General features: G+C 42.1%; 1 protein-coding gene and 1 long non-coding RNA gene across 4 annotated transcripts in view; both read right to left on the bottom strand.

The window, feature by feature from the left end:
• The window catches only part of NEK7 (NIMA related kinase 7), a 106,954-nt gene extending 85,058 nt beyond the window's left edge, over nt 1–21,896 (bottom strand). Inside the window, exon 1 of one of the 3 annotated variants that reach the window (XM_019638126.1) lies at nt 21,875–21,896. The gene's annotated coding sequence lies outside the window, so the exon portion shown is untranslated. Of the gene's footprint in view, nt 1–16,952; nt 17,266–17,730; nt 17,767–21,874 lie in introns of those variants that run through there. The other 2 variants (XM_019638125.1, XM_019638124.1) reach the window with 2 other exon arrangements.
• Nucleotides 21,897–63,448: 41,552 nt separating this feature from the next.
• LOC109380455 (uncharacterized) lies at nt 63,449–113,489 on the bottom strand. The gene is made up of 3 exons (XR_002123478.1): nt 113,213–113,489; nt 112,724–112,856; nt 63,449–63,535 (listed from the first exon to the last, which is right to left on the bottom strand). It is a non-coding gene; the product is annotated as an uncharacterized LOC109380455 (long non-coding RNA).
• Between the last annotated feature and the right edge of the window lie 18,503 nt (nt 113,490–131,992).

The following is a 131,992-nucleotide window of genomic DNA, read 5'->3' as shown; positions in this document are numbered from 1 at the left end:
CCCCCCCTCCCTCCCTCCCTCATTTCCACATTCCTCCCCCTCCAGTGCAAGCCAAACCCTGTGTAACTTCAGCCTCTTCCTGGAAATTGAAGGAGTGCAGAAATCTGCACATGAACCAAATTTTCTCAAGCTCTGTAAAGCCGCAGTTCAAGGCCATGGTTTCATAGGCTGTAAGGCAATCCTCAGGACCGCAGAAAACTTGTGTTTAGCTCAAAACCCAACTGCATCCTAGCATTCAGAGCCACCCCCGGGTCCCCAACCCCTGGTTTTCCTACATGAACACTTCCGCCATTATAGGAGCCCTTCTTATGCATTTTGCTTTACCAAGGATAATACTTCTGGCCAGGATCATCCTTTTTTCAGTTTTATTGAGAAATAAGTGACATACATCACTGCACAAGGTTAAGGCATACAGCATGATGGTTTGATTTATATCTATTGTGACGACTGTAATAGTTCAGCTAACATCCATCAGCTCATACAGATACAATAAAAAGAAAGAGAAGAGAAAAAAATTCTCCTCGTGACGAGAATTCTTCAGGTTGACTGCCTTAACAACTTCCCTGTTTGTCACACAGCAGTGATGACCACAGTCATTGGTAGTCCAGTCCATTCCTAGTGGTTCTCTAGTAACTAGAAGTTTGTACCTTCTGACCACCCTCCTCCAATCCCCCTTCCCCCACCTTCCCTTTCTGGTAACCACAAGCCTGATCTGCTTTTTAATCAGTCTGGGTTTTTGGGGTTTTTTAGATTCCACATATGAGTGAGATCATACAGTATTTGTCTTTCTCTGACTTATTTCACCTAACAGAAACAACCTCAAGATTCTTCCATGTTGTCACACATAGAAATTAAAACCACAATGAGATATCATCTCATACCTGTTAGAATGACTATCATCAAAAAGACAAGATAACAAGTGATGGGGAGGGTGTGAAGACATGAGAGCCCTCGTGCACTGTTTGTGGGGATGCAAAGTGGTGCAGTCACTGTGGAAAACTGCATGGAGGTTCCTCAAAAGATTAAAAATAGATCTACCATATGATCTAGCAATCCCACCGCAGGAAATGAAAACACCAACTCAAAAAGATATCTACACTCAGTGTTCACAGCAGCATTATTCACAGTAGCCAACATGTGGAAACAACCGAAGTGTCTACCGATGGATGAATGGATAAAGAAGTTACCATACATACATACATGGAATATTACCCAGCCATAGAAAAATCAGGACAATCTTGTTTAAAACAGTATTTACTGTTCAAGATCTTTATAAATTCCATGTCAGTGAACTGTTAGACCAAATTTAAACTCATCTTAAGAATTCAAAGCTTACTAGATAAATAAATAAAGCAAACATAAAGGCCCATCCTGAAAAGTATCTATTTCAGTTTTGAAAAATCATATATGTTTTAAACTTAAACATATATATGTTTTTACACAAAGAAAAAAATCATCTTTTTTCTAAAATCCTTTTAATCTAAAAACTACATAAGGATAGGCTGCCAACTAATGTTTTCATTTAACAAACAGCTATAGAATGCCTAGACTGTAAAGCCTTAGATCAGAATGGATGACCAAAAAATATAAAAATCAACTCATTAAAATATAGCAGGCAAGAAAAAATAAAGACAAACTTCTATGGAATTCCAATAAATTATGATATTGACTATATTCCATATCAAATGATATTCCCAATTTTCTAAGAGACTTTTTTATTTAAAAAAGAGGAGTAGGTATTAAATGATATCAGGTGTTTTTCTGCTCTACTAAGCTTACCATCCGAGTTTTCTTACTGAACCAAATGAGGTCAAGAATCGTGTAACTACATCTTTTCTATTAAACTATCTTTACATGCCCAGATAAACCTTCCTTGGTCGTGATTAACAACTATTTTTTCCATTAGTCTCAACTTTATGACAGATTTGTGCATCAATAGTCATAAGTGTTTTTCCAAACTCTGCTCTTTAAAACACCAGAATCCCATAAGTTGTTAATTGATATTCCATGAATCAGACAGATAGACACACAGGGTGGGGGGTGGGTCCATGGTCATATGAACCCACAAAATACTGGGCGAGACTCCCCAGGAATCCTCGTACGCTCAAGGGCCCTGGGTCTTGGAGACTCTGGTAATCTACTGAACACAGCTTGGCCAATATTTGATCCAAATGTTCTCCTTTGGTTCCGTTTCGGTATTAAGAATATACTAACTCAAGACCAGGAACTAGAAGATTCCATTCATTTAATTTTATAAAGTAAAAATGTAAAAACCGGACTAGAAGTCTGTCATGGTGGCAACTCCTGTAACCTCAATTCTTCCACAGTTATTAGTCTATTAGTTTGAGTCAGTTTAAAAACCGTTCTTTACCTTATTTTAGTGTTTTTCTTCTTTAAATTCTACTTTGGAGTTTATATTGTCACTCTTCTATCTTTTCTCTTGTGTTTTCCTTATAAATCTTGGCCCACCTTTTTATTTTTAACCTTTCTAGGTTTATTTGTTCTAAGTATACCTTTGGAAAGTGGCACATAGTTGAGGATTATTTTTTAGACCGAGTCAGTCTTACGAAAGAGAAATTGTACACACTGTGTGAATTGTTATATTGCTACTTGTCTTTTATAGTCGTGTTTTGCGTTTCCCTGCTGTTTATTTTTTTCATCTCTTGCCATATGGATCACGATTACTTACTTTAATATTGCCCAGCTATTTAGAAAACAAACATATAACCTCCCTATTTTACATTCTACTAAAGGTTGACTTCCAAGTTGTTTAAGTCCTCCAGTTTCTGGCTGGTCATCAAAGGGAAAAGGAAACCCACCTCAGGATACATAATCCGGTTCAAGGTTAGCCAAAACTTTATCACACCATGACTCTTTTCCAAACACCCCACCCAGAATTCTTAGATTGTGGGTTTTATAACAGGAGCCTACCTTTCTAAGTTATTTCTGGCAGTCCGCACTGTTTCCAATCTGGTATAACTGTTGAGTCTTGCATCTACATTCAGTTTGCTTCAATGCTTATTCCCAGTGCTTTTGTACAAAAATATTCCTTTTCCAAAGTCTTCATTTTGACTTTTCTCCTATAGTGCACCTTCAAGTAATTTTTTCAAGGGCATGCATGCGATGAATTTTCTCTAACCCTTGAAAATCTAAAAGTATCATTCCATTTTCATCACACGTGAACAATAATTTGCCTGTATATACAATTTTTTAGCCACGACTCTCTGTTTTGTTCTCTGCAGACCTCTGAAGTAACTGTTCCTTCACTTCCGGTATTTTGTGATACAAAAGAGAACAGCTTGATCCCTTCCAATTTCTTGGATGAAGATACTAGTTCCAGTGACTGAGTTTTATCACTTAGTAGTTAGAACTGTGTATGTCCACTGCTTAATCTAGTGCCTGCTTGAAGTAAGTCAAGCTAGCAATGTGAATCACCACTAGGAGGGGCACGATAAGGAAATAGTTTATCTGATTTTTTTCATTTCCATACAAAATATATCTTTTGCTGTATGATCTATCAGCAATTCTGTTGATTTTCGTGCTCAGCTTTCGCTGAATGGCTACTCCCTTGATTATGTAAACCGATGACCACACATTTTCACCAGGCATGTGTCTGCCCCCACACACTGGGGATTTCAGGACCAGTAGGTCCAGAATTTCATCCCGACCATTGCTGGACCTCTCGGCCTGAGAGCCAAACCACAAATGTCTAACATCTTCCACACCTCAAATTCATTCTACTCTACATCCCTTTCTTAGTGAATGGCATGGCCGCCCAGTCATCCCATAGAGTTCGTGGGCCACACCAGTCCGTTTTACTCCCTTCACCGCCACAGAAGTCCCCAACTCCTATTAATTCGACCTCCCAATCATCTCCTTCCTTATCCCAGACCCTCACGAATCTTGCTACTATTACAAGCTAGTAGCTGTTATTCCTCACTTTGACAATTTAATTCCTACTTTATACACCATAATGGTCTGTCTAAAATGCAAATCTAATTGTGACTTACTCCTGCTTAAAACTCTCTAAGGAGTGAAACAGTTTTCTGAGCCTCACTCCTGGCACACCAGCACTCCCCCTTATGAATCCTATACTCTGACCTTAATGAACCATTTGTACTCCCTCCAAATGCCAGGCTATTTCACGCCCATGCTCCGACACAGGCTGTGCCATCTTACTGAAATGCCCTTCCCAGCGAGTCTGCTGGACAACCTTGCTTCGTACCCAGGTACCCTCTGTAAAACACCGCTCTAAGTATTGGTCTCGGTGTATTGTAATGAATCGGGTCCCTGTCCATCGGGGGTCCTAACCATTAACTATAATAGCAGCCACTACTGTGGGCAGAATCTGTTTCATCCTCATATTTTTTTCCTCCAGTGCATGTTAAGGTCCAATAAATACTTGTTAAATAACCAAATTTAGAGAACACAGGTTCACCCATCAGGTCCTAGTTCAAATTCACACGCACATCTGCTTCTGAATGAGTAAAGACAAGCGACGCCCCTGCATCTCAGCTCTCTCCCCTCTAAGGGGAAGCCCACCATGAGCACATAATCTGGGATGGCAGAGCAAGGTTCAAATCCTCATCTCAGAGTAACAAATACAGGGAGCTTTCTACTGAAACAAACGGCTGGAAGAATAAAGTACTAATACTCCTCAAGGTATTATTACTCCTTCTGCTTACTTTTACAGAACAATTTACCCATGAAGGTGTAAAAGATGAGTGATCCCTATTCAGCCCTTCAAAGAAGTCTGTCCAGTAAGCCTTTGACAGACTTTCTATTTTTTTAGGTTAACTTTGGGCCAAGGATGCTGTGACAAACAATAAATGTCCCTTATATGTCTGCCATGTCATTCAGTTACTCACATAGCAACAATTAAGCCTGGAAAAAACATGATTACTAAGCTGTAACACTAGACAAATCATGGCAAGCAAACAAAAACCATCCAGAGCAAGACGGACATACATAAGGAGCTAAGACACACAGCGTGGACCCATCTTCCAAACACGGTTATAAAACATTCCACTAAACTCACTGTGCTGAGTAGTTCATAGGAGTTCATATAATTTCCTCATAACAGAGCTGATAAGACCCTGTGGGATACAGGCAAGTACATGGAAAAGTTTCATTAGGATGAATTATTTATTGTGAGGTCATGTGTTTAACAGCCTCTGGTCTGTTACAAGTGCTTGCTAACAAAAAAATCACAGAAAAAAATCTCTCATTTAAATAAAATAAAGGAAAAAATTAAAATTTTTTTCTGAATTAACACGATTTTACGTTATCCTTATTAGAAAAGCTTATTAATGCTGTTTATTCATTTTGCATACCTACTCTATTACAGACACTGACTGATGCACTAATTATTCCTCCCCAAATCCTCTTTTCTTTACATAAGAGTTTACAGTACACCATTAGGCGGTTTTAAAAGGTTTCCTATCAATACTTCTCTTGATGCTCCTGAGCAGCAGGCAAGGGAGCTGAGGCCCAGCCCAAAGTGGTGAAGCAAGGCCTCCACCCCAGAGCTCTTCTCTAAGCCTCCCGGCATTCCGAAGACCTTGCTGGTCAGGACAGCAGTCCACGGAACGGACCATGAGGTTAGCAGGACATAAACCATGCTTAACAAAGCTAATCTAGTGCATTACCTTTCTGCTGCTACAACGTCTGCCTTCTCCCTCCTCCTACCCACCCTCTCCCCTCAAAAAAAGAAAGAGGAATAATAACCGATTTCTGGTTTGGCTTGATTTCCTTTCCACTGTGCAGAAACTTGCAGTGCAAATTAAAATTAAGAGAAACTTGAGAAAGGAGGAAAAAAAGCAAGTACGTAAAAGCCACCGACTCATAGTTACCCAAAAACTGGCCTAGCTTTTAAGAAAAAGATTTTTCAATGTACTTACTTATAAGGTAAATCATGGTCACATTGCATTTTTTAAAATTTACCTCTGAGAAACTAAATTAAATTGCTGTTATATTCTTCTTGACATCACAGTACTGAGCTAGTCCTTGGATCTTTGCATGGATTATGCAAAGTTCACCAAAACAGCTGCTAAGCAAACTTTCTCACCAAACCCCGCCAAATTATTTCAACCAGACTCACCATCTTGCTACCCCTCTCTGTTCCTTTGTACACAGACCACAAAACCACGTCAAACTGTGTGCATGTATCTTTTAACATACAGACACACACAGTATACTGGAAACAAATGTACTTTCTCTGGCACACTGACCATGTGAACCTACGAGTTTATGGAGACACTATCCAAAGAATAAGAATTATTATTTTAAATTAATAGCAGGAATGACAAAAAATGTCATGGTGATGATGCTACTTAGAATTTTATGTGACAGATTTGAAAGGACTCACAAAAAAGTTGAGAATCTAGTTAATAGTAACTATAGTCTTACAGTCACCGAAGCAGAATTATATAATGAATGAGTCCAGGTCATTTTAAACTATACTATAGTATCACTGTAGTCTGGATTTTCAAGTCTAAACTTAATTTCTTCATACATCTCATAATCCAAATTTATTGTATTCCATTTTTTAGCAAATCTACCAGAGGTCCCCTTTATAATAATCTTGATTCTATTTTGATGGTAGTTCCTGATCTGCCATGAACTAGGAACCAAATGAAGAGCTTTCAAAGTAATACAGCTTTTATTGTTATTAAATTCAAATTTTAAAAACGTAAAAGTCCAAGGAACTCTTCCAAGTCATCTCATAGGAGAGACCATAAAAAGCTTGATCTTCTTAGCACGGCATTCAAGGCCTTCAAAATGCACTCTCTGGCACCTATCCAGGGTAACTTCCCATCTGCTTCTTCATTAATTCATGAATACACATTGTATCTTTGGTCTATTTGGCATAGTCCCTTTATAAGTACTTTACTTGTTTTTACAGAAAATTACTGACATTGGGATTGTTCTTTTAAACTTCCTAAATTGAATACTATGAAAAGCTACAAAATAAAATGTATCTATTTTGAAGTAGAACAACCTTTCTCTATGTCAGCGTACAAATGATAAATCTTCCATCAATTCGCAATTAGTAATTATTCCTAAGAAGGGAACAATTTCAAGTATTAAGCTAGTCATTTCCTTATGTAACTCAGTTTGATGTTTTCGCCATGAGGGGATTATTAGCACATCAAAATGGAATTAATATGGCAAATGTATATAAGTATCTGCTTCAGGCAGACAGAAAGCCAGACCCTTTAACTTGACCTAGGAATGGGCCGGCCTCTCAGGAAGGAAACATAAGGGATACTTACTGAACAGTTTAATAAATCAGCTTCAAACCAATTTACTCTGACTGCTCATCCTGTTTTAACCTCCTGTCCTAATTCCAAGAACTCGGCTCTCGGCTCCTTATTGCCCAAGCCTCTCTAATTTACGCCTAATCGCCAAACTTGTCGACTCCACACCCCTCCCCATTCCCAAGTTCACGTCTGGTGTACCCCTGGTATGCCCCATCTCACCCACTCTAAGATCTTTCAGAGCTTAAGATTCAGACACCAGCTACCAAGCCGAGGCTCTCAGACTGGCCTCTGACTATCAGACCTTCACCTGTGTCACATGCAAGCCCTCCCTCACAGCATGTCCTTCCCACGGGCCTCACAGGCACCTGTGCCTGGCAGTCAGCCTAGACTTGCCCTAAACCAGTTGCTCAACTGTCCTGGACATTCTCTCACACTGCTAAGATCTGCCCAGACCTTCTGCCCCATCTCGTCACTGGGATGGAGTCATGTGCCACCCCTGGCATGGCCAGTTCAGACAAGAATGGCCTTATAGGAAACACGAAGATGTACAGAGTATGATTCACAGCTTCCAGAAGCTTATATTCCAGGAAGGAAGCTGAGACAAATACAGCTACAGGGAGGGTCAGCAAGTACTGAAGGCCTGAAGAAGCCAAGGAAACATCACTGTACGTCTTCTGTATAACATCTGGGCAGAGCCTTGAAGAATGCAGGTCATTTCCATACACAGGTTGAAGAGTTGAAGTGCAGAAAATAGACATTAAAAACAGTGAGAAAAAGCATAAAGACAAAACAGGGAAGCCAGAAAGGGTACAACATTTACCAAAAAATGGTAAGTGGTCAGAGGTGACTAAAATGTAGGAGAATACAAAGAAATGACTCTAGAAAGGCAGGTCAGGGTCAGGCTGAATGCAAGAGGCCAGTGCAGAGCCTTACGAACCGGTGAGCCAGGCAATACGGCGCGTCTGGTCATTCTCACGCGCCCACATTCTGCAATTCATAAAAACTGAAATAGTTTTAAAAGCATAAGGCTAGGTCTTATTTAGAATACTTGTCTACTCACTTTCTGCTACCTACCACAAACCCCAAATTTCTTTTTCTTCAACCTGTGAATTGGTGGGATCCAGGAGGAAAGGGAAGAGAATAAAGGATCGAATGGGAAAAGGAGGAATGTAAAGTGACGAGGATCGCAGACCCATTCATCTCACAGCTGCTGGAGATCTCCACGGATCAAATGGTCTGTCCTGTGCTTTCAGGTAAGCATGCCTTCCAAGTGCAGAGAAAGCTGGCCTTGACCTGAAACTAACTTGAACGTCGGTGCTGTGCAATCAGCTGGAGCATCCTTTGAAGGGTGTATGCAAACACCTGACAGTCCACAAGGAAGAAAATGGGTGTTCGTGTCCTACTAGGGAAGTACTGATATTCAGGGGACGGCGACCCAACACACGAACAGAGAGGCCCAGCAGTGGCCATGCTGCCTCGTCAGGGACCACACACTGACAAGGGTCCCAACGTTTCCCACCTCAACATCCTCAGTCCATCGTGACAGCACAGGCTCCTGGTCATTCCCGGAACCATTCATCACGACAGCAATGCTCTCTCCTGGGCCAGACACACACTCTCACACTGAGTTCCGTGGGCGTTAATGTAGCTCACACTGAGACTCAGGCCCTGGGGCTGGCATTTGAAAAAATATAAAAATGAACCTGGACTTCACCCAGCGCTTCAAAGCCTTCTTTGTCAAGTGCCTCTTCTTATTATGTTAAAAAAAGGGGGGCGGGGGCAGGTAGAAATGTTCATAAACAAGGAGAGCCTGGAGTGATGCATAAACTCCAAATTAAAGAAAAAGGCTAGAAAGAATCACTGGTAGGAAGCAGTTCTGAAATGAGCAGGTAGGCTTCCCGGAACAGAGCGCAGAGCTTACAAGCAAAGGCCTGTGTGTGCTGACAAGGAGGGCAGCCCCGGCCGGAGTACCAGGCGCTTGTTACCAGTGGAAAGAAGGCGGTCATGGAAAAAGGAACCGGTTACTCACCAGGATGTTCCTGAACATGGTTCACACGGCCAGATACACAGGGCGGAAGGAAAAGCTTGGGTGCAGCCAGGCCCGGGAGCCAAGACGGCTCCCGGGAGAGCTCGGGCGACGGGGACTGCAAGCCATCGAGGGAAGGGAAGTGGTGAGCTTCCACACCCGCCAAGAGAAACGCTGCAGAAACACCAACGCTGCAGAAACACCAACACTGGCGACAGCAGCACCCAGAGTATGTGGGACGCTAACCAGGGCTGCTGGGTTGGGAGGAGCACGTAGAGGTGCGATTTTCTTTCACTTGTTCAAGTAGAGTGTTCTCTTCGGTTATTACTCAGTTGTTACTTATAAAATACTTATACTTCTTTATCTAATTTACTTTCATGGATTTGTAACCGATTTCAAGAACACCTACCCAGCATCTGAGCTGACACACTGATGCTGGGTGGTAAATGCTGGGAGAGGCTGATCTCTGGCCTACACTGCTCCTGAGCACAAAGGACAGCAGCTGGAGGAATGGGCTCTCTTTATAAACAAATCAATAATTTTTCCAATTAAAAAATGTACTTTTAAAGGACCTGGTGGCGTTTCTTGGTGTGGCCTGAGGGACGCCTGTATTAGAATCGCCCGTGCTGCTCTTTCAAAGGCAGGCTCCCATCACAGACCACTCACTTCCCAAATCTGAGTCTAAACATCATCGGGGGTGCTGGCTTTGAAAAGCCAGTGCTCGTACCTGTCAAGTCAGAGTGTGACATAGGCATTCTGAGGACCAGAGTTTGAGAAACCTCATAGTGGGACAAATGCTTCAAAAACACAATCTCTCTTGGTGAAGGCAAAGAGGTCACCAGATGGTCTTGAATAGCCATACAAATTCTGTAAAAATTATTTTCAATGTACAAGCAGACCTAACCATTTCAAGGCATCATAAAACAGGTCCTTTAGGGTTAGTGTGACTCGTCTCTAATCGTTCCTCTTTGTAAGGTATGCTTCTCACTCAGAGGGGCATGGCTACAGAGGCAGAGGAGACAGCCAACTGTGATATTGGAATCAGAGAGAGAAGAGAAGGAATCAGAGAGAGAAGCTGCTCAGAGGGTTGCCGAGCATTTCAGGAACAACACAAGAGGCAACGGGGCACATAAGTTATTTTCAACATACCAACGTGACAAACAGCAATGAAAGCTGGCTCTTACGGATCGAGGCGTCTCGTGTCATGAAGGACGTCCTTCGTCTAAGAAACGCTGCCCAGGCAGCCCTGTGCGCACCCATCGCTTTCCGCCTCGGCTCGCCTCTCTACTGCCGCTGAGGAAGGCCTCCTTCCTCCACGGCGGGAATTGCAGCTCTTCGATCGTGTGTCGCGGTGAGGACACAAAGCACACCCGAACCACCCTCCCTTTAGAGGCAGCAGGAGGGCTTCCCCACTGCAGTCGGGCGCTCAGGCACTTGCCGACTTGCAGCCGGCCCTGGCATGGCGGCAGGAGGCACAGTGCCATCCATCACGCTACCGGCAGGTCTGAGCTGAGCACGTACCATGAACAGACAAGGTTTGCTGCTTCCGGGGCAGCGGGACAACACGGGGCCTGCTCGCAAGGGCATTACCGGTGGCACGCGAGGCAATGCTGACTGGGATGGATCCAGGGGAACGCGGGCCGGCAAGTTTACTTCCTTGGGTTACGGCTGATTCTCACAGTCAGTGAAAAGGCCAGTTCAGAGTTTCTTCCCAGCTCTGAAAGGATTTGATTTAGTGAATCGTGCACTTACGGCCTCCCAAGGAAACCGCCAGGTAACGGTGAAGGGAAGTGTCAACTTTGGACCAGCTGGTCTGCGGTAGCAATAGAAGACCCACTGCGATTACAGGGGTACAGGGTCACTCAGGTGCCTTTATCTCTCAGGTACAATCTCGGCACAACCTTAAAACGTTCTGTTCAGAACAAAATGATCAGAAATCTAAAAATCTGTGGTATGGTCAAGATCTGAAAAGAAAAGATTTTGCTTGTTAAGCTTTAGGTGGAACATGATCAGAGATGAAGATGAGGTCATTAGATGGTTCTAATCCCGAATGACCGGTGTGCTTATAAGAGGAGAGACACACAGGAAGAACTGTGTGTGGCAGAGGCAGAGATGAGAGTGATAAGGAACTTCAGGGGCCGTCGCCAAGCCCAGAAGCTAAGGGAAAGAAAGGCACAGGAGGCAGTCTCCCCAGAACCTTCACAGGGAGCAGGGCCCATGGCCACCTTGATTTCTAATTTCTGGCCTTCGAGAATTGTGACAGAATATATTGCTGTTGTGGTAAGCCCACCCACTTCGCGGTCACGTGTTGGGGCAGCCGTAGGAGGCTAACACAGGCGTTAAGAGCCAGGGCCCAGGGCAGTCAGGGCATGGCTGCGGGGTCCCCCACAGCAGCATCTTCCTGGCTGTGCCCTGACCAGGGCAGTGGCTATGCAGTCGGGTCGGTCGACGCAGTGCCCCTTCCGTGGCCTGGTAATGGGAAACTGCAGGAAGCTCACACTCCCTGCCAACCACACGACTTTATTTTTAGATGGTAAAAATGTTTTTAAGATGTCAGTTTTCACCAAATTCCTCGCCTTTCACCATACTATTTTAAATGCATTCTAATACCAAAGACTGTGAAGAAAATAAAAGAGGTGAATTGGTGGGTTGAAAAATTGAGAATACAATATGAATTTGTTTCCGTAAAATCATTTTATCAGTATGCATTCTTCTTGTACATCTTTCAATTTACCTGTATTTGTTGAATAACAAGCTATGCCTAGAAATAGACTGTTTGGAATAAAGACATACTATTTGCCTAACGTACATTATCTATTGCACAGCTCTGGGTGTCTTTATGGCAGTATGCAAACATATCACATTATTTTACTAGAGGTTCCAGCAGTTAGATATAAAAGGCAATGGAAGACTTGCAATTCCTTACATTTTACAAGTATAATAATTTTTCATAAACATATCTATTAAATTTTCCCAAATATAACAAAGGATATGTGGCTTTGTTATGGTTACAACTGTAACAAAAATTAGAGCAATTTGCCAGATAAATATGAGCATATAAGAAAAAGATTTTAATAATAAAATGCCAGAATACTAGAAAGAATATTTTTAATTTTGCCATTTTAGAATCAATATTTAAGGATCTTTTTGCAACTCCCATTTTTTCCTGTCCAAAATATCGCCCCCTAAGCCTCTGTGGGTTTTCCCTACCTGAGGAACTAAGGATCACTGCCTCTCCCTGCCCCACCCCCAAAAAGGAAAACCACTAACTCAAGCTGTGGAAACCAGTCCATTTGCATATGGAAATCTCAAGCAAAGGGAAGGCAGAGAACTCAGGTGGCAGTAGACCTAGGCAGGAGCCTGTTCAGACCAAGCCTGGCCAGTCATGGAGAAACGGGAATGTGTTCCCACAGCTAAAGGTCCTGAGGACAGAAATAGGTGAACTGAAATTCACACTTGCCGAGCCGAGCCTACTGCCACACATTTACAAAGACACTTTCATGCACTCCTCGAAGCAATCTTACCTGAGCTGAGACAGCTACGGTGTGAACAAATGAACTCAAGGGCCATCACAAAATAGGAAGCAAACCTGGGGCTCAGCCTTCCCACATCATGGAAAACACAGAAAATGATAATATTGGGGCTGCAGTGGCAGCTGAAGAGGATGCTGTGTGCCCTGTGTGTGCACAGCCCCATAAACACGGCCCTTTGTAGTACTGTTTTTTAACTGGAAAAAGGTCTTTTATAAAAGACTAAGTCCATTTTTCTTAACCCTCCGTCAGGCACAACTGAGCTCACAGATTCATTGCACACAAATTTTCAACTATCTAACAGTTAAGTATCGTGACTCATCGCTTCCGTATCTTCCCCCTCTACCATAACCTATCGCCAGTCGTGTTTGTGACTTAGTACAGTAAAGACGTATTTCATAGCGGCAGCTCTGTGTGCAGCGAATCTGTGAGATGAGTTGTGCCCGACGGATGGTTAAAAAGAAAAAAATCTGCCCACCCTCTTGCTCATTCCAGAAATTCCTTCTAAACCTAACAAATGCAATCACTGCAGGAGGCTTAAAATGAAAACTACTAAAGAAACACACCAAAACGCATTCCTATTAAAGTGTTATCATCAGTCAATCAAGCAAAGATAAATGTCTGACATCAGACTCCATGTTGGTTTAGTGAGAAGGAAGCTGGAGAGAGGACTGGGTGTGGGATCCCCCCAGAGGCAAAAAATGGGTGGGAAACCCTCAAAATCTAAGAGGTTCATATATTTATGAAGTCTGAGACAAAACACAAAATTTGGGAATGAATAACCAGGAATTAGTCTGAGGGGATCAGGGAAGATCAAGAGATTGTCACAGGGTCTAAGGACCAAAACAGGCTACAAAACACTGCTGTGGAAAATCCTCATTACCCCAAATTGCATTGGCCTAGGATCATATTTAGATCTTTGGTATTATCTTCTAGAGCGCGGGTGGGCCTCCAGCCGGTCTGTATAAATAAAGTTTTAGTGGAACACAGCCACACCCACCTGTTTGGAGAGTGTGAATGGCTACAGTGGCAGCAGCTGTGACAGAGACCACGTGGCTCACAAGGCCAGAAGTATTTAGGGTACTATGTGGCCCTTTACAGAGAAGTGTGCAAACCCCTTTTCTATACAAAACAACCCAGAATGAAAAAGTTGCCCTTACCTACCAACTTGTCCTGATTATCAACTGAAGACCAACAGCAAGATCTATTTCCATTAAGTAACAGAAAACATATTTCTAAATTTTTATAGACCAATTAAATAAGTTTCATTCATTTATACACTGTTCTGATTAACTCTTTATATAGTTATTACTAAATAGCTCATTGTATATGCTCATTACAAAAAAATATGTATAGTGTGAAAGAGCTGTTTTTTTTGACAAAGGTTAAAAAAAGAAGTTATCTTGCTAAAAAAAAAAAAATCAAGGAATGCTTTATCACCATCTGTCCTTGTTCCCACTGCTCACTAAAAACCATGAAATACATTTTCTAAGTGTTTCCACTAGAACGACTAAATATTTGATCAAGATACATAACACATAGGGATAATCAAACTATTAATCACCAAAAAAGGAATCAGCAGATCAGAAGTTTTATAACCCTGAGTGAATGGTTCTACTTTAGTTTTATGTATAAGTTTAAAGAGTCTCAACTGCCATTATATCCTGCAAATAAATATATTTGATTACAATTATATAATGTTATTCATCCATATGCCCTATAAAAATGAGGGAGAAGGAATTAAATTGAAACATTCAAAAGCATAAGGAAATGTTTCTTAAAACATCTTCCTATATATTTATAGAAATGCCGATAAAGTAATTGCTGAGAAAGTAATTCAGAGCAAACTTATCATGTATGTCATTTCCGAAACACCCTAAAGTATTTAAGTTTGCCTCCATGTTTTGTATATAATGTACTAAAATACCTACCCACGTTAACTCTTGAGCAAACACTTGAAAGGACAAATATTTTCATTTTAATGAAACCAGGAATGTGGACAGAGCACTGCTTTGTGCCGCTGCAGCTACACTGTACATTTTTAAAATACCAAAACCTATTTTTAAAAAAATCAAAGTAAACAAAACCTGAAAGGAATTTTGAACTTATTATCTAATTAAGCAGCTTCTGTTCCAAAACTGCATTAGATAATCACTATTCTCTCCACCCAGAGGCATTGAATGGTGGCTACATTAGTAATACTATAGAGATACATTTTAAAACATGAGATCTGGTTCCTAGGAAAACAGTGTTTGGTTCTAGATACACTGTAGAAGTCTGTAATGCTACATGCTTTTATTGAAAAATGAAATCTACATTTCTGTAAATGCACAGGAGCTGAAAAGAATACTGAAATGTTTGCAGTAAATCAGATGCCCAGGCTGTCAACTGCAACCACCAGAAGATGAAGGGAGAGGAGTAGGTTCAATACGCATGTGCAAACTATAACTGCATTTCTGGTCATCTGAAACATTTACTCATTTTCACTATTCGGGTATGCTCATCAGACTGGCCTCCTCTCCCCTCCTCCACTGGTATGTAGCGGTCATACCAGACGTGCTCCCCTCATTCTTGGAGTAAGTACTGTTTTATTGGGCCTGGGAAAAGCTCTTGGGATTGTCCCACCAGCAAAATGTGTAAGCGGGAAAGGGCATGGAGGGTGCCACAGGTATGACCAAAATAAATACACCTGAATTCTGATTATAAAATGAACCTGTCTGCACTCAAGTTACCGTCTTTATTTTATAAGCTGATAAAGATTTTTAACGGCAGAAAGATTCCCAAGTCACTGTGAACACGCTTAACAATTTAGGTTCTGACATTTCTTGGTTTTCGTTTTCAGATGATTTCAGAGTAAAATCCTGATCAGTTACAGGGCCGATATTTAGTTTGCTGACCAGCTTCGTTTCTCGTCGACTATAAAGTTTCAGTTGCAGTGGTAAGTTGAAGGTGCAGCTTAACTAGGAAACGAGACGTGCGCGAGGGGTGAGAGGAAACTGGAGCCTCCTCGCCCTTACTTTCCCGCATTTATTTCATGAGGCCTTCCCTCGGCCCCGCGTGCCTCGGCCCCGCATCCCACAGCCCGCAGACATCCCTCCAGCAGGAACTCTCTCTCCCTCCCGGCTGGGCTCGGAAGTACCGCCCCCCGAGCGGGAACCGCGCTGTCCTCGCCGCTCATTGGCTGTGGAGCCTGTCAGTGATGCGAGAGGCGGGGCCCCCCACGTTGGAGCGGAATGTCAGGCCAGCACCTCACGGGGTCCCCCCACTTCCCCAGCCGGCGAGAAAACAGCCTGCCTCCACAGGGGCGTCATTCGCCCTATTTCACCAGCCCTTCTCCCACATACAGTTTCTGTCCCTTTGACTCCTCCCAGAAGCAAACCTTTTAGGCTCCATCTCTTCTCCCCCACCCTGCAAGCTCCCGTTCCAAACAGAGGATGCTGCGGTCTTAGGAGTGAAGCCAGCTGTGGACTGGATCTCCCCGAGGGCTGCAGAAGACTCCTTTCTCGGAAAACGAAAACGCTGTTTAACTTTTACGTTAACCGTCTTACGTGCACTGGCCTTCACCAAGTGTCACGGCCCAAAATACTGAGCGTCCATTCAGCTACAGGGTTAATGGCATCAATGATTCACCGTTTTCAGTGTTTGTCCGGTGGCCCCAAAAGTACCATAAAACTTTCGGAGTGGAAGTATGTGCTTGGCCACTCTTCAAGCTCCTGTTCTGAACGGATTTACCGCACGCGCACGCGCGCGCGCGCACACACACACACACACACACACACACACACACACACACAGTCGGTGCTTTATTCTGTAAGGCAACCTGACAAGACACACTGCTGTCGCCTGCGGGGCGCGTGCGCACACTTCTGGAAACTCAAAATTCCCTGCAGGAGGGACTTAGAAACCCTGGTTCTCATCATGACAGGCACGCAACGTTTTACAAACCAGGGGCGCCTGACTGTTTTCAGCCGCATCCTTAAGATCACCAGTCTCAGGGGAGGACTAAAGTCATGTCGTTTCTGTTACTACATCTCTGACTTTCAGTTCCGTCCCCGGGACGGGGAGCACATCTTACTGTAACAATAAGTGCATGTTTAGGGTTGACCCCTCCCGCTCTGCGAGAACACGGCTCACCTGCTGGACCCAGCACGTCCCCGGGCCCACGGTGCGCAGGAAGGCGGCAGCCGGAGTCCTTCAGTCCTCGCTCCCTGACACTGTCCTGGGGCACCGTGGTCCCCAAAGTTCTCCCGTCCCCTCTGGGCTACCCTTCGTCTCTCTGGCTTCGGCCTCGATGTTCAGCGTCTTCCTTTCCCACTGCCACCCTCCATCAGCACCGATGCTCGCTGCTGCCTTGCAATCCGTCTCTCGGACGCTTCCCGATCCTGTCCGGGCCCCACTAACGCTCCCTCTCCAGCAGGCCGGTCATCCTCCCGGTCCTTCTCCAGCCCCTGGAGCCTTTCCCACCGCCCACCCACTCGCTCTCCCGCTGAACTTTTTCCTCTTCCAAGTCTGGCTGCGGCCGAATTCTGACAGCTGGGCCTAACCAATCGGCGAGCAATAAATAACCCGCGCCGCCAATGAGCGCCCGCCGGGCGGCGGGAGGCGGGACCTCACCCAAGTTCCTCGGGTCCTGAAACCAAAGACCTGTTGCCGCCACCACCGTGTCCGCGGATCTTCTTAGTAACCGCGGCCACCGCCGCCAGAGCCTGTGCCCGGCGTGAAGTGCCTGCCGCTGCCCACGACCGGGACCGGAGCGTCGGGTTCCAGCGCGGCGCGCCCCGCCCCACCGCCCAGGCCGCGGGACCCGGAGGCCGCCCGCGCGGCCCCGACTCACCCTCCCGCCTCACCCTCCCACCCGGGTCCCCGCCGGAGCCCCGCCCGGCCCGGCGCCCGCGACCCCGCAGCGACTCACCAGGAAGTTGGGAGTTGTCAGTTCTGCCCGCGGGGCGGCCGGTGCAGGCGGCGCCGCGGAGAGGCCCGCTGGGCCGGGGGCTGTGGCTGCGAGGCCCGGAGCCGATCGCCACCTCGCGCCGCGCCGCCCCCGCGGACGGTGCAGGCGCGGCCTCCCACCCTGCGCACGGCGAGGCGCGTCCCGAGTGTGAGGCTAGCGGCGGCCCATCCTCCCCAGGCTCCCGCTCCTCCTCTCGCGGACGGCGCTGTCAGGAGTGTAAACATCCCGGCATCCCCGAGGAGAGGGCGGGGCGGCCGCCGGCCACGCCCACGCGCCGCCGGCCACGCCCACCTCCTCGCGCCGCTGGTCCAGCCGCTTCGGCGCGCAGACTCCGCGGGGGTCCCCGCTGGCCCCAGCGCGGTGCCCTGCGGAGCGGAGGGAGTCCCGCTGCTTCCCCGCTGGAGCCGAGACTCCCGGCACTTAGCTTCCTGCTGTCGGGCCTAGCGGTGCGGGGCGCTGCGTCCTGCCCCCCCCCAGCCCTATTCCCCTCCTTCGGGCCCACTACGGGGGTCGACCGCCTTTGGAGAACTTGCATTTTGTTCAGTCATATTTAAATACCCCACCTTGCTAGCAGTACGCCGACTTGGTGACGTCTCCTTTCTTCTTTAGGTCACATCTTCTCCTACTAGGTGCTTTAAACCACCTCAGCGCTGAGCGAACCTTGCATTTAAAGTAAGAGTCCCAGCCTAGCCGACAGTAGCCCTTAGGACATTTCCGAAAGGTGAACAACCTCTGTTTCGGTACCTGGAATCTTAGAGGGGGGAGGTTATATATATTATAATATATACACACATACATACGTACCCCGGAACCCTAGCACAAGAGCTGCAAAGGGCATTGCTTTAATTCTAGCTGCTTCCCTACCTCAACTGGACACGCATTACTGCAGGAGACAGCTAGGAGGCAGTGTGGAGTCAACCGCACCTTGATTCTAACCTCGGCTCCGTGGTTAGTAACTCTGCGACCTGGCGGCACGCTATTTCACCTCTACCAAGTATCAGTCCCTTTGCCTATAAAAGGAGAACACAGCGCTAATAAATACCTATCTTTAGGCCTGCGGTTAGAATTGGAGGAGATAAAGCAAAGTGCTTCGGCACAAGAGCCTGGCATGTAAGAAGTACTCATTAAATAGTTATTACTCCTACGTCTTTTACTAGTTTGACTTCCCCACCAAAGGGATTCCGGCCAAGAATGAGCAGATTATAGATCAAGTACTTAAAATGTTACAACTACTACGGAAGTAAGATTCGGAAAGTTTATTTTTAGAAAGAAAATAATTCAAGATCTCAGGAATGTTGATCCCAGTGGCGCAAGAAGTTTTCATCAATGTACCAGCAAGGCATGTTAGCAAGACACAAAATCGCTGCTCTCCTCCGCTTACACTGCAGTAGAAAAAGCAATAATAATAATAAGCCTAGAAATGCACACTATGTCAGATGGTCCATTCATACAAAAATGAAGCAGGGAAATTCAAAGACACCTCCCCCCACCCCAAAAGTGAGCTTGGCTTCTTTGAGGAATGGCCAAGAGGTCAGAGGTCAGTGTAGCTAAAATCCAGAGAACAATAGGTAAGCACTAGAAGATCACATGGGCAGAGGGGATGGGGAGCCGGGCAAATATAGACCCTTGAAACTTAGCATTTATTCTGAATGAAATGGAAAGCCATTGGAGTCGTGACCAAATCGGACTTAGGCTGGGAGGCACAGCTGCACTGTGGAGACCCTACCACAGTCAGGGGTTGTATTCAAATGGTCAGGTAAAGATACTGATGACAGTGGAGGTGATAAGCAAGGTCAGGTTCCAGATACATTTCTAAGATGATACAGCCAACAAGATTTGCCAGTGGACTGAATGTGGGATAAGAAAGGCGAGGGTGAAGCCAGTGACGTTGGCATTTAAGCCAGATCATTCTGTCAGGTCACAGCAAATCAAAAGCAGTCAGTCAAATAAGAACAGTGTCATTGAGTCAGACACAGGCACACCTTGCAGGAAAAATAACCAGGTAGTCCCAGGGTGACGCCATTTCAGCCTAATACACAAGGCATGGTGTCCTATTGCACTACCTTTTAGAAAATGTAGGTAGATAGATGATCAATAAAACAGCCCAGTTGGAATAAACTTCAGATTCATCTGAGGATCAGATATTTCACTGGTATAAGGAAAACTTATATCCCTATAACACTGACTGATAGGCAAATGGATCAAAACAAACTCATGAAGCCCTAGTGGCCGCAGACTGTCTAGGACGTATCCTATCAGTGGCTACCTGGTGCCCAACCTGTTGAAATCACTTGTATGTGTCCTATTTCTTCCCCTAGAAAAACTACAAAGTTACAACTAAAGAGTACTATCATGTTTGAGAGGTTGTGAAGACTGTCAGAACGGAATCCACTGTACTTTCTCTCTGTGACTTTTTGTTACCTGTATGGTAAATTGGGAGTCCTGTGCCAGCCACTGGCCTCTGGCCTGGAGCAAATGCTAATGGGAAAACAGGCTCCTCTGGTCCCAGGGAGCATCAGCACAGAGTCCAGCTTGAACTCTTTTCTGTTCATCTCCCGACCAAGCTTGCTCCAAAATGCTTGCTTGGCTCCGTGACACACGGTAATTACAGTCCTTTATATGAGCTGCTTACTGTTCATACCTAATTATCATGTGATGCATACCGTTCACTATCAGATTAGCTTTGCTGTAAATGGTAGTCAGTTGTTAAGCTGAAAACCTATCCGTGTACACCAAGTCATCCTGCTTTGTTATTCATATCACTTTGCCGGCCCCACCCAATTAAAAATAAAAATTAGAGGTAGCACTGATTATCAAAACTATTTTTTTGTCCGCAGGCTAACCCAGACCAGATGTTACATACCAGGTTCAGTGTGAATGCAATTTCTCTGGAAGGAGGGAAGCTTGCCAGAAAACATTTTTCCTGATGCAGGATGATGAAGTAGTATTAAAAATAATTCTCCTTTGAAAAAGATCCTAGCCACTGAGGGTAAGACCAGAAAGGTCTCGCCTTCCTGACTCAAGCATAGTGCTGGCAACACGTGTACTTCAAAAGCTACCAGTGATATTGGCAGCCACGGACTTTGGCAGCTAAAGGATGATGAGGGTTAGTCAAGCTGTTGAAATGTCTGGACTGAACTGGGCCAAATGGAGGAAGTGAAAGTGCAGACTGCACATGACTCAAGGGAGATCCCTTTCGTCTGGCCGTGGCTGTGGTCACTGCGCCATGTCAGGAAAGAAATCTTCATCTTGCTTTGAAAACACTCGTGCAAAATATTCGAGAGCTACTTTTTCACTTAAGCGTTAAGACATCATGCAGATCAGCCTCTTACTAAAACAGTCAAATCAGCCTGAATTGTATCCTCACATCAAAATGCCTAGAATCCAAAATCACAGAAAGACAACTCTGCTATGTCTCAATTATCTCGTTATGGTATTTTGAGGATACAGTCAGTTCACAGATAAAAATAGTGGCAACCTGATGGTAGCTGGTCCCCCGGCTATTTCTGTAGCAGTTATAAAACTGAGGAAACATTTCAATTCACTATATATGCTGTTGTTGTTTTTCTTTTAATCTAGGGAAATGCGATACTTTATATCGGTTGCACAACAGGAAAGAAAGAGTACAGCTAGCAGTTTAGGTTTATATTATGATTTCCTTTGGTGAACGGAATCCAACTGAATTTATGCTTTTTGTTTCTTAGTATAAATGCCAGAGGGCCAGTACGTGATGGGCAGTAAGTCAAAGCAATGAAGGAAATATACTCAGAAATGATTTCCCTTTTCACACTTGGACACTCCATCCTTGATGTGGAGCCAAACAGGGAGGCCATTTCACAGGACACAGTGTCCTCCACAATGGTGGCATTTTCACTGCGGGTTCCTGATCACCTCTCCATTACTTGACGCTAAAAGAGTGTGATGATGACACAATAATCAAATCCCAAAGATAATTTTTAAAAATGCAGGTTTCTCTGGAATGTTCTGTGTGCATGCATCTACCCTGAAAAGAGGATGTTGTTACCAATATCCTGTGGTTTCACAAAACCCAATGGGACCACCCCCTAGAGACCCTCCCACTCTGTCTCCCTCCACCTCTCCTTACTCGTCAAGTCCTTTTCTGAGCGCCTCACTTCAGTCTTGGGGTGCACAAGCTCCACTCAGGTGTGAGCAACCAAAGCAATTATCTGCTTCCTAAATAGGAAAGAAAATGGAAAATCATAAGTATTTTGCTTACTTTTAGTATTTCCACGTAGTTAAGAGAGAGAGTTCTACTCTTGGGCTGCAGATCGCAAAGGACATCTCTAACAATCCACACAAGAGGTGAAAAGTTGCATTCAGTTTTGTTCTCAGCTTTCCCTCCACTCTTGGCTCATACTTAAGCTTCACTGCTATATGTATGCTTAAAACATACAAGACTTCAAAATGTTTTTGGTTTTTTTTCTCCCAACTGTTCTACTTACTGGCAGAAGTGCACATTAAGACGCCTCCGTAATTATTTCCTCAGCAGTTCAATTGCACTGTTAATGTTCAACCTATTTGGAAATACAGGATGTGATGAGTAAAACCAGATTTGGAGTCACGCCACATCAAACCCGAAGATATACTGCAGGCAGGCTCTTCCATCTTCATGACAAGAATCCTAGTTAGTCACAAAGGGCCTGGGTGTCCTCCTGAATTCACTGTTGGGTACAATTCAAATTATGGAGACGCTGTATTTCTTGACTCATGCTGTCATGTCAGCTTTTCCATGCAAAAGGTAGCATTATGTAGCAGAAGGGGCATCTTAAAACAACACTTTCCAGACTAAAACAGTGTCATTTCTAAAGCTTGAGCATTGGAGGGTAAAAATCAGAGGTGTGCCAGAAACTTGATAAAGTGACCATCCTTAAAAGTGAGGCAGGGACCTTTAAATTCATAAGCCATTCAAGCCTTGGAGAAGGGAAGTCAATATTTGTTTGTAGGTTTATGGGATAAGCCGTTCTTTGAAAGAATGGGAGAAGACAAACAGTAAAATGTCAGCCATGGAAACTGGAACTGTCCCAATTGGACAAAAGTGTCACATCATTGTGACTTAATGCTATGTAACTAGTAGGTTTATTTAATTTGCAGAACTTTTACATTATTCATATAAGTGTGTCATTACTTGATATAATATTCATTATTATTAAATATTTGTTATTTTTAAAATATAAATTATTTTTAGAGTTGTTTAAGTGTAAACACCTTTTCAACATTATTTTAAAGTATATAAATATACACACACATGTCTAGTTTGGGCAACCAAAGTATACAACTATTTAAAATTCTGTCTTGTTTTTTATTTGTTGTTTCTTGGCTCAAATTGAAAGATAAAAATAATCACTTTTTTCCAAAGACAAGTCAATAATATAAACATTACTTCTTTCTTTTCTAAATTAAGTGAAATTAATGCTTCATCAGTCCTACATCCTGTAACCCCTCTCTAAGTAGTTTGGTGTATTTTAGAATTTTATGATAGGAAGTTTGGAGAAAGGTCACAGTGTAAATTAGAGATGATTAGAAAAAATTAATAGACATGAAAAGTAATCATATTGATGATTACTTTTAATATCCTGTATAACATTTTTAACATATCTTTCTGTAGTTATTAGATAACCAAATCTTTATTGCTAATACCTAGATAGTGATATTACAGGAGATTATTATGCCTTGAAACCTAAATATACAGAAAGATTATATTCAGTCAGGAACCACATTGTCTGAATCTTTCCTGTGGATGGTTTAGACCCAGAAGGCTGGAATTTACTTTTATCACTTTTAGAATTTAATATTTTCCTTTCATGAATATGCTATGTATTTTCCTGTTTCATGATTATTTAAAATCATATGTACATAAACTATACAAAAATCCAAACAGTCCCCTGATCTGTTTCTTAGCGTATATTGAGATAACCAGCTGCTATATGAAGAGATTTGCACACCTGTGATGTGTTGCAGCTCATAGACCAGTAAAGACACTCATAAAATGTCCTCAAGTGAAACCTGAAACATTACAAAACATGTGGCCTACAACTGACTCTAAGAAAGCATTCCTAGCCTGGCAGAAGAGGCTGTCAAATATCTTTCTCCAATAAAATGGAATTTAGCTCATCTCTCAGGCCTGATTTCAACGCAACCTGCCCCAAAGCAGGAAGATGAGCTAAAATCATGTCAGCTTATCTATCAGTTCACATGAATGACAGTCACCTTGCCACTATCTAGTTGGCAGTCCAGCTCCAGGAAAACGTGCAAGTCAAATCTGTCCTTGCTTCAATCTCATTTCCCTCAGCACAGAGCTTTGTTCTCACAGTTACCATCGTGGATTAACTATGAATTTTTAGTTTTGTAGTTGCAAGGTTAATAAGCGTGAGTGCCTGTCACTGTGTTTATTTTTCAATCTGAATTGTGTAATGAATATATAGGCTTTCATTCCTTTGGTTCCTCCACGTTTTTTGATCTTTGATACATACCTCCGTCAAAGTGTATACACTTTTGTAAATGGGTTACACATCAAGGCTGCTCTGTGGGGATGAGCAAACAGTCTGAAGGGAATTAGGGATAAGATGCTCTTAGAGGGAATACCAAGAGGGTAGTCCAGGAAAGCTTCTCTGAGGAGGTGACATTGAAAGTAAGATCTGAAGTGCAGCTCCCTCTGTTTTCCCCCATTCCACATGGAAGAATGCAGGAGCCCATAAGCCTGAGGTTACAAAGATGTCAATTTGGTGGTTTCAGGCAGTGACATGATATCCAGATAGTGAAAGAAATTTTGCCTGTAATCAAAAACTGCCTTAAGTCATAATTGGCAACTGTACTAACAATACATCAGTAGCAGTCCTTGTCAGGTGCAGGCGGTGTAGATTAAATCGCATGTTGGCTATGGACAGTTCTTATCTGTTAAATACACTCTTATTTTTAAGAAAACGACTGGTATCCTCAGTATTCTAACTATTGCTGCTCAGACTGCGTGGAAGTCCCCCGCCCCCAATGGACTCACGGAAATATCGGGGAATATTTTAAGTATTTGAAGGAATCATAGTGATACTGAACGTTTGTCAGAACTACCTACTAGAGCGAGGTAGTTCTCTGTTTGGGCATCACGTCGGCTGGGAGCCCTCTGATGATGTCATATCTTTGGGAAGCTGAGTTTGGGGAGGTTACTGACATTAAAAAGCATTATCATGAGAAAAATCAACGTAGAACCAAAACCGATATGAGCGTGACCACCCTGACTCTGAGGTTTGAGAAGCTGTACCATGCCCAACAGACAGACAGAGCCTATTAGCATGTAAGGGTGATTATTTAAGAACGAAATAAAATTATCATTTCTTCTTTCAAATGATGCATTTTTTTTTCCCCAAATGGCTACCAAGTTGTTAGGACATAAATACTAAGTGGTTTAGATTTAACTACTTAGTGAACTGAACCGCTAGGTGGTTTTTGTTTTTTATTTTTTTGACAAGAGGCTCTGTAAAAAAAAAAAAATCAATAAATAAAAATGACTTCCACTAAGGGCACCATGGACTAAGAACACCTAGAAGCCTCTCTCACGATGTATCTGATTGCAGCACCAGAACTGAGAATTAGAGCTCTCGACAATCTGGATTTTACTAACTATATCTGAATTGGCTTTCTTCCCATCTAAGTCTCTCTATGTATTTAACCAACTGTGGAAACTTGCTGTCAAGTACTGAGGAGCACCCACTGATGAATGATATGAGGCCTGCCCTGCATATCTTCCTACACAAATATGCCTCCTACAAAAGGAACTATTTTGTTAGAAGGGCCTCCTTCTGTGCAACACATGTGAAATGCTGTATCACCCAAGAAAGAATTAGAACAAGCATTAATTCTACCATTTTCTACTTCCCCAAATTATGCAGATTTATCAATAATTCAAGGAAACTTCCTGGGCGATGTACTAGACAGTCTGAAGCTGTCAGAGCAATAGCTTTAGACAAAGGAGCAAGATGACATTTGTGGCTAAGGAACTGGAAGACGCTCAGCATCAGTAACACGTCCTGACCCTTCAGCGGTGGAAACCTAGTCACTCCACGCTTAAGATGGCTCCTGCTGGGTGTGCTGGGGAACACAGGAGGAGGATTCTAACTTCAGAAAGGATCTTATCTCACAGGATAAACACTCTTGAGAAAGTTCTACTCGTTATTTTTTCTTCCTCTTTAAAACTGAATAATACTGCTGGTATTTTAAAGAGGGAGGCTCCAAAATGCAAAGTAAAGTGATGAAAATTTAATAAAACCAGAAAATGTTTAGGTGATTAAAGGATTATTTTACATTTTATGTCATAGCCGGTGGGTACCTAGTGGGTACTGAAACAATTCAGGCCCTCAAATACTTCAGAGTTCCTCACTGAGCGTTCTCTCTGATTCCCACATTTATTGTGACGTCTTTCAATGACTTACGGACTTAGAGAAAAACATTGGAAAAAAATACTTAAGTTTTAAAATATTCTCTCCTGTTTTCTTCCACTATTCCTGAACTAGATTTCAAATTATTGAATTATCAAGAAAATGTCAAAAGGAGGAAAGGGGAGAGGGAGAGGGAGAGGGAGACGGGAGGGAGGAGAAATACATAAGTATAACTATAAGAGAAATGGAATAAGCAAAATGCATGATCATTAATCTAGCTGCTAATTGGACCTGACATTGGAAAATTTGCCCTTATGCCAAAGAGTTCCCATCAGGGGCCATTACCATCCTTCTCTATCTAACTTTGAAGAAAGAGAACACCTCATTCTACCTAAGTCCTCTCTGATAAAGAGACTTGCAGATAAGACTGGCCCACATTGGGCCAGCCGAGTGGCGCGTTGGTTAAGAACTGGCTTGGGATGCCAGAGGGCCCCGGTTCAGATCCCACATATGAGGGCCAGTGACACTGCCCTCCACAGCTAAGATGCTGAACAACATGGAGCTGGGCTGCCATGAGTCACCAGCGACAACTAGGCTGCAGCCCCTGCTGATGTGGGTTGCCGTGGGCTACCGTGTGCAGCCAGCAGCCACCGTGAGCGGCCGTCCAGAAGCCGGCGACTGATCTGCCTCGCCCGGGAAGAGCGCAATGATGGTGCCAACTTGGGCCAGTGAAGCAACGTCCTCCACAACTAGATTGAAGAACGAAAGGACAGCAACTTGTCTGTTCCCCTTCCCCCAATTCCCCAGCACTGTTCCCATCCCCCAATTCCCCAATAAAAATCTTTAAAAAGAAAAAAAAAAGACTGGCCACATAGAATGGAGGACTTCCCCACCAACAGCCTAAGTGAGGAAAGTGATGTGACACACTGTCTTCATCACTGGCCTTTGCTCCTCTGGGTGTGCCCCACAACTCCAGTATTTATGTCAGCATTCCTGAAATTCTTCATCCGTCAGGTAGAAAAGGGGTTCTTTCCCCACTAACTATATGCTGGTGGGTTACCTATTTTGTAAACCTGAGTATCAGTTAAAGGTGTGGATTCACATGGGAAATTTTAGCTGCTAACCATTGAAAATGTGTATAGACATTTATCTATACAACTTCCTAAGGTCCATTGGCCCTCTTTTCTATTTAAGTGGCATGCATAGGGAGTAGGTAGGTGTTTTGTGGGGGTGGGCATAGCGAAGGCTATGTGCAAAGCTATTACTTACATTCTGAAATACGCAGCCGGCTTGGCATCTGCTGTGGGATGAATTGTGACCCTTCCCCTGCCCCGCCCCCATTCCAGCACCTCAGAATGGGGCTGTGTTTGGAGATAAGGCCTTTAAAGAGGTGATAAGGTTAAAATGAGGCTGTGAGGGTGGGGCCTAATCCAACATGACTGGTGTCCTGTAAGAGGAAATTTGCACCCACAGAGAAAGACACCAGGGATGCACCCACACAGAGAAAGGGCCATGTGAGGACAGGGTGAGCGGGAGGCCATCTGCACGCCAAGGAGACAGGCCTCGGATGACATCAACCCTGCAGGCGTCTCGATCTTGGACTTCCAGCCTCCAGAACTATGAGAAAATCAATTTCTGTTGCTTCCTCCATCCAGTCCGTGGTATTCTGTTATGGCAGCCTAGCACACTCATACGGCATCTTATAACTGGAGTGTATCTGAAATCTTACAAGAATATTGTTGAACCATTTTTTGGTCTGTTATAGAAGCCTTTAAAAAAAATAATAAAGCAGGCTCAGCTCTCTTTTTATAGAAACTAAAATGGGCCATGGTGTTTGAAGAATGACTATAAAAATGTTCCGTCTTCATTGATAAGAGTGCTGGATAAAATTTTGGAAGAGGAATAAAATTGAATCTAAGGTTGCTTTTGTTTTAAAACTATGAAACAGCACTCTGGAAATCCAGTGGTGTGTTACTTTCTCTGCTCATTTAACAAGTGGAGTGTTTTTTGAGATATGCCCCATTTAGGGTGAAGGTTAGTTATTAAATCTGAGCTTAGCTGGCCTTTTACCTACATCTAGTTACATTTTATAGGAAACTCTGATAGCTCTTTTCAATTTCGTAGCTTTGAATGTATATCTGCACATGTGCTAGTTCATATAAATCTGGGTTTGGGTGGTGTGCTCCCATAAAAATGAGACACTTAGAAAGAAAAGCATTTTTAGAGCTCTGTGGAGTCCTTATATCTCTCTCAATAAAAATAAATAAAATTGTGAAGTGTGCATTTTGTAACTGACAAAAATGTAAATGAAGTGAAGCAAGCTCTTAAAAAGGCGAAGGTCGCATTAAGATGATGATTAAGCATTAAAAGTCCACGAAAAGGAAATAAATGCTTCCTCGTATCACTCACCAAATTTTTGGTTCTTCATGTTTAGTAAAATCTTGAGTCAGATATTACAATTCCCAGGGATATTGTGTTAATATTTTGCTGCTGAAAACTCACCAGAGAGCCTGCAGGATGACTGCACATAGTAACTACTACCTCTGCTCATGGAAATTTAGAGCTGACAGGCGCCTTATAGCGTAGGAGTCTCTGAACCATTCATTAGGAAGGAGAGGAAACCAAGTTGCAAGGGTCAACTTGTTACGCTTTTCCTTTACCTGTTTTTGAGAATTGCAGTTGGTCAAAATGGTAAAGGGTGCTAATACTAATTTTGCTCCTACTAAAAATAGGCTATCCCCTTTTTCTTTTTTAACTACACTGGGCTTCTTTCTCCAAAACCTATCTCTCCGCCATTCATCATCATGATAGCATTTTCAGAACTAGGAGAACTGATCACACACCCTCCCCTGAGGCAGGAGGTAAAACAGTGCATTAATTAGGCAAGTCGGACAGGCTGAGGGGTGATGTGGCTTCTTGGTTCTGCCACTTAGCCAGCTGATGCACGAAGCGGTAGGTTATAACCAGCTAAGAGAAAGGTTTTAAAACATCATTCGAGAGCAATTGGAAGCACTGTGAGGACACGGGGATGGCATTATTACACATTTCTTATCAAAATGATATCCTACATACCAGATTGGCAAGAGGCTTGCAAATTTCAGTGGCAGCAACTGAGATTAACTGCTATTATTATTGAAAGGATGGATTCACACCCAACAATCAGGTTTCTGGAGTCATACGTTGCGTTTCAGTGACGGACCGTAGTATGTAACCTCTTCAGAGCATAACTGTTACATCCTGCTGTCCCACAAACACGCATGTCTTATACACCCTACGCATATTTCTGAGTTGCCAGGAAAACAAAATTGTTTTTAGGATTTGACTGGTTATATCTTACAATGTAAAAATATTTAGAAATGCAATTTGAATGGTTATTTGGCCTATGCAAACTCACCAACATTACTCTATTTGTAATTCATAAAATTCCCTTCAGGGTACTATGTGCTATTACCTTTATTATTAAGGATTTCCAGAATCATCTGTCAATGTTTCAAAGACAAACTCATCAGCTCATGAGTCATCTATACCCATATTTGGGACATACATCAGTCAAACCAAAGAACAGGAACCAAAAAACAATTGTAATGTTAAGATTAACCCAAGCTAAGAGGTAAGCACATGTACATTCATTCTTTACTTGAACGTTGTCATAATAAAAATAAGTAAATTTAGCAAGGTATTTTGCTCAAAGGAATAGTCAAGTTAATTTTATATTATTTTTCTATCCTAGGGAGCTTTTTTAGGTGCCTGGATAGATCAGCTAATAAAGGAGACAAAAAGCCTGCCTTTCTTGAGACAGAATATAACCATCATCACATAACAGTGTGTTAGAGGTTACAGAGCCCTAGCCAACATGAGACGTGAGAAAGCAGAAAGGGTGAGAGGCTTGGCGTTCTGAGGGCTGGGTGGTCCGTAAGATATGAGTTGGCCACACAGATGCCTGGGAAAGAGGACTCAGGCCCAGTGCAGGTGCTAAGGAGCTTGTCTCCAAGCTTCACGAAGGGCGAGCGACCACCGTGGTGAGAACAGAGAGGGCAGGAGTAGCGACAGATGAGGTCGCAGTGGGGTGGGGGCGAGCAGCAGATCCGAATGGGCTGCCAGGCTCTTGGAAGCCTTCAGCATCGACTCTGAGCCATCTGCAAAGTCTTATATCTTGAAAGGAATTCTCTGGCTGCTGAGTTCAAATATTCTGTAAAGGGACAAAGAACGAAGTGGGGGGACCAGCTGGGAAGCTATTTTAGTGATTTAGGGCAGAGACTGCTATGGATGGGAGGAAGGTATGAGCGGTAAAGGCATTAAGGAGTCCTTATCTGTATGTATTCTGAAAGGAGCGCCAACAGAATGTTCTAGTGAATTGGATTTGGATTGTAAGAAAAAGATGAGTAAACGATACTGCAACAAATTTAGGCTCTCTAAATTATTCTCATAACTTTAAAATAATATACTTTTATGAATTGTTCCATCAATGTATTAGACATCTGTTATAACCTCTACAACATTTTGAATATCATATTTGGGGGGGGGGTAAAAAAAAAACAATGTTGGGACTTCTTCCTCTCCAATATAAGAGTCAAACTCAAAGTCCCATTGCCCTTCCACCCATGACCGAATCAGGTGACCTAGTTTCTGCCAGTCAGACGCACCTATTCGAAGTTTAATGTATATGTGAACAATGAGAGCAAATGTTGAGTTGCATGCTCTTGGGGAGCTTCCTAAGTATAATCTGAAACCGGCCCCCACAGGTGGAGGGCAGGGAGAGACCATAGCAAAAGGCAGGCCACTCCTAATTCGTAGGTGGCAGTTCTAATAAGCGTGAGCACTTACCTACGAGGCTTGTCTTGTGCATCCACAAGGTGAGTAGATTTCTGTACTCCAAATCTTCAAAGTTTATATAGAGACCTTAGCAGGGGTCAGTCACGTACTCAGGGAGCCTGACCTGGGGTCAGTCACATAGCCAGTCCAGACGGCCTCACACACATTGCTGTCCCAGGGCTGTACCCTCGGGCCAGCTTCTGGAAGCAGGGAGGGTGAGCAGAGCACACGTTCCAAGCAGAGGGGAGGGGTCAAACCTGTGGTCACAGCCTGCTGCTGACCTTCCCCAGCAGGGAAAAGAAACAGGCGTCTCTGGAGCGCCCACTGGTGTGAGTGTGTTGATGGCCGTGGCAATGACAGTGGCAGTGGATTCCCAGCATTGCAGGGCCGAGTTCCTGGCACAGAACCTTGACCGGCTGGGCGGCAGAGGCAGTTCAGTGGACAGCACTGGGGACATTTATCATCAGGCTATTCTGCAATATGCTTTTGAATATTACTCTCAGAAACAGCCTGGAGCCTGTGGTTTTTTTTTTTTTTTTTAGCTCTCCCAAAGCTAAACTCTTATTATTAGCTTTCCAATCAATGTTAATGATGCCCTTTCTGCAAAGTCATCTTCCTTCCCTTGCTTGCCGCTAACGGTTTGATGGATGCCAGCAACCAGAGACATTCTCTTTCCATTCCCCATGTTGTCCGATGAGGATTCTGGTGGCTTTGTCTCTCCCATCTTCTACCTTCCAATGTCAGTCATCTAAACTTGAACTTTTAGAGAATCAGGGTTAATGCTGACATTGGGTTCTATAACCATAAAGAAATCTCCTATGCTTTGTCTACAACTTAATTCCAGAGGTTAAAAAAAAAAAATCAATGAAGCTTCAACTTTATGGTTTAATCATAAGTCTTGTTGATTTCAAACCCAATCACTGTATTCAACGGCTTTTTTTATTTATCCTGGAGAGTCTCACTGCCTGTGCTTCCTTCTTGTATTATCAGCATTTCTTTCTTTCTTAAGATCATCCAACACCTTAAATCTAGAAATATGATAAAATCTCTGGCTCCTGCATTTTTTTCCTTAGGAGCTTCTCAAAATTCTCCATCTGCTTGCTCCAATCAGGGTTATTTGCTATCTAAGCCTCTTCTACAGCTGTTTTCAGATTTTCTTTCATCACTTTCCTTCATTACAGTCACTAATTCTTATAGCCTCTGTCTCTTCAACCCCCCCCTTTTTTTGTTTAATTCCCTGATTTTTAGTAGTACATACTCAAATGATTTCCTAAGAAACGTAATATAGGAGGTGATTTTCCAAATCCTTGCATCCCTGAAAAGATGTTTTTAATTTGCCTTTATAGTTGGTTGATTTTTATTTCTGGGTTTAGGACTATGGATTATAAACAATTTTCCTTTGAGATACTGAAGTCATTATTTGACGACATTTTTAGCATCTCTAGCCTGATGCCTTGTAATTCTCATTCTTTTGAATGTGACCTCCCCCCGCCCCGCCCCCCAACAATAACTACATGAAGTAGATATTCTTATTGTCCCCATTTCACAGAAAGGACGATAAGAATGTTCTAAGATCATGCAGACAAAAAACCAGAGCCAGACTTCAAATCCCAGCATCCCGCCTCTCAAGCCTGCTTTCTCAACCTCCATGTCAGGCCACTTCTTATACATCATACAGTCTAGAAATTCATATTGGTTCAAACCTGGGTGAGGACCTTGAGGGGAGAGAGCACATAGCATGTTTCCAGAACCACGACTGAGAAATCCAATAGGGCTGCAGAGACAGCTGTTAGAAGACAAGGCTCTGGGCGGGAGGTGGAGTGACTTAGCAGACGCGGTACGTATTTTGAACTCCATCACAAGGCCAAGAGAAGCCACTGAAAGGTTGTAAGCAGGAGACTCACGAGTTATGATTGGCAAATAATGGTAATAATACCTTCTATCCAAACTATCTCTGACCTCTGTGCTGCCAAGTCCATTGGGTACCTTTCTGTCCTCAGCTTACTCCACCTTTTATCAGCACTTCCTCTTTTCTTAAAACACGCTCATTTCTCGGCTTCGATAATACCTTTCTCTCCTGCCTTTTCTCCTCTCTCTCTCACAGCCTTCTGAGTCTCCTGTGCTGGCTCCACCTCCGTTATTCCATCTCTGGAGGTAGCAGTCCCTTACTCTCATTCCTGCACCCATTTCTCTAACTATATTGTCCTTCCATTTTCATGTCTATATAGACCATCTTATACTGATGAGTCCCAAGTGTATTTGATTAGCCCAAGCTCCTCCACGGAGCTCCAAATTTATAGTCACAAGTGCCGACTTGGCTCTCTACTGGATACATTGGAGGCATCTCAAAATTAATATACACTAAACGAAATCTCTGAGGGCTTCCTTAAACTGATTCCTCTCCCTAGCTTCCATAGTTCTCAGTTACTCTCTTTCTCTTCTTCTCACATCTGCTCCATTGGTAAATCTTGTCAGTTGAACCTACAAGGTATTTTAAGAATCCGTCCACCTCTCATTGTGGCTCTTCCCTGAGCCCCAGCCTCTGCCACCTCCCATCTGTACCACTGCTCAAACCCTCTCGTTCATCTCTGACTCCACGTGTGTTCCCTACAATCCATTCTCCACGTGGCCATCAGATCTTCTAGCAGAACAGGTGAGTCATTGCATGAACCTTTCCCATCCCCAACACTCTTTAATGATTTTCCTTTTCATTTAGAATAAAATTCAAACTTCTTTTCATGGACCCTTCAGGTCATACAGCTAATACTTGGAAGATGACTTTGGCTAATTTGGGGAAAATAGGTTGAAAGTGGCCAAGAGTGGATACAAGGAGACCAGCGAGGAAGGGTTTGCAAAACCCCAGCCTCCCTGTGATGATGGCCTGAGCAGGCACTCAGAGTACATCAGAATGGAGATAGAAAATGGACATATTGAGAGATATATTTTTTTAATGCTCTATAGGTACCACCACGAAAAAAAAACACCCACAAGAAAAGGTATATAAAAGAAAACTGTAGAAGAATATATATGGTCTGACCCCACCGTGGTATGAAGATCCAGGTAACTGTGAGTTATCCAAGTGGTATCAAGTAGCCAGTAGATTATACAGGTCTGATCATGTAGGTGGTAGTTATTTTTGAAACATAGGTGTAAAGATGGTAAATGCAGCAGGAGCATGGATGTCGTTGCTAAGGCAGAAACAGAAGCAGGATCTGCACACTGTCAGTAAAGTATGCCAATTTTTAGAGCAAACTTTGCTTTTCTGATTCACTTTAATATTTTCCACCTACGTGGGGTACCCTAATTGTTTTCATCTTTGTTGGCTGGGAAGAAAAAAACAAATAAAACCATCATCTTATTGTCTTAATTCATAGTTCTTGGATTACTTATAAACTTATACATATTCTTTTCCACTTTTATCAATAACTGATACATATTTTCACCTTAGAATCACCTGCTTCTGTCTTGGTTTTTAAATTGTTATATAAGGTTTTTATGAGCTAAGAGGGAAATATATATGGGTGTGAGTACACCCAGGAGAGAAAAATTCAATCTTAGATAAATGAATATATTTGACTTAGATTTACCAATCCATAAAGGTAACAAATTCCACTGACAAGATAAATGTGAAATGGTGTGATGCATGCAAAGTATAAAATTAAACATTTGTAAAGGACACTACAACTATGAATATTTCTGAAACTTCCTGACCGGCTCTCTTAATTGAGAAACACAGCTGTGCACTTTTGAAAGGAGGGAATTTGACTAAATCAGCAATCTGTGTCCTTGAAACTCCAAAATTCTGTGATCTGTTCCCAACGTAATGTGATCACATCAGCACACAGAATCACCCACTTTATAATTAAAAAAAGGACCTTGGAGACCCTGCATTCACTCATTATATTTCAAATATATGCCTTGTCCTGCATTTTATTCTTTGTAGGTTAGGAACTGTATATGATATTAAATATGTGACATTGCCTAACACATGATAGTCCCCTTATACAATATTAAACTCTCCCCCAACATATTCTATTCTGTAAATGAAGAAGAAAATCTGAGAACTAGAAAGGATGACAAAGTCATTCACATCATTGAACAGCCTGTAAATATGACCACGCGTTCAATCTGAAACTACAGAAGCCATTTTCGGCAACACATTTCCCAAAAAAATGACATTCTAAGAGTAGCCCCACAACCAAGTGAAATAGCACAATAGTACATTTATTCTTTTCTTTGTTTGCCCTTTGTGGTATGGTCGCTTTCCCCACCATTCAACCAGACAACCTTTGCCTCAAGGTAGATTCGAAGTAAAAACAAAGAAACAAGCAAAAGCTCAAAATTCAGCTTTTCAAATGCAAAACTAGATCTTTGAAGGCCTGTGAGAAGCAATAGATAGAAAAACCAGGTTTTCCAACTCAAAACAAGGCAGTGAGGCCACAGAGTGAGGGGAGAGACAAGGGGTGGTTTATTGACCCACAAAAAGGGTGGGGATCCTCAGAGTTGGGGCCAGAGTCTGGAGATAAAGGAGAAAGAAAGGAACCGGTTGGAGGTGAGCGCCCCTGGGGATCAGGGACTCTAAACTGCCTTCTTTCCAGAGGTTGAAAATGCTGAAACTGGGTATCAGAGGCCACTGGATAGATTTTGGGTCCTCAGGGGGTTTATTCCTACTTCCTGCCTGGAGCTCTGGAAAGAGAGGACCTCAAAGGCCATGCTAACATGGGACAAACCCAGCAAAGTGTCAACAGTGGTGTGGCAAGGTCTGGGGAGAGAGACGTTGAGATCCCACACAGAAGACAAACACCTCACACACAAGCCGCTCTCCCTGAGCTCCAACCCTTGGAAAGTGGGAGGTGCTGAGGAGAGAAGAAGCCAGAATATGGATAAGGAGGTAAAGTTGCCAGGAAAAATATAGGATGCTCAGTTAAATTTACCTTTCAGAAAAACAGCACCCAATATTTTAGTGTAAGTATGTCTTATGCTATGCTTCTACTAAAAAAATTGTTCTGTATTTACCTGAAATTCAAATCTAACTGGGCATCTATGTTTTATTTACTAGATCTGGCAACTCCAGTGTAAAACTATTTGTCAGACTAACATATTGTTGTCGCTCTTTTAAAGTTATGGGAGACCTAAATATTGGTGGCTGGCAACATTATTGTGTCTGTCAGGGCTTGGTCATGGATTGTGTTTTGATTTTCTGCTTACCAGTAAATGTATTATTTATCTTCACTGTGTTTTCAAATATGTAAATCTTTGTCATTATATTTTTCTGCCCCTAATGAGATTAAGCGTCTATGTTTTGTAAAATGAGAAGTGATATTGAGATGTAAGCTTTTATTCACCATTACAAAAAAAACAGAGAGCTACCTAACTTCACTGGTTGACCTTTCTAAATTATAAAAACATAAAATCATCTTAACAATATTTTATGAGATTTGGATTCCTAACCCAGTTAGTGACTAATTACCAGAAAAGGCCTGACCTAAGGGTGACTTATTATTGAAAGTGGCTTAAAATTCAGAACGAAAATATTACATAATCAATGTTTTATGTGTTGAAATGCGAGAAGTTGAATGGTCATTTGCCAACAGACTCAGTCCTGCTTGTAGTTCTCGTTATTTTTTTTAAAAAGTAGTTTAAAGAGTACTAGAGCAACCAATTGGAAAGCGAGTTTTAATCCTCAGCATTCCACCAGATTTATAATCTACAATAAACCTCAGGGCTACCGTCTTTCACTAGCTCTGCAAATTAGCCTGTCTACCCCGAGGTTGGAATCCACGCCAAGAAGTGAGTGTGAAAAGAAGGCAAAATGGACTCTGTTTAATCTGTAATTTCTGCCACGCAGACCACACCACTGCTCTGCGTACAGGACAAGAGCGATTTTAGTGCTGACGGATTCAATGCCTTCCACTCGGAGGAATGTGACAGTGACAAGTGATCTCTGATGGGGACTGTGATTTCTTTGGTGGAGTGCCAGCAGCTAAAGTCCCTGGTATTTAAAGCTTATCCCGATTGAGCCTTCTGTATTTTGAACTCTTGGTGAAGATTCATGAAAAATTTTCACTCAGAGCAGCTTGGATAGCTGGCATAATTTACTACTTGGCGAATTCAGTTTATTCTTAACAGGTTATCTACTTGATGGAAACATTTAACTATCTACGTTTTCATTCCACCCCACCACCCATTGTAGGACACAATGGATTTTAAGACAGCTTTGGGGAACAAAACAAAAAGGCAATGTTGATTGTATGTAGATTATAATGTATAAAATATATAATTAATAACCAACAGTAAGTGTAGATATGAATTGCAATTTTTTCTAATTTATACATTTAAATGTCTATAAAATATTAAACTGTGTAATATTCTGATTTAAACTGAAATTTATTCTTTCATCTAAGTACCATTTATTGTGTTCCTACTTTTGCCACGTGCTATGGAACTTCCATTCTTATGAGTAAAAAAGATATGTCTTAGAATTCAAGATATACAGTACTAAGTGAATTGTTTAGAACTCATAGCCTTAATTAGGCCTTAGTGGAAAGGAAGATACTTGGGAAAATATTAAAAGAATCTTGACCCCCATTTATAAATAGACAAACTCTTGACATCCACATATGAAGCGTCTGTCGTTGGCATTGCATGTGAATATTACATATACTTTTAGTTGGCTGATAAGTGTGGCTGCCCATCAGCCACCATTTTCATCATTTTAGATAAGTTGTAATGTGGAGGATTTTTGTTTGTTTGCCATTCAAAATAATTGACTCTTGTCTTTAAAAAAAAAAAAACTAGACTGAGCCGTGTGAATATAGTTTTGGTGACAACACTCCATTAGAAACAGCAGAGAGAATTAAAAATGACACATTAGTTCCTAGTTTAAAATTACAAACTACCTTCATGGTTTTTCCTAGAATTATCTCAAGTAGCTTCATAGAGAAAGGGAAGCCTACAAGAAGGGTTTGCGTGTTTTGATCCAGTCCCTTAAATATTATTATCACCCCTTCTATAAACTTCTATTTGCTTACCAGTTTCCTCATCTCAAAAGACTTTCAAGTTGCCGAGTTTGTAAGAAATGAAGACTAGTCGTCGCCAATATGATCCTTTTTTCCTCCCTTTAGTATTCGTAATCACATTAGATATGTTTTCAGTATCTAGAGAGAATGCCTGCTCCTACAGCTATCATGAACCATTAATTTAATTAACATTTACAAGTCTAATGTTGTTATATCTGCTAAATGCATTAACTTCCATGTTAATTACCAAAATGTTAATGTTGCATTAAAATAACGTTCCCTTTTGACAGTTCATCTCTCGTTTAATTATTTATTTTGTTGGGAAACATGTTCTAAAAACTGAAAAGAGAATAGACTATGTAGTCAAATTAGAAAAATGAGGTAGAATAGCAGAGCTTCTAAGGAGTAAACCTCATGGTTCAGATAGAAGCGGCTGACTCACACTTACATTCTTTATTCTGTATTTAAAGGACACGTCCTCTCCCTCGTCTGACACCCAAAATATTTTTGGGCATGATGCCTCCCTTTTTTTGCAGCTAGCTTGTAGTGACAGCACTAATAGCCTGCCTGATCCCTCAACTCTCCGGAGTTTACAAGACTACATTACATATTCCATTATCCATATAAATCATTTAAAAAGAAAACTTCAGTCCAAAAAAAAAAAGAAAAGAAAAAGAAAAAAAAAACAGCCTTCTGTGTTTTCTCTTTAAATATTTATTTATTTTCTAAAATAGATTGATTTCAATAAGCTACCCAGTATGCCTCTGGAAAAAATAAAAAGAAATAACCCAAAGAACTCTCAAGATCTGTGTGGATCACTGCAGTGAACTACTCAGTATGAATATTATTAAAGTATCTCATGTGTCATTGAAAGAGTTATACTATAATAATACTAATATTTAATAAGAGCATTTTCTTGTCCTGGGTATACTGACTGGATATATTCTTTAAATATGTACACAAGTTCATTTTCAAATGGGATGCATCCTTCTAAAACAGGAATGCATTTGGGGTTGAGCAAAATTTTAGTCCAGCTGATAGGGTCACAGAGACCTTGCCTGTGCTTATTTTCACTGGGTCCTGAGTGCCCAGGACGGTCCCTGCTGCAAAGACAAACTCCTGACATTCACATATGAAGTATCTCTCATTGATGTTGAATGTGAATATTACATATACTTTTAGTTGGTTGATAAGCGTAGCTATCTATCAGCCATCATTTTCATCATTTTAGCAAAATTGTAATGTGGAGCGTTTTTGTTTGTTTGCTGTTCAAAGTAACTGACTCTTATTTAAAAAAAGAAAAGAAAAACTAGACTGATCCATATGAATATAGTTAAAATCAGTAGAGAGAATTAAAGGTGACACATTAGCCCCTAGTTTAAAATTACTAAATACCTTATTTTATCAAATAAATTTGATAATTGATTGATTTCCTCTTTAAATCTGTGTGTGTGTGTGTTATTTTCTAAAATATTATTATATGCTTTTTTTTTTTTAGAGAGCTCTGTGACTGTATGATTTAAGTAAACATATAATTCTGTACATGGCCCTTTCAAAATTATAGGTAGTCAACTGTACACAGGTGCAGGTTCTTCTAGTTCTCCAAACCTCTAGTTCACCATATCTGAGACACATGGCGGGCGGGGCTGTGAGGCAGTTGTGGAGAACACGAAATGTCTTACATTTATCTCCTTATGTTTGTACATTTACTTAGTTTTAAAAATGCTTCACACACACCATCTCTGATTGTGTCAAATCTAGCTCCAAAAAGGATCTTACAACTTACTGAAAACATATGTGAAATTGAAACGTCTGAAACAATATAGGGGAAAACATAGATGGGTGGTTAAGGTCCGAGAGGAAAGACTATAGATCGATAAACCACCAGATCCTAACTGAACTGGGATCTGACCCGAAGCTCCCAGGGTGCCAAAGCAAGTTTTCCGTGACCAGTTATGTGGTTCTCCAGCATCCGGAGGAGAAATCAAATGGATTTGCCAGCGTCCACACCGCTGTCTCTAACCTCTAGCTCTGTTGTCAGGAGAAATAGACTGCGAGTGGCTTTTCATGAAGGGACCAGGAGCAATGGGGGATCGTGGTTTCTCAAACTTTTTTTTTTCAAACTTTTTTAAGAAGATGAAATATTTTTCTTTTATGATTTCTCATTGAAGGACATCTAATGACACAGTCCCATGTATAAAACAGATAAGGATGCAGCCGCTCATTGAACCAAGGCTCTGGGCAGAGCCTCACCTGCCAGGTGTCTCCATCCCTTGCCCACAAGGGCTCCTGGGGCACTGAGGGTAGCCTGGTGGTTTCTCAGTGAGTTTTCACATTATAAACTAGGTATAGGCGTAGAAATGGTATACCAGAAGCCCGTTACCTGATAAGAACTATAAACACTTGTTAAATATGCAAGTGAATGAAAGAAGCATGAGTGCCAATGCAGAAGTTTTAGATTTGGTGGCAAGCAGCTTAGGTTGACTTTTCCTGAGAGCTTCCATTTTATAGGAGCATTGGGGTCAAAGTTTTCTGCTGAAAGGAAGTAAAGGGTTGGGGTGAGGGGTATAAACTGGCCCATTAGAAGGTGAGAGAGCATGTGCCTACTCCAGGAATGTGGTGTTCAGGGCCCGTTAGGACAGGTGACCATGACTCACAGTGTATCAATCCTTCCTCAGTGCTCAGGAATTCAGCAAGCGTTGGAGGGAGGACCCTGGTTGGGGGATTGCCAGATGGAAGCACGGAAAGTCCACAGAGGAAAAGGGAACTCCAAATTGGGGCATGAAAAAGTGAGGAAAATACGTCAGACAGAACAAGTCGAGAACCATATGATTTCACTGATATGTGGGATATAAAACTGAAAACAACGAAGGAACAAGACAAACAAAGAAACAAAAACTCATAGATGCAGACAATAGTTCAGTGGTTACCAAAGGGTAAGGGTGGAGGAGGGTGGTAGATGAGGGTAAACAGAATCAAATATTAGGTTGTCGGAAAAGTCGTGATGCATTTTTGCAATGAAAAACATAGAAAAAATACATCATGACTTTTCTGACAACCCAACATATAGTGATAGAAGGAAAACTGACTCTGGGTGGTGAACACCCAATGTGACATATAGATGATGTATTACAGCATTATACACCTGAAACCTATGTAACTTTACTAACCATTGTCACCCCAATACACTTTAATTTTTTAAAAAATTAGCTCATTAGGTTGTGGTGAGGGGGCTAAGTGCATTAATATAGTAGAGGACTTAGAACAGGGCCTGCCATCTAGTAAATGCGCAGGAAAAGTTCATCATTATTAGTGATAATTTTAAAAATCTAAGCTAAAGAAAGAGGGAAATGAAATCAGAAGACAGCACATGAAGAGAAAGAATGTAAAGGGAGAGGCCTTGTTATCAAGATCAGTTGTAGTTGGAATGAATGAGGAAACTACCCGGAAAGACAGGAGATTCTGGTTAGAGAACATGATTTCTGAGTTATCCAATTAAATTGTGGAATGGTTTGTTTGTTTGTCTGTTTATGAGAACCAAGTTTAGCACAGCAGATCTTAAAGTTTACTTTGTCTAAGAATCACCTGACCAGATTGTTAAAATGCAGATTTCCAGCTCCTGTTCTCAAAAAATGTGATTCAACAGAGCTGGGCAACTGGCCTTGGAATTTATATCTCATTGACCATCCTAAGCAACCCTGACGCAGCAGTCCCTGGACCACACCTTGAGAGCTCTGGCTTGGGGCTTGGGCTATGACTCCGGCTGGTTGATGTGGAATAGAAGAGAGGGTAGGTGACTGGGGCCTGGCTGGGGGGTGACTCATCCGCATGGTGGCTGAGGTCACTCAGGATGGACGTTAGACAGGGTGGAGAAAAGGACCATGAGCCAGAGGCAAGGTCCTCGAGAAATGGGGGGAGGTGCAGCGAGGGGTGAAGAACAAAATGGCTCTTCGTGTCAGAGAGGAGTTGGGGTGATGGTAAGAGATAGAACCTGATGGCAAGAATCTCAGAGGGGCAGGACTAGAAAGGAAATCAAAGTCTGGTATGGCTTTGTAAAGCAAGTGAGTCACCACGAGAACGTGTAAGGGACTATTTGTAATAGGAGAGAATGAGACGCTTCCATTTAAGAAGGCTGCTGGACAAGCCGTGGACTCGGGGAGAAACTGGTTTTAGTGGAAGCGTAGGCTACATGCTAGGAAGCAACTCCGGATATGGAAGAGTTCTTAGATGATGGCAAAAGTCCCAGAGGGTACACTGACAAGAAGTGAGACGTGGGAACCCAGATTAGAGGAGAGGAAGCCCAAAGCATTATGGGATTGATAATTTGGAAGAATAAAGTTGGCCAGAGGGGTTGACATGTTGGGCAGCAACAGGAAATAGGGCATGAGGCACACAGTGATGTCATGCAGACACACTCCAGCAAACAAGCACCGTTCCTCCTTACTAGGAACCTTGGTGGCTAGGGAGGACGTTTTAAAAAGGGAAGAGGCCCAAACAGGTTTTAAATACCTGTTCTTAAATTTCTGTCTCATACGTTATGTGTGATGTTCCAAAAATTTCTCAGTTGACATTGCCCTTCGTGACTCTCATTTTTCACAGTGGTCCAAGGATACATGAGATACTTAACAGTTCTATTTATTAAGTAATTAGGTCCAAACGATTTAGGTTGGACCTAATTACTTAACAGCTTACCACCTATTTGAAAACACACAAAAAAAAGAAGTTAAAAGGTAATTTTTGTATCATTCTGCAGTAATCATTTATGAACGGGATGTACATATCTATTGGGCCCTGAGTAATGCCTGAAACCACCCTCATTTCCTGCTCCACATTGATTTTTCACAAAGCTCTTGTTTTCCTATCACAGAAATCACCCCACACCAAGCTTTGCAAAGGTATGACATCATCAAAAGAAAAGTAGCTCGAGCTGATGTCCCAACTGTTGTTGACCTCGAGCTAGAATTTTGTGCAGGATCTGGCAGACATCTCTGTGTGTGTCTTGGAATTTCTAAGTACCCCTCCATATCCCTGTGAGTTCGATGTGGTGTCCCAGGGTACCTTGCTGCACAGTTTGGGAACTGCAGTACTATGCCCAAGAATTTGGGTATTATTCATACTATGGGGAGCCATCAAAGGGTTTTAAAATACGTGAGTAGCATAGTCTTAGACATATTAGTGTGGGGAAGAGATTGGAGGAGAGTAAGAGGCAAGGAGACAAGTTAATAGGAGGTGACAAACATTCAGAAAATACACTAAAAGCTACAGCCGAGCACTGGGAGTGGCTATGGAGAGACGGAGGGTGCAGGGGTGGGGAGAGCTACGGTGCTTTTCTAACTTGGCCCCTCAGTTCTTTGTCAATATTCCCATCGAAAAGCATTATGTCCCTTCTCCTTCAATCTGGGTTCTGCAACTGCTTAAACAATCAAACACGGTGGAAGTGACGGCGAGCCAGTCTCTGGCCCAGGGCCTTAAGAAACTGACAGCGTCTACTTCCTGTCTACAGGTGCTTGTTTTTGGGATTTACTTCCTGTCTCGTGGGCACTCATTCTTCATACGGTGAGGAAAGCTAACCAGCTGAGAGGCCCAAATGGAGAAGAACCTCTGTTTCTGGGCCCAGCCCCAGTCCCAGCTGAGCTCAGCCAAAGTCAATGCCACCTTCTCAACCACCCGAGTGAAGCATCTTGAAGTGGACCCTCCAGCCCCTAGTCCAGTCACCCCAAATGATGCCCCCCGGGGAAGATAAGATGCCCATTCCAAGCCCTAAAGAAGTTACAGATACGTGAGCTACATACAGTCATAGGTGGCTTGTTTTAAGCTACTAAGTCATGCAGTGGTTTGTCACACACCAATAGATACAAAAGCTAATTTTATTGAAGGTGTTGTATGTGCCAAATGCTGTTCAAAGCGCTTTATGTATATTTCATTTAGTCTTCTTAACTAATATTACGAATATCTCTGCTGTAGTTATGAGAAAACTGAAACCTAGGACATTTTCCTAAGGTCCTACAACTCATTGGTGATGAATGAATTCGGCATTGGGTAAGAAACGGAGGGCTGAAGGTGAGCGAGCCATTGGCGGTGGCGAACTTGTAAGTTTTGGGTGTTCGTGGTGTCAATGCCTGACAGAATAAGCATGAGAACATAAGAAAAGAGGAACTGTAAGAAAAGAAGAAATTAGGTTTGGGTGCAAGATGGCACTCATAGCTTTGGACGTGTGGGCGAAGGTGCCAAAGAGCGTTTGGCTGTGAGTCTAGAGTTCAAGGAGGACTTGCAGCTGGACAGAGAAACTTGGAAACTACCGGAATATAAATGACAGTTAGAACCTTGACATTGATGAAACCACACAGGAAAAGAATGCCGATTTAGAGAGCTGTGATAAGATTTAAGATCTGAGGAAAGAAGGAGAGAAGAAAACACAGAGAGAAAGGAGGAAAAGCAATAAAAAGCAAAATAAACAAACTCAAGGGATTAGGCAGTTTCCCTGCCCCCTCACCCCCCACCCCCCAAAAAAGGAGAGATTGTCCAATTTTTTCAAATTCTCCAGGAAGGACAAGTAAAACCATTTCTGGGAAAGAGGAGGGGAGCTTAGTGACAGACCTTTAGTGGCGTGCTGAGGTTAGAAGACAGGTCACAGTGGATTGAGGAATGGATGAGACGCGAGAACTTGCAAACAGTAAGGAGCCTCATGAAAGACTTTGTTTTTTGCTTGAAAATAGCAGGCAAAATGATACAACTGAAATGACTTATGCAAAAAGCTATCTATCGGCTCACGTAACTCAAATATCCAAGGAGTTTTGTGGCTGTAGTCACCGCTGGACTGAGCAGCTCAGATGATGTCATCTGGATCCTGTTTCCCTCCATCTCTCCGCTCCTCTTCCGTGCTGGCCCCCGTCTCCTGGGGGCCCCTCCCTGGGTGTTGGCAGACAGCCTGTGGTTGCTTCAGCAATGTGTTCCCAGGCTCCAAGCCCTTGGAAGAGAAAACTTACTTTCTCAATAACTCGAAGAAAATGCCCAGTGTTGAGCCTAATTTGTCCTCATGGGTCTGACTTGGGCCATGTGTCCATCTCTGATTCTATCAGCATTTCCCTGCAGACATCGAGGGACTGGTCAGGAAAGGCTTAAATCACAAGGAGGCAGGAGGCAGTGGTTCCTGGGAGGGAGATTGGGCACTGATTATCAGAAGAAGGAAGAAAGGGTACCAGCAGCAAAAGCAACAGTCAGTAATTAGTATCAGGAACGGTCATCTAGGAAGTTTGGTTGCAGAGGACCAAGAAAGAGAGAACTCAGGTTAGAGTGTAGTTGAACGTGAGTGTTAGGAGAGACAGTTGACAGAGGGGCTGACGATGTCAGGAGGGGGAGATGGTGAAACAAACCACCGAGGGCGCAGGAGTAAGGACACCCCTTCCTCTGAGACCAGACAGAAGCTTGAGTTCCAACACAGGTAAGGTTTTAGATGGAGGAGCAGCAAGTTTAGGAATTTCTGCCTAAACTGGCCTCTGTTGTATCTGTGATTTTGGAAGGAAGATCAGGTGCAGAGGCTGAGAAGGAAGGGTTAGCTGGCGGAGCAGTGCGATGGCAGTTTGGACACACGCAGACACTGTGCTGGATGATCACAATGCATTGTAACAGAACATAATTCCCGATTTTAATATTTGTAATATAATTTTCTTTTATTATAAGGCGATTAGAATGAATAAAACAGAACACAGACATCAGCTCATACAGTGGAAACTTGGGATAAAATTATGCATAAGTATGGAGATGTTTTCATCCGCTTACTGGCTCACATGGGGATTATTTTAGTGAGAAATCTTTGTTGGGAAAATGATTAATAAATTCACTTGGGATTCTGAGACCTCTGATGTCTCCCAAGTGCATGGAGCTGATCCACAGAAGACAAGGAGAATGGTTATTTTTTGTTGGGTTTTTTTTTGAAGAGTGAGGAAGAAACTGAGAAAGAAAGAAAAAAGAGTACAATGAAGACAGCAGACTAAGAAAAGACTGCACTCTTTTTTATGTGATCTTCACAACTTTAGCGAGATCTCTAAACTTTAGAAAGGATTTGAAAGAGTAGTTTTTGTTTTGTGTTAATGTGTGTTAGTGAAGGACTGTGTTTCCAAGCTGGGTCGTTGCCAGCAGCAGGTTGTGCTAAGAACGTGAAAGCATGGAAGCGGGTGACATCTGGGGATGGCATTCCTGGGATGACAGGGAAGGTTCTGGAATTGCTCCTCAGGCTAACTTTAACTTTTCTCAGAGGGTGTACTCACCCGTGAACATATGTATTTTTCCAGCCACCTTCTTACGTGTATTAAAATAAGAACAGAAAAGAGAAGTCCTATGGGTAAAATAACATGCAAAACAGATTTTCTTTGCCATGCCATATAACCATGTAGTTCACAGAAATTATTTCTGGGACTCCACTGCATCGGCCACATGTCTTCATAATGGTCAGCTCTTGGCTCTTTCATTCCAACGTCCTTGGCTTCGTCTTTCTGGGGTTGGGTGTGTACCAGGCAGCAGGGGGGTAATGGTCGTAACTGTTGAACACCCATCTACTGTATCAGGCACCATCTTGCAGATGGACTTTGAGGTTACAAACCACAAAATAGTAAATACTTTGGTGTAAGATGGAGAGATGACCGTTTTTCTTTCCACACCCAGTTTTGGTCATTGTAGAGAAAAGGCGTAGTATTCTGCCAGCGGCGGTCCCAGCTCTGGAGTTTGGGAGATAAAAGGCACCACCAGCCAAATTTTCCATACTGGTATTTTATGCTTCTGCTAACCCATGAGGATGCAGGGGAGGGCGTTGGCCTAATTCTTATCACTCCCGAGATAACGAGATGACTCAGCCACATATTCAGGAATTCCGAGCTTCTCAGCCCAGGTTTTCTGCAAGTAGGGGCAGCTGAGCAGTACGTACCCCACGGCCCTCGGGCAACAGGACTTCTTACAGCTCTGCACCCCACTCCACACACACACCTGCAGGGGGCAGCTTCCACTATGGACCACAGCGGCCATTTTTTACTGTGCTGTGACAGGAAAATGTGACAGAGGGGACCCAAATCCAAGTGCCAGCGTGGAAGCAGTTCCACTTCACCCCACTGCCGCTTCGAGAAAACCATGGGATCAATGGGCACGGGTGGGAAAGCACCAGTGAATGTGTTCCCTCGTCCATTAGCACTGTTGAGCCAAAAAAGATGCCCACTCATCATGCCTGACCTGAGTGGCCAATCTTACAAATCACCCGTGGTACATGGTTGCTATAGGCTGAATGTCTGTGACCCCCTCCCCTGCAAAAAAAATTCACATGTTGAAAATCTGATGCTCAATGTGATATTAGGAGGTGGGGCCTGTGGAGATAATCAGGTGATGAGGGCAAAGCCTTCATGAATGGGATTAGATTCCTAAAAAAAGAGGCCTGAGACAGGTCCCTTGTCCCTGCCTTCATTTGAGGACACAGCAGGAAGGCAAGCCTTCAACCAGATTCGCCGAATGTGCCAGCGTCTTGATCTTGGACTTCTCGGTTTCCAGAGAAATGTTATAAGCTACTAGTCTGTGGTATTTTGTACAGCAGCCTGAACGGGTGAACACAAATTCCTCCCGTCCCAGTGTACTCGTCCCCTTGCCATGTGACTTTGTCTTGTCCAGGGGTGGAGTCTATTTCTCTACCCTCTTGAATCTGGGCTATATTTGTGACCTGCTTTGACCAATAGAATATGGCAGAAGGGAAGTTGCCAAATTCCAGCATCTAGATCTTAAAAGGCCTTGCGGTTTCCATCTTGAGCCTCTTGGGGAGCTCCCGGAGGCCGCCATGGCTTAGAGGTTTCCAGGACAAGAGACGACCCCGGACAGGAGGCCCAACTATCACAGCTGGGAACTGAAAATGGATGGAGTAGAATGAATGAGTCCAGGCGAAACCAGCCAACCCACAGAATTGTGAGAAATCGGGGCTACTCTTCTACATCTCTATGTTTGGGGGTGTTTGTTATGCGTAGTAGGTAACTGATCAAGAACTCGAGGGAGATGTCGGGGTATCTGCAAAGGTGCCCATCATTTCCTCAGTCTAATGGGGCCTTTCAGATACTTGGAAGGCCACAAATAAGGTGACATTTTTAGATTCTTTCTCCATATCATTTGTCCTTAGATGTATTGGTCTTTTCTGAAAGCCACTTTCAAAGGTGCAATCAAATATTTTGCTTTTGGAAACATTTCAATTATGCCTCTTTTTTTTTTTTCCAAATGGGAAAAATGTGCATGACTTAGGATTGTGCGTTTTGGCAGTGAAAAGGCTGTTGGGAAATGGACATAATTTCTGAAGGGCCAAGGAATGAATTCAGCTGATCACTATGCCTTCAGTTTTCGTGTGACCTTTTCCTTCCTTCCAGGATGCAAATAATGGTGGACTCATTATCTTTTACATGCATTTGAGCTCATTTGAGAATCATTTTACTTCACGCATCTCTAATGCAGAATAATATTCAAAGAATAATTTTCAAGACTAGAATAAGAGGAAGCAAATTTTTCAGGAAGCCTTTTCTCAGGGGGTGCATTGCAGAAGGCAGCCTCACTCCTGGGCTTTGTTAAGTTACATAGATTTAATTGCCTGGGGCAGGTCTTCTAAAGGCAAGTTTACTAAAATGGGGGCCTTTGGGATCTTATTTTCTGGAAACAAATGCTTTTCAAACATCTCATTTTATCATTTAGTGGTATCCATACTCGGCAGAACATGAATATTTTAAGAATTCAACCGCGGATCTGAAAAGAAATTGCTATCAAACATACCACTGCTGAAAGTCACCCAAATTAAGGTAATTTTTTGCACATTTCAATGTTACTACCATTCCTGACTCTCCCCGCCCCCATCCCAAGCCTTTTAGCTCTTAAAACTGTCTGGAAACCTAACCGTGCTTTAAAAATTATTTTTATGGGGGAAAAAATGAAAACACATTTCACTTTTCTGTATGTGAGACGGCGCACCTTCCCACAACTCCCGCTGTTTGCCAGGGACCACGAGTGGATCACACACAACTTCTGCTTGGTCTCTTACACACACCAAGAGACAACAGCCAGAAAACCTTCATTTTCTAGGCCTGAATGCCTCTTCAAAATTATCAAAAAGCCTGCCTTAGAGGCAACTCCAACTTAATTTTGCTCTAGTCAACAGCTCGTACTGCTCCTTTTTTTAAAAAAAAAACTCCACTTAAGAATCTTTATTTTAACCCTTTCCAAGCGTGCCTAGACCTGCTTTTCTCATCAAGAATGGGGCGGGAGTAGGGGGTACTTGTCAGAATAAATTACAATTTTTGGCAAGCGTCTGTGTCTCTTACCCACTCAGGAACTAGGATATTGCCTTGTAAAACAGTGCAGCCCGTCTATTATTACTTAATTATAAGGCCAAAATGAGGACACTGTTTTATGAGCTCTTTTAAGGTATATACATAGGATTTTCATCTTGGAATGTATCAAAAGGGATTCGACTTTTCCTAGCCACCAGTGGGCTGGCTCTCATGACGCCAGCTTAGCACGCCGGTCGGGAACTCCAGCCTTGAGGTCCCAGGGGATGTTACGCTGCACATTTTCTCTGCCTACTTTCTCCTCCCCATAAATGAAAGGTTCACACACCTCAGCCCTGAGCCAGGAAATCACAGTTCCCATTCTTACAACACAACACCCTCTGGGGCCCAAAAGAGGGGTTCACATGATTAACCCCTGATGTTGGGGGAGCTACAAGGCTCCTCATTTCTATGAGGCACTTCAGGTTGACAGCAAAGTCCTCACATCCCCTCCAAGCCTTGTCACATGACACACACTAGGCTCTGTGTCACCCGGTCCCAGTGTCATCTCCAATCCTTGGCCAGCCTCTTAACTAAATAGTACTGAATTGTGCTGGAGAAAGGAGCAGGTTGGATAATCACGAAGAAATGACATTAGGGCAAAGACATGGGATGGTTGATATAGTTCTATAGGTCAAGATTTGATTCTCCACTCCACCCTATGTTAAATCTCAGTAATTAATTTATTCAGGGTCATAAACCTCTGGCAGAATGGGCTTATACCACGAAGACCTGGATGAGATGAAGTGAACCAGGAAATATATTTGGTACTCTAGAGTAAATATTGACTGCCATGCCAGTGTGTGTTCAATACATTATTTTTCCACTTAGAGATGCTTATTGAGTAGACACAACCTCTGTTTGGGTTGGTATGAATATGAGGTTCCTAGACAAGGCGTGTAGCCATAGAGTATGCCTCTTTATTTTTTTATTAGAGTATAGTTGACATATAATATTATATTAGTTTCTGGTATACATCATAGTGAATCAATATTTATATAACTTACGAAGTAATCACCACAACAAGCCTAGTAACCATCTGTCAGTGTACAGAGTTATTACAACATTATTCATTATATTCCCTGTGCTATATAGTTTCATTAGGGGCCTTGAATCTTAGGTTCCATTTCCTGGACTTCTGAGTATCAACAACTATTGTGGCCTGGGCATGAAAAGGTCAACCTTAAAAGGGCAGAGGAGGCTTCCTGTGACCCTGATTTACCAACAGACATCATTTCAATAATGGTAACAAAAAACAAATAAATACGGTTCAGCAACATAGCCAGTTCAGTGGAGTTAAACAAACAAAAAAGATGGAAAGACATACAGGGTCTATCAGTATATCAGTTTTGTGTTGCTGCTATAACAAGTCGCCACAAATTTGGTGGCTTAAAACAATACAGATTTATTATCTTACATTTCTGGAGGTCAAAGATCAGGAACGGGTCTCACTGAACTAAAATGTGGTGTGTATTCGTTCTGGAGTCTCTAGGAAAGAATCTGTTTCCTGGCCTTTTCCACCCTGTAGAGGCTGCCCGCATTCCTTAGCTCATAACCTCCTTTCTCCCTTCAAAGCCAGCAATAGCCAGTCACTCTGCTATTACCTGACAATGACATTTCTGCTTTCTTCTTCCGGATTGAAGGATTCTTGCGATTACACTGGGTTTATCTAGATAATCCAGAACAATTTCCCTATTTGAAGGTCAAGGGATTGTCAACCTTAACTCCATCTGCAACCTTAATTCTCCTTTGTCATGGAACGACATAGTCACAGGTTCTGGGGGTTGGTATCTTTGGGGACCACCTGTTCTGCCTACCACACAGGGATGCCATGGCAGCAGGTGGTCCAATGGCAGAAAACGGCAGGGGGTGAGGGAACGCATTTGACATCAGGGAACTTTGTCAGGATGCCAAGCGGGGTTTTAGGTTTAGAGGCATACATTGGAGAAAGGGACTCAGGTTCCAAAATATGTGATCCCAGAAGCAGAGCCACACCAACAGCAACTACCTAAGTGATCGATATAAATGATGTCTATGTCTCCTAGACATTTTTGTCCCAGGGCTTGAGGTGAACCCTAACTCCCAAATGCAGGTCAAGTATTGAGCATTTTGTTTACTTATGTGGGGACCATCCACTACGTGGCAGAGTCGCAAGAGCAGTTTGTAGAAGGTTTCAGAAGCAGACAGGGATGGTTAGAGGGTGGGTCAACTTCTAAATATATACAACTCTCCTTGGTTTCCTCTTAATTTCTTCACATGTCACGCAAATGGTTTCTTGTGTTGTCCGTTCATTTTAAAGTTGCCGTGGGCCCCTAGGATTAAAAGTGAAGTGTGTCTTTCTGAAACTAAAAGCAGAGGTGTCTTCTGATGGAATTGAAGACCGAAGCCTATTTTGAGTGATGATCACTAAGATGAATCGGGAGCAGATTGCTGCTGGGGTCTTGGGTGCTACGTGTGTCACATTCCCAGCCTTGGAATCCCAGGCCAACTGGGTGACTGACTGACCAACAAGAGCTCTCGGAAGCTTCCACCAGGTCCCAGCCAGCTATGATGATGATGGTCCCAGAATATCCAAGGAGAGACAAAGTCAAAAGAGCCACCATCTAAAAATAATTCCACTGTGTTCCCATCTCTAATATCAATTCTATCTTTGAAAATGAAGGACAAGGAAAATTTGATGAGTGAAGAGAAGGGAAGAAAGAGAATGCCAGAGGAAATTAGCACTTGCTGCTTTATTTTCTTAAATTTATTTTTACTCCTTTTTGATATTTTACAAAGAGGAAAAACAGATCATACCAAAGCCTGTCTGCTTATATAACAAATATAACCGTCTATACTATATAGAATAACTATAACTTTCTATACTATATACCCAATTCTCTTCTCGCTTAAAAATAATTAATTTTTAATAATCTGTCTGCCCTCAGCTAAAACCGCAGTTTAATGGGAACCAAGGTTGCTGACCTGGTGACCTCATACAAGTCCTTTCCTTTCTCTCATATTTTCTAACCATAAAATGGGAAGAATTTTAATGCCACATATTTACATATTTTAAGAGGCTACCATAAAAAATATGTTAGTGTGTTCTATTTTGAGATTGCAAAATAAAATACTAATATTGAGTGCAAAATGCTATTTTGGATGTTCCTTAAGGTTGTTTTTTTTTCTTTAATAATTGTACCTATAAAATTTTAGCTTTTTTTTCTTTTCATTATGCAAAATGAAAATCATTTCCCTCGCCTTAATGAGTAGTTTCCAAACAGACTCTAACCGAAGGCCAAAAGAATAATCATTGCTATTTTCCTTAGTAAATACATACAAATGTATCCTTCAGACTTCTAAAATCCAACATAGGTGGCTTCAGTAAAAAGAATATGAAATATCTCACAGTAGTTTTCATTGGCAGGATCCAATAAGCTACACATTTCAGTGGGATAGAATGAGATACAGCACAATACAGTGAAAAGAGACTAGCTTTTGGAAATCAAACAGAAATGGTTTGAATTCTGCCTGTACTATTAGCAAGTTGCTTTATCTCTCTGTGTTTCAATGTCTGCATCAGTAAAATAGACAAAATGATCCTCAACCCCAACAATTTTTGTGACGCCTAAATATCACCATGTATTTTTTTAATGCCTGGAAAAATTAGTCACTGTGTACGTGATAGACTTACTCTTACTCTCCTTTTAATTAAGCTTCACTGCTTGGAGTCAGCACAGGTGGGGGTGTTTTCATTAGGATTTTACAGGATAAAATGAAGCACAATAGTCACAGTCTCTTGGAACCCAATGGGCAGAAACAAAGGCCAGATTGTTCTAAGGAATCCCACCTACTCGTGGTTTGAAAGAGGGTTTTTCTAAGGTCATTTAGCAAGATAACATTTGGTCTTCTGTGCCCTAGCACCAGCTCTGGACTCTGGTTGACAAGGAGAAACTGTCACTGATCAGGGGTGCCCACTGTTAGGTTCTTCAAAGTCATTGCATCTGGCGGAGTCTAGCCAGGCTACTCCTGTGGTGGCCTTGTGTGGAATGACAGAGCCAGGAATTGAACCCAGGTCCTCTCATGCCAAGCTGTGTGTTTTCTCTTCCATAATTGCATTTTTGTTAGAATCATTTAGTTGCTCACCCTTTATGCCATTCTTAGGAAACCAAGGTGAGGCTTGCCTTCTGTCTTCTAAAAGATTTAATCACGACTGTTCCAGAACCTGAGAGCACTCAGAAATTCTCCATCTTCACCTCTCACTATTTATAGAATTACGGTACTTCACAGTAAAATGACACCCATCAAGGCTGTGTCTCCAGACAGTGGCGACATAAAACCAAAACAAATTGATGTGGCACAAGAATGAAAAAGCTCCGGGTGACAGCTAGGAAAGCAAGATTGTATGAAGTTTTGCATCCATCACTCCCTCTCTGATTCTGGGCTGGTTACTGAACTTCTTTGGGTCTCTGTCCTCTAATCTTTACATCATGCAGGCGGTTATCAACTAAACGACACCATTCACAGCTCTCAGAGCAGCACCCTAGGTTTTTGTTGGACAAATGACATGGCATCAAAATACACAAAGCAAAAACTCTCAGACTACAGGAGAAATGGGCAGAACCATAATTTTAGTAGAAAAGCCACCCCTAAGTGAGAGGAAGGCATTCAACGGTGGGGGCTGGCTTTAGACAATCTCCAGGGAGCCCCCCTGCTGGTTATGAGGTCGGTGGGGACACAGTTGCCCTGTCGTATCATCACTTAGCAACCCCAACTGCACATGTCCAGGGTCACAGAAGTTAAATGGCCAAACCTCCAGGTTCAGTTTGGTCGAGCACCACTTGGGGGCAAAGCCATTCCCCCAGCAGCAGAACTGGAGCTGGAAACCATCTCATGGATTCCATCACTGTTACGTGGAAGCACTGAACACATTTTTTATCTTTCCAGAGGAAGTGTTTGTGCACTTAACTTAGCTGAAGTGCATCACGGGTGTTTTCTTGGTTATCTTTCTTTTACTATCAACTTCCGGACCACAGTTAGAGTTTTAGACAGCCTCCCCTACTTCCGGCATTACTGGGCTTCCAAGTGGATTGAAAGTTACAGCAGAAGGTCAAGAGTTTGGGAAGGTGCTTAACAAAGAAAAGAGAAGACACAGCACAGGCCCAAAGCTCAAAGAAGAATTTCACCCACGTGACTAATTTTCAGGGCTTAGAGGCTACTCAACCTTTTCTTTGCCTATATCTTTAAGCTCCTTTGAGATCTCTCACTGAATTCACAGATGCTTGTAATAGCTTGATGAGTCAAGCAATGCTTGATTTTAGAATCAAATTATAAGTCCCCTCCAGCTTAAAAAACATTTTAATTTTATCATCTGTACTACCAGGTCGAGCATGTCACTTTAAAACCATAATGTGAAACTGGGACAGATGGATGGTTGGACTAGTGGCATATGACCTAGTTCTCAAATTTAGGAATGTGCTAACACTAATTACCCAAATAATGCTTTCACAAATTCCCATTTAAGCTTTTATGAAACAGTGGCTGAGTGATCACTCTAGAGACTGCAAAGATGCCACCCCTGTACCCAGGTTGCTCAGGCTTAGATTTTCTTCTTTCATCTTTCATGGAACATTGTTGATGTTCTTCCACTCCCAAATCCTAGGTACCACCAGCGTCCCATGCATTTGGGATTCCTTCAATATGGGAAGGACGCCCAGCGCTTTGCCATGGCTCTGGTGCTTGTCACCTCTTCGGAAGAGGAAGAGGAAGAGGAAGAATCAAGGCCACCCTCACCCCAGCCCCGCCCAAGTGTACCGCTATTTGGATGGGTTTGACACATTGAGAAAGACGAGGGAGGCCTGTCACTTGCCTGGTAGCCCTGAGTCACTTAGGTCATTCTCTTAGAAAAGCTACTCAGCAGTTTCTGTCATCATGTCTTACGACCAGAAAGGATATGGTACAGAGAGCATCACTCATCTTATGTTGACACAGAGTCCTCGGTGACACTGACATGAGCCTGAATTGGGAGGTGACGTGATTTCCAAAGGCGTGTCTTCAGGACACTTTGGCTTCTCGAAGTTTTGCAGGGGCCATTTGAGCATGAGTGATACTAGAACCTGCTTGACTATTTAAAAAAATTCTGTGCTTTATTTTTTAAGCTCTGTAAAGAGGCAGGAGAGTATGAAGAAAGGATATAAGAGAAAGCTGGCAAGTGGATTTGCAATGATGGCATCATGTCTCTATTTGGGCTACACTTAGATTCCTTTGGATGTTCATAGCTGAGCAGGTTGGGGGATTCAGGACACATAGCCGGGGCCCGAAGAGGTGCAACCAAACACTGCAGGGACCTGAAAAAATTTTTCATCAGAGCCTGAACCCATTTCAGCAGCCCTGGTAATATCTCTGAGATTACTCTTTTTTGTTAGAGAGGAAAACTGCCAGAATTTTCTAGTATAATTACCATCCAATCCCCAGCCTCCATTTGTCCTGACCAGATTGCCACAGGGTTATGGCCAAATACTTCCTGTCATAAAGAGTCACTGTTAGTTTTGTAGTTAGAAAACAGCGGAAAATACAAAAACATCACAATCCGTTCCTTCCTCTCATATCTTATGAACTATATACAGGCCTGCATCTAAAATAATCACAGTAGAAATAGTCAGTGATTCCAATTAGAATTGCTCAGCAGGTTAATACATTTTAAATATATTCTATGTGTTTCCATTTTATTTTCTTTACTAATTTTTCAAATAAGTCAGTGGAAGAAAATTCTTAAGAATTTTTTTTCTCCTGAAGGCAGAAAATGGGTCGATTTGGGTAAGATTATAAATGTACTGAATTTCTATGGGGACTCACCTCCATCCCTAACCCAATGCTGGTACCAGATGGTGGAGAGCACAGAAACATCTCACTGAACTCTAAGAGGACGTTTTTCCTTCCTATGTGGCATGTAACGAAAACTCTGCCACCCCTATCATAATAATCATAGCTAATACTTCTCTCTGGAGTGCTTCCTTACGCGCGTACTCTGCACACATTAACTTATTTAAAACTTACCACAGCCCTCTGAGATCAAGACCATCATCATCCCTATTTTATAGACAAGGACGCTAAGGCGCAGAGAAGTTAAATGATTTGTCCAACACCTCACAGCTAGGAAGCTACAAAGCCAGATTTCAACCGCACTCTTAACTGTTATTCTGTCTTGCCTTTTGGTGGGAGCATCAGCAGAATGTACATTTTTCACAGCGCTTTTTGCCAAGTTGTTTCTGGGTAAACAATCCAGAAAGATGCTGGATTTTGTATTCAGGTATCGAGGGGCAAAGGCAGATAAATTTTAGAGGTGCAGGAACAAAAAGATGAGGTGACAGCTGACACCGGGGTTAAGATCTCTCCCACCCCCTACAAGGGCCATGTGCTCTTCACCATCCCACATCCCCCTCAACGTTTAGTCCAGTGTTTCGCACTGAATTGGGGTTCAATAAATGTTTGTTGACTTGAGTAATAATATAGTAAATTTGTATGCCATAATAATTGACATGCGTCTACCCAAAAATTGTACCCTAACTATTTTGAAGGAGTGTCATTTAGAACTGCCACTTGATGACTAACAGCAATAAATATATTTTTCCTTGTCCTAACTAAGCAAATCCTCATTAATATGATTTTATTCAAAATAAGAGATGCTATAGTGTTATGACAGGCTCATCCATACTCAATAGTTAACTGTTAAGTTACAGGAATACAAATTAGATGAGCTGAGTAGAATCCTTAAGCCCCAACATTTCAACTCAATTTGTATAATTCCTATGGTCAGTAAAGATTAATAATTCATCTTAAATGACTCAAACATAAAAAATTAGTCAACACTATATTACCCACTCGTCTAATTATGCATTCTTCCAGGACAACCAGGAATTTTGAAGCATTGACAGAGAGCATATGTTTTGTTTTCATGACATTTAAGAGGGCTACACCATTAATCAGCCTTTTGTTTTTCCTAAATCTGAAAATTCATTCCAAAAGAGTTTCACAGAAACTCTTAATTACTGAAAATCATGGTTCTGCTACTACATAAGGTTTTGAATAATAAATACTCGACTGATGGGTATTAATTATTAAATACAGCTAGGAATCACAGCCTTCTTAAGACAAATCATAATAATAATTGCACATAATAATGTTTAACATCTATGATGGGTACTGAAAACGGGAGTGCATAAATAAATGCATGTGGAAATAGTCAATACCAGAGGTTCTGTACTTCATAGTAAAATAATTCCGAGAACTTCTCTCCTAGAAGGGGCTGCTCGGCAGACTGATGAACATGGAGTATCTACCACCAGGAATCTATGTGTCCTTACTGATCTATCTTTTAGGACCCTGCATGGAAACTCTCTTCCAATCTTAAAATGCTATATTCCCACCCCTGCGGTGGGGAGAGGTGAAAAAGGCCAGGATGGGCTAAGATAATAAGTAATATTGGCTTTGGGGCCAAATGATGTTTTGCCTGAATTCTGGCTCCAGGCTTCAACTACCTACTTGCTATGTGGCGTTGGGCCAGTTATCTACTCTTTCTGACCCACAGTTTCCTTACCATTCTGGTGAGGGAGATACTACCTCTGTTAGGTAGGCAATTAGAAAAATCCTCATAGGACGTGATATTTTTTTTCAGAGTCCCGAGTGATACGAAAGGTTGGCATTTCTAAGAAGTATACAAAACCTCAAACTCATAAAGGAAAAAAACATATAATTCCTTTATAGACTCTGGGAAACCTTAACCCAATTTGCAAAGAAAATTACTGAGGTAGAAGAATTACAGGGGGCATCTCCAGCCTATCTTCAATTCCTGAGATGATGGCTTTTTAAAAAAATATCCTAAGAAATGATGATATGTCAGAGTAATTCTTATACTTTTAGTAGTTCTACTATTAGTGGTTTACAGTTTTTATTTTAAAATGCAACAATCTAATCTCATGATAGTTAAAGATAGCTTTTTGGTTTCACTGCAAAAGATATTTATGAGAGTGAAATGGGGCCTAAAATTTTCTGAACAGAAACATTAATTACAGGAGTATTTATCAGAGACAACTGAATATCTAACAATAAGGAATTTGCAGATTAAATTGTCATACATCCATGTGATGAAATATCTTGCAACCATTAAAATGATATTTACAAAGACTTTTAATGATAAAAGGTTGAATAAATATATAGTTTAAAAAAACAATACATACTGATTCTGTGCTAAAAAGGGGAACCTTTTCAATGGAGCCAATGTGCTCCATTTACATAAACGCAATGATATGGAAGCAACAAAGCATTGTTCTCTGGGAAAAAGAAATATGAATAGAAAATCATACACACAGCATGATCTCAGCTTTGTAAAAAAATAAATAAATTCACAGAATGAGAGCCAAAAAGAAATAACCCAACATTTCAATAGTAGTTATCACTTAGGGAAGAAATTACAGATGAATATAAATTCCTTTACCAAACATTCATTTTCATAATTAAAAAAAATAGTCTTTCAAAATATTTCCATGTGTTTTCTAGAGACACCTAATTCAACCATACATAATACAATTTGAATCTTCTGAACTTCATGTTAATGCAATTCATGTGGACTTAAGATGCTTAGCAAGGCAATAGCCAAGTTGTTAAATATAATTCACACTTGGGTAAGGAAGTAGTTTCAAATTTGATAGTTATAAACTGAACACTTAGAGGTATTTAATATCCATTGTACCCTTGAAATTATTTTTTAAAACCGCTTCATGACCAATTGCATTTCATGTTTATATTCTAAATTTTCTGAAATGAAAGTCTACTGTTTTATTCTGTGTCCTCTATAAAATAAAATATATGCACTGCTAGATTTAAAAGAACTAAGATGATACAGAGCTTTGCCCTTAACTCAGTTCTAAGCTTGAATCTCTGTTTGACAAAGAAGAATAACTAACGGAGTGGAATTCTAACACCTGTGTCAGCAGACCCTTCTAGGAGTCAGTTCCTCAGGTAAGTGGTTCATGGACCATCACCTCCGAGAGGCATTTTCTCTCCTGTCACCCCTTGGCTTTTTCCTTCTCTAGAATGGTCCACAGAGTGCCTGCTCCCCTACTTCTTATGATTCAAGATTACAGAGAAATGTAATTAAGAGAAAATATATAACAGAAACAAGTATACATGCTTGCACCCGGACTCCGGTCACTGAAAATTCCAGTGACAAAACGTGGTGTTTATTAAATGTCCATACCCTCTCAGGTGGCTGCCGGGAGAGGACACTCAATCTCCTTTATCTGGTCCCCTTGGAAGTCTTGGCCCCTCGTGATGCCTGCAGGCCCCCCCTCNTCACCCCCCACCCCCACCCCCGTACAATACTACCAGGAACTCAGCCAAGGGAACTCAGTTCAAACCACTTGTCAATCACCTTGGTTGCCTCAGTATCCCCTAAGGTTTCTAATCTACCATGTAGAACACACTAAAAAGCAAAAAGAAAACAAAAAACCTCTCCGATTCTCCCGTCGGGAATGCCGAGTTTTCTCAATGCCTTTTCCAATATCATCATTTCTCTTATCTCCTGAGAACATAGAGGAAAGAAAGCAACTCTCTGCTCTGTGAAAGGTAGGGCAAGTCGCAAAACCTGGCTAGGTCTCCCCCTAGTGACAAAGTCAATTCATTTCTTCTGAGATACATTATTGTTGTTTTCATATTTGATTATTTCATAAAGTGCAGGAGGTACATGTGTTCCAGGACATGAAACCTAGGCCACACTCTTTATTAAAATGCGGTGGAATGGAATGCACATATAGAACATTTTTCATGGGAATCTTGATTACACAGCAAATCAATATCACCACTTCAGCATACATCATAATAAACTCCCAAACATAACCCCAAAGAGGTCTGAATTACTGGTAGCTAGTTATGGGGATGAAGTCATGAATTTCATAACTGCAAAATTTTAAAATTAGTTCTCCCAACACTCTTACTAGGTAGATATAATCAGCCATTATTTATTTTACTATGTTTTACTTATTTATGACAGGTAAAGAAACTGAGGCTCAGAAAAGTTGATGTGTTCAAGATATTGTAGCTCGTAAAAGGTGAACCTGGCCTGTGAAGCTGGCCTGTCTGGTTTCCCAGTCTTGGAGCCCCATGTGGCACTGTTGTGACCTAGCATTCATCTCCCCCCTCCCGCCGCTGTCTGGTGTCCCCCCAACCCCAACAGTACCTGTACTGACACCAGCTTAGAAGCCTAGCTTAACCCTCCTGTTTTTGTGCATTTTTCCGTTCTAATAATTCCTGCTGGTCCTTTAAGCTCATCTCAGTCTCAGCTTCTTCGAGGCAGCCCTCCCTTAGCCCCCAAGTTCCCAGTTTATACAGCTCCATGTCCCATTATGACTCCTGTCAGAATGCTAATCAAATGAAAAGGTATGTGATTGGGTGTTGCCTGCCTCCACCCCCACCTCCTATACCCCTCAGTTCAAGTCCCATAAAGGGAAGAACCCTGCACAGAGTAGGTGACCCACAGATTGTTTGCTGAATGAATGAATGACTCACTCAATGGATGAGCCAGTGAACAGATGGATGAGCAAATCCCACTCAAACAAGCTTTTTCTAACATCAGTTCCTGAGATTCTGACTCCACTGTTTCTGATCCCGGTCTGATTACTTGACTTCGATCCTGATCTCTGACTATGTCGTGTTTTTTGGTGCTGGCATTTTTGGACCTGGGTTGGATCCTGAGTATCATACAGACAGCGCTTTCCTCTGAAGTGGGAGAAAATAAACCATTTCCCATGTCAAGGTCAGTGCCATGAAACTGATGGGCAGGGGGAAGGATTAGAGGGTCGCCCTCTCTGGGGTTGTACCCTAGATACAACTCTCCTCAAATGAAGTGTAAGAACGTGGTTGCATTGTGACCCGTACCTTTTGAGAAATCCATCTGCCCTGCAGATCAAGAGACACGCACTTGAGGGGGGAAGACACCTCACTTAAAATCTTTACACCGGAGCTCTCTCAACGGCCTAATATCTAGTAGGTTTACAGACCTCAGTGAAAGATACCAGACAGATGAAAATTTCTATTTCGAGGTAATATATGCTACCAACTTTGTTTTGTGGAGGAAAAGGACATGAAGTGAGTCCCATCTTTTCTCCAATTTTATTTTAACACTACTTGATAAATATGTAAAAGTTATGAAAACAATACTATGTATTCAACATAACACAGACCGGTTACTTTCGCCACTGTGAGCACTAATTAAAAACAAAAGATTTCTAACATGGTCACCTGACAAGATATCATGCAAATCTCTGCTTACTTGATGCATTTTAGTAACTACCTGGGAACCAAAGGCTGTGGTTTGCAGCGATGCTTCGAATAAGCTGTTTTACTAGTTCAGTGACCCAGTAAAAGTGTGGCTATATAAAGCATTTCCATGAGAATATTTGTGATGGTGATTAATTATCGCGTATGGCACCTCAGAAGCAGGTAAACAAAAAAAAAAATTGAGTAACATGTTCCATGATTCACATTCCTCTGGAGGGAGGGGTGTGGAGAGCTAGGAACGACAGTAAGCTCGCAAGGTGGGGCAGACAAGTGATAAATCAGTTGTGGGCAACAGGGAAGAAACCATCATAAGCATGCAGCCCCCTTCCAACGCAATGGGTGCAGCATGGTAATGCCGCATTTGTAATTATAATGATGTTCCTTATAAATTATAGATCAATTCAGAAAATAGCGCTTTCATATTTTTAAATAAACGTAGACAGTATATCCACAACAGCAACGAAAAGGGCACCTAGGAAGCCTCGGTGAAATCTCAAACCCTAAAATACAGCCCTCTACGCATATTAAGTCGAGGTAGGAATTCTTCCCACCTTTTCCATAAGACAAAGAACTGTTGTATTCAATTTCCCTAAGCTGCGTATAATGGTTCGTTTGCTCCTTCCTCTCTGAACGTCAGCCAGGGAGCCCCGCCAAGGACACTGAGCTCAGTCAAACCTCCAAGACCTGGAGAAGCGCCTTGGGTTTCTCGTGAAAGGAGCAGGCAGTGATGAGTCTGCCCACAGCCTTCCGTTTTCAAGACATCTCTTATGTCCCTACTAGAGTCTAACCTCCTGAAAAACTGGGTCTTTTGTATTTGTGTTTCCTATCATGCTCCTGACGAGGCTATGTGCACAGTAGGCATTTGATGATTTCAGTGAGAGCTTTGAGAGGCAGGACGGTCCCGTGACACGGAACAAAAGAGAGTTGGCACCATCAGGCTAGGAAAAGAACAGGAACGTCCAAAAGCCCGGATGAGTATCAGTATCACCTCTGTCTATTTCAAAATATACAGGTTCCTGGGCACAACCTCAGACCCACTGAGTCCACGTCTCTGCACTAAGGCCTAGGAATGCCTACCTTTAATGTGGGTTCCTGGTGATTTTCACCTGCCGCTGAGAACAAGAACCACTGGTCTCATACCTAACCTTTCTTTTCCTAGCCCAGTGTGCTATAAATGATACCTTCTTGCTTTCTATTTCTCAAAGTGCATACATATGATTTGCATGCATGTTAACATATATACACATATAATTTACATAGCATCTCATTTGAGCAATAAACAGTCAACACATTGCAGTCAACAAACGTATTATGAATTGTGACACTGGTAGGAAACTGACTTGGGTAGCTCTCTCTTCACTATCAGTTCGGTTTTTCCTAAGTAGGACCGTCACCCAGGACGGGGCCTCTTGAGTATCGTTCTGTGCTTACCCCTGGCTTCAAATGAAGTCAAGTGACATTCATCTAACAGCCACGTGCAGAAGGACAGCTGTCCGAACGCTGGTCTCTGTGACACACCCAAGCAAAGAGCAGACATTTTTCCAACTCCAAACCACCTCCTCCAAGTTGTTCACAAGTGGAAAAAAAAAAAGAGGAAAGAATTTCTCTCGCAACAGACAAAAAACTTCAAACTCTTTCAGGCTAAAATGATTAAAATAAGACTTGCCAGGCTGTGGGCTTTGTGTTCCCAAAGTCTCACTGAGTGGACACAGCTTCCAGTAAGTCATGCTGACAAGAATGACACTGCTTTCCATCATACAAAATCATGCCACAGTGGAGAGAGTCTCAACAGAAAGGTCACCTTTAGCTCACCTGTGGTGACTGCTGGAGAAACTCAGGCGCTGACAGGTGTTCTCCGTGGGGCTGGGACAAAGCTGCCATGTATGATTGTTCAGGTTTTGCACTGCACAAGGACACCAAATATAAAGGGACATTAGTCACATCATAGACTCCTTATTTCCATGGTTACAGTTTTATTGACTCTACAGATGAGTGATTTTTATATTTATTATGACAACTTGGGGCAAACGCAGAAGTATCCTATTCTAAGATGGTAAATATACGTCATTCTGCTTTGACTTACAAAAATGGAATTAACTTAATAATCAAAACCTTAGTTGGACTAACAAGATCTAGAAAAACCCATGCTTCTGAACAAAATGCAGTTTTTTCATTCCTTGGATCCATGTATTGGCTGGTAAATATCTCAATTTTTTAAAAGCCTCTTGTTAGGGTATGAGTAGACTGGGTAAATGGATGTTTCAAATTACAATTTATATCATCTGTCTGTTGTTTACTAAGCTAGAAGAGTATTTCTAAGTTTTCAATTTAAAAATGCATTTAAATTAGTCATTATGCATCACATCTCCATGTAATAGCCAAGAGTCACCAATAATAACTCACAAAGCATTATTTGGACATAAGTTGGGCATTATTATATAATAATCTAATAAGCAAAGCAGTTGTTATTTTTTACTATGGAAAATTCATCAATACAAAATTTAACTGCTGCTAAAATTTAATAGTTTATTACACATAATTATTTCAAAATGCTACAAATTCTTAAGCAAAATACTAGTCATTCCATTATTTTTTCCAGATATTAAAAAACATATAATTTTTTTTTTAATTCTGAAGATCAGAAAACAGAACATGGAAAGCCATTAGAGGAGTAAATGTATACAAAAGACTCCACAAAGGATTAGGGGAAGCTCTGGGGTAAAGATGGAGTCATTTGCATTGGTCACACTAAAATTGGATATTTTAGATAACCGATATTAAATCAGGAATTGTACCTCCCCCACCCTCACGTTTTGAACTACCTTGTTACCATTATTAGAATCTAGTTGCCTAAAAGAGTGGCCCGTCCACGAGTCTGCTATCTTTTTTGTCCATGAATCAATGTGAACTCATTCTAATTAGTGTTTTATAATCAGGCCAATTTTTCCAAGTTTAGAGGTTGGTTTGAAAACCCTTGGAAAGAGAGAAGCATCACTGGCTCTGAAAAATAAGATTAACCCCCAAATTATTTTTATGCTTGTACGTATCCAGAGAACTAGGCAGGGCAATTGTCATTCATTGAAAGCATCTTCTTCCTGACAGGTAATGATGATGGCTAATGAGACTGACATTTACACTGTTCAACACAAAGTGTTTTTCCAAACATCATGTATAATTAACACAACTTGCACACAAATCATACACACAAAAGCATCAAATTATCGAGTCTTATGGATGAGTTATGTCCTCAGATTCCATTCAGCTCCCTCTGTGTCTTGAGTCATTTTAAGGCCACGTTAGGGTTTTTTTCTTCATTCTTCCAAACGAAGATAAACCAGCTCATATTGATGAAAACTAGCAATTCTTTCATCTTGGAAGGAAAGAAACAAGAAATGAAGGAAAGAAGGAAAAGAGGGAGTTGGGTGGTGGGGGAAGAAAGGGTAACCCTAGATTTCGAATAAAGGCCATTAAAAAATGTATGTTACATTCCATAGACTATAAATGTCTCATTTATGTTTGGATTCTTTTCGTTTTTCTTCGTAAGTTGTATTTTTGTCATTACAAAGTATTCCCATTATTTCTAATAACATTTATTTAGTTAATTTTAAAATATGCTTGGATCCTTTTTAGATTAGCAACAGAGAGACATAATATGAGAGTAATCATGGACTTTTTTTTTTAAAGATTTTATTGGGGAATTGGGGGAGGGGCACAGCACTGGGGAATTGGGGAAGGGGAACAGACAAGTTGCTGTTGTTTTGTTCTTCAGTCTAGTTGTGGAGGACGTTGCTTCACTGGCCCAAGTTGGTATTATCATTGCGCTTTTCCCGGGTGAGGCAGTTGATCACCGGCTATTGAATGGCCACTTATGGCGTGTCACAGCCACTAACGCTGGCTGCGAGCTACTCACGGTAGTTTACGGGGGTGCACTGCAGCCTACAACGCCGCCGGTGACTCAGGGCAGCCCAGCTCCAGGTTGAGCTGTTGTTCAGCATCTTAGCTGTGGAGGGCAGTGTCACTGGCCCTCATATGTGGGATCCAAACCGGGGCCCTCCGGCATCCCAAGCCAGTTCTTAACCATCGTGCCACTTGGTCAGCCCAATCATGGACTTTTATAGATGTATTAAGATACTGCTACTATGCCCATTTTATAGATGAGAAAACTGTGTACAGAATGATGAAGAAATGTGCCCATGGGCAAACCAAGTGGCTCAGTTGATTAAGAGCTCGCTCAAGAGTGTGAGCCGGTTCAATTCCCAGTCTTAGCTGAGCTGCTGCTGAGCTGCCAACAGGTGGCAGGATGGCTCAGCTAAAAACAAAGAAAGAAAGAAATGTGCCCAAAATCAAAGAAAATTTCAGAAATATAGGAGAATGATCCCAAACTTCAAACACGTAGGAATGGGAGGTCCAGAAGCAAAAATCAGAGACAATAGAAGGTAAGAAATAATTAAATAACAGACATTGTCATTACTATTTTTTAAAAAAAATTAAGTTTATCGGGGTGACATTGTCATTTTTTTAATTAAAACAAAATTATCTGAGTTAAAAATACATGTACATTCTAACCAAAAGGAAAAAAATTGTCCATGCTTGTGAACGGTCTCAATTCCAAAAATAAAGAGAAACATCAAGAAAGCTTCCAGGGCGAGGAATCTGGTGTCTTACAAAGAAGTGGATCTAGAGCTTCTCTCTAGAATCGACGAGTGCTACAACACTGCGAGATAATTTCCGCCTCACATTTTCAGAGGAAATTATTGTATCAATTGTAAGAGAAGACAGAAAGAGGGAAAGACATAAAGCTATTTGGGGGACATGCAAGGCCAACTAAAAGAAAACAACCTTCCATGCATCCATAGAGAAAGTGTGTGAGTAGATACCCCGGGAAAACGTAAAGGAAATGCCACAAAGGAAGACTGACGTACAAGGAAAACAGGCAGTAAGAAAAGCTGACAAAAATAAAGGATCCCAATGGACTGTGAGATTGAGTAAGTAGCCTTAAATATTAGAGGACTGGTAATATAAAATTGTTTTCCCTTTTTTCATGAGTCCATCCCATCAGTTATTTCTCTACTGTATATTTATGTCACAATATAAATGCACTTCAAATGCTTTTATTTTATTTTAATAATAAGCCTACAGAAAAAAAGCTCAGAAGATTCACACAATGCAGAATATCTATTATAAAGTTGGTTAATGTAAAAGTTAAAACTACTGAAATAAAAGATAGAGGGAGAGGAAAAAAACATCGTGTAAAATACAGTAATAAATATTGTCTGAGGTTGATGGACCAAGAAATATTAGTATAAATTTTAGTTTAGGGCCGGCCAAGTGGCACGATGGTTAAGAACTGGCTTGGGATGCCAGAGGGCCCCGGTTTGGATCCCATATATGAGGGCCAGTGACACTGTCCTCCACAGCTAAGATGCTGAACAACAGCTCAACCTGGAGCTGGGCTGCCATGAGTCGCCGGTGACGGCATGGGCTGCAGCCCCTGTGGCAGTGGGTTGCCATGGGCTACCGTGTGTAGCCAGTGGCCAGCTTGAGCGGCCAGCAGCCGCAGTGAGCGGCCGTCCAGACGCCAGCGACTGATCTGCCTCGCCCGGGAAGAGCGCAATGATGGTGCCAACTTGGGCCAGTGAAGCAACGTCCTCCACAACTAGACTGAAGAACAAAACGACAGCAACTTGTCTGCTCCCCTTCCCCTAATTTCCCAGCACTGTTCCCATCCCCCCAATTCCCCAATAAAAATCTTAAAAAAAAAAAAGAAAGAAAGAAAATAATTTAAAAAAAAATTTTTAGTTTAGTTGAGTTTATTTTATGTTAAATGATAATTACAAAGAGTCCAAAAAGCAGAAATTGTTCAAAAACAGTTACTTTTAGGAGTGGGGCTAAGGATAGATGTAGGAGAAGGGAGATTTTAGTTTTTCATTTTTGATCCTTCCATATAATTAGAATTTTTTAAACCAGTTTCCAGTAAAATTCCACAACAGCAACTTCGGAATACTCCACTGAAAGTCTTTATTGAAAAATATTCAGTCTTCCTTTGACTTTCATTGCATTCCTGACCATACTGGTTTCAGTAGAAATGTTTTGTTTCTATATGTAAAGCAGAATTAGACTCTAGCTTGAATAATTGTAAATTGGTTTTTTACCTACATGGATGTCCAGTGGGAAAATCAAAAGTCATATAATACACGGCAAATTTTTACTGATTGGAGTTCTCCCATGCATTACAAGACAACTAGCATTTCTGACACTTCCCAACAAACGCCAATGTCTTCTCCCTATAATAACCCAAACTACCCCCAACAAATTCCAAAATGTCCTCAACAGGGTGGATCTCTTCTACTTGGAGAAGCACTTTTTCCAGGAGAGAAAAGGGAACCAATATTTTTTCAAGAATTAAATGAGAGTTTACCTGTCCTTTATCACCTAATCTTCACAGCAGTCTTGTAAGGGAGATATTATTTTCCTTGTTCAAAAGATGAGAAAAATGAGATCTTATACACCATATTTTGCCATGTATAATGCACACATTTTTGCCCAAATTTGTGAGGAAAAAACAAGGGTGTGCATTACACATGGGTAGTACTAATTCTATATTATATAAATGTTTTTAATTTTTTATTTATGCTTATGAGTTACAAGTGTAACTCTAGAAATCAATAACGATATACACATGCAAAATAATACCCTGGAATACCATTATCGGTTTTGTTGACCTTATGATGAAGTTGCAACGATGAAGAGTTCTTGGTCTTCTATGATGCGTAAATATCTAATTTTGTTACTGGTACATAAAATTTCTTGTACCTTGTATCTGTTCTGGTGTTTTGTAATTATTTGTTCCATAAAATTTCTTGTACCATAATATATTTCAAAATAAATGCTAAAATTCCTTTATAATACAAAAAAAAACAAACAAAAAACAAAAAAACCAAGTACCTGAATGTAAACAAATAAAAATTTGTACTAAAAAATTAAAACAAAAGATTTTTTTCCCCCTGAAAGTTTGGGCCAAAACTGGGAGTACACATTATACATGGCAAAATATGGTAACTGACATTTTAAAAAATTCATTCTTTTATTTATTCTTTCAACAAAAGTGCCAGGCACCATCCCAGGCTCCCAAGGTATAGTAATAAAAAGAGAAATGAAGCCCCAGTCTTGGAACCAGCATGCACACTGGGGACATTGGCAATAAACAATTCAGTAATAAATAATACGAAGCTGCAAGGTGATAAACACTTGTTTGGTGACTATAACAGGTATTTCTTGTTTGGAATGGCAGGTGCTGCTTCTCGGGACAAGCATAAAGTTCACTCATGGGTCCTTTAACGCCCTGCTTAATTATAAGTCAAATGGTTTAAGTTATAAAGAGCCTTGAAAATACTCAAAAGATACTCTGTTCTAGAAAAGAATGCAATTTCTCTAATTAGGTATATATACTCTTATACATATATACCCATGAAAAAATAACTCTAGACAAGACCCCTCCTGAACACAGGTACAAAATGTCTAAACAGAATTTTGCAAATCTAATTCAACAATTCAGAAAATAGATCACGGCCGAGTGTGATTTGTCCCAGAAAGGCAATACATATATTTCAGAAGAAGAAATAAATTTGCAAATAAATTACAGAGTGCAATGTGCCGTGCTTTTAACTGTTTTGCATTGTCTTTTTAAAATAAGTTTATGTATATGGTTGGAATTGCGTGCTATGCACAATCCTGCAAATCCCTGAGCACTTTTGAAATACAGGGAGAAAAATAGCATAAACATGAAAAGGTGTCACTGAGGCTAATGCAGCTTGAGTCCCGGCTCTGGGAGACGTTGCCTTGAGTTATTCTAGCCGAGCCAATTAAGCAACTGGCAGTGCAGACATGAGGGCACCAGGGCCTCCCACAAGCCATTCTGACGCTTCAGAGACCCCTCCCATGCCACTGCAAGCTCTGAGTGCTAGGGGCCAGAGGAAAGGAGATACGTGACAATTAGAAGACACCAAGAAAGCCAGGTATAACGGAAAACGGAGACGAGCGCCAACAGAAGTGCTCAAGACAAAGCTTTCAAAAACGCTTAATTGACTTTTATTTTCAGAATTGTCCCTAGAATTGTAAATCGTTCTTCTTTATTTTTTTATTATATATATATATATATATATATATATATTTTTTTTTTTAGCTGAGCCATCCTGCCACCTGTTGGCAGCTCAGTGGCAGCTCAGCTCGGGCCAGGAATCAAACCACTAGCTGCTCAGAGCTCGCACTCTTGAGCGGGCTCTAATCATTCTTCTTTATTTTGAGCACAAAAGATGAGAAACAACCACCTTTGCGGCACTTCTAGGTTAAGGGACCTCCCATTTTACCTTTTATTCTATTATATATTAAGGAAAATGTCAGACTTTTTTATGGCTCATTAACATTACAATCAATGAATAATAGTAATATTGACTAATAACCATTCTAGAATACAATTATAAATGAAAAGTGAGTTTCTGAAGTAAAAATCATACATTGCTTTTAAAGTGTATTTCCACACACTGCTTAAAATTCAAACTAAAATTGTATCATACCTTTCAGTGAAAGGCCCAATGGTTAGATTAATGTTTATGAAACTAACTAAAAACTTAAATACTCTATATACTCAAAATCACTTTGTTCTTTAAAAAAAAAATTCAGTTTGATTTTGTTATCACCTGGGACTACCTTTCTGAAACTCTTGCTAGCCTCAAGGCCAATGCAAGGGAATTTCAAGGGTGGGGCAGCGGGAACCTGTCCTGCCAAAGCCTCCCAGACAAACGTTATCGGTCTTTGTATTATAGTCCTTTTGTGTGAGCTTTTTCATTAGCTGCTTAGAGCCAGTATCAATGACAAGGAAGTCATAGTGTGAGCACTCACGAAGCAAGACAGAGATGTAAAGAGAAAAAAAAATCCATGACCACACTCTGCAGCCAAACCCTGTTCAGCCATCTTGACAATCACTGAGGCTGGTTATCAAGAGAATCGGGTAGGAGATTCAAATGGCTCGGGGTAAGCCATCATCGGGATCAGAGAACTCAGCACCAATCCTTGCTGGCTGAGCTGCGGCATTGCTCTGTCAGAAACAATAGCCTTCTTATGATAATTGCTATTATTTCCTCAATAACTTGCCACATCCTGTTGTGTGACTCCCCTTATGTGTCAATGGCATTGCATCACAAAAACAATGATTATTTTATGAAAAATATTTAAATGCATCTATCTGCACCCTATGCTCTAAGAGAGAGGAAAAAAAAACAAGCTTTGAAAAACTTCATTGACTTTGCTAATTTTTATGTGTTGTTTTATTTTAATTCCTTCTGTAGATCCTGACATTCAGTGTGTGCTTTCAGTCAGAAGCACAAGATATCTAATTGGTAGATAATGTTGGATGCAGTATTATCTGTCACACTGAGACCAGAGGCAAGCCCTAGAATCACGCACTCTATATGATCAAACCTAGATTTAACATTAAGGCTGGTATTTTATTTTTTTAGTAAACAATAGAAATTAAATTTGGTTATGGTTTTAATACAGATTTTTCTATTGGGTTGTCGGAAAAGTCATGACACATTTTTGCAATGAAAAACAGAAAAAATATGTCATGACTTTTCCAACAACCCAATATATTGATGTCCTAGTCAGGATCTTCTGAGAAGCAACAGAAAGAAGAGACGAATGGTGCCAGGGTTTCATAAGGAAAACGCCTGTGTGAGAGAAAAATGGGAGGAGCTAAACGAGCTGACAGACAGTGATTCAAACCTGAGCCCAGGTGAAGCAGTGAAGGAGGAGAGAGGAGGAAGGGTTGACTGCATGAACGCATCCTAGGTTGCCACGCAATCTAATGAAGGTTTGGCATGAAAGGTTGGAAGTCTTGAGCCAAAGCTGTCCATCAGAAGAGCCCTGTATCTCTCACTGGAAGGCATGCCTTCATAACCCTGTCATATCCTGTCATCAGCCAAGCAGCACAAACATGGCACCCAGAGGGCAGCAGCTGGGGCTCTTGGTCAGTTATCCCCATCGTGGGAGGTCAGCAAGGCGCGTTCTCGTAGCTGTCACAATTGCCAACTATTAAACCTCTGGAAAGATATTTTCCCACAGTGAGGAGATACATGATTTTGGCAAAATGATTATTACAACCGTCTTTCAAAGGGCCACCTTTTTGATTAGGGAAAAACATGTGGTGCCAAATTTGTAAAAATCTCTCAAGGTTGTAATAGGAGCTTATGTCTCATCTATCAGTGTGATAGTGAATCAATTTATAATACTAAATACTACAATAACAACATGTTACTTCAAACTCTTACGTGGTGAGTTTTCAAAACATGTCTTGATTTTATTTTATTTTTTTGAAAGTAGTGAAAGAGCAGTTTATTAGAGGAAAAGGTACACTTCGAAGAAACAGAAGCGGGCCCGAGCAGAAGGCAGTGACTCAAGGGCCGTTATTAGAAGAGAAAGTATTTTCCAAAGGGTTAGGAGCGGGCCCAAGCGACAGCACGGCAAAGGCTCAAAGGAGCAAGGCCAAGGGCAAGGGCCAGGCCCCAAAGAGCCAAGGGCATCATTATTAGGAGAAAAAGTACACTCCAAGAGGGGTGAGCAAAAGGAGCTCAAAAGGCCTGTCTTGATTTTAAACAATATGGCTGAGATACATACATTTAAAACATTATTGCTGAGGGTTTTGTAAGCGCAGATAAGAAGAAAAATGATACAATGGGATCAAAATTACATAGCCTTTTCTTTAAAATCTATTATTTTAATTAATGACCTCCCTTATTTCATTTGCTTTTCCAGAAAACCCATGAATTTTGTTTTCCCTAAAAGCAAGATAAACTTCCTTAAATGCCATGGAAGAATGTGATGTCCCTAGAAACCATCCTTCAGAGGAAAGCAATAACAGTATTAAAACATCTTACCCAAACCCTTGGTGATGAGTAATCTATTTTCAGTTTCATTTTTAAAGGAGCTAGAGAATAAAAAGATTTTTCAGCAAGTCTTCCACACATAACAAAAGAAAGCTTAACTAAAGATAGTTCCCCGATGCACTTAGAAAGGCACATACAGTGGTTGTAGATTTTTTTTACTTGCATTTCCCACTTTTTTCGCGATTGTTTTTGTGCTCATACAACCACTGTATAAGACACACCCAGTTTTTAGGCCCCAAATTTTTCAGAAAAGGGTGCGTCTTATACATGGGGAAATACGGTATATGTTGTATATAACATATAGGCAGCTCTATTTTTAAAAATGCTATCAGAAAAAAACGTATGCAGAGTTGCATTTCTATTTTTGGATTATGTATCACTTACCTAATATCTACTTTCCCATATTTTATAGCATAATTACATTACTTTTCATAATGGAAAAATGTTTAATTTATATCTTCCAGAAAATAAAGGATGCAATATTTTCCAATCTGTTCTATGAGGCCAGCGTTATTTTTTGTCAAAACTTGACAAAGACATTACAAGAGAAAATATCCACTACCTCTCATGAACACAGATGCAAAATGTCTAAACAGAAGTTTATAAATCTAATTCAACAATTTATAAAATGGATAATACATCATGACCAAGTGTGATTTATCCCAGGGATGAAAGGTTGGTTTAATACTCAAATATAGGCCAATGTAATTCACCAATTTCCACTATCGAAAACAATACAGAAGCTCTTTTAAAAAAATTAAAAATAGAATGCCGATGTGACCCAGCAATCCCACGTCTGGGTATAAATTCACAGGAATTGAAATTAGGACGTTGAAGAGATATCCGCATTCCCATTTTCATTAAAGTACTATTCAAAATAGCGAAGATGTGGAAACAACCTTAGGTGTTTCTCAGCAGTTCCATCAGTCGCCATCTCTTCAATCCTGTCCGCCCATTCTCCTTCACAATCATTCCACGCAGGCTCTCAGCTCACTTCACCAATATGATGCACTTGGCACAGTTGTCACTTCCTTCTGGAAACTTCTCCACTTGTCTGCCTGGACACGGCTCTCTTCTTTTTCTTCCCACCACACCAGTGGCTTCTTCTTGGTCTCACTGGCTACTTTCCCTCAACCTTTCAAACATGGAACTCCCCAGGGCTCAGTCCTCAGCATCACATGCTTCACTGCCTATTCTCACCGGCTTGGGGACTGTACCAGTCTCCTGCTCCTCACCACCATATACAAGCTGATGATCCCCAAATTTATTTCTGTAGCCCACATTTCTCCCTTAGACTTCCTCTTAAAACTATAATCGGCCTCTCACATTTAACATGTCCAAACCCTAGGTCCTGATCTCCCCTAAACCAGCCTTTCTCATCTCGGTTACTAGCAATTCCATCCTTGCAGTTTCTCCAGCCCAAAATCGTGGGGTCCTCCTTGAGTTCTCTCTTTCTCTCAGACCCCATGTATGATTCATCACCTAATCCCGCGGGTTCTACCTTCAAAACATGTTCAGGACCCCACACTTCTCATCCGCCTGGCACAAGGCACCATCATCGCTTGTCTGGATTATTTTTAAAACCTTCTGACTGACCCCTTGTTACAGCAGCTGCATGAAACTAATCCACTCATCTCTAGACCTTTGCACTTGCTGTTGTTCCCTCTGCCTAGAATTTCCTCTCACCAAATACCAGTATTGCTAGCCCCCGCCCCCACTTCCTTCAAATCTTTGCTCAAACAAAACCTCAAGGAGGTATTCCCTAACTACCTTATTTAACCGTATTGCATACATGCGCGCGCACGTTCTGGCACTCGCCATCTCTTAACTTTTTTCACATCACCATTTCCTTCCATTCTATGTATTTATTTATTTGCCCCGCCTCCCTCTACTAAAATGTCAGCTCTGTTCCTATTGTACTCACTCCACATCATGAGCACATGGAACCGTGTCGGACAGACATGAGACCTATTAAGGAGACAACATGGTACAGCCTGGGAAGCGGTCCCCAAACTAGAAGATGCTGGGCTTCTCTTTAGACTCACAGCCTTCAGGGATACTGTGGGGAGTTGGAATTTTGTACAAGAGCCCTAAGTCATGCTGATGATTACTTATCTTTGGGACCACCTCAGTTTTTTGTTTGCCCCTATATTTAAAAACTCAGGGGCCAGCCTAGTGGTGAGTTGGTTAAGGGTTGACTTGGGATGCCAGCTCTGAGCAGCAGGGTCCCAGTTCGGATCCCACATGAGGACCAGTGATGCTGAGCCCTCTATAGCTAAGATGGTGAACAACAGCTCAACCCGGAGCTGGGCTGCCATGAGGCGATGGCATAGGCTGCAGCCCCTGCTGCAGTGGACTGATGTGAGCTACTGTGAGTGGCTGGCAGCCAGCGTGGGCTGCCATGAGTGGCCGTTCAATGGCCAGCGAGCGACTGCTTCACCTGGGAAAAGTGCAATGATGGTACCAACATGGGCCAGTGAAGCGACGCCCTCCACAACTAGACTGAAGAACAAAACGACAGCAACTTGTCTGTTCCCCTTCCCCAATTCCCCAATAAAATCTTAAAAAAAAAACTCAGGGAGGCACATTATATTTTTTGGGATCAAATGCAAATGTTTTTCAGCATTGTGTATTCTACATTAATTATTTTTCCACGCCCTAAAACAATCACAGCTGTCATTTGCCCCTTGTGTCACTGGCCAACCTCATCTTTTGTGCTGTCAGACCTCATGCTACCCACCGAAACGTGTTGACACTTAACACGGGGAAGAGTCTTCTACCGCACAGAAAACACCTCCAGTGTCCTCTCTCACTTTCTCTAAAACAACCCATTGGCACATGACATTCAGGGTGAAATCCATTTACTTTGGTGAGGGGGACGTTCGTTCTAAACAGTAGTTGAGTTTTATGATTTACTTGCATCATTTTTTTTAATGAAAACAAACTCAAAATTATAAAACAACACATTCTTCATAAATGAATTCTGACCTGTGCCTTAAGTGTCAGCCCAACTTTTTGCTTTTACCTCAACCGTCTAATCAAGAGGGAGAGTTTCAGGCCTTTTTTTTGTAAAAAAAAGGGTTTTTCTTACACTTTCCTCCTCATGGAGAATGGATGAGGCTAATCTGAGTGTAATGGAGATAACTGGCTTGTGACACCAGAGGACGTGTTCACCTCACCATGTGACAGTGAGCAATTCTCAGATGCCCCGTCCCAACACTGAGGCACATACGTATGCACATGTGTGTGCTTTAGATTCCACAAGTAGAGCTGTGTCCTCGTCAATCCTTAGCAAATGGCAGAGTCACCAAAAAATTGATACAAAATTATTCTACCTTCACCTTGTCTTGAAAGCTTTTGTCTGTGGAACTCACAGGAAGTCATAGTCTCAGAAATAAAACCTAAAATACAATACAACCATCACAGGAACAACTAACATTTATGGAGGGCTTCCTAGGCACCAAGCACAACGGCTAATGTTTTAAAAACGTGATCTCATTTAATCCTATAACCTAGGTATTGTTATTATCTCCATTTTACTGTGGAAGAAACTGAGGCACGGGCAGATCCAACCTCTTGCCTGAGCTCATAGGACCCGTAAGTGCTGGAGCCACTATCCTGCTCGAGGCCTGTTGGATGCCAGGGCCATCCATCGTTTGGCTGAACTTTCTTGCTGCGATGTAAATTTAGCCAAGGACTTTGTAGGTTTCAAAAGATTTCTTTTAAAGACCATTGTCCTAAAAATGGAGAGGAAGACTCGTTTTTCTTTATTCGGCTTGGGTTCCGCTTCAAGAGGAATGCCAAGTGTCTGGGAGCACAGAGAGGAAAGGGGGCTTTAAAGAAAAAACAGAGCGCAGCTATAAAGAGTCAGATGGCCGCCATCTGGACAGCCTGTGGTCGCGCTGACTGTGCCGCTGTGTGAATTACAAAGGTATGACACATGTTGTGCTCTGTTCTAACTTGGCTCAGCCTGCCTGCCTTCGGAGCATTTTTGGCACAGCTTCCCACGTTGGAAGCAAATAGCCCTTTCACGAAGCATTTGTTGCTGAGGGTTATCACGCAGACTCTCTGTTTTGTTTTCCTCCTCACTTTGCTCATGGGCTGCTGGGGAGGGACCTCAGAAGGTTCTTTCCATCACATTCTCTATCCTGTGCATGGAGTGCCACGTTGTAGAAACCTCTGCTGGGATCCAGGGATTCACTGCTTGAGTCTGGTTCCAGGGTGCCTATGGATGAATGAGCTTGTCTCCTTGGGTACATTGAGGGCTGAGGGGTCCTTGCGAGGTTTTCAGCCCAATCACCTCAGCAGTAGCCCCCTGACATGCAAAGGTGTCATGGCAGATTTCTACTGGCAACTGAAGCTTTTACAGCAGATTTTTCAATCTTGATCAGACCCTTTTTCTTTTAATGATTACCCTGGCTTTTAATACCTACTGAAGAAATCATTCTTGTTGTAATGTGGCAATGACAGATAACAACACATTGAGTCACAAAGTAAGGGTTATAGCACAGAATGCATGCACCTGTGAGGCCATCCTATAGATGAGGTAGCTCTGACTCTCTGCCATTCACAGATGTAGAAAGCAATGTACAGAGACAAAAATTAACTCCCTCAGGGCCACCGATGAGGAAGGGGCATGGACAGAATTGAACACCAGTCTGTCTTACTTGGAAGTCTTCATTTTTAACGGCTATGTCATGCAGACAACTGAAGAGATTAATTTGGACGATGGCGAATCAGGAGTGGATTAACCCTTGGAGGATTTGAATAGATGCAAGAGAGAAAAACTGAAGAAGAGTAACAAGGAGCATGTTCTTTCTTAGATGTATAAAGCTAATAGTGAGGAAAGCAACACACTAAGAGACAGGAGATGCAGGTTCTAAGGCCAACACTACCAGGCAAAAGTGTCTCCTTAACGTGAATTAGGACAATTGCTTCACTGCCCACGGGTCTGGCTCTTCTCATTAGATGACCTTCAATTCTCCTCTAAACCTAAGATTATGATTAATTATATAACCATTGCGATAGGGTTCTGTTTACAGAGATATGACCCAAAATTCCTTTTAGGTGAACATTAGGCTCTTCTCCGATGTCCGCTAGATTCCTCACTTCCTAAATTTATTTATAACGTCATTTCCATGTCTGTATATAGAACTCTGTTCTCAACAGGACACTCGGAGTCCCCAGCACTGCTTCATATCACGCTGGAAATTTTATCTTACAGGTGCTTTGTTTTCAGAGATAGTTTGCAACTGCCTTCCCAAAAAGAATACTGCTTTTTTCTCTCAAGAAAAGAAATCTTGGAACGAAAAGAAATGGCTTCTAGCGTATTGTCATCTCCCCGCACTGAGTACCCTCTGAAGTTGGGCATCATTACTCACCAATCATCATAGTCCTGAGTTACCCATTCCTGGGTATTTAATGACCAGATTGGGTTGGCGAAGTGGCTAGATGTGGGTATGACAGCAGTCTAATCTTGCCATGGAATTCTAGAGGCCTCTTCAGAGACCTCCAGGGCCAACCTATTCCTAAATTATGTTCCAGCAAAGAAGAAAGCTGGAGAAATAGCAGAAAGAATGAAAAAGCAAGTTGGAGATTGATCAAGAAAACCATCTGAGAGGAAAATGATTTCCTCATGCTGAGAAGAAGGTAAAAGATAAACTGGTGGAAGTGTCTAGAAAATGTTGACGAAAGTGAAGAATCAAGTAGAGGAACTAGGAAACGGCCCGCAGTTCTCACTTCCAAAGCTGGCCTAATATCTTGGCACAAAAACCAATGTGGTTGTCCAAGCAATGTGAGGGGAAAAGCCTCTCTCAAATACTTCAGGAGACTTTATTTTTAATGAAAAACATTTCAATGGGAAAAGTAAGTGAGTAAAATCAACCTACACGAGGATTTTCATTAAAAACAACAAATGACCCTAAATCTTTAATGCTCATGAAATCTTTTTAAAAATCTAAAAACTTTTTCTTGAATGCTATATGCTTAATGAAGGTGTTTCTTTTCATTTAGCTGCTCATTTGTGGCTATAAAAAAAAAGTACGTAAATAAAATCTTTACCTACTAATAGATGATAACGTATTATTAAACAAAATCAATCCACAATGTCTCCTCACATTAAACCAAGATGCAGTAGAAAATTTTATGATAACCAGTGTATGGATGTATTTTTTCTGGTTGGTTTTAATATGATGCTTGTAATTATTTATGTAACAAAATGGACGTCTGGCCCTTGGTCAAGAATTTAACTCCCTACTATAACAGGGAAAATTCAGGTCTGACTTCCATTATTTAGATACAGATGGTAGTACCTAAAACTGTAGTCCATTGTAACTGAAAGAAAAAGTGTCAATAATTCAAGATACACATGTATCAACTTTTTAATGTTGAAAGTATTTTTAATGTGTGCTTATTGAATATATTTCTATATATCCATCTCTTTCTATATATATGTATAGATGTGTATATATATATATATATATATATATATACACACACACACACATATATATATACACACACATATATATATATATACATATATATTATATATCAAGCTACTAAAGGTTTTGTTGTTTTCAAGATGGTGAAATTATTCTTAGAAATTTATTCTTAGAAATTTATTTTCTTCTTTTTGCTTTTGTGCATTATGCTAACTTTCCAAAATGAGCAAATACCATTTCTATTATAAGAAAAGGATTATTTTTAAGACATTTTAATTATGTTTCATTTGTCATCTCTAAGCTATCTTGATATTTGTTATTTAAATTATATTTTACTCATTGAAATAGCTATGCAAATACTGGTGAAGGTGAATGACATCTGCTGTCAGAATATCTAACTATCAGATCTAACTAAACAGAGAAAATGTATTTCTGAAGATTAATATGAAACAATGCAAAGGAAGTGACAATTTGGAGATAGCCAAAAACTCTCTTAGCTCTCTTGATGGGGATTTACTATTAATAGCTGGGCTGACGAAGATATCTATAAACAGTGAGGCTTAAGAAAATAAATGGCAAAAATGATATGCTGGCATTTTAAAATTATTTTTCCTGTAAAAATAGGGCTCAGATGGCCAATAAGTTTTTTTTCAACTCTAATATTCTGAGTTTATGAATCTATATTCAAATCCAGTTTATTTTACAGGCTGAATATCCTTATAAGAAAGCAAGTTCTGAAAACATATAATTGAATGGCATGAATTCATTTTTTGCTATTTATATTTTAACTTGTGAAATAAATGCAATTAGGTTTTTTTTAATATTTAAGAAATAATCTGTCAGATAAAGATTTTATCAAAATTCCTTAAAAAGCAAAATGAAGGTGTCACATTCTGTCACTTCATTTTAAAAAATCAAAATAGAAATCATCCAGGAAAGTAATTAAAACGGGCTAAGGGACTCAGTGGCTTCCTGTGAACATGAGTTGAAAATACTGTGGTTCCCGAGCCTGGGATGACTAATGATGACACTCAAGACTGAATTTAAAAAAAAAAAAAGGCAAATATTTGAAACTTGAAGACCACAGCAAGAGACATAAAATAAAAGATAATACTACTATATCTGACAGACAGTAAAAATGCATTTTGTTATTCAAGAGACTGTATAGGCCAAAAAATTAAATATATCTATGCCATATTTATAAAAGCAATGTACATGAAAATATGTTATAAATTGAATTTGGGGAAATATTGTCATTTTAAATGTACTAGGGAAAACGGACTGTCTGAAGTTGAACTTGTCTTCCATTTCTAAAGAACTTCGACCATTTTCAAAATTACTGATTTTCCAAGAGTTGGATTTTGTATGTTAGGGTCTCATGATGAGGCATTCTTACAGTATTAAAGGCTTACATCAACACATGTAACAATGAGTTCCTGATGGGTTCTAGAGAAGAGTGATTTGGGATCAATTTTTTTGTTAACTTTTGGATTTATCTTTCTTAGAAGATGTTTATGCTCTTCCAGGGTATCCCCTTAATTCTATATTGTTAAAGAAATGACTGTCCTGAACCAGTATGGTGTTGGAAATTGTTACTGTCTAGCTCAAAACTAATTCTCAGCTCTATTATTTCCATGAAAAGTAAGAAGAAGAAGAAAACAGTAGACGGCGATGCTTACAATAAGCAGATTATCTTCTCCCCAGGTAATTTTGAAATGTAAGATGCTTTTTGCATCACCACAAATATAGAAATAAAAGAACAAACGTTTCAACCTTTTAGTGAGCACGCGGGTCCATGGGAGATTCCACCAACTCACATCGCTTCGAATGGAGGATTATTTTAGGTAGATCCATTCATCACCTTTTCTAAAATGCCTGAACTATAAATACTTCCAAAGGTACCCTGTGCTAGACACCTCACAGACTTGATCACTTTAAACTCCCTACCAGCCCCATGAAATGAGTTGATGTTATTTTCCTTTGACAAGAAACTGAGGTTTAGCATAATTAAGTCCATGCTGCTAGAATGTAACTAAACTGGGTTTGTTTGTCTCCAAAACTCATGCTATTTCTTAAAATATGGTCTTCAGACCTGCTGGATAAAAACCTCCCAATTTTTCTTAAAAATTTAACATATAGATCCCTGCTCTCCCCCTCTCCTCCCCACATGTTCTCGCATAGCAGGTCTGGGTCCAGGTTCAGGAGCCTGTGGCGTGAGCCCCACACAGAACGACAGCTTCACAACGCACCTTCCGCCTTGGCCTCTTGGCTTCAGACACAAATGCGTTTTGATCACCCCTCTCTCCCTGGGCGCTCTCCCCTTTTCATTGGCATTGCTTTGCATAAGCATATCTCCTCCTTTGCCAAACAGGCAGTGCAGGGGCAGGGCGGGGGAACAGCATTCCATTTTTTTTTTCTTTAGCAGATATGACCATTACTCCAGGAAAAAAAATTTTTTAAACTATGGCAGTTTATTGTTCTAGTGTTGAACACCACCTAAAAGAGGTGGCATTGACTCAGTACCAAAACCTGTCATAAAAAAAGGGAGTTGATGCTTCCCAAGAATATGTGGGAAAATGTTTTTTATCCTCTTGTCCACTCCCCTCTGCTTCCAACATACCTGCTGTTGGCAGGTTGCAGGGAGGACTCACAACCGGAGACTCTTCAGCTGCTCCATTGATCTCAGAGTGTTAAGACAGATTTTTCCTGGTTTTGTTTTTACCTCCTCGCGCTGGGTAGATTTCACAGGCATTCATGTCTCAAGAAAAAGATTCTTAAACATAAGTGCCAAGCATTTGAATAGACACACAGACTGGGGGTGGGGGGGGGGAAGAGATAGAAAACAGTCAGAAGTGACAACAGCAACAAAAACAAAATGTGAGCTGATAATGTGGTAACTTACAACTTACAACCATGATGCCGAGAAAGACAAAGTAAGGAAAATCTTGGAGAAGGCAGGCTAGCCTTAGATTAGTGAACATAGGAGGCTTCTACTGGTGGAAAGAAGGTAGCAGGGTTGTCCAAATGGAAAAACCCTCGTAAGCAGCGGCGTGGGATGGAAAGGGAGGTATGTGCGGTGGAGAGGGGGTGGTAGGAAGCGGAATTGTCTGTAGAATAGTAACAGTCATGCCCCGCTTAGTGACGGGGATGCTTCTGAGAGCTGTGTCGTTAGGCGATTTCAGCCTTGTGCGAGTATCAGGCATGTACACAAACCTACCACAGATGCACAGCCTCCTGCACACCCAGGCTGCATGGTTCAGACTAGGCTCCTTGGCTACAAGCCTGTGCAGCATGTTACTGCACAAAACACGAGACCAAATCAAACAAACACAAGAGAAAGGATGCTATCAAGGGGTGCGGTAAACATGAGATGGATGAGGCTGCTGCGGGCATATCAGGGATAGTGTTTTGGAGCAAACATCTTTTTATATATAAGTAGGAAGAGCACACTCAAAGAACGATAAAATTGTATCGTATAGTAAATACATAAACCAGTAGCATGGTCGTCTATTGTCATTACCGAGTATTATGGTCATAATTGTATGTGCTGCATTTTTACCCCACTGGGAGCTGACACCAGCATCACAGAGGAGGCGTGATGTGAAGACAGGCAGAGACGGGAGTGATGTGGCCACAAGCCAAGGAACACTGGGCAGCCACCGGAAGGTAGAAAAGGCAAGGAACAAGCTCCCCTGTACCTCCCAAAGGCTGCAGCCCTGCCGACACCTTGATTTTAGACATCAGGCACCAGAACTGGGAGAGAATGCACCCTTGCTGTTTTAAGCTGCCGAGTGTGTGGTAATCTGTTACGGCACCCCAGGGACACTCATACAAGGAGTTTAATGGGAGGGTTAGTATCTAATAACGGAGTCCCCTGACAACAGAGGGAATACATGGTTCCATTTTGTTTAGCACACGTTTGTTGCGTAATGACTATCTGCTGGTCCAGGAAGTTTTAAGATGAATAAAACATCATTCCTGCCTTTAGGAGATTGCAATGTGGTGGGAGATGACAGAACCTTTCCACAGATCGCTGTAATGGGAGGCAGATGTGATTAATCCTTTATCAGTGGTACAGATGAAGGCTTCCAGGGAAATGAACCCACTTCGGGCTACAGGAGATAGAGGAAGGCTTACTGACCTTATTGGAAGGCCACAGGACTGGAACTGCACACTGGGGAGAGGGACTGGCGAGGAAGGGTCCCAGGACAAGGCTGTATCTCGTGGAGAAGAACCCCACGACTCCTCTGGCTGAACATGGAATCGTGGGTGTTGTGAATGCCATAGGAGGGATCCAGGACTCACTCTGTGTGCAGTGGGGAGTCGAAAGCATGAGGTTGAGCAGAACCTTGGCAATATGAATCTCAAGTTCAAGAAAGAGTCACTCTCCAAGAAATAATAAACTCATGAGTTAATTAAAGCAATGAGAAAATGAGTGAATTGAAATTTGATGAAAAGGGGCCTAAGAAGGCAGACTCCTATGTAGTGGGTTCTGTTGTTTGTTTTTCACCCGGGGTTCACTCTCCACCCTCTTTCTTTCTGGCAGAACCCCCGTTCTGTTCACAGGCCCTGTCCCAAATGCAGAGCTAGAGCCTGATTTGTCTACAACAGTCACAGGAACCCTAGTCTCATGGGCACTGACTGGGTGTGTGACATGGTTCTTGTGCAAGGGGACTTCTAGGAAAGATTGTGTCACTTCCTATAAAGACACAAGAAGAGATTGTCCCTTTTTCTCCTCTGCATGGAATCATGTCTGAGGACCTGAGAGTAAGCAGAGGAAAAGGCCATCGGGACTGATTGTTTTGTGAACTAATAAACACCCTGCTATTTAAGTCAGGCTGAGTTGAGCACTCCTGACACTTGGAGCTAGAATCGCCCAACCTAGATACAGTCTCAGCTAATATTCCAAGGCTCCCACATCCCCAGGACACACCTTCGGCTCTGGAATTGAGGAGTTAAAATGATCCAGTTACAAAAGACTTTAAAAACAATTAGAGTTATTTAATTTGTTTTATTTAATTACAGATATTATAGAAACATCCTGACATTTGTACAGTACCAGACACGTAGACTTTTAACACCTAATCACGCCCCTCCATCCTGACAGGCAATGTGGGCATTGTTTATCCTATTTTCAAATGACGTAAACAAACATTCTGCCTGGAATCCTTTTGTGACACCAGAAACGACTCAAATAATAAATCTTATTCTACTTGTCGTATTCCACTTGACTTTGCAGATAGTCCCTGTTCTCTGCATATCTTAAATTTATAGCACTCACTCCGATAATTCTGAAGGCAGAAAATAATGATAATGTTCAAACACGAGCCGATATAACATACTCCGTCAAGGTTTTACCCAAAGACAGGCAAAGGATTGCAAGCTTTGTTTAGATTAAATGCTTAGTCGGCTTGAAAAATGGCTGTAGACTTTCTGGGTGCTTCGTCACCCTTATGCTTTATGGGAAGAGGTCAGAGAAAGAGGAGGAAGTTCAAGACATTATTCTTCGAATCCAGCATAGTACCAGGAGCACAAGTGAGCCTGCTCCTATTATTTCACTGATGATAAATTTAAGTGCTGGGCCATTCCACGTGAAATGAACATTTAAGAGCATGTTCCCCATTCTCAATCATCTGTTTATGATGGTTCGTTTCTTTACTCTTACAGATATTAACTGTAAAGGTAAACATCAGTTTTAACGGCTAGATCTTCCTTTACCATTTTTCTTAGTCAAACTCCATCAAGCCTGACAAGCCAACATTTAGAAAAGCATATTGTTTTAACATGTCTGCTAAATTAGCTTGTCGCTCTGGGTTAACTTAGAAGATTGCTTTTTAACTGTTACACCCACGGTCGAAAACAGATGGGATTTGCAGCAAGATGCTCAGAGCGAGAAGCTCTTGGGACAGAAGCAGAGTTTCTTGTCTTAATGAGACCTGTTTGGGAATTATTCTTTTTTCAAGTCCTTGCCACAAAGGAGAATCATTTTCTCTGTTTACAGAAAATGTGGAAATCCTCAAACCAAAACAATAGTCTCTAGTGGAAAGGTGTTACACAAATATTAAAAAAAAATAATAATTATTCAAAGTGTGTGTTCATACTACCAAAAGTCTATATGGATCTTGAAAGGAAAGTAGCCATACTTTTGCAAGTATGTGCAGATACTTTTTACGTAAAAAGGAATAAGAAGTCTGTGAAGGTGGGAAAGACGGCACATGAGAGAAACATTGAAAAGGGCAAGAATACAAAAACGTAATAAGCTTCCCCCCAGTGCTTAGTTACTCTGGGTACTTCTTTGTCTTCATATTTTTAAGAATCCAAGGTTAAGGCTAAGCAGACTTTGAGACTAGAGCTATTGACCCCATAAATCATTTATTCATTCATCAAATATTTATTAAGCACCTACCATGTGCCAGGCATTGTAATAGGTGTAATACGGTGAGGAAAAATGGGCTCTGCCCCAATCTCATTGAGTTTGCATACAAGAAGCTAAAAACCCTTTGTTATACAACCCCAAACAACATGAGCCTGCTGTGTCACATTTTGCTATAAAATTCTATGAAACTTTTGTTTCGGGTTTGGATCTGTCCTCGCTGGGCTACGATATCCACCATCTGAATGGTTTTTACGGATGTTCATTTGATTTTCCCCATGGCTTCTCATTCTGATTTTCTGCCCCTACACAAGGCTCCTAAATACATCCTTAGTGTTTGTCTCATCAGGATACACGTTTTCTAACTAGATACCATTCTGAGCGAGTTATGAGTATTCCTCCCTCGCTCTTCCAGCCAGGAGACATTAGGGTAAAGCTCACCCTCAAATAACACAGCTGAAAACACCAGCAAGTATTTCGACATGCCTTCCTATTTTACAGCTTTATCCTACGCTTCATTTTATTTTCAGTGTTTGAGACTAAAAGACCAGCTATGGGTACCATCTGCTTAAATCCCTCTACCTTGTTCAAATCATTAATGAAGACAATGAAAAAAAAAGTTCTCATGAGAAAATAAGCCATTATGGACAGGCAATCCGAATAACCACTGTCCAGACACACGTTCTATTTCCTGTAGGTAAAATATTTCAGGTGAAATAAATGTCACGTTTTTGCTTCAAAAGACATATTACATGGAAGGCACAGCATTGTGGTTCCTGATAAATTCTGCTTCCAGGGGGCATGGCGCTTAGTAGGAAGTTAAGATATGTGTAGAACTGTGATGGCAAGATGGAAGTTGACGATTGTGGGAGACAGAGTGTTTCATGCTCACCTATGTGGCGCTTGCTGTGTGCCCGGCACTCTGCTGGGTGCCTGGTGTACCAAGGTGGTCCCTCGGATGTCTGGACACCCAAAGTCCATTGGACACCCTTACCCATGGCACTTGGCTGTGCCACTCTAAATTCCATTTTCTTTGATTACTTTAATTGGGTCTTGTTTCGTTATTTGGTTAAAGCATGAAATATTTTAAGTGAAACATCCTACAAAGTTTCCTGTGTGGTGTGTTCCAGCCTGGTAGGCTTTATTGGATGGTGACTCAACGTCTCATTCATAGCTCATTCAAAGGGAGAATGCAGGGAGGAAGGGGGAAGGCGGGCATATTACAGATGAGGGAAAAAATTCTATTTTAATTTGCTGTTTAAAAACGTTTGCTGTAGTGTTGATAGGAAACATTAATGGCACTATGATAGTACAAGCCCCCAGTATTTTCTCAATTTTTAACTAGAGGTGCTTAGCAAGTCCCTGAACTGTAGCACATTCCATATCAAAGAGCCAGCTTTTCTGTTCACTTGTGAACCAGATGAGACATGACAACCCTGAAAACCTAACTAGCACCTCACACAAAACTGATGTTTTGTTAATGGGGGAGCTAATTATTATACCACTTTCTTGGCTTAAATGTCCTGAATTCTTCGACTTGCTTATGCCTGGGGCTCAAAGAATAACAAAACCAAACACAGGCATTCTGTGAGTTACGCTAGTGAAATAACCCAGCCATGTTTTAGCGCAATTGTTTGTCATCAAATACACATGAAGGACCTGGTGCCCTACCTGACTAGACATGACAATTTAACTTGGTGTTTTCCATTGTGGCAACATGATCATAAACATATTAACAAGTCCCACAGTGTGATCAACAACAGATGTAGAATTAAAAGTGTTGACAAGTTTCATCAGGTATTTGGGCCTTACGTGTTTTCCACCACATCGAAATCCCATTGCTTCGAAAAACTGCCCAAGCAACTGTTCTCTCTGAAAGGCTGTTTGCTCTGAAAACATTCCCTTTGGTTTCATGCTTCGACTGGATAAACAAACTTAGATTCCCCTGAATCCACTTTGCGCAGGGGNAATGTTAAAAGATCTGGAAAAATAGATTGGAGTATAATCCTGAAGGTCCTCACGAGTTTAAGAGGTTAGAATTTTTCGCGGGGGAGGGGTGTGTGTGGATCAACTTTATGATGCCAACTCCTTATCACAGAGTAGACCCTAAATAATTATATACAATTTGAAGGGTGCATCGCTCAACACATTTTCACCGGACACACCTACTGAAATACTTTTCAAAACAAGTGTATTGAAGTAAATTCAGTGATTTCATAGTTACCCAAACAAAAACATAAGCTTTTAAAATGATAAAGAGTGGGCTTTGGTAAACATCGGATGCTTTGTGTCTTGCGGCGTCTTTTTCTTTGGGGAATGTCCCACTGCCCATGAGTGGGGCTACCTGTCCTCTAGTCTCAGGACCCCAGGATGCCCAGGTACAAGGCATCTTACACCCAGGCTGACTAATCAGGACCCCTCTCTCTCCAGGCCCAGCCACCCTTTCCATCAATGAGCTATCGTTTCAAGGCAGAGCTGTCAAGCTTTCCTCTGTGCCTTTGCTAACGCTCTTGGGAAATAGGATACCTGCTTCCTAGGTTCACTAGCTGCAAAAATGGAAGTCTAGAGCTGCTAGTGGTGTATTTGCTACCACTTGGGATGAGCATTCCTGACAACAGAGCTCACGCAGAAGAAAGCGGAGCTGGGGGATTGCAAAAGAGGGAGAGAGAGAAGAGCAAGGGTGAGAAAAAGAAGGAGACAGGAAGCTCTTGATGCCAACCCTGGAGGCCCCTAGTTCTAGCCAGGCCAAAAACATATCCCCCGCTGTGATTATGCTAGCCATCAACTCTTTTTATTTACTTATTTTTTCCTTAAGCTAATTTAGATGGCTTAGTGCTGGAATTGGCAAGCTTTTTCTTCAGAGCCAGAGCTTAGGTCAGTTTCCAGTCCACCTGTACTGACTGCAGCTACTCTCAGTGTAGCATGCTAGCAGACATAGACAATATATAAACAAACGAGCATAACTGCGTCCCAAAAAAGTTTTTATTGCGGACACCAATTTTGAATTTTATATAATTTTCGTGTGTCACAAATTTTTATTCTTCTTTCAATCATTTAAAAATGTAAAAACCATGCTTAGCTCAAGGGCCATGTTAAGCAGGTGACAGGTGGCATTTGGCCCACAGGCTGTCACTGGGCTGATCTTGGTCTACTATTACTTTTTGGGGGTCCATCAGCTATGGATCACCCTCCCAACTTTCTGTCCAGACACACAGAGTTTTCTTTGGAGACTCCTCCCTTCCCTCTTTCTGTGCTCTTTGGTTTGTGTGGGATTCACTCTACCTAAGCTCTAGGAGTGGGTTTGATGGGTTTCAGCCAATAAGAGGATACTTCATCTCACCGGCCACAGAGCTGATTCTAAGAGGACCCAGGATGGAATTTAACCCAGTGGAACTTGAGACATTTGCTAGGATTTCTGAGAAGGAAGTTTCCTCTGTTCTTTTCTACTCCCTCCATGTCCTAAGCAATCTACTGGAGGAAGTGGTCTCTTGTTTTAACTGGTAATGTAAGGAATGAGGATTTGAGAATTGCTGCATCCATGAAAAAAGCCTCTGAATTCCAGGAAGCAATCCGGAAAAAAGGAAGGAAGGAAGGAAGGAAGGAAGGAAGGAAGGAAGGAAGGAAGGAAGGAGAGGAAAGAAAAGGAAAAAAAGAAAAAAATTCAGTCTATTAGGTCTTATTCCTGTAAGAAAATCTACTGAAGCAAATAACTGATTTTTAGAAAATACCTGGAAAATATAAGTCATATTATAATTTTCTCACCTTAAGATCACAGATGGATAATTTAAAAACAGACCATCATTATGAACATAAGTGTAAACCATCTCCAGGGTAAATTACTTGCCAAAAACAATTTAGCTGATTTACATGTGTATAAGAATTTATAGCTTGCAAAGCACTTTTCACCTAGATTTGCATTTAACTCTTATGAGACCTTCCTTACAGAAATGTTATTTCTCTTGTATTGAGATGAAACTGAAACTCAATTTTGAGTAAGGACTAGCTCATAGGGTACCAGATGATAAGTGAAAAAAAAACAGAATTTACACTCTGAATGCTCTGATTTTGTTCTACTGTGCTGCCTCCTTCCAGCAATGACAAATCCCACCTAAAATGTGTTGATTTACTTGCTTCATTTTCCGAGAGTGACCCAAACTGGTCCCCATTTTCTGAGACGTTCCACACAAAAATTCCCATACCACCACAGGGCCTGGGCATCTATTTCTATTCAGTTGCTCAGCTCGGCTGAAGAGCCACTGAACTCCAGAGCTGCTCGAACGTTAATGTGCATAGAAGTTTCCCTGGGCGTCTCGTTAAAATGCAGTCTCATTTACTCGTTCTTGAATGTGGCCCTCGTTGCTGCATTTCTAACAGGCTCTCAGGCGACACCGATGCTATTCATTCACAGGACTAGACTTTGAGTCGCAAGTCAAGAGGACCCTTGCGTGGATTTTTTTAATTCCAACGTGAGGGTTACAGACTGAATGTTTGGGTCCCTTCAAAATTCATACATTGAAATCTCATCCCCAAAATGATAGCACTTGGAGATGGGGCCTTTGGAGATAATTAGGTCACGGGGGTGGAGCCCTCGTGAGTGGGATTAGTGCCCTCATAGAAAGGGGCCAGGGAGCTGGCCTGTGAGGGTACGAGAAGTCAACTAACTGTCTGCAGACTGGAAAAGAGTCCTCAGCAGACCTAACCATGTTGCCACCCTGATCCCAGACTTGTAGCTCAGGAACTGAGAAATAAACATTAGTTGCTTAAGCCCACCCACCCAGCCAATAGTAGTTTGTCCTAGAAGCCCAAACTAAGACAGTAAGTAATGAGCGTTGCAATCAAGATGGAATATTTATTTTTAATGTAATGGATGTGTATCGTCCCCTACTCCCCTCCAACTACCAACTCTTAGTTTTCTTTGGTGTTATTCTCTTTGGGCAAGGGTTCCTGGATGACTCAGACTCACCATTTGTCATTCTACTTCTATCCCTTCCCTCTCTCAGAATCATGGCTTGTTCTAGTCCTGAAAAACCTACCTCATTCTTTGGAATGTTGGCTCCCACTTGTCACCAGCACAACTTGCTGATGCAGCAGAGCTGAGTTTATTGCTAACTTGGTTAGAAAGAACTCCACCTCATCAGAGGCGTTGGTAGTGTGTCAAACAGAGAGGGTCAAGGCCAGATTTTATTGAGAATTTGCATCTGAATTAATACAGGTCTTTCACTATGGGTAGGGGCTTGTTTAAGAATGGGTAAGAGTCACAATGTACTATTTTAGGATTGGCGATAGGATTAGAGTAGTTTAGTAAAACAGAAGTTTTGAAGGCATGGGTTCAAAGAGTCTTAGGTCATAAATTGTCTTTGGTTGATGCTTTCTGTTGAAGCATTGATTGCCCTTTGGAGAACTTCCTGGAATAAACAATAAAAGCATTCCCAAGTTTTATTTTCTTGGGCAAGTGTTTTCTGAAACAGTCAGCTTATGCTAATGAAAGCAATGGAACAGTAAACTGTGTAGGAAAAGGTGGTTCCAAGCATCTCAGTATCTTCAGCCAGAGCTGAAGGATAGACCATTAATATCTCAATTAGTAACAGACCTTCTCTGCTATTTTAAGTGTCACAATCACGTATCAAATTTCCAGTTGCATCCATTTGCTAGGGCTAGATAACAAAGTACCACAAACTGAGTGGCTTAAACAACAGAAACTCATTGTCTCATAGTTCTGGAGACTAGACAATCAAGATCAAGGTGTTGGCAGGGTTGGTGCCTTCTGAAGGCTGTACAGAAAAATCTGTTCCATGCCTTTCCCCTGGTTTCTGGTAGTTGGCTGATAACCTTGAGCGTTCCTTGGCCTGTGGAAGCATCACTCTGATCTCTGCCCTCATTTTAATGCTGCACTCGCCCATTATGCACGTCTGTCTCTGTGTCCAAATTTCCTTGTTATAAGGACATCACCCATACTGGATGAGGCTTCACACTAATGACCTCATTTTAACTCTCACCTCTGGAAAGGCCCTATCTTTAAGTAAGGTCCCATTCTGAGGCCGTGGGCTTTCAGATTCCAACATGACATTTTCTTGTAAGGCAACTCGACCCAAACATGAGGGGTTGTTTCAACCTCCATAGATTGTCAGGCTTTCCTTTGTTCTGAACAATCATTGGTCAGATCATTTCATGTGCTAGTGTCTACACAGAGGCATTTAAGATGCTGGTGATCACACACCTAATCACCATAATACTGACCACTACTAAGAGAAAGGTGATGATCCGAGTTTGCAGTCCACTTCTCAGCCAGGAGCTCAGAGTTCCAAGATGGAATCAAGATGAAAGATTTCATCTCCAATCTGAAGAGCCCTCAGAACCAGATATGGGGTTATTAACCAAAATACCTACAAATTCAAAATACCTTTTTCTGATTCTGTTGTTGTTTTCCAGCTCTTTTTAGTAATCTGCAGGGATGGTAAGTATAACATTCTTCTCCTAAAGCAACACACGTTCCCCCTTGAAAGGCCAAACCTATAGCTAAGGTGGCTCTATTCTGCACCACCACCTGCCAACTTCATAAACCTCCCAGGTGAGCAGGTATGGTCTACCTTATAGGTAGTCGTTAATCGGCTATTGTGTTACAGCCATGCCAATACCAGTTATTGGACGCCACTCAGGGATTCGCTTGTAGCCAAAATATGCCTATTGGATTGCCAAATAGTACAGTAATATTTTGGCAACACTTATCAAAAACAGTTTGATGTCAGGCAATGAAAGTTTTAGTGTGGAGATCATGAAGTAGTTGAAAAGTGAAAAGTATATCTTACTGACAAGATCTGTGAAAGTGAGATATTCTCCAAGTATACACCATGTGTTCTCTAGCCTCTTTCAATGTCCATAGTTTTAAAGGTCTAGTCCCAAAATCCAGGTTCCATAAAAGGTGGCTGAGTATTCTTCAGTGGAGCTAGGAACCTCCTTTTCTACGTACAACATAACGGCGAGGTTAGGGGTTCTGCTTACTTAGCCCGTTGTGGCATTTTTCCGTCTGAAAAGTCATCTAGTGGTTGAATTCACTCTCAACCCAGGAAACCAACTGATTATTATAAGGAACTGGAACCAAGGGGAGCTGGGTGGCTCCCTAGACTTATTTGAAGAGCATCCCCCCAAAATTCTTGTCCACCTGGGATCTGTGGATGTGAACATATTTGTAAAAGAGCCTCTGAAGATGGGATCAGATGAACTTCTACAGTGCTGGGGCGGTCCCCTAACCCAATGCCGTGATCTTATAAGGAGAGGGGATTTGGATAGACACACAGGAAAATGCCAGGTGTCGATGGAAGGAGCGATTGGAGTGACACCGCTGTAAGCCGGGCGGCCATCGGCAGGAGACAGGAGGGAAGCATGGGACAGCGTCTCCCTCAGAGCCCCCAGAAGGAACACACCTTGCTGACACCTAGCTGGGCTTCTGGCCTCCAGAACTGGGGGAGAATACATTCCTTTTGCTGTGAGCCACCTAGCTGGTGGGGGTTTGTCACGGCAGCCCTGGGAAACTAACATACTCCCCAATAACAATGCATACAAACCCCACTGTCAGTTCACTAGTCAATGGTAGTCATATCAAGGACTGATTACACGAGCAAGAAGCAGCATTAAGATTGGTGGTATTATAGCTAAGATAGGTAAGAGTAGCTTTAGACCACCAGAAAAGGAAAAAGGTTATCTGGTTTACTCCTGCATTACACCCCGTTTCTCCTGGTACTTACAGTCTGATTGGAGCGGGCTGGGCATCCTGTAACAGCCTTTTTGAACCTCTCCAAAGATTTTGCTAGGCTCTCAGTGACGGCTACCTGCCTGCCATAACCATCAGCCAAGGCATTTTCTTTTCTTTTTTTTTAGCCTCCATGCTATGAACAACTACTTGGAGCCTCACTTACTTTTAGAATAGACGTCTCTGTAGGAAGCTTTCCAGCACTCTGAAGCTCTTTAGTTTGCTAAGAATTCTTATTTGGGGTTCCTAAGAAGGCCAGGAGGGCTTTTTGTTCCAGAGTACTGCAAAGTCATGTGCCGCCCCAAAAGGATCTCCTACGTTCGCTTTTATCCCTCTCTGGCTCACAGCAAGCTCTGGTGTGCACGCTGACTTCTGCCATCTGGGCACACATCATGCCACAGGCAAGAAGTCAGCATCCAGAGGTAAGAAGTGACGGCATATTCTGCCTGATAGTTTCCTATTTTGGTGCTAAGGTATGACCCACCATAAATAAGATGAAGTTTGAATTTTCCAAAAGCATTTCTAACAAATCTGTTTTGAGTCCAGACCATTCATAACTAGAGGTTAGATGGTTATGACTCTTCCCTTCTTCAAGGTATGAAAGAGGAATGTCAGAATTCAAATATGACCATGATGGCTGGAAATACATGAGCAAGAAAATAATAGGATTTCACAGGTGGTCAGGCTGATAAATGCTGTGCATTCGCAGTGAGCATCAAAGACTCTGCGTCACAGGGGAGCAGCACGTTTTAAGGAGAGTCTAATGTCAAGCTGGTAGAAGCCTCCCCTGGTTAGGTGCTCCTGATACAGTGCTCAGACAAGGGGAGTAGGCTTTTGCCACTAGATCAAGAGAGGGAGACCACTGATCTGTGACAATCACCATGAGATTGAATCAGAAGGCCAGGCTTATCCATATCGCTCATCTACAGATAGACAGGAAATCTAATGATGATTAAGTCAGTCCCAGAGTAGGTGGTAGGAGAAAGGTTAACTTTAAGTCACAAAAGTCCCGTTCATATTTAGGTCCCCAGAGAAAAGGTTCCCTTGGCAAGAACTCCAGTAAGTGATTTGGGGGTGTAACAATTTCATAAAAGTTGTTAAATCACTGCCTAGCATTGGTGAGCGTGTAGGGAAATTAGAATCCCTTATCCACAAGAAAGCTGAGAGAACTGTTTGGGTGTAACTCTTATGGGAGCCAGTTTTCTATTGTGATTCAAACCCTTTCAAGTTGCCAATTTTTAACATTTCTCCTTTTAGCAATTTATCATGAAAATTTAACTGGACAAGTCCTATATACAGGAATATTTCTTGTACCATTGTGTATAAGATCAAACAACTAGAGACAGTGTAAATGTACACATGTCAATCTAATAGTGGAGCATTACGCAGCAACAAAGAATGATTGAACAGCAATGGGTCAGCATAAAAAGATATTCATAACATCTTGTTGAGTGAAAAAAAGCATGTTAGTGACAGTTTGTAGAGTATGAATTTTCGTAAAAAGAATATAAAGGTATATGTGATTATTATATATTATGCCATATTATTAGAAAAAAGTCTAACCAGTTACCAGAAGGTTAACAGTTGCTATCTCTAGTGATTTTTTTTCCTTTGTGCTTACCTGTATTTTCTCAGTTTTCTATAATGAGTATTTATTGCTTGCACAGTAGGGAACGTTTGGAGTTTGTGGCAGAGAGAGCTAATTACTGATGTCTACTGGGCTGCAGACTGTGTTTTCAAGCCTATGTTTCATGAGCAAAGTGTAGGTTAAAAATGCAAGCATCTTTTGAGTTTTAAAAGAAGCATGAACGATTCTCCCCACATAAGTTCAGTCCTGCACCCCCGTAAGGAACTGGGCTTACAGTTACAGCAGCCCTTGCAATGGAATTACCAATTCCATTACCAAGGAATGCAGCACAGAAAGAAACTCTGAAAAGCAAGAATTAAGCCATAAAGTGCAAAAGATAATGTGGTTGTTGTACGGAGATGAACTCCAGAGGCATCCAGCATTTGATATATTGCTGAGTGCTGCGATTTCCCTTGGGTATAATTAAACTCTGAAAAGCTTGGCCCAGGATCACTGATATAAATAGTCCTCTGCGTAGATAAATATGTTCCCCACTCCTGTATGGGTGCTTTGGTTGTATTCGATTAGACGGCATGATAAAAACATAACTAAAACAGATTCTGAATTAAGGTTTGGAAACAATCAGAGCAGCCCAAAAGATTAATCCTAATTCTAATACAGAACTACAAGAAATTCGCGAAAACCATTACAACAACGATTACGAACACAAATTACAAATGCCATAATGACAATGAGAGCAAAAGTCGCCTGAACACCTGGGAAGCCAGATCATCTTCTATGCCTTATAAACCTTGACAATTAGCCCATTAAATATTTAACATTTAAGGACTTCAACTGGAATGGGTTAGCCAAGCAGGAATTAAGTCTGAAATTTCAAGTGTCTTCAACCTTATGTGGGTTCTAATTGGAACACACTGTTAAAAATGACAAAGTCAGGGAAAGGGAAAAACTGGACATTTGATATTAACAAGTATTTAACTTTTATAGCTGATAACAGTATTGTGGTTATACTTTTCTTTCTAAAGAGTCTTTAGCCTTAAGAGCTACATTTTGAAATATTCAGGGATATAATGATATGATGTCTGGGATTTGCTTTAAAATAATCGGATAGTGGGGAGGGGGGCGCTATACATGAAACAACACAGGCTTCAAAGTGTTCACATGTCGGTTCATTACACTATTCTCTTTGTTTTTGTGAATATCTGAAGTTTTCTACCAAAAGTGTTTTTAAAAACTATTTGCTACAAAACCAGCTCCAATATGCTAATTATTCTGTGTTACTGTATGTTACATGCACTGTGGTGAAAGAAGCCACTCTAAGGTAAAGTTATAAAAAACTTAGCTTATTTGGTGATACATAAAACCACATTTGGTTCATGAAAGAGTGTTACGTTGCAAAGGAAGAATTAATAATCATCAAAAACATAAAATTAAATGAGTAGAAACCACTGAGATGAAAACCAATTAAACTATAGAACTTTGGGAGTCAGACTTAAATATTCCAGAGTTGAGATTGTCACCAAAAGTGTGGGGTGGGGGTGAGGAAGATGAGGGGAGCATCTTATTTGAACTGAATTGAGATAATTGATGAAAACAGTGATTTTTAAAAAATCAAATTCTTTGTGAAAGACAAGTACTATTATATAACAGCAGCTGGTTATCAACAAAGTAGAAAGGACTCTATTGACAACGTGAAATAAATTAAAGGACAAGGTGAAGAGATGAGAAAACCAATTTGATTTCAGAGATCGCTGGAAAGCCTGCCAAACACCAGGCTTTCACTCCTTACATGGTCGTTACAGTTCACCCACATTTTGTTTCTGTTTAGTATTTCAGATGCCTTCTGAAGACCACTAAATGAGTAAGTACAGTGGTCCCTCCTTTATCTGCGGCTTTGCCTCCCGTGGTTTCAGGTCCCCGCAGTTGACCATAGTAAAAAATGTTACATGGAAAATTCCAGGAATAAACAACTTCTCCAAAAAACCATTCTAAAACATGTCATTCTACATGGATATCTATAATGCTGGTGAATATGTTTCTTATGCTTACAAGAAACAAATGTTTAGAAATCCATAAATTTAGAAACTTGGTCCTTGGGTGTTGATTCTTTGATAAACCGGTGTTTGCAAATTCAGCTTTTGTTGAAATGTCATCAGGCAAATTACATTGCCTCCAAGTTTGAGAGAGAGACTCCGGAGAACAACGCAGGGGACACAAATGACATCTCCAGGGCCAGAGTCACGTGATTCCCCCCAAGAGCCCTCGCTCCAGCTCAGGCCTTGGGATAAAATGAAGACCCAACTGTCATCAGCTAAACTGACTTAGCAAACCCTGTGTGTGGGTATGATGACCAGATTCCTGCACTGGATTTATTTCCTTATTTCCTTCCTTCCTTCCTTCCTTCCTTCCTTCCTTCCTTACATCCCTCCTTTTATTGAGGTATAACTGACATATTATAAAAGTTTCAAATATACAGCATAATGATTCAATGTATGTATACATTGCAAAGTGATCACCACAATAAGTCTAGTTCACATCCATCAGCACGCATAGTTACACATTTTTTACTGTGATGAGAACATGTAAGACCTGCTCTCTTAGCAACTTTCAAATACAGTATTACTAGCTACAGTCACCATGCTGTGACCCCATAATTGATTTATTTTATAACTGAAAGTTGGTTCTGAATTTTCTTAAACTAAAAGCCAGGCTCTTTTCTGGAGGTGAAAAGCTTTAATCAGTTAATATAAGACAACATTTCTCAAAGCATGTTATGCTAAAGATCGTCTCTATTAGATGTCTTGCCAACAATTATTTTCATTTTAATTATCTTAAGTAAGTTGGGGGGTGCGGAACACAGTACCCCTTCTTCCTTGATGGTTCATAATGCACATTAGTATTTTTAATTCCTGCACTAAACTGAAAAAAAAAGTCTCTCCCTAAATCCCCTCCTGTTGTTGAGACTGTTGTGTTGTGTGGCGGTTACCTGATCCCTCTCTTTTTGTTTTAAGTAACTCTGTTACTGTTTAGAGGTCATTCGGGATATGGCTTACCATGTTGACATTTGGGGGGTTAGTTTTATGCTGTTTTTTAGGTTTTACTTGAATCTAAAGTTTCTTCAAGGAGAGCCTTGTATAGAGAGGGAAGCTGTAGAGAGAATTAGCCCTTCCCAGCTACAGTAAATGAGTCCCTCACCCAAAGTAACCAGAGCTGAACTGTAAACTAACGTGAAATCCCACAAGTGATGTGATCAAAAATTTTGAAATTAATGCGTTATAATTGATGCTGTGATCGCTGGAGGCAGCCCAGGGAAACGATAGGTATTAAAAGGTGCTAATCCCATAGAAGGCCTGAAAACCCCAATAGCGAGATTTGCCTTGAATACATTACACAGAATTAGGGCCAAAAAGTCATAATAAAAAATAATGTAAGTGAGATTGTCACTTTCTCCAGGGGCCGATGAAGACCTGGAGTAAAAATCGGTTAGGTTTGATCTCCTTGCCCTGCTGTTTATCCAACTCAACCCAGACAGAAATCTTGCTGACAGATTCAGGGCACACCTCCCAGCCGTTATAAGTGGCAATTGCTCCACTAGCATTGTTCCCATTTCACTCCAAGTACTTATGACTTCCGTGACCTTGCTCTGTCTACACCTTTCCAAAGAATTCCAGGACACCTACAGCAAAACGGCAGTCCCAATCAACGTTATTACGTCCCACTGCCTCCTGGAGCTTGTAACATGTATTCTAGACTTTCACCAAGCTTCCTTTATGACTTCTTAATTTTTTCTCCCTCTAGCCGCCTGTTTCTCCCCTTCAATTCTGAAAGGTTCAATTCCTCGATTGCATTAGCCTTTATCCTTATGGCTTAAAGTGATGGATAAAGAAATACAAACACATCAATGAAGAAATAAATGCTCAGGACCATCGTCTCAGCGTTTCATTCTTGGTACTTCCATTGAGTGTAAGTTTGCCACTTTTGATTTCATAGTTCCAGCTTCTCAAATCCCTGTTTTGTCCATTTCTTAAAACCATAAAAATTTCTTAAAACCATAAATGAGAAAAAAAAAAGCAAATGTTTTACTCCACCAATATTGTCCCCTACCCCTTTCTTTAATTTTATTTCCACATTCTTTATGTTCTGGCATTCCCCATAACCTCATATAATACATAATCACCTTATTGTTTCACAACATGGAAATGTTTTTTACTGGTATGAAATCCTCTCATTTATGTACTCAAAAGAAAAAAAAACAGTCATAGATGTTCAATTCTGGGAGATGGAGACGGAGGTCAGAGCATGCTGAAATACCTAAATAAATCTATAAGTGGCTCATAAATAATCGAACAGGCCAACAAACTAACTCAATTATACCAAAAAATGATTGCTCAGTACCCCATATTAGATCATTTGTGGTAGAAAGCATTTGAAGTTCAATATAAATTTAAGCTCCCTTACCACTGCGTATGGTTTCCAAAAAACGCCTGTCTGGTAAGGTGAAATTTTCCATGCGTGGTGTCAGCCCAAAGGGGAAACAGTGATGGAGGGTTGAAGAAAATGCTCAACAAAGACTAATGATTTAGGAAGAGTAAAAAAAGTTTTTAATTTTATCATAAAGAAATTGTTTTGAGAATACACAGTTAATCTAAAATAACCTAGACTATTTATGTTGAAGTCTCTACACAAATTATTGCATACAAAGAGGGAAATTAATTTCACTCTAAGATAAAAATCCACCTAGGTGTGTCCCCAGAATAAGAGTACCAACTACATTTAGAGCCACCTGACAAATTCTTAAGAGCTTGGAGTTGCACAAAACTTAGCTATCAAATAGTAAAATATATTTAGCCTTGCCTAAATTAGCTTTGATTTTATCAGTCTCTGCCCTAAGCAAATAGTAAGAAAAGCCAACTGCTTTGAGAGTGACTCTTGACTTGTTATTTGTGATCCTGAGTTTATTGTAACAATGTTTCGCACGCTGTTCCAACTCCTGAGTATATCTCACCTCCTCCATGAAGTCTTCCCAGATTAACCCCATCTGAGCTTACGTGCCACTCATCCTCAAGTGCTCTTTCATGAAGCAGCCCTCAGCAGTCTTGTGCAGCTCCTTCCCATTGCAGATCGCAAGCCCAGGATTCACATCTGTTACTAATTCTATTTCTTCTCCAAACTCCTAATCCAGGAGCAAGCGCCACAGAAGCGCACTGTGTACATCCACTCCAGCCTGCCCCTCCCTGAGTTTAGAAAACAACAGCCACCTGACCACAGAAAACAACCTCACCTCTTCTATACTAGCAACATTATAACTGAACTAGAGAAATGAGACAGAAAGGCAATGAGGATTTAGTGACTCTATTTAGAGTGCGATAACAGTTATCTTGAAAAATCTGTTTACAAGAAGGTTCAAGCTGATGTAGTGAGCTCCATAGTAACTGGAAGCAAGAAAAAAAGACAGTTTTTTTTCACTTTCAGGGAGAAATTACAGATGGCTTGAGAAGTCAAGAAAAGTGGGACAAGTTTCATTACAAAACCACAAGTTCCCTCAACACCAGACGACGTCCGACAGAAGCTGGGTTACCGATGAAGACACCACAGAAGCAAGTCCAGCCTTGGATGGAGAATTGGACCAGTACATCATGTCAGGCGCCTGCAGACACTGAGGTTCTAGCTCGGCAGACTCAATCTCTGACTTTCTAGGCATCTTTGCTAATTATATCAGGTCTCTGGTATTCAGGCAATGGCCAAAACCAAAAATTATTTTAAAGAAAAGTTTAAATCCTCAACAGAACCATCTCTACCTCATCTTTAAAAATGCCGTTTTTTTATAAACATGTTTTAAAAACCTCCTTTGGAACTAGCCACTGAAGAGCTTTTGGTGAAGAGCTGTTCCTGGAAACATAAGTACTCCAAAGATAATTGCACCGGAAAATCCGAATTGTTCCTCGGTAAGGTATCATTTTTCAAAAATCAGTCTAACGTGGCCAATTAACGTACGGGAGAATAATATGCCTTCAGAGAGATAAATACAGGAGCCTTCTTCCCTTGGAAATAAATGACATCCTAATGCTCGCAGAAGGTTCTCAGGAAATTTTTCTCTGACACTGAACTAAATACATGTGATTCATCATCGGAGAAGTACGAACAATCATGCAGCCCCTGGTTCCCTTCTGCTGCGATACACAGCTGATTTGGGTACCCCCGGTGGGCCCCTCTATCTGCATGGCTAACAGGAACGAAAGACACTTCCCTCTGGTCTCAGCCCCACCATCCTTTCTTCCCATCCCCCTCCTTTGGTTTTCTCAGGCTCAAAATAAACTTGTTAGAACCAACGAAGAGAAGGCGATGGTAGAGAGGGGTATTCAAAAGGCAGGTGTGAGTTTGCACAAGGCGTTCAGCCTGTAGGGCTCTCTTGCAGTCTCGGGATCTTCAATGCAGTAAAACCCATCTTGATTCTAGATCACAGCTGATGATTTTTTTTTTTCAAGAAAACCTTCCCGGAGAAGGGTCACTTAGTTAATCTCTAAGCTGCTAGCACTATTTTTAATACCTTTTCCCCCCTTTCTCCTTAGAATCACATAGGTATTCATTTATCTGTGCCAGACCTGTAAAACTTCAGCTGCAGGCCATATCTGTCAAACCTGATAGTGTTTTGTCGTCAGGACATTGTTAAGTGTTTTGTTTGTTTTCTGTTTTGTTTTGTTTTAATTTCAATGTCTTCAGTTTCACCACAGGTCCCACCAATCCCAGATGCCTTACGTAGCCTAATATTCTCACCTTTTATTACCTGTCTTGTCCCTGTAGGCACTTGAATTTGCATCCCTGAATTTTATGCAAAAATATATTCCTACTGCCCCTCGAGTTTGTCCATCTCTCTATTGTACCACAGACTGAGGGCAGGATATGTCTCCTACTGACTGCACATTTTCTAACGTCTGAAACAGTGCTAGGCATTGAGCATTGTATGGGTTTGGCAAACACTTAACATCTGAGGGAAAAAAATGATTATCAGAAAAAGGAGTCTGTGCCTCTTGGAGTTCCTTAGGCATGTGTGCAGAACAGAGTGAAAATATGACTTTATTCTGCCTCCATACTAAATAAAACTCCTGTTCCTTATTATGGTCTAATAGGTGGAAACATTTTTTTATAAACAGGTTTAAAATTTTTATTTTATTTTTTACAGAGGGCAAGGATTGGTGGAAGCAAGAATATGACTTTGTTAAGCCTAGAAAAAAAGCCTCTTTTTTTTTCCCTTTTTTTTTTTTTTCTCATCTAACTGGGTCCTGGGCTTGATTATAAAGTCCGTGGAGGAAAACGCAGTGGCCATTTGACACAGTCAGCACACACAGGAAGAGAGATTTTAATGAGGAGGGCTACTGGGGCTTTCCCCCCCCCCCAGTGTCCAGAGACGTCTCATGAAACGGAGTGTCTCTTTAAATAAATATGATTTCAAATCTGCCGCATGCATGTGGATATGCCTCTCCCTGTTGAACCACTTTAAGTAAAATGCTGAGGGTGGAAGGCTAAAGGCTTAGCACGGACCAAAGGGTCGAAAACAGGGACGACACAGAAGCTCAAAGGGGTCTGCTGACTGCATCAAAACGAGTTTCCAGCGGAAAAGATACGATTTGAAATCCGAGGTTTTCTTCACAGGCCTGATTACATATTTTTAGCACATCTCCCCAGTGCCTTTCTCCCTCCTTGTCAGCATTCTGGTCCCATTGCTTTTCCACGGGTGCCTTCATCTCCTCCTCGCCACCCTATTGTTCTCTGCTTGGCCCGGATGGACGCATCGTTTTTCTAAACGGCTGGCAGTCGTGTCCCCGTTCCCACCAACACCCACCCTGCTGCCCGCGGTCGGGGCTGCTTCCACTTAAAACACGCACGGATCAGCTACCAGTCCACAAAAGCTATTTCAGGTACAGAATTCCGCCGGCATGTTAAAAACAGACACGAGCACATGCTCGCGAGCTTTTATTGAATGGGTAAAACGTTTGTGCAGCTGCCTCCCACAGAAATGAGCGGGTTTGGGAAGGCCGTTTCTTCTCTCACAGAAACTCACATGGTCTTAATTCTTCTCCCCGCAGCCCATTGGAGAGCGCGCCTCTTTCATTTATAGACCCAACTCGCAGGCAAGAGGCTAAGCCAGGCTTTCGGGGCCAGGCTGACTCTGAACTCGCTTTTCTTTGCTTTGCTCTTACCCTCCATTGGCACCCGGACATTTTTGGGGTGTTTTCTGCAATGCTGTTTTTATTTAGTTGCCGTGGACTCTGTGAGGTTACACGCCATTCCTCTTGATACACTTCAGCAGTTTTCATGGCGATAACTTAGCATCTACGGCAAATGGCTAACTTTGGAGAGAAATATATGGCCCATCTGTCATCACGCAAAAGCGGAGCTGGCCACAAGTCCCCTGAGCAACTCCCAAACAACTCCCAAAGCAAGTACCATTGCCTTTCTCTGCCTGCCTTGAATTCTATCCATAGCCTTTCCTGGGGCCCAGGAACCATAGGAAAACTGCGCAGAAATTACAAAAAAGCAGTGTGCTAATTCTGAAAACACCCTCCAAAAAAAGGCATGATTTAATCTGTTGGGCAGATAGCTGGAGACGCAAAGAACCCCATCCCTCAAATGACTCTCTTTCTTGATTTATGGTTTTCTACCATCTCATCAGTCAAAGGTCCAAAGGAAGCTGACGTCATATTTTTAAGTGGCCTAAACTACCCAAATGTTCATTTTTCAAAGAATTGTTTCTTCATCTAGACACACTGTCCGGTCCTTCCCAAAGGGTTCTGATTACTACGAGAGAACACCCTTCCAAACCACTGCTAAGGAAAGAGGATTTGTGACAAACTCCTAATCCTTGACATTGTGTAAAAGTTTTCATGGGGTTATGAGTAACTTTACATGGAGAACGCTTGAAAGCAACGCCTGTCCTGTTGAAGGCCTAATTAACACGGACGAATCTGCATTGAAATGTTCCTTGCTGTTTTATCTGGGACAAGTCACTAACCTCCAGAGTCTTCGTTTCTTCATCTGTAAGTTGGAGATAATAAGACGAGCCCTGTGTGCAAAGCAGCACCTGACAGGCAGCACTCACTCACCAATTAGCCTCACAGATTCCGATGGAAGCATCGCAGTTATCATAACTTTCAAAATTGTGAGAGAGACGTACAAGAGAAGACTCTTACAGGACTCTGGGCTGGGTCCATCAACTTACTCGTAGACTGTTTATGTCACCGTTATAACTTTTATGTTAAAATTACATAAGAGAAAAACAGAACTATCTGTGTAAACGCAAACTTGCGTCACAACGGTTTGGCCTTGGGAGGGCTCGTGTGGAAAGAAATCTCTTCAGTTACTCAAGTCACGTGTCGCTGTCTTGGCCACCCCTCCAGAAGCGCCCTGCACGGAGACATGGAGACACATGCAAAGGGCCCTTAGCAAGCAGCTCCTAGGAGGACATCAGTGGGAGGGGGGGCAGGGCAGCAAAGAGAAAGAAGCAAGGGGCCACTTGGGGCCAGGTCCCATCCTTCCCGGACCCCGACTATGTGCCAGGTCTGGCTTTATCCTCACTCAAGGTAAGGGGGCTAGGGCTGGCACCCTTCAGTCTTTGGCTATGGGCTGTGGCCTAGGGGTCAGAAGTGTCGAGTTCCCAACGGGGAATGTCAACTGCAGGCACTTCAGACTCTGTAGCAAGTGGACAAAGCAGCTCCAGATCATCCTCCAGAGAACGCGGCCCGTGGACCACAAAACCCAAAGCACACAGAGGTGTGAGGGGAGCCCGGGTGGGGATCAGGGAGATGACCGCTCAGCAACGGTACAAGGGACAGAGGGACCTGAGTGCAGCACAGACTGCGTCCATGACTGTCACACATTCTACATTGTACCAACAGGCCAGCCTCACGAGGGAGCCTGTTTGCAAATATATGAGAGTAATTGTTTACAAGTCCAATGAAGAAATAAACTAGCACCTTCACAGTATGTCACTCGTGTATCCCCTCCCCACCGTGTACACTGGCATTTGCCACAGAAGCCACATGCAACTCTGATCATTTCCATACTCAAAATATTACAATTTTCACTCACTCCCATCATCCAATGTCCAGGCACAGTATGTTCTCCAAGACTCTCCGTGTTGAGTTTCTGCTATACCTCCAGCCACGTGTGTGTCTCTGTGTGTGTGTGTGTGTGTGTGTATACATACATGTAGATATATATACATGTCAGTTTTTTCTCAACCATTTGAAAATAAGTTGCAAACGTGATAATTCACCCTAAATTCCTCAGTATGTGTCTCCTAAGAGCAAGGTCATTGGCTTTCTTAGCCACAATGACGTTGGCATTCACAGGCTTAGATCTGGGATGGAATCTTAAATGAACTTACTCTTCCCTTTATGAACATCGAACGGATCTTCAGTGTGCTGTCACTTTTAGGAGCTATGTTTGATGACTAGATTATATATAAACAGAGTATCTATGCAGGGGGCCAGGTATGCATGCAGCAAAAGTCATGCCGTTTGGGGGCTGCCCATTCCTTAGCGGTTTTCCTGCTCTCAGTGTGTCCAGGTATGAGGAGAAGAACAGTATACATACTTCTTTCCTTTACAGGAGCTGAGTTCTTGAAAATCAATCGATTTGGATGGCTACTCTGGACGCCGTGAGCATAGATTCCACTGTTGCCAAATGTTGAAAGAGTTTTAAAATCAGAATTAGGCATCCTTTTTGCTCATGCTTATTTTTTCCTTAATGTACATCTAGTTCCAAAGGGGGTGAATTAAATGCTTGCTGGGTTTTTTCTTCTTTCAAAAGCTGCAGTTTTCCAAGATGGCATGCTGCCATTTAAAGCAGAGTTGTTAGGTATCTCTCTTGTGGATTGAAACTGTGGCTGAAAAGGCCATTTTTCAAGCAGCACTTAGGTTTTAGGAGCCAAGAGGGTCCTAAAATCTAAAGTGTCTCTACTTTTACTGAGGGAAAAACGTTATTTTTTTTTAAACCAGGAGAGAGTAGATGTTTTCACTCGTTTTTCTCTTTCAAGTCATCATAATTAAGAAAACCATTCATCGGAGAACTTTGGCTAGCATATATTGGCATATCAATCCATAAACCACCTTTCATTATTCCTATCTCAAACCTGTCGAGGGATGCTTCAAATATGCATCCTTTATGATTTTGTTTATGTAAATAACTTCTTACCTAAATCTGCAGTACATAAATATAATGCGTTTTTAGTTAAATGCTTATAAGGGCGCTCCTTTGTTCCTTTGTCAGCCAACGAAACAAACTTTACTGATGTTATAAAAAGCAAAGGTACAGGACATTATGGTATGACAATGTGTTTTAAATGTTTTCACTGTAACTTATCACCTATAACACTGAAAGTGAACCCCTAGGACTTCACCACCATCTGAAAGAAGAAATGAAGCCTCAACTTTTCCTCAGGGAAACACAAGGATGACTATGATTCCAGATTAAATACCCTGCAGCCATGCCACAGAGGTTGAATGACCTGAAGAAATCATCGAACAGATACATAATTTATAAATAAACTCTCCCCTCCGAACATCAGAGGCGGGGCCAGGTGAGGTGGAGCTGAGCCAGTTAGTTCTGGGCCACTAGTCCCTGAGGTCCTTCTGATGGTTTGTGGTGTCAACATCTCCAGGAAGCCTCCTTAACAGCTGTTCACCCCGTCTGCTATTTAGGTGCTCGTGTCAGCACTCCCATAACCTTTGTCATGGCTCTGGCTTGTCTACGCGTCTTCCCCAGAAGGCTTGCATTACCTGATTCATCTTTGGGCCCCTACTGCCTGCACAGGGCAGCACATGGTAGGTGCTCATGGAAGATGGGTGTGTATTGATTGATTGATTGAATGAATGAATGAATGAATGAATAGCTGGATCCATTCACAGAAAGTGCCAATTACTCCAGGCTGCTCTGTTGCAAACTCAAATACCAAAGTTAATCCCTCAGATTATTCCACAACCTGATTTCTTCCTAAATCAGATATTTACGTGTCAAAGCCTGAAATACTCTACAGTATGTGTTCCCAACCAGGAAACAACACCCCAAAGGGACAAAAATCTGTTCCTAGGTGGGTATGAAAAAATATCTAGATATTACCATGGTTTCCAGTCTCCCAAAGCTTAATTACACTGGACAAAACCTTATTCCATAGTATTTAACTCCTCCCAAAAGGGAGAAGTTAAATCACAGTTGACCCTTAAACAACATGGTTTGGACTGCATGGGTCCACCTACACATGGATTCTTTTCTTTTTTTAAATAAATACGATACTGTTTTCAATCTGCGGTTGGGAATCCGCGTGTGTGTAGGGCTGATGGTATGCAGGGGTCTATGCCTTTTTATAAAGGGGACTAGAGCACCCACAGATTTTGGTATCTGAGGGCATCCTGAAACCAATACCTCATGGATACTAAGGGACAAATTAAGTTTTGGGGGAGTTAGAAATTATACAGGTATTTTTGACGTTGCGGGAAATCGATGCTCCTAACCCCCACATTGTTCAGAACTCAACTGTAATTTATGTGTAACTTAATTTAGTAAATGTAATTAATTAACTTAAATCAGATTCCCGTTAAGAATCCCTGATCTAAAGCCAGTGGCTCTCTGCCTAGATGGGGACCAAACCTCACCTCCATGGTAAGAGATACAGAGTCAGTTGCCTACTTAACGAACTCCCATGTTTCTGACTTTTAATTAGAAGAAATTCACAGTGTCGATTTGGCCGCACAACACACTCTTGTGCTTTTTGCTCATCTCCTGGTCACACCTGCCACAGCACATCAGCTGGAGGCTGGAGACCCAGCAGCAGAGCACTGGGGTCAGTCTGTGAGACCAGGAATAGCGCGCAGGGGAAGGTAGGCTGAGCTGGGTTTTTCCAATAGAGATCTGTGAGCTAACGAAGTAACAGGAGACAGGAAGTCCTGAGGCCAGCCCCAGGCATCGCCTTGGATCATGTTCCAAAATGTCACATTAGGAGCCACGCTGTTGCCACTGTCTTGGCTTCAAGTATCGACTCTACCAAAAAGTTGTGCTTCTATGCCCCCTACCCCCTCCAGACTGGGCTGGGATGAGCACACATGCTATTTTGGAGCCTTAGACAAATTTCTAAAGGACTACACCCATTATGTCGCCTGATCACTTCTCTTGGCCTCAACTCCTCCTGGTTGTGCCTTCTTCCTCTTCACCTGCCTGTCACTGAGGTCTCAACAGTTCACGTCTTGGCACCGAGGGCTCTTCCAATAACAAGACATCGGGTGATGTGTTCCTTGATCATCTCATACCACACAGGCGCTGCCTGCTTATAAACTATTACGTGTTGCCCGTTCCACATGTTTTGGATTTTAAACAAATGAGGGAGCACTAAAAGGAGCAGATACATTCATGTTAAAGAGACACCTTTCACTTCTCTCTGTAATGAGTGTTCTGTAGAACAGTTTGGGAAAGGATGCATTAGAGACCCCTTGCTCAAAAATTATTAAGAACTGCAAGACGGGAATAGACAAGCATGAAGCCAATAGCACAGCCCTTTGCCATGTGAGGTGCAGTGTGACTGCAAAGATGTCAAGCCCATGATGCTGGCCCTGCTGCTCAAACCTGTGAGGAACACTGCCGGTAATCATGGAAGCCGGGAACTGCGGGGTGAGGAAATTAGAGTGGACTCGTCAGGACCTGGTAGAACCCCTGCTAGAATGGCTTCCTTCCTCCACCCGGATCGTAGCTAATCTTGCCACTATGATCCTAAGAGCCTCCATAGCTCTCTATTGCCTACGACATCCAAACACCAGGCACAAAAGGCTCTTCGAATCTGATCCCCGTGTGCCTTTCCCGGCCGTTCACCAGCTCCCTCTCCCGGCTACTCCGGCAGCTTCCCTCCACTCACGCTTCTGTAACGAGCCCTGTGTTCTCTCGCCTCAGGGCCTCCTGCCTCTGCCTAATCCGATATGTGTCCTTCCCACCAGCTCTCCCCTGCCTGAACCCTACTTCAACTTTAGGACTCGCCCTTACTCATCACTTCTCATTTCCTGCGTGGCATGCCCTCTATCCCCCTCCCTCAGGCAGAATTCATTTCCTCCTCATCTGTATTCTCACGGCTCCATATACTTCCTTACTTATCACTTTGTGTTATGGTTATGTCACTTACATGTCAATAAAATTTTGAAAGGGAAGGACTTACTTATTATGGTACCCTGGCACTGAGCCTGGCACAGAGTAGACACAGATTTTGTTGAATGAAACTTCTATGTAAAAACAATTCAAGCAAAATGATCCTTGGACCTCGCGTTCTAAAGTTTCTGTTAACCCAAGAGGCAGGATAATGGGTGAGCGGTCCAGCCTGGACTTGAGTCGTGGCTGTGTCACTCTGAGGAGTTGCTTAACTTCTCTGTGACTCAGTCTCCTCAGCTACACATTGTTAATAATAGCACTACCAACCTCCAAGAATCGACCCCAGGAATAAATGAACTTATGCATGTCAAGCATGTCCAACAATTTCTAGCACATATTAAGGGTTAAATAAAGGTTAGCTACCTAACACTTATGCCATATTGATGTTACTTGGCATTACATATTCTTATTCCAAAGTATAAGGCTTCTACTACAATCAAGATTGAAGAGCAAAATAGGGTTCTTCTAAAACTTAGACAGTAGTTGCCCCTGAAAGTAAAATTGGGAAGAGTCAAAAGTTTTGAGTCAGACAGAACTGGCTTTGAATCCCACGTCGGTCAGAATCAAGCTCTGCGCCCATAGGCAAATCCTCGAACCTGTGTGAGCTTCAGTTTCCTTACCTCTGAAATGGGCGTTACAATACATAGTCTGCAAACCAAGAGGTAACATGAGCCTGCTGGTATGTTACAGGCTCAAAAGGAAACCCAAAAAAATGACGGTAATTATTACCATGTGATCCGCCACCTGTGAAAGGAGCCCTCCGTGAAATACGGTCTAAAAGTGGATGGTGGTGGGACATTTAGAACTTCCAAGGCTAATCTATCTAATGGGCACTTAGCTACCGGGAAACATGACTGACTGGAAGAGACAGCTTCCTAGAAGAAGCTGATAACAGAAGGGTTGCAATCTGCGCGGAATGTAGAACACATGGAAACACAAGGTTCCATCCAGATTTTGACAGTGTTTATCCAACTCTGAATCAGAAAAGAGAAAAAGAGACACTGACTCTAAAATCATTGATGATGCGTCACAGCAGAAATACACCCTGTGCGGAGCAGAGAAAATGCACCAGGATTTACCCTGAGGTCATTAAAATACCATTCAAACCAACCCTACCTGTTTGCTCTGATTCCACGATCACCATGCAATACTCCATTCACTAATCCGTCCTTCCTATACTCTGGTTTCTCTTCAGATCGCATAAATCTTTCACCTTTTACTAATACGTCCTTCCTAGTAACTTACCTCCAGAGGCTGGACTCCCTAAATGGCAGAAACAATACCTGGATACTGGAAAGGCATAGTGTCTGGAAATTCATGAATTGTCGCTTTTAATAAAATCAAGTGTTGGTTGTTATTGTTGCTGTTAATTTAGTTAACATGAGCCCAACGTGAAGAGCCTGATGAAGTCTGAAGACATGGCAAAAACTCAAGACGTTTTGTTTTCAAACCAGGGGATAACTCCCAGGATAAGGAAACCCCATCAAAGGACCACTTCCCTGTGAAAACCTGGCTGGCTGGCCAGCCCACCGGCCTCCATGACATCGCTACCTTCACGATGCATCTCTAGCACCAATCATTTGGAGAGGAGCATGAATGACCCAGCCCTGAAAAAAAATGCCATTCAATGCTATTCTCCTTCTCACACATAACCCAAGGAGAATCTCGAAACAGTATTAGGTGTCTTTGCTGCGGACCATACATTGAATGTCAACGGAGCACGGGATGAAAATCTTCAGTACCATCCTAGACTCTGACAGTATCTCAAATCCACTTTCATATTTATAGTCACTTTTCCATATAAAATATGACCCGCTGTTGCTAACAGGCCAATAGTAGGGAAGATTATATCAATAATGTCTATGTAGGTATATTCATCTTGGTGTTTGTTCTAATCTACACTCTCCATAAAACTTGGTTAATAAGATAAAAGAAGGGCTGTCCTTTAGCCTTCCAGCCTGGTCCTCACAGAGATGCTTCTGATAACTCACCATAAGACACGCTTTTAAAAGTTGTTTCAAGAAATATGGACGCCAGCATTTCTGTTTTTTAGATACAGCCTCAGGAACACCACCAAACACAAGCTAAAAGCCTTCCGAGTGTTTTAAATCCAAGGATTACAGAGGATTTCACAGTTTACTCCTTGGTGAGGATGGTTTCTCAAAACATGGACCATTTGGGTTTTAAAAGCATCTGAGCAAGATAAATAAATCTAGGAGCCAAAAGGTACGTAAAAGTTGGAGAAAAAAAAAAGCCCTGAATTTATTTCCCAAATATCCTAAATGAAAACACATATTCTATTAAGAAAAGAGAGAGACACGCCCCTCCCCACTTTACTCTCAAAAAGGAGGATATATGAAGTGGCGCAGCCCCCAGAGAGCACTATTGGACTCACAACAGTCTCCGTGGTTTCACACATTTGTTACTAGACTGGTCCAAACAGACGTGGAAATACACAGCCACCCGCTCAGCAAAGAGTTCCCAGGTTACTTATAAAATTCAGCAATCTTCCCTAAAAATGTAAATTCTCTCTTTGTTTATCACGCTCCTCGCATAGAAATGTGTGATTAAATATGTTACATAATTACCAAATATTTACTAAACGTGGTCAAATTTACTGAGAATCATTTGTGCTGCAATTTCCTCTAATGCTTAAAAATGTAATGAAATCAATGTGTTCAAATACACATTTACTAAACTGGCGTGAATGTGATGAGAGATTTAAAAAAAAAACAAAAAAAAAACGCACCCCACCTTAGTGCCATGTGCGATTCCTGTTCACAGCACTAAGGAAAGGGAGGGGTGCAGAGGCAGACCCTCGTTGGTCAGCGGTGATCTCCACGCATTCGCATGTCACCCAAAAGGCTTTTGAATCTGGCACGGGCAAGGAGAACCAGGCTAAGCCAGCAATGAACTGATATACGATATTCCCCAAATCCCTCCAGTCTCAGGAGACAGCCTCCTCGACATGTCAACAGAAAGACAGTTGTGCAAAAATTGAGCCACTACACAAACTACTCATCTGCCCAGGTCCCATTTACATCTACCTCATGATGTAAAGTCTCTGTCCGTCATGCCTGGGGTGTTGCCCCAGCCCACAGCCTTCTCAGAGAACCCCCGTTGCCCACCCACCTGCAGATTGGCCTTCCCGTTCGTGCCATATGACCCTGAGGAGCTGGCATGGCCTGACCACAATGCAGCCCATCAGAATGTCTCTCTGAGAGTTGAGAGTTGTGAGAGAGGGAAGTCAGCCAGCCATGCTGGTCCTTGGTCCCAGCACATGCACACACAGCAGCCGTGGTGCAGCCGTCCCTATCACCGATGAGCAGCAAACACCCAACTGGAGAGAGAGAAAGAGAGAGGACAAGGAGGGGGAGAGAGAAGCCACAAGCAGAGGAGAAAGACGACCTGAGAACACAGGGCTGAGGTTGGGAGGGAGTGATACAAGCTGGTTCCCACCGTGGTCCCACCTCCTGTTTCCAGCTGCGTGGATTTCCTCCAGTTCCATGACCCCCCAACTCGTTGGCGCTCCATACCCGTCTATGCTGGCGCTTCCTACCTTCCTCTTGTCATACCTCATCCTCCCCCGATTCCCTCCAGAGGAAGCATGCCACCTTGAAGTAGCGTGTTCCTCCTTTCCCACCACCTTCTTCTCCCAGGTCGCAGTTAGAATATTTGACCATGTTTCTGTAGCTGTCTCCTGCGGCAGTAAACGAGGCAAGTTTGAAATCATCGATCTCTGTTCTCACTTCTCTCTTGAATTGGGGGCTTTCAGGCCCCTTTATTGAAAAGCATTTCCTTTTCAAATCCACTTACCTTTAATCAAAACCAGAAACATACAACCAACGGACCGCAACAAACAACCCCAGCGGCAACGATGCAGTAAGAATCCGGTTTTTTCCATCCACTTTGATTTCTGCTTAGTCTGCCTGGCGTCCTTGTTTCCAGCCTTTCAAAAAGAAAAAGAAAAAACCTTCTATCAGACTTTCCATGTTTTTTAATGACTTAACACATTGACCTGCCAAAAAGGCCCAAGGCTGGAAAACCCTAATAAGGGCTTATAATAATGGAGTTTCTCCCCAGAACAAGCCTCCCCCCAGAGCACCTGAGTCAGCCGGCTCAGTGGGGAGCAACCCCCCACAAAACCAGAAAGAAGGACTGTGTGCCCAGGCAGCCACCACAGAATTCCAGGGACAATTCAAGCCGACCAAAGAATCAACAAAGAGACAGCTCCAACCCTCCGCACACAAGGATTTTTTTTTTTAACTGCATTGACAGTAGAGTTTTGGGGAACCCGAATCTTACCTTTTTTCTTAGGTGTGGAGATTGCTATTGTTCTGAGATTTGATGCTATTGTTACAAACGCACATGAAGGACATGAAGGTCATTTGGTTTTAATGTGGAAGAGAGAGGCGTTCCCACGGCGGCGCGCTGGAATGAATTTTCTCGCAGGTCTTCAGCCATGAGAGTGCTTCTCTGCCTCTCCGCCAGGTGAAAACCTTCCAGGTGACGCTTTTTACGCAGCAAACTAACTGGAAATGGCCCTCGTGTTAAAGGTTGTTAAGCAGATGACTTTGACCTGTCTTCTCCCGCACCCCTAAAGGGAAATAAAAGGCACACAGGCTTTAAATCCAATTAAAAAAAAGTGCTTTACAAAAACTATCACCTGATAAAGAGCTCCAGAGCAAACCACTGAGGTAGCTCAGGAGTCACCTTTCTTCTCCGGGGTGTTTAGCATAAGAAAGAGGATGAGGTCATCTGAAGGCTAGGACCTCCTGAAGGCGGTTCCAGGCATCTGGTTTTATTATTAACCACTTCCCGGATGCAGGAGAACATTTTCGTTTGCCCTCTGTTTGTGGAAATCATCCCAAATAGACGTCCCAGCCATGGGGCACTTGCAGACTTGGTTGAAGACGCATATTAACTCATGGGTTTTACCTGGGAGCCAAAGGCCTTCCTGTAAATTGCGTTTTGAAGACTTGGGACAAAACCCAGGACAAATCTCCATTTTGAGGAGCTCACTCCCTGGCCTCCACCTCCTCTCACAGCAGCTCTCTTCTTGGGGTACCATGATTCCAACAACCACTTGCTGGTCCAGGGAACCCCCATCTGTTGATCCTGTCACCTTTTCAAGGTCCCTGAGCCCCCTCGCGTCACCACTCTTGTCCTGTAACAGCTCAGTTTTCCTAGTCCGTCATGATAATTGCCCCCTTGCTGAGGCCCTTCGCTCCCGGGACCCTCTCTCACTTTGTCTTCCTTCCTTGGCGAAACTCCAGCCACTGCCTAATCCACGCCCGCACCTGCTCAGCTGATCGCGGCTGCAGACAGGCTGGGCTCTGTTTAAACTCATAGCCGGATCCTTAAAGGGCCCTTCCAGCTGGCAGCCCATTCTACCATCACTTCCTAGACCATTTCCTAGACCACTGCTTCATATCTTCTTTTCATCAAACCCCCAACACCTCCTTACCTATATTCCCTCTCAGACCAGCACCTCACTGCCTTTTCCACTGAGAAAACTGAAGGACTCAGCATGGATTGCCATCAGCCACACACTCCCTCCCCCCATCTCATTCACCCACCCCTGTGACCGTGCTACAAACTTTGCCTTTTTCCTGTTATTGGAAATAAACGGAGCACCAGCGTCCGTGCCCCCCACCCGTGAGACCGTCACCCCCAAACCCTCCCCCCTCTCACCATGGTCAGTTTTCCCGTCTCTGCAATAGCTTTCCCAGCAACAATAATGTCTCTTAGTCCAGTCTGATACTTAATAGGTATTGCAAATTTAACTTGTCTAAATTCAAGCTCCGGAGATCCTACCCCTAATCTCCCACAGCTTCCCCATCTCAGCTGCTGACATTAAAATTTTGGAATAATTCTTTCACATCCTATATCCAATCGGACGACAAATCCTTTTATTTATTTATTTTTAATTTTTTTAGATGAGCCATCCTGCCACCTGTTGGCAGCTCAGCGGCAGCTCAACTCGGGCTGGGAATCAAACCGGCGACCCTGTTGCTCAGAGCTCACACTCTTGAGCGAGCTCTTAACCAACTGAGCCACTCAACTGGCTTGACAAATCCTTTTAACCTCACCTTCAAAGTATATCCAGATCTGATCACAGTGGACCCTCAAGCCACACGTATCTGGAGAGGCGGGTCCACCCACAGGCTGATTTTTTTCAATAAATACGGTCAGTCCTTTGCATCCATGGGTTCAACCAACCGCGGGTTCAATCAACTGCGGAAGGAACAAACTGTTTTATTCCATCTGTGCTTTATTGCCTCCACGGACACAAAACCCACATACATAGGCCCACTGCAGAGTCAAAAGGTCTATGCAGATTTTCCACAATGTGGTGGTGGTGGGGGGTGGTCACGGTCCCTAACCCTGGGTTGTTCAAGGGTCACCTCTAGTGTCCTGGCCTGCTTAACCCCCCTCGCCTCTCACTGAGCTGTCACAGCAGTCACTTCTTGTCTGTTCCTCCAGCGCACAGGCCAGCCCAGGCTAGGACCGCCCTTTCCCGGTTAGCTCTCGGAGCAGCCCTCCCATCTAAGGCCTCCCGCCCAGTATCAGCATGATCTGCACTTGAAATCCTGACCCTCGAGCACTCCCCTACTCCTCTTCTCCCCTGCACCCATCTCTGTACACTCTCACCATCCAACACTACGTGTCACGCGCTGTCCTGGACCATGACAGACAGGACACAAGCTGCAAGAAGGTGGGGATTGTATCTGCCGGCTGCTTCAGCCTCAGCACCTGGAACGGAGCCTGCCACTCGGTAGGTCCTCAAAAAACGTCTGTGGAGTGCAGGGAGAATTATGTAAGTGGCACCTGCCACGCCACTAACGCCCCTCACTTGCAGTGCATTCGTGTTTAAGGCGGTGCCCTACAGTTGCCTTCAAAGCAGGAATGGTATAAAGACCCTCACCAGCTCACCTTCGGGCCGGTGGGACTGCTGACTGATGGAGATCGGGAGGACAGAGAGGGGAGCTAGCGGAGGTCACACATGGTGGGTATGTTTCTGCTCAGGCTGCTGTAATAAATACACGAACTGGGCAGCTTAAACAACAGTGATCCATTTTCTCAGTTCTGGTACACGATCCAGGTTCTAGATGATTAGATTTCGGGTGCGGGAGCTCTTCCTGCAGATGGCTGCCTCCTTGCTGTGCTCTCGGGTGGCCTTCACTTAGTGTGTGCATGTGGGAAAGGATGAGAGAGAGAGAATAAATACCCTGGTGTGTCTTCACATAAGGACACCAATCCTACTGTATCAGGGCCCCACCCTTATGACCTTGTTTAACCTTGCTACTTTCTTAGAGGCCCATCTCCAAAGATTGCCACACAGGGGTTCAGGGGTTGGGGCTTCACCATATAGATTTGGGGAGGACAGAAATATTCAGTGCATGACATGGTCTCATTGAATTGTCTTGCGTCAGGCTTAGCACAGATTCCACCAACTTCTGTTTTTCTTCATGAGTCATGGTGCATGTGGGGGCCAATTCCTGGGCTATCCTTTTGTTTGTCTTCACACACACTGTCTTTGGATGGTATATAGTTATGGTTTCCCTTCCTAATATGCTTGTTAGGGGTCTATTCAATGCTCACATCTGTCACAACGCCTCCTCCACAAAAACAAAATAAAAACACTACCTAATTAATAATTGAGTTTTAAGGTTTTACTCATGATCTGATTCCTCACTGATAAATAAATGGTCCAAAGTTTACAAGTGGCCTTTCTTACTCTGTGAACCCATCCACCAGCATGTACTATGCTCAGACGCAGGTACAGGCCCCAAAGACCACAACAGAAACAGGTGACACTGCCCCTGTGTGCAAAAAGCTTGTGATCTTAGAAAGGAGGAAAGATTTACATGGAGCGTGGCAGTAAAACTAATACAGGACATGACAGAGGGAAGTGACAAATAAGGTGTCACAGATGGTACATGCTGTAGAATATCAGAAGTTTTTTGTGCCGTTGGAACTAAAGGACGCCTCGTGGTGGTATTGCTATGTATGACAACAGTGTTGGTATTTTCAATCCCAGTGAATTTCAAAAACAAACATCCAGAAAATTACCCTGATCCGGAGAAGAGAAACATCCCACAATGCTGCTTCCTGTGAGCTGGGGAAGAAAAGGTAACTCATTTTCGGACTGTGGGCAGATTTAAGGGAACAAGAAACTGGACTGGGTACTAGTAAGAGTGATTGCTTTTAACCAGACCCACTGCGTTTTAAATTGGGACACAAGTGTCTGTCACCAGAGGGAATTCACACGTGAGACAAACTGTTATCCTGATGTGTGGGAGGGCAGAATTTTTCCTTAAATATCACTTTCACACTTGTGAATGGACAATGGGGTTTTTAGGTCTTTCAGGGTGAAAAAAATACTTTTTTTCCCACCTAGCTTACTGAAATGAATATAAAAACATTTGGCAAATTTCATAGCATCATGTTTACTTTGCAACCTGTGCAAACATGTGAAATAAAATTTGGCTAAAATTATCTATCACATAAAAAGAACACTAGACCTAGACTTCATTCAATTTTGTGTCTTATGAGTGTTCATTATACCAAGGAAGTGATCCAAAATTGTATGGTATTTCATCATACTGAAAATCATCATGTTTATAAAGTGATATATCCTAAAACTAAGACCTTCCTTGGCATGTAAGTCCAATGGTTGTGTTTCTATGTGTTTTCTGGTGGTTAAAACATCTTGATGACCACCAGGCTGTGTCAGGTTCCACACTCTGTCATCTGGTGTGAGTATGAGTGAGTTTGTCACTTTCAAACCACAACGCCTTATGGCTTAAGTCCTGATGTCCTGAGTGGTGCACGTTATATAGCAGCCCTGAGTATTTGGCAATTTGTCTCTGAAAATAGCTTGCTACAATGGCTGTAGACACTATTCAGACAATAGTGATGTTTTCAGCACCCGTAATGAAAAAGTAGAATCTTAACAGGCCCTGATACCTTGTGCCTGGACCTGCTTTTATCACCCCAAAACCAAGTGTCGTAGAAACCTTGGTCTGACTATTTTGGCTCCATCGACGTCATACTAGAGATTGGAGTGATATCAATGGAGCACATATTAATTTGGAATGAGTACTACCTTACAGAAGGGGCACTGGCTTTTCCCATAAACGCAGCAGGCAATGAGCGAATGGGGAACCCAAAATCAACATTGATATAATTTGGCTCCGCACAAAAGAAATGTTACTAGCCCACCCACCTTTTCCTATATTGCGGCCCTCACTGCTCAAAGTTTTCCTATCATCTGTCCACGTCCTGCCTAATTTCACATTCTTCCTTTCTACAAATCCTGGGCTCCAGGTAAATCATCATACTCTCTCTCTCCAATCAATGGTTTGCTTTCTCTCCTTTGTACTGTTGCTCTCACTATCCTTCTTTCGTAAAGTTTTTCATCCTATCCCACCCTGAAAATTTAACCCCTCAATCCTTCTTAAATTTTTTTTTTCAGGATCACTTTAAGTCCTATGAACTACTTCTATAATCATTTTAGTCTGAAATGATCTTTTTTTTATTTTTTCATAAACACCAATAGCAATTACTGGCCATAAAATTGCCATAGCAATCGATTACATGTACCAATAATAGACAAGATCATGGCATATCTTTTCTATGTCTGGCTTTCATGATTTTTAAATACTGTATTTTTTTTTTTACTCAAATTTTTCTTATCTGCTATTTGCACCTGAATGAAATTGTAAATTCTTGGCAATAGTGACCATGTCACAATCATCTAATGAATTCCCTAAAGCAGCGGTCCTCAGATTGTGGTCCCTGCACCCCCTACATCATACTGCCTTGGAACTTGTTCAAAATATAAATTCTCACATGACTCCCAAGACCTCCTGAATGAGAAATTCTGGAGCCAAGGTCCCGGGGCCCCTGCCTCCACAAGCCTGCAGCTTATTCTAATGCTAAAGTTTACAAACCTCTAACACGATGCCTGAACACACTATTATTCATTCACTCCGCATTGATCCAATCAATATTTACAGAGTGCCTACTGCATGCCTGGCATTGTACTCGGGGTACAGTGCAAGAGCAGAAAGGCCTCTGCCCTTGTGAGTGTGGAGGCTAGTGGGGCAGACAGACATTAATTAAGTAAGCAGTCTCACCCCTAAATATAAAATGGCAGCTATCATAAGTTGTGTGAGGAAAAGGTGCATGATGCTGTGAGGCCTTAGAGTGGAGAGCTGCTCTTGTCTAACATGTCTTCTAAGAAAGTCGCTTAAACTGGAGATGAAAGGCGAGTCTGTGCTGGATGGGGCACAGGGATGAAAACACACTCCCGGCTCTGGAACAGCATGTGCAAAGGCCTGTGCTAAGAGGCCAGTGTGGCCGCAGCTCAGGAGATTGAACAGGGGCGTGGGAGGTGAGCGGGGACACAGGACGAGGTGGATCTCCCATCTTAAGGTAAAAACTGGGTCTCTTTTTTCTAAAACGGTGGGAAGCAATTTTAAAAAGGTTTAAAGCAGGAGGTCTGGGTGGGTTGGGGTGGTGACATGATTAGAATTATGTTTGGAACAGGTCTCCCAGTATGGAAAATGAATCGAAGGGGGCAGAAGTGGCCATGGCTGGACCCGTTAAAAGCTGTTGCTCTCATCCAAAAAAGGAAAGGTGTAAGCATAGACCACAGGGATGGTAGAGGAGGGGAGGTGCGCTTGCAAAATATTTTGGAGGTAAAAATTGACAGAATGTGATGATGGACTGGATATTAAAGATAAAGAAAACTAAGTGTCAAGGATGACTCCAGGGTTTCAGTTGTGTGCCGTGGGTAAAAGATGGCGCCATTCCCTAAAATTAAAAAAACAAAACAAAAAAAAGATCAGTTGACAAACAAGATAGGTGAATGACTGCTGTGTAAAGCTTCTGAAAATACTGGAGAATATGGGTCCACAGACGGAAGGATTATTTTATATGGGAGAGGTTAAACTCCCTTTATTGTGACAGGAAACAGAGAGGTGGAAACTTGATGTGGCCAGGTTGATACGTTTTCACAGAGGTTGCTATAGTTCCCACGCAATGGATTCTATTTCCTGGGAAATGAGCCAGTTCGTCTGCTTATAAAGAGTGGGATAGGCAGTTGGGTGGTGTCATTGAGGAGATGCTGTTTGAGGCTTGATAAGAATGGAGCAGATCTGAAGAGTTGGTGCAGAAGGTGACAGATTAATTTCATCCGAGAAATACTTGGATTGCCAGGAAATACTGTGAATTTATCATAATATTAGTCTAAGTGATTGCGCAAATTTGTCCAGCAGAGCTCAGCTGTTTCACTGTCGTCGTGGCAAAAGGGCAGAGTTAGGCCCACCCGGGGTTGTTTTTGTCACTCAGATGTGATGAAAAGATGGGGAATGTACAGTATTAGCAGAAGTGTATAGATGAGTGAATGAGTGAATGATGAGGGATGAAAGAATTCTATTCCATAAATATTTTAAACTTAGTTCCTTGAAAATTCATGTATGAAAATGACCATAGCGAGACCATCTTACATATGATCGTGTATCATAGTAACCTTACACTACTTCTTCTAACCTTGCTCGAAGGCAGCCCCCATCTCACTGTTCCAGCATTTGCTTAGAATTTGGGCTGTCACCTCCCCTTTTCATATGTTCCATCTGATGAGCCCAAACTGCAGTGAGCTTGACTTTCACATCAGGGGCCGACCCCGGGGAGAGGTTCCAGGATCTCATTACTGGTGACCTGATTGGGAATGAAAGGGCCCGAGGGGGGCCTGTGGCATCCATAAAAGCCACTGTGTCCCTTCCGGGGCTACCCGCATTCTAACAGGGGGTTAAAACCAACCCCCATCCACCTCACCTAGGTGGTATGTACGTTCACTCTGAGTAGGAGGCAAACAGGGATATGGCCCTGGAAAAGCTTTTTCAAAAATAAGGGGGAGGAGTGGAGAACTCAACAGGCCAGGAATCATTTGAAAATTCCTTAGGAAACTAGATGAAAGTACCCCTATGGGACACGGTCCTGTCTAAAATGTCCACGGACACATTTGGTCCACGACGAAAGGTCCTTGTACTTGGTCCTGTCCGCACATCCCTTGAAGCACTTGGACCATGATAGTATTTTTTATGGGTTCGTCCTGTAAGCTCAAAGTGTAAATAAACATCAGGGGCTACTTGAACCCAGGGATGTTTTCAAGTGTGGACGTCTTGGCCAGGACCAAGTGTCAAGGACCTTTTGATGTGAATCAGTGCTGTATACGGCTGTATTTTCCATGTGGCCACATACGTTGGCCGTGGCCAAGCCTGCAACAGTGGTAGAACAGCTAGGTTATGCAAATTCTGATATATCCTCTTTATGGCATAGTATGTAGTTATGACAAATGGTAATTATCCACCATGTGGAAAATAGGGTTGTATTCTGGTATAATGATAACTTGTTGACTCAATAGCAAGGAGCCTCCAAGGGACCATAGTGCTGTGACAACATAATGTCCCTGCATGGTTTGTCCAGTAGCGATGGGTTCCCAGTCTTCCTACTCTGAGTCTAGTGACCCCACCTTGTGGGTGGGAACAACCACATCACACCATTGGCTCATGCGGGGTCCCCCTTCTGTCCTCCCATCTCCTTCTCCCCACTCACTCTCCCCACCAGCCCAGAGCCCAGGAGTTCTCCACAGGGGCTGTGGAGAGAGGTGAAGAGGAATAGGGAGAAGTCCCCAATTCCTGCACAACAACTTCAGGAGAACAGAACTCCGGTAAAATACCATGTGATGAAAGTATTCTTCCATGACATAAGGTCCCCGCCACAGCTTGTGTCTGTGCAGGGGGACTTCAGGGCCGACTGTACCTTTCTATTTTCTTCCTACTACATTTTCTCAGCATCCCAACCTTTCAGTATCTTTTCAGTTCTGATTTTGCCATCCACTGTATTTCCTGTCCCTCCTAGCTTTGCACCATCTGCAAGTACAGTAAGCTTGACAGCTCTGTCCCCAAACTAGCTCAGTCATAAAAATGTTGAGAGGGCCTGAGTCCCTGACCAGGCCCCAGACACCATCCTTGGAGCGTGTTCATTCATTCATGGGTGCTCTCTGGAGCTGGATTTTCAAGTCAGTCCTCGATCCGCACAGGTGTATCAGGTGGCTCTCCCACTTTGAGCCCAAATCAAGATTCAAAGATCAAATCATCTGTAGCAGGATGAGCAGGCCTAAGAAGAGGAACTTCGCAGGAGTTACGTGTCTGAGGACTTTCGTTCAGGGCTGACGGAAGAAGGAAGACTCTGTACAGGTGTCTGGGGGTGAAGGGAGTGGTGTTCACATGGTGATTCTCCCACTCACAGCCCTGTGGGCTGGTATGGAGGTGTGGGGATAAGAGAGGCCACAAGCAGAAATTGAGGGAAGGACTATGACAAGGACAGCACCCCTCAGGTCCCAAGTGACAAAGTGGGAGAGAAGGCATCCTCTTTCTTTGGCACAGACGCTGTGATCTCACAGTGGACATGCTGGGAGAGCTTTACAGACAGAAGACACCTGGGGAGCCAAGTGGAGGGGACAACATGGCGGCACTGCTGGTTATGTCCCTGACAGGCTGGTAACACCAGGCGACCCCCGAGGGTTCCAGGCAGGTGTTAAGAGAAACCAGGAGTTCTTCAGGAGCGCAAAACAGGTTAAACATTGAGATTTGGGTGCTTGAAATTATCTGATGCCTCGGTACCCCCAGACTGACGAGGACTGCAGGAAGACAGAAAAGTGTGTTTCATTCTTCAGGACACATTTTACCCCAAAGATTGTTAGGAAACACTTCAATGGCTGGCTTAAGTCCAAGCACACCCTCATTTTTCTGCTCCTTTCTACAAGATTCCCGACTGCTTTTTGGGCAAGCTTTTTGGGAGTGAAACAGCTTTTTAAAAGTGCCATTGTCCCATCGCGTTGAAATCCCTGCTTTTCAGAGTTGCTACACCCTTATCAATCTGGGGGTGGGGGGAAAAGTCCCAATCTCAGAGGTTACAGAAGAAAAGGAGGAACCGAGTAGAGTCCTAATAAAAGTTAGTGATGAAAGTAACCACAGGAAGTATCTAAGCCAGTGTTTTCCCAAAATTCCCTGCTCCCTTGGGCACACTTATGAAATAAGATTTCAGGTCTTTTACAGTAGGGGTGGGGCCAGGACCCCTTGTAGCAAGCCCTTCAGGTGAACCTAAGGATCAGGTAAGTTTTAGAAACAATGATTTAAGGCCGCCTCTCTTTTCACGGATGATGGAACTGAGAGTGACATTGAAACAGAGCTTCACTCAAGGTCGCCCCCCCACGTTGTCATGCTTACATGTCCCCCATCTGGTTGACTGCCACGAGAGCATCACTTTTGGTCCTCTCCACATGTTTATCAAAATCTTGAACAGGATCTCAGGACAGGATCCAAGATTGTGGTTCCCAAACTCAGACCTAGGGGCCCCAGACTCCATGGCAAAGTGGGGGTGGGGGGGACACCATGGCAGAAGCACAGCTCTCCACGTACCTTTGCTGCTCCACAGAGAACAGCCTGATTCTTACGTTTTCTAGACTCAGTTCTATGGAAAAGTTCAGTGAGCAAGGTGTTGTTATTTAAAAGAAGACTCAGAGAGTGCTGGATCTAAAACATTCACATCTGCAGACTTGATCATCCTTGAAAAGTTCACCTATCTCAAAAAAAAAGAAATGCTTCAGAGCCTCTTACTTCAGTGTTCATTCAACATGCATTAATTCTCGCTGCTAGTAACACCTACATATATTTAGCTAAAGGTCATATTTATTTTATTAATGTAAAGATGGCCAATTACTGGTCACCATTTATCTCCAAAAGTCCATGCTTAATAAGGACTCTGAGCATAGCTTCGGTGGAGGGCATCAAAGCCTGTTTTCTACTGTGAAAAATACCAAAATCGACAACCGTGCCTGGGAAATAATAGGCTCTCTAAACACCAGCGCACAGTGGGCTCTCGGAGAGAGAGCAGCGTGCCTCCTTCTCCAACACAGCCACCGCGGTGATGCAACCTGCAGGAGCAGCAAGGCTGTGATGCCAAATTTTGATCAGCACGTAGAATTTATTTTTGCTCTGATTTTATATACTGGTGAGGTCATGCTGTGGAGCCAGACACACTGCATGTCAGCAAGAGGAGGAAAGTGTAGCTTCACACTAATTTGGCACCAGAGAACCATTTCTGCATATTTAAATGGGCGGTTTGCCTCGTGAAGATACAAGAAAGTCAGGTCAGGGCGGCAGGCAATGTCACTCCAACCAAGGTTGAGAACTGGAGCATAGACAACTGAGCCGTGCAGCTCAGCGCCTGCGTCACGCGTGGAAGCCAATGTGATTCGGTCGCCGTGATGGTGTTGTCATCACTGGCGAGTAGCTCGGGCTCCTATGAGATTTTTCATTCCTTTCAAATGTGCCTCCGAAACCTAAGACTGGTATGTGTCCTTAACAAAATGGGGGGAACCACGAAGGTGACACAACCAAAAGATTTAGGGCCACAAAATCAAGGCACCAGGACTGGTCCCCCAGGCTGCTCTCCACTTTGGAAATGTGAGATGATGATGGGTGGGTGCTGTGAGCTGCATTCTGTGCTGGATTCCGGGGCCTCCAGTCTGGAGACGTTGCCTCCAAGAAGTCCTCTCTGGTTTCAAAGAAGGAAAGAAAGAGGACCAAGTACCGCTGGACTCATGTCCCTAACCTTTTCCCTGACTTAGATCACAAAGAATTATAAGTGCCAGCAGTGTAGTGTTCTCCTACAGAAAGCTTCTCTTTCCCTACAGTTCGTGTCCAAATGTCATCTTCCGCCTACCTGCTCTACTAATCTATGAGAATTACTGCTTCACAAGTCAATTTTTTTAAATGCTCCCAGAATAATTGCTGTTTTCCTAGCACCTTTAGAAAGACAAGGAATGTGTAAGACTCCAGCTCTTTTCTCAAAAAATGGATAAGATTTGAGGGAGACATAGGAAATAACTGGTTGTGATGCATATATAATAAGACCTAATATTACTTATGTCAAATGTTTGGGGCATAGGGAGAGAGTTACACAGGGGTCAGGAAGGAACGCATCAATTAAGACAATTTCCATGGAGACAAAATTAGAATAATTCAAAGCAATGGTAGTTTAGAGATTTAAATCAATTACCCTTCATTGAGTGCTTATTACGTCCCAGTACCACACTATGAGCTTTAACAAAATTATTATAATTTTGTAAAAAAGAATACCAGGACTGGAAAAGAACTTCAAAAAAATATATATAGATGCTATGTGATGGTTGGGGAATTGTAGGTGATTTGATTTCCTCTGAAATTTTTTTCTTTATTAGTTTTACATATGCAATGAGTAATGAAGAAAAAAGAATTTATAAGATTTAGGCAGATAAGAAGTATTGATTTTTTTTTTTTTACAATTGAGAGATGTCACTGTGTGAAAAAAAAAAGTGGTAGTGAGAATGCAACCTGTGTGACAGACAGTGAAGGATTCGTTCTGGGAAGGAGTGAAAAATAAACTGGAAAAGTAAGAACAAATCACATTGGAAGAACCTTGACTGTCTGGGGAGCTTATGTTTAATCATGTCTACAATGGGACTCCATAAGGTTCCTGAAGACGAGGTGGAGCTGAAAGCTCATATTTACAAAGAGTACCATACAGAAAGGAAGTCAGGTCTGGGAGTCCAAAGCTCAGGACTCTTCCGCCTTTTCCCTCGCCTGTCACAAGTGGTTGGAGGCCACCTGTTCCTCTACTTCTCAGATTCGCAAACTAAACTCTTCCTGAGGACCTGGGGTCAGCCAGAGGGCGGGGGGGGGGGGGTCCACCTGCGAACCAAAACTGTCTTTGAAATAGAAGATTTTATCTTTACAAGTCAAGCGATGCTTTTGTTTCCTTCTATTGTATGTCCCATTTGTTTTCATATGAAATTAATATTTAAAAATTATAGGAACTCCAATTAACCAGAAGCAGCACAGGCGGTTCCTGACTTACGGTTTTTTGGCTTTACGGCGGTGAGAGAGCAACACGCATTCAATAGAAACCTTACACTGAATTTTGAATTTTGATCTTTTCCCCGGCAGCTTCCAACCAGCCACACGATCACCAGGGTGAATGACAGACACTGTACAGTGTAGTATTAGGTGCATTTTCCACTGACGGTATTTTCAGCTTCCGATTGGTTTATGGGACATGAGGCTCACCTGTCTATGCTATTCCACTTATGCATGGACTGAGAAAGCTCCCTCCAGCTCCTCCAAATACATGACAACGAGGCTCTTTTCCAATCCCACAGACAGTGTGCACCGTCTTCTAGAGCATATGATTCTATATATATATATGGGTAAGAATGGTATTTCATAGAGTTAAATGTAATCGTTTCTAGATGTCTGGTCCTTAGTTCTACTCTTACCGGGGACCAGGGCACAGAGAGGGTGGCAGCGAAACAGCATCTGAAACAGCTCTTACGCCTTCCTACATACAGAGAGCTTCCCACACGTTCCGGAAACCTAGCTCTAGTTTTAGTGGCAGCAGTTGTGGCCCAAAAGAGGGGAAACCAAGAGAGTTGATCAAAGACATGGGATAAAGAGAGGACCCATGGGGTTCGGTGACAGTGATGCACCGTAATTTATTTTAAGGAGAAGGCAGTGGGGAAATTGCTGACTCCCTGTCTGAGTGACTGGGAGAAGTACTATCATTAAGCAGAATGAAAAAGTCCAGAAGTAAAGGAAAAAAAGGAGTCCGATTTCATTGATGCAGCGCTTCCCCGAACGGAACAGTCAGCTGGAAACACCCCCCCCAACAAATACGTCTGGAGTCAGTCATCCTTCAGCAGCTGAACCTTGAAGACAGAACTTGCCTGTTTCGGGAGAAGCCAGAGAGGCCTCGAGGCCGCAGGAGCGGGGCGTGGGGCAAGTGCCGATGGAGAAATCTTTTTAAAGAGAAGCGAGCAAGAAGGGGTGTACGACCTGGCAGAAGAGCCAGTGTCCCCATCTGGGGAAGGACAAGGTCATTGCTGACTTGAGGGGAAGTGGTGTGGACAGTGTGATGGGAATGGCAGTGAGGTGAAAGGGAATTCTGGGGGAAGGGGCTGAGCAGCTGACCAGCGAAATATAAAAGCTGTGAGCGTTTGTAGAAGATTCCATGAAGCAGTCACCATCGGTGTTCTGTAATTGTCATCTTTCTAAGTAGAATAAAAATTATACTAACAAGGCAGCAGCCGTAAGGAAGGGGTATTCAGCAGTGACAGTGTTACTGCAGTGATATTCTTTCAGTGATGGCTAAAAAGAAAAAGTAAATCAGCAGAGTCTAAACTGAAACTCTCATTATCCACAGTTTTCTGAGGAAAGCCCACAGTTGTCTCTGAACTAGAAACAATACACATCTGTCTGGGAGCTTTCTGCTTCCATTGCAAAAAATAAAGGGGGTGGGGGAGGTTTGAACCATTTGAACTAGACAACCCAGCAAGGCTCTTTCCAGCACACAGAGTGAGTCCATGAGTTTGTCCATATCTGAGTCAAAACAGAAACCAAAACAAAGCCCCTGGTGATTTTTGTTGGCGATCTGTTCCAATGCAAGGCACTCTAGAAAAATAGAAAAAGCAGAGCTGATATCCAAAGCTTTGCAATCCAGCACGTCATAGGTAGGTGTCCAGGCTACTGAAGTTCAAGGGTGGTGAACAGTTTCTCTCAGGGAGCCCCAGAGTCAGCTCTGCTCCACAGCCCACATCTCACAGTGTGCGCCGAGGTTACGCACGCGTGGGTGATGGATACGTTCATACCTCAGGTGCGCTCCTGAGCTCGTGCAGGTCCAGCCACCTTCTGATAACGTTCAACTGAAACCGGAATATCCTCTTTGAATTGTGAAAGAACCTTCCCCCCCCCCATGTGCCTCCTGTAATGGAAGGCACATTAGGACACCATCCATTTCAATGAAATGTGCCCTTTTTGTTGTGGTGGTGGCAGTTGGTGCTGAAATGTAAGCAGCATTAGTCAAACGTTGTGCAACGGAAAAGTTCAAAACAGCAGCGTGATTCCAGTCAAGTGCAAAGTGAGGACTGGGCTCCGGGAAGACAGTAACCTACGCAGGTTCCGGGAACATAGCTTCCTGTGAGGCTAACAAAAAGCAGGCCTATCACAATCTCTCCAACCGAAGGGAATGCTTTTATTTTGCCTTTTTGTTTTCCTTTTAGTTAAACATCAGTGGAAAAGAGACGAGCCTCCACACACTGGCTCATGATGCTTAAGAAAGAAACTGAATAAAGAACTATAACTGAACCCTTGGAAACATAAAGATCTCCTTCGTCATTAAAATGGCCAGGAGACCTCAGATTTGCACTGGAATAATAAAGCAACTATGTAATTGTACTTATAAAACAAGCTGTCTCAAATTTTATCACAGAAAAATACCGCCGTTTAATTATTTACATCATACCATTTGGAGGTTTTCATAGCTCTTTAAAATTCCGGTAGAGCATCGACGTCAATTCAGTCACATGCTCCAATTATTATATTTAACGTGATTTTCCACTATATGTCTCTTCTGAAAAACCACTCTGTTTCTCTGTAGAAATCAAACAGCTTAGGCTTCTTGAAATGGTGAAATACCTTTGTGCTTTTCAAAAATCACATTTCATAAAGGGCATTTATTCTATAGAATTCAAGTTTACTGAATAATAAACATAACTTTAAGTGATGCAAGCTGTCAAAACACTTGACTGTCAAAGTTAAAGCAGATAGCGCTTCGTGCTTTGTGCTGCTTTGGAATGAGAATGAGAAAGTAAAGGCAATCTCACCTTTGAATTTCTTCATCTTTGTGTATTTGTCATAAATAACAATTTAAATATCCCTTGAGGCTAATATTTCCTGGTTCAATGGGAAAGTACAGAAAAAAATTAAGATATTCATACATAATATGAGGCAACGGAGACCGGAGCATCTCATCTGTAGCAAATTTTATTTTCAAATAACCATAAAAGGTATCCAGTGACTCTTCAGATTAATTTATGAGATCATGCAAGACGTAAACAGGAAGTTCCAAAGGAAAGTAAATTATCCCTGACAGTCCTAATATGTGAGGAATAAATACACCGAAATGCATACCCGGAACTTTCTACATATGGCTAATACCTGGACTTTTATTCCTTTCCCACTTTTTATTATTTCAACACAAGATAAGCATAGTGCAAAGAAGCCAAAAATAATAATCCAAGGGCAGAAAACTCTATGATGCATGATAAGGGAAAGTTCACTACGTTAATATTCACAAAGAAATGCTGAAAGTAGGGAGTGATGTTAGATTAAAATATCTATTTTTAACACAGTTAAAAAAATGTAGTTGTGATTATATTGCTACTTAAGTCATATTCAGACTTTGCTTGCGCATCATGCACAGTTCTGAACTTTTTTTTTTTTGGCTATGGAAACAGGTAAAACGAAATGGAAATCTCCCCAGAAGGCATTCAAAATAACACATTAACTTAGAATTATCATATATTATGAAAACAAGGTCAATGGCAATATTATCCTGAAAAACAATGTTATAAGGGCAGAGCAGGTATGATAAACATGTTCCAAAATCAACCATACACCATAAAGAAAATAGCTTCCTATTTTTGACATTGGCTGTAAAGCAAAGGACTGTGGCTTTATATCAAAGGGTTTTTACTTATTTGAATACTCAGAGTCAGTTCCCGATTACTAAAAATATAGAAGCAATCCAAGGGCCAACTCAGGGTTTCTCTGTGGTTTCAAAGAAAACACACAGCCATTTCTTCAATGTGGACTGCGTCCCAATGTCCCTGTTTCACCCTGATATCTAGAGACCATGAGACGTAAAAGGTATTGAATCACCTCAAGTTCACAAACTCTCCACCAATAAAGCTAGCTTTGTTTACAACATAGTTAAAGATTAAACAGCGACACTCCATCCAAAATTAAGTGTCTAGATCTTTTATAACAACAGTATTACCACTTTTTCTCCTTCAGAGCCTAGAATGCCATGACTGCAAGTTGCCATTTTAACACGTCCCACTGCTAACGCTTTCCACCATGACACCCCTTGCAAGCACACTGCAACACAAAATGAGATCGTATTTATATGTGGCTTATAAAGCACTTGGATGCCCAAGAAAGGTTATTGTAAAAGGATGTACAGTGGGTTCCACCAGGGTTTTGTTAAATAAAGCTATCATTCTTCAGGTGATGAAAAAAAATCACCGAGGTCTCCAAAGGGTCTACTCTGGGTCCTTTATTAGGGAGTTTTATCCTCAGTTGAGGTATAAAAAAGCCTACCCACTCTGTAAGTCAGCATTAAGGTGGCTACACAACCAAAGCTCACAGATACTGAATCAAGGTACAGCTTTTTTTTTTTTGCCCAAGATCAATTTGCCAGGAGGTAGACTAACCCAGGCATCCAGGAGGTAGAAGCCATGAAACTTGAGTGGCCTGCTTCCTGCTAAGATGTCCCCACCCTCGTCTTCCATGCCAGACAACAATGTGCATCACGAGGACGCCTGACACCTTCCAACCCTGCGTCACGCCCTCTTTTTCTCTTTCCACTCACAGAACGACTGCTCCTTTTGCTTTTTAAAAATGTGCCTCTTTCAAACTCATAGCATTTTTCCCCAATGTCTAATTTCAGTTATGTACGTTCCCTCTTTGGGGATGAAGTTTCCCGCATTTCACATACCAGACAAATATTCAAAGGTCTGCAAAACCAGGCGAAGTTCCAAAATATTTCTAAACAGAACTGTCATAGGTGACAGCATGGGAAAGGGGGCAAAGCTGGACGACAAGGATTTGAATAAATGGGCTGGAAATGTATTGGAAAATCTACTTAAGTTGCTATCGCGTGGATAAGGTTTCAATGAGGCATAAACATTCAAGTTACTGACAAAACCAACATGTTTCATGATCACTCAAAATAGTCTACTTGTCACGGAGCATTGCTTTCTTCATTAGTGAGTTGCTCTCTCTTTTTAACTTTATTTTTTCTCTTTTTTAGTATTCAGGAAGTGAAAGCCTTTAAGAAAACATTCAAAATTCTGAAAATACATGTAAGTGAAATATTTAATGTCTGTCATTCATAAAAGTTACATCATTTACATAGGGTTTATTTGTATATAATAAAAATTTCATCATAATGAAAAATTTTCTGGAAAGTTATATGTTAATTTGCTTAACATATGCTTTGGATATACAGCTAAATAGGAACCGTTAAAAAATTCTTTCTTCAAATATTCCCTTTAACAATTAAAAAAACCTCATCCCTACATACATTTTTCTTTCCCCTTGCTCCTTTTGTTTGTAAATCATGTCATTTGAACTATGCCAAGATTGAATCTTCTCATAGTTCAGAATATAATTGTATACTTCAATAAATTTGCTCATTGCATAGCGAACATGTAAACTGACAGAGGATCTATAAATTTTACCCTAATAATCTAAAAAAGCTGCTGAAATTTTACATGATAGTTCATTCTAAGGTTTAGTTTTGTAATTTGAGTTTTCTTTCTTTTTTCTTTTTTAACATACATGTCAATTGACACAATAAGAAGTCATGAAAAGTTAAAAACCAAGTATTTTTACCCTAGACTTATTTACTCTCAAGATATTGTTTGACTTTTCTCCTAAGTATAACAAGTCGGAAAGGTATGATGCTGCCTCTTAGGACAGTGTTCAAAATTAATTTCAACGGTGTGTGTTTAACATAAAGTTAACTATGTTCGCATCAAATAAAATGTTTATTAATGAAAGCTATTTATCATACAAGAAACAGCAAAGAGAAGTCATCATACAGAGATGTACACTAGACGTGACAGATGTAAAAGTGCATGCAGAGATTTCTGTTTAAAAAGGAAGTAATAAACAATAATACTAAAATTACTGGGTTTTGATCCCTATACTCTTGAGTGATCGCTTTCTCTGAATTTACAATTGGAAAATGCCATTAACAGATAGGACTAATACACATTAGCAAGCAGGTGAAATGAAGGTTTGGGGCTTTACAACTACTGTGCTTGACAAATGTGTGGAATTTTTTCATTTCAATAAGAATTTGCTTCAAATATGGGGTGGGTGTATTACTGCCAGGTTGCTCTGGTTT

Source organism: Hipposideros armiger, unplaced genomic scaffold (assembly GCF_001890085.2).
Source record: "Hipposideros armiger isolate ML-2016 unplaced genomic scaffold, ASM189008v1 scaffold_37, whole genome shotgun sequence".
In the NCBI taxonomy this organism is placed as follows: domain Eukaryota; kingdom Metazoa; phylum Chordata; class Mammalia; order Chiroptera; family Hipposideridae; genus Hipposideros; species Hipposideros armiger.
This window is presented reverse-complemented; position numbering and strand designations above follow the sequence as displayed.